Source organism: Monodelphis domestica, chromosome 5 (genome assembly GCF_027887165.1).
Source record: "Monodelphis domestica isolate mMonDom1 chromosome 5, mMonDom1.pri, whole genome shotgun sequence".
NCBI lineage: Eukaryota > Metazoa > Chordata > Mammalia > Didelphimorphia > Didelphidae > Monodelphis > Monodelphis domestica.
The window spans coordinates 43,259,458-43,403,636 of NC_077231.1; the positions used below are offsets into that span (position 1 = coordinate 43,259,458).

A 144,179-nucleotide genomic window follows, 5' to 3' on the forward strand; every position below is an offset into this window, starting at 1 on the left:
GATTCTCACATGGTTGTTGTCATGAACAAGAAGACCTCAAACCTTTTTTTTTTTGGCCTTCATCTCCTCCTATCCCATCCATGGGGTCAGTCCCTATAATTAAAAAAAGTGAATGATTCTAATTTCCCTTTCCATTTCTTTTTTTTCTTATTTATGAGTGTGAATGGAGGAGGGAAGCCCTAAGCAGCAGAGTCAGATGAGTTGGGGCTGGATATTCTATACATGGGATAAACCAGTCTTGGATAACCAAGTTAATTAGATTATCTGCTCTCAGGCTGGTGCTTTGGAAATACTGAACCCATTCAATGTCGAGAGCATTGACCACTCAGATCTAGAAGACTGAGGCTTCAGCCTCATCTTTGATGGTTATTCCTGGGTCATCTTTAGGAAGTTGCCGAAGGTCTCTGAGTCTTTTGACTGCTTTTCCCTGCAGTTTAAAGTTGGTTAAATAATATAATGATATAATATAAGTATATGTAATGAAAAGCCATTGTATTCTAGAAGGAAGGAAATAAGCCATTTGTTAAGTGCCATTATTAATGGGCTTTTGTCTTACTCATGGACTTTCATGGCTGGAAGAGAATAAGGCTGATGACTTGGTGCAGCTAAGTCATCCACCCATAGTGTCATTGGTTCTCTTCAAAAAGGAAGGAGATGGGATAGCTAGGTATCTTAGTGGATTGGGAAAGGAAGGTCCTGGGATGAAACCTGGCCTCAGACACTTTCTAGCTGTGTGACCTTGGGCAAGTCATTTAACCCTCATCACCTAGCTCTTACTGCCCATTATTTAAGCATCAATTCTAAGACAGAAGACAAGGGTTAAAAAAAATGAAAATGAAGAACAAACAACAACTATGGGCCAAGCACTGTGCAAAGCTCTCTACAAATATAATCTATTTTATTCTCACAACAGCCCTGGGAGGTGGATGTTGTTCTTAGCTCCATTTTGGAAAACCAAGGCAGATATAGGTTAAGTTGACCAGAGTCACACATCTAAACAGACATCTTAGATTTGAACTCATATCTTCTGACTCCAGACTCAGAACTGGTGCCACCTAATAGCCTCTGCCTCAGTCGTTCTAAAAATGATCATTTGTGGAAGCTGTATATATTTCTCAAGAAATAGGAAAAATGGCTTGGCAAATTTTTGTTGTTCCATTCCATGTAACTCTTTGTGTACCATGTCATACCAGTACTTCTCATGGGGTTTTCTTGACAAAGATGCTGAAGTGGTCTACCATTTCCTTTCTTCTCCATTGGATGAAGGTGAATAGAGGTTAAATGACTTGCCCAGGGTTATGTAGCTAGTCAGAGTCTGAGGCTGGATTTGAACTCATATCTTCTTGACTATCCACTGAGTTATTTAGCTGCCTCTGGCACAAATTAGTTTCTATACAGTGTTTGTTGATTGATTAATTAATTGATCAGTATAGGACAATCTGACTTATTAGGAAGGAATTTAGACCTTGGGTTTTACTTAAAAAAAAAAACAATTGGATGGAGTGAGGGATATTAAACAACATAACTATTTCTAACTTTGAAATTCAATTCAGTTAAACATATATTTATTTATTGAGCACATCACCTATTGTATACATGAAAGAGAGCATGGTAAGCACCAGGGATTCCTGCAGGATGCATTTCTTTTCTGTGGGAGCAGGAGATTCCAACTGGGGTTCCTCAATCTGAAAGACATCGAAAATGGGACTGCCCATAAGCATCCTTGACTCAGGAATGGAGCTGGGTAAAAGGACAAGAGATATTTGGCTTGTGAGTAAACCCATTGGTCCCTCACCCTTTCTTTGTCTTTTTTTTTCTTTCCCTCTGTCCTGAGAAGGACTTCTGGTGCAATAGTTGATTCAAACACCAGCTGAGACAAATGGACTGAGGTTCTCTAGACACGATGAAGCTTTGAGCTTCAAGAATTAGACTTTTGTGCTTTTCATGTTAGAGAGACTGGCTGCCATTTTGGATGAGGAACACCAGGTATTGAGAAGCTGACTTCTTGGGCTAAGGGTAGCAGTGGCCCCGGGATAATCTGGAACAACATGTGGAAGGATTGTCATCCAGACCTGAGATGAAGATATATAAACTCAGCCCGGATTTCAAGAGGAAATTTTTTGCTGAGGAAAATTCTAGAGTCCTGGGATCTTTATTCACTGTTACTATTACTGAGTGCCAGCAAGTATTGTATGGGAGCTTGGGAGATTAACCTTTCTCCCTATATTACCCTTTGTGTCCCAGACATGCAACAATTTCCCCTAATCCTTCTCCAAATCTAGAAAGCTAGGGGGACTCAGCAGGAAAAGATTTTGGTTTGAGAAACAGAGCTATTCCATTAGAAGGAAATGTGACAGTTTTAATGAAATTTAACTCTGTTGAACAGACAGTGTATCCCATCCAACATCATTTGTCTGACTGTTATGGATGGGCTTTTTGGATGACAGAGAGTAGAAAATTTCCTAGATGCAGGGTTGAGGTGAACCATAAAATTGTATGTATTTTATTTATGTATATACATATAAATATACATAATATATGTATAATATGTACTTACATATGTATAATTATGTATTTTCATAATCCTGAGTTATAGGATAGCCTAGATTCATTCAGAACCAGGTCTTTCTCTCCCTAGATCTTTGGGGTTTCTCTCTCAAATCTTTGAAGCCATAAAGTTTATTGGGATTGGGCACAGAGAATCTCACTCATCAGGGAAGGAACCATTGTGCTGGTAATCCAGTGTAGAGCCATCTGGTGGGCAAAATTATAAATTATCCTTCCATGGTTGGTGGACCAGAATTTAAGAATGTCTTCTAAATTTTGTATCTGTGGTCATGGCTAGTCCCCCTGGTTTGATGGAAAGGCTTTTGATAGGCTTATAGAAAACAGCAGACACACCAGTTTAGGCTCTACTGGCACACAACACTTCAAACATTACCTGGGATGCCTTTGGCAGACCACACAGTGCCCCACCAAGCTTCTGAAGGGTCATCCATTCTCCCAAGGGCATGGTGGGGCAGGATGGGGCTTTAACCTGTATGCACACAGATAAATGCATACAGAGTAATTTAGTCAGAGCTGGACAGTTGTGGAATGGGAAAGCTGCATTTAGGAGCTGAGCCTTGAAAGGCATTATGGATTCCAAGGGATGGAGATGAAAAAGGACAGCATTCCAAGGATGGGCGATGGTTGGGGCAGGAGATGGGGAATAACAAGTGGGTTGGTTTGACTGGAATAAGAGGGAGTAATGTGAAATCAGTCTGAAAAGATGAGTTGGAGCTACATTATGGAGGCTTTCAAAGCTGAAACAGAGGTATGTGTTTTATCTAAGGGGCAATATGGAGCCACTGAAGGCTTACCAGGAAAAGAATGGCATGGTTGGATTTGTACTTAGAAATATCATCTTGGAAAGGAAAAGAAGGGATATCATATTGGAGGATGGATGGATTAGAGAGAGAGGGGAGAATGGATACGGGGCACCATTTAGGATGTTATTCCAAGAGTACAGGTAAGATATACTTCAGATAGTGGCCGTATGAATGGAGAGAAGTCAGTCAGTCAGTAAATGTTTACTATGAACTCATGATACGCCAGACACTGGGCTAAGAACTGGGGATGCAGATAAGAAAAGGAACGACAGTTGCTCCCCTCAAGGAGCTTACAATCTGTATAATTGAAAATCTGTTACCCTAAAAAAAGAACTACATTTCCCAGGAGCCCACCAACTTCCTGTCATTACATACTTCCTGTAGACAGGGGATATTAGGCAGGGACATGGAGAGTTCCCTCCCCCACCCCCGTTATTTCCTGTCCTGAGCTTGGTGGTGGTAAGGTGGGTGTTTGAACTGGCTGACCAGTCATGGGCATGTAGTTTTTATTTTGTATCCTCTTAATTCCTTGATTTCTAATGATCATTAATAAATCTCCCTTAAATATAACATTTTAATATTTGAGATTTAATTTTAAGTTTTACAAACGTAAGGAGAGAAGGTAACATACAAAAGAAAGTCAAAAAGGAGGTGCAGTGGGGAGAAAGTATTCAGCATAGAAGCATGGTGGAAACCAGACCAAGAAGTGCAGTTGGTTGGAAATCTAGAGTTGGCTGGCCTGTTACCTTTGCAAGCAGTTCTTTGCCTTGTCCCCCAGATTTACAATCCAGGGGGCTTGGGATACTTAGAGAGAATATTGAAGAGGTGTGATACTTAAGATATTTAATATTGTATTTAATTTGCAAATTCACATGAAATTTATATAAATTAATAAATTAGAAATTGCTTAATTTATAAAATTTTAAGATATGTAATATCATATCAGACCTGATACAATCTCCCAGAAAGATGAGTTTTTTGGTGAAAAATCCTTCTGGAAGAATGATCTTGATGGTGTCTAGTTTAAGAAGTGTAGCTAGTAGGATATGGGATGGTGGGAAGGTATGCAGACACACAAAAGAGGTAGGATTAACAATATTTAACAACAGGACAGCTATCCAGGTGATGAGCAGAATGAAGTGAAGGATAAATATGAGCTTATAAATCTGGGGTATTAGAAGGATGGTGGTACCCTTGATAGAAAGAGCAAAGTTATGAGGAGGGGTTGATTTGGAGGAGAACAATGAGGTCTGTTACAGACATGTTGAACTTGACCAGTGGACAGAAAGCTGATCTCAGAACCAGCATGATTTGGGTATAAGTTATACATCTGACAACTGGTGGTTGGGACACTGGGAAAATTCATTAACATCTTAGAGCTCTAAGCAATTAAAAAAAACTCATACCTTCTGTCTTCATATCAATTCTAAAACAGAAGAGTGGCAAGGGGTAGGCAATGGGGGTTACATGGCTTGCTCAGGTTCACAATGCTAGGAAGTGTCTGAGGCCATATTTGAACCCAGGATCTCTTATCTCCAGGCCTCTCCAGAAAAAATGTCAAAGAAGAAATGGGGAGCTTTCATTTTGTTTTTCTTCTTTTAGGTCAAATTTTCTATTCTAAACCAGACCTAACTGAGGCCAGGCCTTGGGCCTGGAATGCAATGAGGGGCTCGAGCAGAGATCCAGAGCAGAGATACAGCACAGCTTCCCCTTGCCCCTAGATTTGCCTCGGCAGCGGCCTCTGGCAGCAGTGTGTAGCAGGCCCAGGGGTCTGCGCTCCTGTGTGCTGGGTCTTCCTGCTTTGGTCCCTAAAAGGCCTTCTTTGCAGCCTGGGCCATAGTCCCCTGGTACAGTTAAGTCTCAAGTTTCACAGGCCTAGCCTTTGAGGAGTGGATGTTGCTCCTATCACAGTGGGCTGTTATTTTACAGCATTCAGCTATTATTGTCATTCCTTCCATTGACGTTATTATAGTCTGAATCTAGCTCAGTTCCCTTTCAAATCAGTTATGGGCTAGTTCAACTTCTGTCTTTTGAGAAAACTTTATTCAACGATGGGAAATGTCAGAAAATTTCATTGCATTGTTTGAATCAGCTCTGAATGGCTGGGAAGCTAGACCCCTTCTACATGCTACTTAGGTTATTATAATAATATGTTGTTATTATTTTAATTATTAATATTATTACCAATTTTTCATACATAATTAAGAGGGTTATATTATATTATGAACACATTATTATATAATTAATAAAATAAATGTATGTATTTGCAAATCAATATGATTACTATATAATAATATAATTATAATAAAACAATATTATTTGATATATTATATTACACTATACTATATTATATTATATCACGTTATATTATATTTATCATATCATATCATATTATTCACCTAGGTTGTGTGGACCAGAAACCAAAGATTAATGCGAAGAGTTTTCTCACAATTATATATCTCAAGCCATATGTCACCTAAAAACTGACCCTGTACTAGTCAACCAATGCCCATTTCCATGTTCTTTGATTGAATACAAATTCTTGATGGGAGTGAGACACCTCTTTTTCAGATTTCAGGGAATTGCATGTTTTTGTCCTCTCTCTTCCAACACAGAAAGACCCTAATCTTTCCTCCAATTAGAAGTCAGATGAATTAATCTTGAATCCTGGTTTCTAGCCTGTAAATTCTTTTCTTTTAATGCATAAAAATCTGTCTTCCATTGCATACAGAGTCTAGCACCAAAGCTGAGGAGACCTGGTCCTGATTTGCTATGTAATTGGTATGTGTTGCTTAATAAATTGATACCCTCAGAAGCTTTGATTCCTCAGTCTTTTCAGATTTCACTGTCACAACAGTCCAGTCTTCCAGTGTCCATCACAGTCGCCATTTTATTTTTTAGCACAGCGGGACCCCTTTATTTTCATGGATGACAATGCTGTTAGCCATTCTTTTTGAGTGGAAATATCCAACCACGTTTCTATAAGCTACCAAATAGTGCTATTTCTATTGGCAAAACATTTGTTCTAGACACTGTGCCTTATCCCTACTCGCATGGCGGCTATGTTTTAGAGCCTCATCTCTTATCTAGATTATTATAAAAGTCTCCCAAGTGCTCCCCTTTTCTCAGGTCCTCCTCCAACATAAGTGATTTTCCTTGAGTGCAGGTTTGAACAAGTTATTTTCCTACTTAGTAAACTCCACAGGTTTCCTGTTGCCTTTAGGATCAAATATAAATTCCTTTGTTTAGATTTTAAAGCCCTTCACAACCTGTCCCCAACTGACCTTTCCAGACTCCCTGTAGCTTATTCTCCCTTTTATGCTTTGCAATCCAGTCGAACTGACCTGCTTTCTGGTTCGGTTTCTCAAATATAATACTTTATCTCATTTTCTTCATCTGTAAAGTGGGGATAATAATAGCGCCTGCCTTTCAGGATTGTTGTGAGGATCAAATTGAGATAAAAAAATTGTAAGGCATTTAGCATATAGTAAGCATTATAATTATTATTGTGTTCATTATTTTCTCAATGATGGACCATTCCTGAATCCCTGGTATAGTCAACTTGATTTTATATATATATATATATATATATATATATATATATTGCTGTAGTCTGAGATTGTTTGGTATTTATTTTGTTATAGTAGACCTTTTAAAAAACTCTTAATGCCCAGGAACTGTCCTTACAGAAAGCTTGAAATGTGTCTTTTTTTGTAATTTCTACCTATTTCTCTTCATCTTAAAATAAGTCAAATCCCTCCTGTATATAAAAACCCTTCAATTATGACCCCGTTGCTTCTCCTATTTAAATATCCTCACTTCCTGCTGTCTAGCTTATTGCTCACTTACTTTCCTAAAGTTTCAATAGTTCCCCTTTAGGCTAGACACCATGTTTTTCTTATTGTAGTTTCAGTTCACATTAATTTTTTTTGGCTGCCATATTACATTATTGACTCATCTTGTTCTTGTAGTCCACTAAAATCCTGATATTTTTTCCTGGCATGTCACTGACTAGTCTTGTCTTTTCCATCTTGTGAACAAAAAAATTCTTTTTTAAACCCCCACCTTCCATCTTGGAATCAATACTGGGTATTGGTTCCAAGGCAGAAGAGTGGTAAGAGCTAGGCAATGGGGGTTAAGTGACTTGCCCAGGGTCACACAGCTGGGAAGTGTCTGAGGCCAGATTTGAACCTAGGACCTCCCCTCTCTAGATCTGGCTCTCGATCCACTGAGCTACCCAGCTGCCCTTGAAAAATTTTTAACCTTATTATAAACTTATATTTATTGCTCCTAAATTTCATATAAACAAGTCTGGCCCAGTGCTTTAGCCCAATGAGATCTTTTGGGGTCCTGATCATTGTACATATTATGTAAATTTGACAGGTGTCATCTATGTCTCTCTCCAATATAAAACACTGAATAAATAGTATTGGTGAAGTACAGATTGCTTAGACCAGCCAGTAGCGATCACCCTCAAGTTGACCTGAACCATTAATAACTACTCTTTGGGTCTGACCATTTAGCAAATTCCTGAATCTAAATATATTTAATTCTTTCCTTTCAATTTAGTCTAGGCAGAAAAATGAAGGGACTCCGGTCTATGGGCATTATTGTTGTTCATCTTTTCTTTTTTGAAGAAAACCAATGGCATTCTGAGGCAATATCTTGGTGTGCATGAACTGGATTTAAAAGAAGCAGAATTTCACAAAATTGTTAGCCCCTTCTCTCTTCCACAGTCGTCAAAGTCCAGTGGCAAGATAAAAAAAAGATTAAATAAAATGAATAAAATAAATAAAAATTAAAAAAAAATTAAGTTAGGACAAAAGGTAATGGCCTGGGATGCTCAGTGTCTTAGGGAAGAATCTGGCATGGTCCATTTCTAAATAAAGCCTCATTTGTTCTTTGTCCTTCCCCACCTCCTTTTTGGGATGTCTGCTCCCTGGGCACCATGGTTTGTGAAGGACGTCTATATGCTGGAGAGCATCCACAAGGATGGCAAAGGTCTTTGAGTCCGTGTCATACAAAGATGGATTGCAAGAACTGGAGATGTTTAGCTTGAAAAAAATAAGACTCCGAAGGGCCAGGATAGCTGCATTTTAGTGCTGAGAGGGCCATTATGTGAAGGAGGAATTAGCTGGACTCTGCTTACCCCAAGAGGGCAGAAGCAGGAGCGATGGAGAAACACATATTATCGAGAAGCAGGTTTAGCCTCCGAAGCTTCCTGACCGTTAGAACTATTCAGAAGAGCGATGGGTTCCCTAAGGAAGTGGCGACTCCCTCTTCTTGGACATCTTCAGGGGGAGGCTGGAGAACAACTTCTTCGGATGCTCAGCGCCTTTCCCATGTGGGTTGGACCTCTGAGATCCCCTCAGATTCTTACATTCTGTGATTCTTAAATTGTGGAAAGAGTCCCCACATGTGGTTCTCTCAGAATTCCAATTAAAGTCTTTCCCCAAGAATTATCTTCCAGTTTCTTTGTAAGATAAGAGTTAAAATTCAGTTCTCTCAGGAAACAAGTTCTTTTATTTTAGAAATAAGAAAAGATGAACAACAATAATTAGAAAACTATGTGTGTGCGTGGGGGGGTGGTAGTGAGGGGGGGCAGCAGCTAGGTTGCCCAGTGGTTAGAGAGCCAGGCCTGGATAGGGGAAGGCCTGGGTTCAAATATGGCCCTGTGTGACCCTGAATATATCACTTCAGCACCAGTTGCTTAGCCCTTACCTTTCTTCTGCCTTGGATTGATTCTTAGTATTGATTCTAAGACAGAAGGTAAGGTGTTTTTTTTTTTAAAGAAAAATAAAAACTATGTAAATGGCATAGGAAACCCATAAAGGCAGAATAAGAATGTGGAGGAGTGGCAAAGTTACATAATGCATTTTGTGTGGATGGTCACAACTATCATTTTTTTATTAATATGATATTGGTTGTAAGTCATTCAAATATCTTTAGTTTCCATTTATATTTTTCAGTCATATACTTATAAGGTTAAGAACCCCCAAGAAAATAATGAATAAATGCTTTCAAATGCATTCTGTAAATGCCTCCAGACCAGTCATATTATTAGACCTCATCATGGCATGCAGGTAACCCTGGTTTTTTGAAGGCTTTGCCAGTGTAGGGCAAGCTGTGGCAGGTACCAGCAAATTGGAAAGCTTTTAGTTTAACTATTAGTGATTTTGTTTAGTGAGGCCCAGTGGCTCTGGAGTAGGGGTAGAGAAAACAAGTCATGAGAGTTGATGTTTCACAGGTTTGGAGCAATGGAAAGTCACTGAGGATAAGAGATTTAAAAGTATTTCATATGTAGTTAAAAGCTTGACAATTTTACTTGAATCTAGAAACCAACCCCCAAATTCTGAAGCCAGGTGAATTTTATAGCTTTCAAGAAAAACACAAAGAAAGGAGGCATGCTGTTGCAGGGAATTAATTTCCCACCTGGGGTAGACATTTGGATTAGGTTGCCAAAGGTTTATCACTCTAGGCTTTGAAAGCACCTTTGGAAAGGCTCAAAGGGAATGGAGGATTGGGTACTTCCTGAGCCACTTATTAGGTGGGCAGAAGTATTGTTGGTTAGTGGCCCTTTCTTGTCTCAATCTACTCTTCCCAGAACTGGTAGTAAGTTGTAAAAAAATGAGTAGATTTTACTTTATGTGAGAGACCACTTCCTAAAAAATTACAGCTCAACAGATATGGAATGGACTGTCTTAGGACCAAACTTTGATGACTATCAGATTTATTATAGAGAAGATTTTTTTTAATTGGATAAAGGCTTTCCAATGCTCTGATTTTGTGATTATAGTTTAAGCTTGGGCTGTAGGAGAATAGGAAGATTAGAAGCTCAAGGGTTCACCAGAAATGTATTCCCCAATGCCTATGAGTATGGAATTGTGGCCTCCTCGTTAAATTATTATGACATTAAAATAAAAATATACATGAGCAGGAAGAACAAAGTGTACTTTTATGGTAAGTGCTGGGTTAGATTTTGCTGACAATGTTAGAGACCATGATGAAATTGTTACCATGGTGACCTGGTCCCTGCAATTTATCAACCACTAGATTAGCCACAAATCAATCAACCAAAATGTATTTATTGTGTATTTGCTGTGTGATTAACACTGTAGGAACTGTTTGGAAAATAAGTATAGGACTTGATAACTCCCTAGAAAGAACTTAAAAAAAATCCTGGGGCGACAAGACTAACACATGTAATGTTCCAGCCAATGACATGATGGTGCCGATCAACAAATGTTTATTTGGCACCTATCTGTATAATCATAGTGAAGGAGTCCAAAGGCATTTCAAAATATAAGGAGTTGATGTTTTACTGTATTCCAACAAGGAGGTGTCTTTAAAATTACCCTTTTCTATTAAATAAGGTATTGGTTGTAGCTAATAAGTAAAATATCTTTAGTTTGTAATATTTTTCAAAGTTATGAGCTTTTAGGGTTAAGAACTCCAGAGAATAGAATAAATATTTTCAAAGACATTGTATAAAATGCCTCCAGGAAAGTCATATTATTAGAGATCAAGGCATGGAGTTGACCCTTGTTTTTGGAAGGTTATGCCAGGGTAGGGCAAGCTATGGCAGGTATCAGCAAATTGGAAAGTCTTTCCTGACAAGTCTGGTGATGGGCTGTTTTCTGTTGCCTAACAACTAAGAGGTCAATAGTACCTAGGATGATGAGTTTTGGCTATAGGGACTCTCAAAAGCCATGTAAAGTTGTAATCTTGTCATTGGCAGGACCACCTCTTCTGTTAAAACCACAAATGCTTGAAATCTTAAATTTAGTCCTACAAATTGAGTTTGACCAGATGAATTATTCAGACTTTTCACACTCTAAAGTCATGATTCCACTATTGCATACTCTGCATAGCCTGCTCCCAAGAACAGTTTTAATCTCCTAGTCAGATAAATCCATAAGTTGAAAACAACTTAAAGAGATTGATAACAACATATTGCCAATTGTATTTGTTAAATAAGAGATCCAGCAAATAATACTGAAACAGTTCAGGGGAAAGTTCACTGTGACCTTGATAGGTCTAGTTGTTGGAAAATCTTTACAGAGCAGGTGGCATTTGAGCCAAGTTTTGCAGGATAGGTAGTATTTAGTTAAGTGGTATGGAAATGTGGGAAAATATAATAGACTTCGGATATTAAATATATATATCCATATATATTTCCTAGTGCTTATGAATATGCTATTCTGGACTCTTTAAGTTATGATATTAAAATAAAAATATATTTTAAATAATATAAAATATTTTTAATATCTAAAATCCACCACTTTATATTTTTCTAAAGTGGAAAGAAGAGAAAACATGAAATAGGGTAGGATTTTGATGAGTGGAAAGGAGAACAGAGCATAGTGGATAGGATTCTGTATTTGGAGTTAGAAGACCTTGTGTTCAAGTTCCACTACCTATTCTTATTAGCTGGGTGACCAAAGGAAAGTCTGTTACCCTTTTTGGACCTGTTTATTCATTTGTAAGATGAGATGATTGGATGAGATGGTCTTTAAGGTCCTTTTTAGCTCTAAATTTGTGATATTGTGATTGATATGTCTTCCATGAAAGAAGAATATTATGTAAAATGGTCCACAGGTAAGAATACTTAGGGCAAGTTTATAGGTCTAATCTACTTGAAACAGTGAATTTAAGTATTTGGGAGGGGGGCGGGGCAGGGAAAGATGAAACTGGAATTCCTTATCCTGGCATTTAAAGCTCTACATAATCTAGTTTTAAACTTCCTTGGTAGTAGTCTCTCAGAAGCCAAGAATGACGATTGTCTTTGTGCGTGTGTGCACAAAGATACTTGTGTGTGAAGGAGATTTAAGTGGAAAAGTCAGTGCACAGAGACAGTCCCACTCTCTTGGCGTTGGAAGCCTGGGTCCATTGGCATGAAAAATCATTACATCTGGAGACTTCCTCAGCTGCATTGGATGGCCATGTTGTCCTTTGTGCTCCAACACGCCCTAATCACTCCACAGTGCTTTGCTGCGTCGCCCTCTCAGCTGTTGAACCTTCTTGTTGGTTTCTTCTGTCTGTTCAGCCGAAGCAGTCTTCACATGCTGGGTGAGCAAAGCCTTAGTTCATCAGGGGTCGACGACCCGATGGCTACCCTCACAAGGTTTAGCCGGCCTGTGAAGCCCTTGCCCAGGGTGTGGCCGCTGCCGCATGCTAGCAGCTACTGGGAGCCACAAGTGAGAGCTGGGTGTCAGGTGGGGGTCAGAGGCTGGAGAGCTGCCCTAGAAGGGCACGACAAGCCCTCCATACCAGAGATACTACCCCTTCCTGAACACCCCATAATCCTTGAGTAATGGGGAAAAACACCAAAAGTTCTGAATAGCACTCATATAATAAAAGTTTTGTTTTAGCTAGATTAATGTGACAGATGGATGCAGGATGGATTGGAACAGGGAGAAACTAAGTCTAGTTGGGAGTCTAGTTTGTAGGGACTGAATAAAAGCAGTTATAGAAAAGGTCATATACAAAACGAGAATATTTTCCCTACCCTCACAGTCTTGAAAGCAGAGATTTCTAGAATTCTAGGATTTATGAGTTAGAAAGAATCTAAAGATTATCTGGCCCATCTCTCATGGAAAGGGGCAATTGAGGTCCAGGGAAGTTAAATTTTCCAAGGTCATTCAAGCAGAATCTTGTCAAATCCTGATCTTCTAATTCATAATTCTGACCTTTTCTGTTATCCCACTGCCTTGCTTTGTCATAACCATCTTCTTATCTCCAGCACTAAGCATAATGCCTTTCACATAGTAGGCCTTCAAAAACTGTAAAGGGGCAACTAGGTGGTTCATTGGATAGTCCCACCTGCAGACAGAAGGTCTTGGGTTCAAATTAGATTTCAGATACTTCCTAGCTATGTGACCCTGGGCAAGTCACTTAATTTTAATTAGCTAGTTCTTACTTCTCTTCTGCCTTGGAATTGATATTTAGTATCAAGTCTAAGACAGAGGTAAGATTAAAAAAAAAAATTAAAGACTTTTAAATGATAGGGAGAGGCAGCTCGGTAGAATTAGGAAGTCTTCCTGAATTAAAATCTGTCCTCTGACCCTCAAAAGCCATGTGACCCTGGGTAAGTCAATTAACTCCTAGGGCCTAGCCCTTACCACTCTTCTGCCTTGGAACCAGTATACAGTATTGAATTGAGTATCTGAACCAATACACCGTCCAACATGGAAGGTGGAGATTTGTGTGTGTTTGCGTTTTAGGGTTGGTAGAGGGGAGGGAAGCCAGTTTGTATTTCTGGGTCTCCGGGGAATTAGAGGTATAAAGTGGGATGTCCCTGGTTTATGAAGGTTGAGCCTAAGTCCATTAAATGAAGATAGGAAGACGAGTGGCTATTTTATTCTCCGTACACACCGTCCCTAATATAAGCGTAAGCACCTTGGGGGCAGCCCCTTGAACATAGTAAAGCATTTAAGGGATCTGGCTGGTTGAGGCTGGAGTCCAGTCCCCAGAGGAGAAAGGAGCCGGTCCCCCGTGGGGAAAAAAGCATGGTTGCCCTCTCTGGGCACGTGTACAGAAAGTTGAGGGCAACTCTGGCACAATTAATTTTCGAGCACGGTCAAAAATGAATCGTCAGAACTTCCCTAGCTCCAAGACCCAAAGATCCCCGCGCCCGCGTACCCACTTCGGGCAACCCACGAATCCCGGCATTCATTCCTCTCCCCGAGAAGGTGGGGGATGTGGGTGGGAGGGGAGAGAAAGAAGTGACAGTGGCGACAGCCAATCATATCGCCTCTGAATATGACGTCTGCAGTGCATGATGGGATTCGTAGTCTTCGCGCGGCTACACTTTAATATGCTGCAGGCCACGCGTCCCCTACGAAACGAAGACCAGTCCAGACTCTTCCCTCGCTTGGATTCCTTCATTAACACAGCTCAGGAGCTTTTATCTTTTTCCTCTGCATCCGAAATCAGGCCCTTCTAAGTCCCACTATGCGCACGACCCTAATTCCCACCCTTTACCGTTTCCTAGCACATCCCTCTCTAACCTGCATCCCCGCGCCCTTTAACCGTCGCTCGGAAGTCTCGAGAGAACACCCCTTTCCCTGTTCCAGTCACGCCTTACGCACGGCCATCTTCCTGCAGACTGACACGCCCCTGGGCCAATTGGAGAGCAACCCATCCGGGCCGCGGCGGGGGCGCGCTCGCCGGAGCCTTCGTGACCCTTGACCCCGAGTTTCCGTACTCCTTGGGTACTTAAGTACGCAGCGGGAGCCGCGGTCGCCGTCGCCCCCGGAGTGCAGGAGGCGGGATTTGGCCGCTTGCCTCAGGGAGGACGGGAGGGAGCGAGAGGCCAGAGCAGGACCGTCTGGCTTCCCCGGGATAGGCCCTCGCCCGACTTCCCGCCCCCCCATCCCCTCCCCGCCGCCCATGAGACCGGTCCCTCGCGAGCAGCGCTGTCGTTAGGCGGGCCCCACCGCTCTCTCTGCTTCTCCCGGGACAGGCCCGCGCTCCGCCGGGGTCGAGGGGAGCCTTTGGAGGTGCCTCCCTCGTCACCGCAGACACAGCCCCGGGAGCGGGCCGGGCCGCGAGCCCCGAAGCTAGAGAAGAGGAAGAGGAGGAGTCGCTGCCGCGGCTTCGGTGGGCCGCCCCAACGGAGGCCGTCAACATGGCGAGCGCCTCGTACCACATCTCCAATCTCCTGGAGAAAATGACATCTAGCGACAAGGACTTCAGGTGAGGCCGCGAGGTCCGAGCGGGGCCGCGCCCCTGCAGCGCCGCCGCCTCGTCGCGAGGCCCCGGGCATAGATCGCGGCAGCCAGGCCGAGGAGGGGGGGCGGGGCGCGGAAGGTCGAGCCGCCCGCCCGCTCGGGGCAGCAACTCGAGGCCCGGCCTCTCCTGAGGCCCTAGGCCGCCCATCGGGGGAGGGGAACGGTTGGATTCAATAGGGATGGGGGCGCGGGGTTGCGAGAAACCGGCCCGGGAAAAAGCGTGCTGGTGGCGGGGGATGGGGGGAATTTCCCGCCTGCATCCTTATCCCCTCCCCTCCCCCCCGGTTATATTAAATATTTGGAGAGGGGATGGCGGCGGGTTTTGATTCCTTTTTATATCGAAACCTTGGCCAAATCACAGCGTCACTTCGGAGACCGAGGCCCGGGGGGGACCTGGAGTCCGTCTAGCCTGGGCGTGCGTTTGTTTGCTTGAGGTCCTGCCCCCAATAGGAGAGCTCCTCTATGCCAGGGGCGCGCTTTTTTATATTTTATCTTTGCTCTTTGTAAAGCTTTATTAATGCCCGGCGGGACGCTATTTAAGTTAAGGCTAAGGACCCCTTACGACCGGTCAGGAGTTATTTTCTGGCTTCTCCTGACATCTCGCTATGCCTCCAACAAGCTTCCTTTAGTACTAGAACCTGGCATCAAATCCTGGCAAGTCCCGCTTGTCTATTGAGCACCTCCTGCGTGCGAAACGAAAGAAACGGTTCTGGTTAAAAACCGGGGCAAGCAATTTGTGCCGGGAGGTATCCCGCATTCGAGTAATTTCTTGGGGGAAGAAGCCCATGCTCTTTGTGTATTATTGCCACCACCCCGGAGAAAAATAACCTCAATCCCACCGGGCACAGAAAGTGTTTTTATTTCATGGAACAAGAAGGACCTGAGAAAAAGAATTATTCGTGATTCTAATTTTTTTTTTATGACCCTCCTTATCCAGTATTTCGAAACTATGGTTCTGGGACTTCTTGACCAGACCGATTATTGACTTTTGGAAGTTTTTCTGCTATATTAGAAAGTTTTTGCCGCATTTGATTAATCCTGAGAGTCACTTACTCATGGATTGAATATTGTTAACCGTTTTTGCTCTGTGACAATTAAAGGTTAAAATTAAAATGGTTAGGCTTTTAAAACCAAAACTTTATTCATATGCCTCTAACCTTTTTTTGGTTCCCAATTTAAGTAACACAAACTTATTTTAATTTGGAAACGTTTGCATATCATGCACGTGTATGGTGTGATTTTATAATTTTGCTTTCTGTCTTTAGCTGACTTATTAAAATAACCAAAGTGCACTTTTAGTGGTTTGGAGTTTCAAACTTTTAATATTGCTTTTGGTGGGGAGGTGTGTCTCTATTCGGATAGTTAAGGTAAAACTTTTTCGAACAAATCTAAATGGGTTTTATAGATAATATTCTAAAATCAAAATAAGACAATAACTTGCAGATTTTCTACATGTATTTCCCCTTTTAAAAATTTTCAATAAACTATGAAGACTATGAGAGCAAAGTAAACAAAAGATTTGTTGTATTCCTTAGCCCCTTAGACCTGGTGTGTGTGTGTGATTTAGTAACCATTTGCTGAAGTGCCAATGCCTTGAAATCAATTGGAAAAAAAAACAAAACTGAACTATTTTTGGTTAATATTGCCATAAAATCAGATCTACTGTTCAAATTTTTCCAAAGTATTGTTTGGAGGATTAGTTATTCTTTAAATTAAAATGACCAGGCATGATGGACTTAGATAAAAAGAAACTGATGAATTTCTAAACATTCCTGAATCCCTGAATATGTTAGCAAATATTCTTGTAATTTGGCCTAATTTAAGATTTTGGCCTTTTTTTTGTTTAATTTCTTTTTAACCTAACTATCCAGTTATCTGAGTTTTCAATCTAAGATATTTTAAATAGAATCTGTATTTTTTGTAGTTTTAATATTGATGAAGTAATGGGCATCATAGATTTTAGAACTGGAAGGGACCAAAGGGTCATCTGAGACTGAGGACCAACTTGTTTGCTTCTTTCTTGAGATTAAGTGATTTGCTCAGGGTTTCACAAGGTAGTATCACAGATTCAGAACTCCAAGTTAGGTTCTAAACTCCAGAGCCCATGCTCTTTCCCTCATTCTATAAAATGAGTTTGTTGTATTTAATTTTCTTTTTCTAACTGAAAAATTCTGTGAATTTTCATTCCAAGACCAAGTTAGATCATAGATATCAAAGGTAGCTCTAAGTGGCATAAAGGTGATTGTTAAATTTTCAGTGGGAGCATTTATACCTTGGAAATTGGCAAGCTACAAGTATCAAGGCTTAGTTTATTTTCTTGTTTCCCTTTTTTGATTGTCTAGATTTTAAGAAGTGATAGAGAAAATAAAATGATAGTAATGCAGATTAATTAGTCTTTAAATTGTAGCCTGTACTTTTAGAGAGCTGGTTATTAGACATTTACCAATGCATCCTTGATTATAGTAGACAAAAAATGAGCAACAAATAATGCAAATTATTTAGCATATTATTGTAAATAAGAAAGAGGAAAATCATTTGAATGAAGCTCAAAGTAGTTTTAAAAACAGGCCTGGTGGTTCTCTTTTCCATTCTTTTTTTTTACTCCGGTATTTTGATGTTGCTTAGATTTTTCATTTTTTTTAAATGAAGTGGTAATATTTGATGTACAAGTTTTAAAAAATATGTTATAATCTTTCCTAATAAACTATGTACTTTTGAAATTCCCAGAAAGTGGTATAAGATTTCATATGTATATAAAGGGATACTTGTTGAATTCTCTTCTTGGTTTTTGCCTAGTGCCACAGTACTATAATAGTAATGCTCAGTAATTTCCTAAATGAATGAATGAATATATTGTATGTATATTGGTGATTATTTTTTTATCCCTTGCTTTAAAAAAATTGGGGGGGGGGCAGAAAGTAAAAATTTGAAAGTGATTTCTCCCTTTGTAAAATGAGGATAATAATGGGCTAAGTAAGGTCCACCAACTCCTACAAGTTTGTTATGAGGAGTTTTTTCAAAACTTGAAATGCCATGTATACATGAGTTCTTTTATCCCACCAAATAGGTTCAAGTAAGTATAAAGAAGCCTAGTTCTTTAGGGACATCTTTAAATCAGATATTGAGATCCTTGGTCGTGGCAACTAATAAAGGAAGAAAATTTAATTGAGGCAGCTAGTATTTTATTATGAGAGTGCTGGTATTTTATTATGGGAGTGCCTTTGGGTTCTTGCTGCTCTTGTTCTTTTATTTTCTTTTATATTTTATTTTCACTTAACTAGTCCTGTTTGGTGACTCTTTGGATTTCTCAGCCTTCATCACTGTACTTGCTGTAGACTGGGCATAGGCTAAGAAGGCTAGGAAGGAGAAGAGAGGACTCCTGGGGATAGTGTTGGGGGGAGCAAGTAAGCTGGAGATGCTTATTCATGTATGGTCCGTTGGCCAGTATGTTTTTTGCATCCTAAAGATTTTTTACAAGAGGATGGCTTGATGCTTTCCATAGTTCTTGTTGACTTGGTCTGGAATTGAGGTTAGGATCTATTGCTTTATGACAATACTGAACCTGCTTATTTGTTCATAGTTTTTAGCTAGAATATTTAACTGATTTTAAACTTTTGTACTGGGTTTATGTTCCAAAGCAAATATATTAATGCAAACTTTGGATTACCTACATTAATGAGCACTTGAGTGGGTCCTTCAGCAGTCATTTATATTTGATGTTGGAATGTGTGACTGCAGATATTCTAAGAATGCTGTATACTTTTAAGTGTAATTTCATGATGATTTATTTTAAAACATTTGAAAAGCAGTCCAAATGGCTTACCTATTTTTTGCATTTTTTCCTCTGTATTCCCTTACAATTCTTCAATTTAACAATTGGAATTGGAAGTGGTGGCTTCTGTCTTTAAAAATGCACTGAAAATAGAAAGATGAGAAGACACAGCTTCTACTCTCATGGAATTTACATTCTAGTAGAAAATATAAGACATACAGCTCTTAACTTTTTTTTCCCTTAAATCCTTTGCTGGCACTATAATGTTGGGAACATATTAGTTGCTGAATAAATACCTTTAGACTTTATAATGCCAAAACAGTATAATATTTTTTCATTAAGTATTGCAGTCATTGGGCTCTACAGCATCTTTGGACTTGAGGAGCTAGTGAAATATTCTTTTCAATCTTCTGCTAGACTGAATAAATATTCCTTACAAAGAATAAGGCTTAACAGATGTATTGATGGTGCTAACAAAGCTTTAGTCAATGTAATTTTTCTCAGTAAGGTAAAAGCAAAATTTATTTTGAATAAACCACAGTATGAACTGTGTGAATGGATATATATATAAATGGATATATATATATATACATATACAAAAAATATATATATACATATATATTTTTTTTTTGGTTGAGGCAATTGAAGAAGTTCTGCTTAGTGTTCAGAAGCCAAATGTAAGTTTTTCTTTAGTGAAAAAATCTCTCAAGTCTCTGGACTTGAGAATGTTCATAATATTTTAAGAAACAAGATTGATTTTTAGGCTTCCCTGTTCCCATCCCTTTTCAGTAGTAATTAAACATTTTTTACTATTATCAACCTTTTAGTTAAATAAAGGAACTTAAATTTTAGGTCACTTCCAACATTTATTCTGCTGTATGCAAGGCTCTGTCCTAGGTGCTGAGAGGAATAGACAATAATGTGAAGTTTGGACCTTTCTCTAAATCAGTCAAATTAAATCTACATTTATTAATCACTATATGCTGGGACCTTGGGGAAACAAACAAAAAATGAAAGTCTGCTCTCAAGGACCTTTTTTTTTTTTAATCAAAAAGGTTTACTTTCTAGTTGGGGGAAATAATATATTTGAAAAGTTAAATAACAAAGTACTCTAAATTAAGTATCAGATGAGTACTAAAAAACAAAATAAGTAATTTGTAGGTTGATTAGATGGAGAGATCATTCAGTCAGGGAAGGCATCTGGGAGCTTTCTACTTAAGGCCAATATTTTTTTTTCTCCTATATTTTAAAACTGTGCACAGAAGGTTGTTTTTAGGAAAATACAATCATGTTAAATAAGCAGCTGACTAAGACTTTACATATAAGTTTTGATAACTTAGCAAAAGAATATTTAAAGTTGACCTAGCACATCTTATTTCCCAAATTTACCTCGGAGTAAATTTGCTTAAATGGTAAATAACAAATGTAATTTGAATTTTTCAAAATTAATTTTTGATTTTTTTTGTTCAATATATTGAATATATGTATGTATATGTCCAAGTTTGAATAATCAGCATAAATTTGGGAACATTTTTCAATAGCTTGGATTTTTCTTTACTCCAAGAAGTTAAGACTGTTTAGATACCTTACTAATCCTTGCTTTCATTCCTCTCATGAAGAAATTCCCTTTAGCCTCTGTGAGCTTTGTGAATACTTTTTGGACACTGAACTCTTAAAATTGTTGCCCTGAGTTTTTCCTTTTTTCCTTGTGTCACCTTTTTTGAAGAATCTCTTCGAACTGGTGGCAGAAAGCAGCCTTCTGCCTTCCAAAGATTATTTCATCATCTCCCTTAAAAAAAAAAATCTCTTAACTTCCCTTCCTGTCCTTAAATAGCATATCTTTGAGAGCATATCTTTTTAAAAACCTGCAATTCATGTTTTTCAAGGTGCTGAAAGGGTCCAAGACAACCAGAATTCCTAGTGTCTGGATTCTTTGGTTGATTTTGGGGGGGGTGGATGCAGAGTCTTAGGGTACTGAAGTAGAAAGATAGATGCTAGGGTAAAGTGAGTGTGAGACTGGGTGGTTTAGAGGACACGTGTCTAGGTGATACCTAGTTTATTGATTACAGGTAAGAGAAATATGTGATTAAGCTATTGAGTTTCTCTTCTCTAAAAAGGGCTTGCCTTTCCCTAGAAAGCTAGTGGGAGTATATGAGGAAAAAGAGATTGACTATTAGCACCTTCTTACCTAGGATCTCTGGATACCCTAAAATGATCTGTGTGTCCTTGAGAAAGTTACTTATCTTTTCTGGGCCTTGGTTTACTTCTCTTTAAGATGAGGGAACTAGATGTTCTCTCAGCCTCTTGTAGTTTTAATTCATACAACTAAAGCATTTTAACATTCAGGGTCAGGCTAAGGTAATAAATAATTTTGTTCATTCTCTCCCCTTTCCCCCCAAGCCAACAACAACAAACTCCTACTTGCTTTTGATGTTCCTCTTTCCCTTCAAAGAAATTATAGCCCTTTCATTCTAAAACTGGGAATAAAAGACTTAAAAATAGTTTTTCCAGTTAGGGTTAAAATATTAGTTAAAAATGATACTTCATGCCAAGGACATTTGATTTTAAGATCCTTCCATTTATGCCAGGAAATAATTCATCTCTTACTGGCTAACTTTTATGGTGATGAGCTTGTCCAAATTTTATTAGTCTGGGCTTAGGAAGGCAGATACAGCAGTTCATTTCTACACCTGAACTTCGAAGCCTTTTCCATCTTGATAAGACTTGCTAGAGATAAGGTTGCATTTTTATATGTAGTATTATGAAACCTCAGTATGATATAGTAGTTGTTGCACTGGACATAGAATTAGGAAGGCCTGCTTCAAACCCTGTCTCTGAAACTATGTGATTATGGGCAAGTCTCAGTTTTCTCATCTATAAAATGAGAGAGGTACAATAGCTGACCTCTAAAATCCCTCCTAACCAAAATCCTAACAGCATGCCTATCAGCTCCTTTCTAAAAGAAAGGGAAGATAATCCATAAAGCTGAATTTTTTTTCAGTTTGAATAATTTCAGGGTATATAAGGCTGTTTTTGTCTAATATATTTTTGTAGTTTTCCCCTTGTTGTCTTTGAGTTTATGAAATGGGGGAAAAATGAACATGCCAAATGGGGTTTTTTCCTGCCTCCAGGAGCACATGCCACAGTAGAGAAAGTTTTAAACTGAGAGTTAAGAAGATAGGAGTTCAAATATTGCCTCTGACACTCAAGAGTCTCTTAAGACTTAAGTTAGGAAGGGATTATTTTTTGTTGGGGGGAGCTGTTTCCTTACTGATATTATTACTATTATTTTTAAAACCCTTACCTTCCACATTAGAATCAATACATATTGGTTTCAAGGTAGAAGACTGGTAAGGGCTAGGCAGTGGGTATTCAGTGGCTTGTCCAGGGTCACACAGCTGGGAAGTATTTGAGATCAGATTTGAACCTAGGACTCCCATCTCTAGGCCTGGCTCTTAATCCACTGAACTACCCAGCTGCCCCTTCCCTACTAATATTATTGATAATTTTTGATGCTGACATAGTTTGAGGGATGTTTTAGTCATTTATTTTCTTATTTTGTTTTTCCCCTTTGTCTAGAATCTATGGAGACTTCTATGCCATGAAACACAAGTCAGAGTTTAATGGGGGTTAAAAATCTGAAAAACTTAATTGTTTGGTGAAATAAGTGTATAATACTTGTGGAGACAGGATGGGTGGTGGGTTGGGCAGAGTTTAGATTGGGTAATATTAATAGAAACTAATAGAATTATTTGAGGAAGTATCTGACTACCTAATCAGTTGTAATTGTAGCCCAGGCCTCACTTAGGCTTATCCACTGATTGCAATGAAGTTTACACTTGGTAGGCAGTTGAATAGTTAATAAAAGGAATTTTACTTAGCCGTAGCCTGAAAAAAGGATATTTAGAGAGGATGTAGCATTGATTCATTTGGGCAGAATTTTCAAGCCTCTTGTTTGTTGGTCAAGCTGCCATCAGAAGCCTGAATGAAAGTAGGTAATTTGAAGGAGCTCTCAAGTCTTTAGGACCTGATTTTTGTCCATAGAACACTAGGAAGATGCCGTCAATGGTTTGAGCCTTAGCTTCCTGGACCATTTAATTCCTGAGGATTTTTTTAAGTGTATTTTAAAGGGAAAAACTAGTCTAACCTGTATGGGGCTAGATGTTACTTGTACAGCAGTTACGGATTTGGAAGAGACCACAGATGTCATCTATTCCAGTGTGTACCTGAAAAAAAATCCTTTTCTACATAACCAAGTGGTCATCCAACTTTTGCTTGAAGACTTCTCTGAGGAGGAAACCAATATTTCTTTGAGCTCTTTTGTATAACTATTGGGAAGCCCTTCCTTTCTTTAAACCTTTTGTTAATAAGGACCTAAATAAATTAAGGAATAACTAAGAACAGACAAGAATTTATATTGAAATGATTTTAAGAATTATATTATTATATAATTGGTGATCACCTGTATTTAAATATCAAATGAGGTAATAACAAAGCTATACTTACTAACAACTTATTTGCTAAACATTTAGGTTATGGACACTATTTAATTTCTTTGATTGTAGAGTAATTAATCAACTTTTTTCAAGTATATACTATATCAGGCACATTGCAGGGTGCTGGGAATGCAAATTCAAAACTTAGTGCCTGTAGATACTTCTTTACTGAAGGAATACAGAATACTTACAGATAAAGGGTTGGGAAAGGAGGTGGGAGCTGACAAAGCTTCTTGAAAGATATAGAAGAGGTATGAGGGATTAGGCTTGGAAGACATTCTATGTAAAGCCCCTAGAGGTGGATAAAAGATTGTATACTACTCACCTCTAGTAACTTCAGCCATCTTGACTTATTAGCTGTTTCTTACACAGTAATGCTTGTTTTTGACTCCATGCCTTTGTACTGGCTATCCTATGCCTGGAATGCTTTCTTTATTAACTTACAACTTTCAGAATCTCTTGCTTCTCTTAAAGCCTCAGCTCAAGTGTTGCCACCTCTTACAGGAACCATTTTTTCCCCACAGCTGATAGTGCCTGTCCCTATTAAAAAAGCTGTCTTGTACCTGCCCTGTATTTATCACATATGTACTGATTTCTTTATGTATTCTCTCCTCCACTAAGATATAAACTCTTTGAGGGCAGAGACTTTTAAAAGAAAGCCATTTTCCTGCTTGTCCCTAAAGAACTAGGCTTTTGCTTGAAACAGAGTACCCAGGCCACAGGAAGAGCTTAGTTTGTTTGTTTGATAAATAAGACTTGTGACTTTCTTTTCCTTCATAGGCATATATGTCCCTAGCACTACTACTCATAGGTTTATCAGTCATGATTAGGATTGTATTTCGTCTCCCAGATTGAGTGGAGGGAGAGAGATGGTTTCCTGAGTTAAATGGGTGAATGTTAGAAGTTAGAAGATAAGGAGTTTGAAAAGGTATATAGTGTATAATTTTGAGAATAACTAAAATTGATTTGTTTTTTTGAGGGAAAGAGGAATTGGAGACTTTAAGATTTGTGCCTCTAGTGGAACTGATGGAATAATTTTCTTAAATGAAGTTAGTGGTTCAGAGTGTATTACTGATTTGTCATTGGAAAAGGGCTTCTGAGCCTTCTACAAAGACATTTTATTAAATGTCTTTTACATTTACATGTAAAACCAATTTTAAATATTTCTTAAAAAAATTTTTTTTAATTCCAGATTCCCTTCTCCTTGAGAAGGCAAGCAGTTTGGCATAGATTAATCAGTGTAGTCATGCAAAACATTTCTACATTAGCTATATTGAGAAAGAAAACAAGACAAAAATAAAAATAGGGAAAAATTAAAAAAATATGCTTTGATCTGCATTCAATTTTTTCTCTGGCGGTAGATAGAATTTTTCATCTTAAGTCTTTTGGAATTGTCTTGGGTCATCGGTATTGCTAAGAATAGTCATTCTCAGTTGATCATAGTACAATATTGCTCTTCTACAGAGTTCTCCAGCTCACTTCACTTTGCATGAGTTCACATAAGTTTTCCCAAGTTTCTGAAATGATCGTGTTTTTTTTTATTTTTCATAGCACAGTAGTCATCCATCATGATCATATACCATAATTTCTTCAGCCATTTCCAAATTTATGCATATGCAAGGACATTTTTATTGGCCATAGCAATGACTTCGGGTATCTACATGTAGATCCCTTTAAGATCTAGCAGGTCTAATGTCTCTAGACCTTGATATATTTTGATTTTACAATTTAACATTTAAGCTATATGAATATTGAATTCATACCAAGATAATTTATTAATAACCAGCTATATATTGCTGGTTAGTATGTCTCATGTCTTATGTCATTGTTAATATAGGACAGATTTCTAAACACAAGAAGTAATTTCCAAAATTTTACTCTATTATATTTCTTCTCTTCCCAACTTTCTATTATTGTAGAGCACTACTATCTTTCCAGTCACTTAGTTTCACAACCTTAATATTATTCCTTGCTCCTTACTGTCACCACATATAGCCAATATGTTGTAAATCATATAGTTTCTGTATTTTCAACATCTCTTAAAATTGGTCTCATCTCCACTCATATACCTATCAATCTAGTACCAGACCCTTATTATAAGGACTTTAATAGCCACTTTTTTCCTTTGAATTACGAAAGCTAGAATTCTCTGAATCATCAAATCAAAATAGATCAATTTGTTGGTAAATATATTATGCCAGTTTTAAAAAAATCAAACCCCAAGATTTAACAAATGCAGTGGCTAGAGATAATAATTTTGAAAGTTTCAGCAGTTTACATTTCAGCAGTCTAATATTTCTTATAAATGAAATTAATATATTTGTGATAGATGAATGTATAACAGTTTGAAGAGGAAGTGCACTCAAGCAGTTGATGCTAATGCAAGCAAAGACAAAAGAGACCATTACATAGCAATATTAAAAAATCAGAAATAAAAGTCCAAATCCAGAAAATATCATTCAGGCCACATGATTGGGATTTACAAATGTTATTGACGGAGAGGAAAGGTAACCTTTGCTTTTATACGTATGATTTCTCTAGCTGCAGTTCACATGAATTCTGACTTTGAAGTGGCATCTTAAAAATGTTCATATAGAATATTTAGCAACATCAGAATTTATCCAGAGAAAACTTACACTTTGACCCTACCTGAAGTAGAAATGAGGCTTGCGAAATCATATACAAAAGAGGTTTTGGTTCCATTTGTAGATGGTATGGTGGGAAAGAATTGTTCATAAGTCTAGAGACTTGTGATTAATTGAGATGAAATCTTTGGGGAAAATACTCTTGATTATAGGAAAACTATTACTTTCCAATACTACATCAAGAGAAAGTTAACGTAGAAAAACTGCTGCAGACTTGCGAACAGCTTGATAGCAGGACAAAAATTCATATTTATAAGCACTAGTTAAGAATGTGGACTAGTTAAAATGCATACTTCATAAATCATACTTGTGGATAAATTAATGAGAAAGCAGGCAGTTTTTTTCAGGCTGTAGAAGTGTGATAGCCCTTTTTTAAAAAAATAAAGTGATAAAAGGCTCTTGGCAAAAATTGTGTAATCTGGAGGTCGATCAAAGAGCACTGAAATTATTGCAGCACTTAACAGACTTGTCAGAGAATGGTGAAGGACATTTGAACTAATATTTTTATTATTTATGTTCAAAATTTGTATGTGTGTATGAGGCACTTGACCACAAAGCACATAGTTAAGTGCAAGCCTTTGTAGATTTTGGCAGTAACCTGAAGAGCAAGATCCACTTCACTTAATTAGTGGAGATTCACTGGGGCGGGGCGCAACTAGAAATTAATTGTCAAAACTATCTGATACTGATTAAGAAATAGAAAGATAGGTCAGTGGAATAGAATAGACATACAACAAACAATAGTAAAAGATTATAGCAACCTTGTATTTGACAAAAATGGATCTATGCTATTAGGATGAGAATTAATTGGTAAAAATTGCTGGGACAATTGGAAAATAGTTTGTCAGAAAGACCATTATTTTGTACCATTCACTGAGACGATCAAAATAGATACACGATCTAGACATAAAAGGAGATACCATAAGCAAATTAGAACAGGGGACATTATCAGATTTATGGATAGGAGAGCACTTTTTGAGTAAACAAGAGATTAGGGAACATTGTGAGGTATAAAATGGATAATTTGGAGTACATTAAAATGAAAAACTTTTGTGCAATAAACAAATGTTGCCAGGATTAGAAGGAAGACAGAAAATTGGGGGAGAAGGATTTTCATTGATAGTCTGACATTAGATATTAGATAGAGGTCTCTCATCTAAAATATATAGAGAACTTGGTTACATTTATGGGAATAAGACCTATTCTTCAATTGATAAGTGGGTAAAAGATAGGAAGTTTTTGAATGAAGAAATCAAAACCATAAATAGGTGTATGAAAAACTTCAAATTACTACTGATTAGGGAAACGCAAACCAAAACAATTCTGAGGTATCTCATACCCATTAGATTGGATAAAATGACATGTTGGATGGTAATGTGAAAGTGTGGAGACTGGAATTGAACTGATCCAACCATTTTAGAGAACAATTTGGAATTATTCCCAGAGAGCTATGAGTCTGAATATCCTTATGATGAGCAATACCATTGCTGTGTCTCTTTCCTAAGGAAATTAGGGGAAAAGGAAAAGAACCTTTATGTTCCAAAATATTAATAGCAGTTCTCTTTGTGATGGCAAAGAACTGAAAATTGAGGGAATGTCCATCAATTAGCTAAACATCATGGTATATGATTGTAATGGAATACTACTATGCCATAGGAAATGATGAGATTTTAAAAAAAAACCTTGTAATCAACTACATGAGATAATGAAGAGTAAAACATTATATATAGCTACAAATTTAAAATTTGAAGAATAATTTGTGAATATTTACCTCCAAAGAATGAACTGAGAAGTGGAAACACAAACGACATCTATATATTTTGCTGGATGATGCCTTCTGTGGTGTGGGGAAGGAAGGACTGTGTAGGTTTTGTGATGCTAAAAAAATCAAACATTTTATTCTGTTTAAAATGATAATACATTTAGTTAAAATTGCCTTTTTTTAAACAAAATAGAAATTGAAATGGTCTTTTTTACCCCTTTTTGAATAAATTCAATTGTATTTGTTAAATCCCTATTGTCACAGTTGGATTTACCTTTTGATAGGTTTATGGCAACAAATGATTTGATGACAGAACTACAGAAAGATTCCATCAAGTTGGATGATGATAGTGAAAGAAAAGTAGTGAAAATGATTTTGAAATTGCTGGAAGATAAAAATGGAGAAGTACAAAATTTAGCTGTCAAATGGTAAGTGTATTTTACCTCTTCTCTCCTCCCCCCATTAGCTGGTATTTTATAATAACTAATAAGTAATTTATCTCATAGAAGTTATTCTAGTATTTTATTCATTAAGCAAAATTTTCACTACATGCAATGATGATTTAGTAATATTTATCTTGATTCTACATATGTAGTAAATACTTGGTTCTACCTCTTCAAATTTCAATTGAATATACATTTGGTAATGCTTCTTTAAATAATTAGAAGGTAAGGAGGAAATTCCTAGAAGTATTTTAAAGGGACTTGCCACTTTTGAAAAATATAAAATGGTGTAAAAAAAAAAAGTGAACTGGAAGTTGGACCTAAGTTTTAGTCAGAGCTCTTTCACTTATTAACTGTATAACCTCAGTCAAATTACCTTGGGTTTTTTGGTTAGAGTGGCACAATTTTGGAGAAGATTCAACTTATGGTGTGTAATATTGTATCTTAGAATATTAGAAATGGGAGGGATGTTCTCTTGATTGTTTAATAAATTTAAAGTAGTTTTAACTTTGTTCCCTGGAGTTTTTGTTTTTGAAATGGCATTTAGACTAGCTTCTGGGTTGGTTTAATTTTAAAAGTCCATAAAAATTTTAAATCATACAAAATGTTTTCTGGACAGAGTGCAAGCATAACTTGAAGTAACATGAACTTTCTGAATTAGTCTCTCCCCTCTTCCACACAGACACACAAACACATATAAACTACCTAATGCATCCAGTTTTGGGGTTGCCATTAACACCAATTTCTATTTTATTCATTTTGGGGGGATTTGACTGTTTTACATAATTGAAAACAACATTCTCTTTTCATATGTTTATTGATTTATGGAGTTGGCAGATTTTCAAATATTCTCTTTATATTCCATGGAATATGGAAGAATGTGGAGTATAGAGGAAAAAAGAATATATACTTTGTTATGCAAAAAAATTTTTTTACTCTTGTACTGGCAGGATGTGTTTAAAGAATCTCAGATGGTAATCTTTTACTGAATCCTTTATTGTATCCTTTTTCTGTGATATTTGAATTAGTTTTCAGCATTGCATATTTGTTTTATAGTATGGACAACTTAAATACTTAGTGGTGCTGTCATTCCTGATGTGCCATTGATTTGTTACAGAGTTCATCTGACATTAAGATTTTCATTTTATTTGTAGACAGATGACATTGACATCTGATTGCACTGTTTGTCTTTATTAAGAAATGTGCTATTTTAATACTGGAAATAGTTTTTTTTCAATCTCCTTTTATTGTATGTCTTTTAGAAGTCATTTTGGGAGAATCAGGCCTAGAGAGAAATACATAAATATCTCTTCTTAAATATTTTACTTGTGAACATTTTTATAACTCATATTTAAAATTTTATAATCTTTTTAGGGGTAAAATAAGTGTTCCCATCCCCCCACAGACCTGTTTCCTTAACTGTAAAAGGAGTCTGAACAAACTGTAAAATTATTTAATTCTAAATTAAGTTTTTTTTCTTCTATTTTCATTGAAATTAGTGTTTTATGAAAAAGATGGGCATACATGCTCAATTTTTTTATGAATGGTAGTATGTGACTAAAAATATTGGGAGACAACTTCACAAGATCATGATCATTTTTGATGTACAGAGCTATATTTTGATTACTTTTCAGGAGTTTCAAAATAATTGACATCTTTTATAGGAGTTTTTGCTCTTTAGATGAATGATTATTTCATATGTAAATCTTTTTGTCTTTTAAAAAACTTTCAAAAAGAGTCTACAGTTATTAATATTTTTCAAGGTATATGTGCTATATTTATAGACTAACCTAGACTTTAAATGTCTGATTTGTAGACTCAAAGGATTTGAGTTGAATGAGACCCCAGATACCAAATAGTCTCTGAGAGGAATTTCTCCTAAAAACATAGCCAATAAGTGATCTTCTATTGTGTATTTGTCATAGATTTCCCCACCCCTCTCTCTGTTATTCTTAGATTAGGTAGGATTTTTTGGCTGGCATACTGTAACTCATTGAATTGGCATCTTTGTGCTTTTATTAAAAACATGAATTGTTTAATGATGCCCCTGTCTTTTTGGTCACTTAAGTGTAGGGGTTTGCATTTATCCCTACTAACCATCTTTTGGCACATTTCTTTGCTTCTTTTGATATTTTTACTTCATCTTCTATAGCATATCAGCTATTCCTCTTAGCTTTGTGTCTTATGCAAAATGGATTAACTTACCTTCTCTACCTTTATTCTTGTTTTATGTTGAATAGTATATGACCAAGGAAGATGACAACAATATTTTTTTTAATTATGTTATCTAGCCCATTACTATAAGGATATCCTAAGAAATTTTACTTAGCTGAAATCCAGGCATAATCTTCAAGTTTCATAAAACTGTCAAAATATGCTTTTTCTGGTCCTGGTGATGTTTCCCTTTAAGAAATTTATGGTAGTCATAGACTGTACTAGTGCACTACTATTCATTATTTCCTCGTTTTATATGTATATGTAATGTCACATTCCCTTTGAAGCCAAGAGGACTACATCTGATCCTTATTTTGTATTCCCAATAGTGTATAGCTCTATGATTATATATGTCAGATACTCACTAAACTCAGTTATATTAGCTTTTGTAAAATCCAAAATTCTGGAACTATAGATACTAAAACAGAAATTTCCTTATGTGTGCTAGAAGTTCTTAGAGCAATGAGAATGCTGTTAGGTATTTGATGATGGATTGAGGGGGTGGAGAATTAAAAGTTATGGGGCTCTTTATACTAACAGTCTTCTGTGTGCTATGGCAAGAAAATCTTAGCATTTTTTTTTTAAACATAGAAGAAAATCTTTATAGTCTATCAAAAAAAAAAGAAAGCATCTTGAATTTTATAACTGATTCATTGGGAAAAGTAGAATTTTCTTTAGAAAGCTAATTTTGTTGGAACACATTCCATTGTTAAAGTTATACTTCAGGAGCAGCTAGATTGCTGTGATTGAGAGCAAGGCCTATAGAGACAGGAGGTCCTGGGGTCGAATTTGGTCTTAGACACTTTCTGACTGTACGAGGCTGGGCAAGCCACTTAACTCCCATTGCTTTGCCTTTAGTGCTCTTCTGCCTTAGAACCAATAGACAGTATTGATTCTAAGACAGAAGGTAAGGATTGAAAAAAAAAGTTATATTAGTAGGTTCTAGCAAAGTACAGTGATATTTTCTTTGCAAAGTAATAGATTGCTATATGCATTATAACATTTAAAATATATGACTATTTGGAAATTAGCATGAAATGTAGCAGCCTATCATAGTGCATGGTCCATTGACTTGATTTTCATAGTTAATATTATAATAAAATGAGTATGTAATATGTGTATATTAATTTTGGACTGGGTTTATTTCATTTATATAGGGAACTATATAGTGAAGAACTTCACTAAAGCACCATATCTGTAACTTGGCCTTAGAGTTGTCTGGAACACTGATAGATTAAGTGACTTTTTGCATTACCTCTCCACTGTATCAGAGTTGAGACTTGAACCCAGGTCTTCTGGACTTTGAGGTCTAACTGAATTTTCTCTACTATCCTGCCTCTTTTTATCAATGTTGTTTTATAAGAGCCATAACATTTTACATATTATATGTAGGTAAAGTCATAAATATATTGATATTTGGATATTACACATTGAAAGTTCTAGATATTTTGTGATATTCTTTCTAGTTTTGTTTACTAGTAGGTTTTTTGTTTTGTTGTTAACCTTTTTGTCCATTCCCAACATTACAGTCTTGGCCCTTTGGTGAGTAAAGTGAAAGAATACCAAGTGGAGACAATTGTAGATACTCTGTGTACTAATATGCTCTCTGATAAAGAACAACTACGAGATATATCAAGCATTGGTCTTAAAACAGTAATTGGAGAACTTCCTCCTGCTTCCAGTGGTAAGATAGTTTTTTTTCCCCCTTTCCAATTACTTTTATTCATAGTTACTGTCCTTAAGCATACCTTGAATAGATAAAATGTTGAAATATATACTTTTTAACAATCATAGGACTCTTTGATGGCTTTTACTTTTGCATATATGAATCACTTACTGAATATGATCTTTAAATACTAGTTTTATAAAATTTGTGACCAGTTCAGTTGACCAAGATTTAATTTAAAATTTTTAATTTAAAAACATTTTAATTAAACTGAACTGAAGTTGAAACTTAATTAATAAACTGAACTGAAGTTGAAACTTAATTAACATGATTATCGGTGTTAATTGTATTAGGGAAAACTTTTCTGCTTTGATTAAAACTGATAGTACATTCATGTTAATAGTACATTAAGCTATTTTTGTTGAACCTAGTATACTAGTGAATTTAAAAAATTTTAAGTATACCTGAGAAAAACGAGCATTGTTTCATCTACTAATGGTTATAACTAAAGTAGAGCTTTTGTAAACTTTGCCTTAGAATTAAGGACCAGGCAAATATAATTAATGAAGCCAATTAATGAAGCCGACTTGGAAAACATTAGGTAGCATTACAAATTTTAGAATGTATCTTAGTGATCTTGATAGCTCACATTTGCAAAAACCAATAGGGTAAAAGTTACTTTCTCAGCTTATTGAACCCAATTTGATTGAGAAATGTGAATTTATAACATTGTTTTGAGGAGATAAAATAAAACTCCCTATTGATGGCCAGAAATACCTTTATTGTTTTATGTTATTATATATAGGATATTTTTCCTCCTAATTTCCCCTCCCTTTAAAACTTTTTGTGGACTTCTGGTTTTGTGAAGACTTTTCTTATAAAAAGAACCAATTTGACTCATCAGATGCCATCTATTGGTAATTCTTCCTGTCTGTTTTTTTTTTTTAAATTACCCTACTTTTCAATTACAGTGACACACCTTAAGTAATGTGCTGGGAACTAATATCTTTAAAATAAAGTCAATAATGTTAAGGAAGTCAGTTTCAAAAAACCTGAAATCCTGTGATACCATTGTTGACAGTGGGTTATTGCTGCCTTTTTTTTTTTTTGAAAGAACAGTTTGAGGGGGTCCGGTTGGGTGGCTCAGTAGATTGAGAGTCAGGCCTAGAGATGGGAGGTCCTAGGTTCAAATCTGGCCTCAGACACTTCCCAGCTGTGTGACCCTGGGCAAGTCACTTAACCCCCATTGCCTAGCCCTTATCACTCTTCGGCCTTGGAGCCAATACACAGTATTGACTCCAAGACGGAAGGTAAGGGTTTTATTTTAAAAAATAATAAAAATAAAGGAATAATTTGGAATGAATGCAAAGGTATTTATTAGGTGTATGCTAAGTTCCTCATGTAGAGGATACAGAACAAAAGTGAGATAGGCCCTATCTATAAGGAGCTTACATTGGAATAGAGGGAAACAACACATGTAAGGAATTCGCAGCCAGATATTCCAGAAATCCCAAGCATGGTGGAATGGAACACTCAGCAAATCCATTGACATGCCATTTCCAGAGGCAGTGGTGCTTTTGATTTTATTCCTTTTTAAAACAGCAAGTAGGATATAGGGAGCCAGATCATATATGTATAGTCTTAGAGTATTCAGAGAGGGATGGCAGAGTTTTTCCTGAAATTATTCTCTGGAGGCTTCAAATTCCTGGGACTTTCTTAGGGTAGTTAGTAGTTATTTCAGCAGTTTGATACAAAATGGTTTTTATATCACTTTCAGCCTCAAAAGTCTAGGGACTTGGGTAGACCAAGAAGTCAGGTAGATGATAATACCATTGGCTATCACTGGCTAGTGTTACTGCAAATCTAGTGTATGGTTCTGAATCTCCCTCTCCCTCATCCCTTTTATGATATTTGGAAATATATTTCTATGTTTACTATGATACTTCTACCCTGAATATAACTATAAGACCTATGTTTATGCATTTTCATTTGAACATGGTTATTGTTTTTTCTGTCGTCACAGGCTCTGCATTAGCAGCCAATGTTTGTAAAAAGATAACAGGACGTCTTACAAGTGCTATAGCAAAGCAGGAAGATGTTTCTGTTCAGTTAGAAGCCTTGGATATTATGGCTGATATGCTGAGCAGGTAAATATGGCTCTTCAGGTGTATAGTAATTAATGCTATGCAACATTAACTAGAGTATATTTTTACTATTTATTACTCTTGAAAATTTTTTGGATTGTGGAAATAAATTTCTCATAGAAAACTTTGCCAAGTAGTTCTCTTGATTTGAATTTTAAGCTCATTATAAGTTTCATTTTCCTGGCCACAATGGTAATCTTATATTAAGCATGCTTGTGTTTTCATTTGATGAAAATTGTTCTACATTAATGGGCTTTCCCCCTCTTAAGACTTTGTTGTCTTTCACTTTAGAGAAGACTGAAGGCAAAAGAATGGGGCACTTAGAGTAGAATGTATAGGAGATCTTAGTGGCAAATTAACTTTTCATCTATATGAAAATATCACCTTGGCAAGAAATCTGCTGAGTGCCAAAGGAGGTGTGTGTGTGTCTGTGTGTGTCTGTGTGTGTGTGTGTGTGTGTGTGTGTGTGTGTGTGATTTTTTTCCAGCAGTCTTTATCAAGTGACTTGGACAAAGAGAATTGGTGTGCTTGTGTCACATGTAGATGTACCAAAGTGTATTAAGGAAGAGAAAGAACAGGATAATAACTCTAGAGCTAGAAGTGAACTCAAAGGCCAGCTAGTCCAAATCCCTTCATTTTATAGATGAGGAGCATTATTGTCTTGCTAGTGAATGTCTGAGGTTCTATTTAAATTCATTTTCTCTAATGATGTACTTTATATGATGATTCTGGCCCCAAACGATCTTGTGAGGATGTGATATGTGCTTAGCTCTAATAGTAGGAAATTGAAAAGATATATGTTTGTACATTGGGGTTAAAATAACAGCTATACAGAAAAGAAGGAAATATTGTCAGAAAATGGTTTATGTGAAGTTAGGAATTTTAGTTAGCTCTTCTGAGTTCAGGCATCTAAAACAGCTAACTGTTTTCAATTATATGAGTAGAAGGCTAAACTAGTGACCCAATGCTTCTACTGACCTAATTGGGCCATGGCTATTTCTATCCAGCTCTAGAGGCCAGGCCACACTTTAAGAAGGAACCCTGATAAGCTGAAGAGTGACAGCAGTGATGAAGAGATAGCAAACATATGAGGCTCAACTCAGTTCAATAAAGTGCTAGTTGTGTACAGAATATGGTGAAATAAGAAACTGTACCCTCAAGAAACTCTCATAGGCTAATAAGGGAGATGTGACAAATAGAAAAATAAATGATAAAAGACAATAGAGAGTTAGAAAGAAGAGGTCTTAATTAAAAAAAAAAAAGAAAGGGAATAGTCATCTTTATTTATGAGGTCAGAGAATGCCAAATTAGTAGATTAGGCCTCTGGGGAAGAAGTTGCTAGTTGCTAAAAGAGGCAAAAATGAAAAGGAGACCATTCCAGCTATTGGAAATGATGTGAGCAAAGGTATGAGAAAGAGGCCAAGAGGAGAACAAAGGACAATAATAAACAGTTTAATTTGGCTTGACCTTTGGGTATGTGAAGGGAGAGTAGTAGGACTAGATAAATGTGGATTGGACTCAGATTTATAAAGGAGAGAATGGCATCAAATGCCAGGATGGAGTATACTTTATTTAATAGACTGCAGAGAGCCAATTGGAGGTTTTTTAATAGAACATTAACTTGATTAGGGTCGTATGTTTGAAATAATATATAAGTAATATGGTCATGGATTGATCTGGAGTGTGGGTTAGACTGGAGGTGGAGTAGACTTTTTGGAATAAGAATTTCAACTAAAGTATTTGAAGTTTGAATGGAAAGAATAGATGTAGAGTACTCAATATTTGGTAGCTGATGATTTGATGAAGATAAAAGAAAGAATCAAAGATAATTCCATGATTTGGGACTTAGTTGACTGGGAGGGTTTAGTTAGAGGTGACAAGTTCATTTATTGCCTTGCTTAATGGGAGGTGCTAATGGGACATTCAGGCAGTTAGGAATGGGGGACTGGACCCACATGGAGAAGTTGAGGATGAGAATAAAGATTAGGGAATTATCCACTGTTACATGATTATTTGCCCTAATCTCATTTTTTCTATAGTTGAGAATTTGTTATTCATTTGTATAGTTTACATTTTGATGATGATAGGGAAATAAATGACAAATAGGTAGGAGGGGGAGCTTGAAAGGAGAGAGTTTAGGCTTCATCTAGAGGGATGTTCTTTGACACCCCATGAGAAAGCAACTAAAGGAAGTAGGGATTTTTATTTTGAAAAAGGAGACTTGGGGGTTAGGTAGGAAGGCAAATAAATGCTCCTTCCAAACATTGGAAAGGCTGTTATGAAGAAAAAAACCTAATAGTTCTGCTTCCTGCTGTTTTAAGTCTGGAAGGAACCTTAGTGGTTATCTTCCCTAGTCTTGTTTGACATGTGGAGAAAAAGACTGATGTCCAGCATCACAGAAGTTATGGTGAAAGAGAATTGAAGGTCTGACTTGAAAACTAATGCTGCTTCACAGAAATAAGAGCAGAACTTAGGAAGACTTTAACTTCACCACCTTCTAATAATTAGAACTACCAAAAAGTGGAATGTGTAGAGTTAGGAGTTTCTGTCATAGAGACCTTATGTGGGTGGTTTGGAATGTCAGAGAGAATTCATTTTGCGGGTTAAAGAGGGTATTAGGCTCCTACCAACTCTTAGCTTTTAATTATAAAGGCGCTCCAATCTCCAGTTTGCATGTAATTATGGAAGAGAATGAGAAAAAGTCACTGGCTTCCTTCCTCTAGGACTGGTTCTTTTTTCCTTTGTATTTATGACAAATTGGCAGCTCATTTTAAAGTTTTGATTCAGCTAGGGTAAAGCTGAGGTAGTCAGACATTTTTCACTGATCTTAAGCATTTGGTTGTTATGAATTCATTTGTTGTCTTCTCGTTTTGTTTTAAGGCAAGGAGGACTTCTTGTTAATTTCCATCCTTCAATTTTGACCTGTCTGCTCCCCCAGTTGACCAGCCCCAGGCTTGCTGTAAGGAAGAGAACTATCATTGCTCTTGGCCATCTGGTTATGAGTTGTGGAAATATAGTTTTTGTTGATCTCATTGAGCATCTCTTATCAGAGCTATCAAAAAATGATTCCATGTCAACAACAAGGACCTACATACAATGTATTGCCGCTATTAGTAGGCAAGCAGGTCACAGAATAGGTAAGAAATTTGATGTTAAGATTTTGTATGTTTTTAAGCTGTTTTCACATGCTTATGAATAAATTACGTTTTCTTTATTAGGTGAATACCTTGAGAAGATAATTCCTTTGGTAGTGAAATTTTGTAATGTAGATGACGATGAATTACGAGAGTATTGCATTCAGGCCTTTGAATCGTTTGTCAGAAGGTAAGTATTTTGGGTATACTTGTTTTCCTATTTCTTTTTATTAAATAATATCTTTTTCACATGGGGGAACTTGCCCATGAAGAGATGAGTTATATTGAGTACTGTCAATTTCAGAGTCAAATCCTTTACCGTTACTACTTAATTAGTGATTTCTTCGCCAGCACAATAATCAAATGCAATTTCTTGGTCTCTAGAAAAAGCAAGTGGAACACTTACTACTTGGACATTCTTAATGTTTAACTATAAGGAATTGACTGTGCTTTTAATATTTTGTTAGAAAAAAATGTTCTGTTAGAGTTGAATATCTGCCTTGAATATAATCACGGTAAATTTGTTTTTGCAGATGTCCTAAGGAAGTTTATCCCCATGTTTCAACAATTATAAATATTTGTCTTAAATATCTTACTTATGATCCTAATTACAATTATGATGATGAAGATGAAGATGAAAATGCTATGGATGCAGATGGCTGTGATGATGATGATCAAGGTATTCTCAATTTAATGATACTTTTAGGTTCCTAGTCTACCTCAAAATTGAACTGCTTTGTACCCAAATTGTTCATCATAACTTTGTACCCAATTGTTCATCATAATTTTTGTTTAAAAGAACATTGTTTCATATTGGATTAGTAATGAATAGATTACCCAAGTTTCAATAGAGCTCTTTAGACTGGTACTCTGTGAGCTCCATTTTTTTCCCCAGTCTTTGATACCACTTTGACTTCTTTCTTCTGTTTCCATTCTGTCCATTGACAACATGTTTTTTAGTAGAGGAACAGACTGAGTGAGCAAATAATGAAGTATGTGAATTGACAGGCTTCAGTTCTTTGCTCTAGGTAGTGTCCACAGTTCAGTTCTCTTGACTATTTTTGGAGGCTCAAATTATAATTAGAGAGCATTTGTTGGAAGTAAGGAGTGTTTATTGTCTCCTTGGATCTTGAATGTAGGTCGCGATGTTGAATGAGATATAAGGATGAATGATAAACAATAAACTTGGTCATTTCTGTCCCTATATTAAATTCAGCAAATATATATATTAGGCATGAGAAGAGTTAGATAAAATCAAAGTGCTCTCCCCTTACCCATACAACCATTCCTTAGTATGGAGGTCTGCAGAGTATTGAAAAAGTCTTAGTGCAGTTAGTTCAAAGCTCTAATAGTTTCCAACTTACAGCTTCTAATAGTTTCAAATACATTAAGACTTTTGGAATGGCCCATAGAAATGTGTAATCAGTATGATTTTTAAATGGCTTGATTGGTGCTTAAAATTCCAAAAACTTCCTTTTTAGTATTTTTCAATTTGCTGTATTATTTTGTATACAGTTACATTATTAAGTGACAGTTTACGGGCCAGGTTTTATGTAAGTTAGCATCTTAAAATTGTAATTTCAGCTTTTTTTTAGGAGTTTTTCTTTGAAAAGTAGGGGTATTGTATAGGAAAATACATTTGAGGGATTAGAAAGGACAAATGAAAATTTTCTTGAGGATATGGGCAAGCTGAGTATGTTTATAAGGTCCAGATATTTGCACAAAGAAAAATGGGAAAGATGTAAGATTATTTTCAAATAGAACAAACTCACAGTTCTGGGTTATGGTTGTGGAATACTTGTGAGTAATAACAATCATTGGTCTGCATGTCCCTGGGTGCAACTGGAATAAAATGATGGTTCATTCCCCCCATGTCATCATACTGACTTCCTGAAAATAAGGGGAAGAATTGGACTTGATAGGAACTACTTGAAAGGAGGAAGAAGGACCTGGGCAAGAGTGGGTAATTGCCACCAGGAACTGGATACAATGAACCTCTACAGAAGAGGGACTGCTGAGTGATGATGACTGGGCACATCATTGAGTACTACAGAAAAGACCTGGTAATAGAGAACCTGGGTTAAGGGAAAAGGCCTAATAAAAGACTGCTTTTGTGGGCACAGTGGAAAGGGAAGGGCAGGATAGCATGAATGGTCTGAAGGATTATCAGTAGGAAAGGTTGGTTTGGTTTAGTTTTTCTCTAGGTAGCCTTCTACTTCAGATCCAAAAGATACTTACTGGAGGAGACAGTTAACTAGACATAGAACACTAGAATGTCACTTCCTCTGCAGCAGTGGTAACTGTACCCAAGGTTTTAGCTTAGAATTGATTTGATTCGCATTCTGAACTATGGACCTGGACTAGGCAGCTGACTGTTGGGGGAAGGGGGAGGCAGAAGTATATGGCTGGATAAGTAGAGGCCTAGTATCTCTCTGTACTGTACTCTTAGGTTGGGTCAAGAAGGCAAGCAGTAATAATATCGATTAGGTCTCTGAAGTCATACAAACAGTTCCATATTAACTTTGTTAAAAAAGAAAATGCAAAAACCCAAGAAAAATGAAGTTGAAAAATTAGGAGCATAAATTTGTTTTCATACTATTCGGCCTCATCTTTGTTTCAGAAAGCAAAGATTTACTTCTAACAACTTATTGTGTGTCTGAGGCTGGATTCAAACTTATTTTTCCACTGTTCCACATATGTAAATACATAAAGGGAGAGAGATTTCTGTTCATAGAAATGTCAAAATAACGAAAATGAATTTATAGACAACATTGTATCATTTGCATTTATTAGGGTTTCCTTGGAAAGCAGGTATTGGATCTTTACATGAATGAATCTCAAACTGCTACAAAGCAATAATTATTAAAATTCTGTGTTATCAGTAAAGAAGTATCACGTATCTATCCTGTGCTAACCACTGAGATATAAGTGCAAAGATTGAAATGATTCCTACTTTCAAAGAACTTATCTTCTAATAGTACTGGTTGCCAAATAAAAAAAGTGAAACAACCTAGATAAGTGAGACTTGGAAGCAGAGTGATCCAGCAGAAGATAAACTAAGGAGCCATTAAGGGGTAAATTCTATTGGAGGATGACTTAGCTTGGCAGGAGAACATAAGCTTTTTACCAGCATCTTAAAACATTACCAACATTTAAAAACATTCTGAGAAAGGGCCTATATATCAGACTGCCAAAGGAGTCCATGACACTAACAAGCAGAACATACACACCCAACATATTCTTTATGGTAGAAAACTGTAAGTGGAGGCCTATTAAAGAGTGCCTGGACAAATTGTAGTCTATTAATTAAATAGATTGACATTGCATTATGAGAAACATCAAATAGGAAGGCTTGGGTGAAATGCTACAGGATGAAGACTATCAAACTACACAGTACTGTGGAGTAAATAAGAACATCAAGAAACAGCTGAACTCCGAATTGTCAGGCACATGATAGCCTTGGAGGGTTGCCAAAGAAACACCTTCCCCAGGGAGGTGGGGACTGGATATAGAGTACAAATATATTCTGTCACAGGTGGTTGGTATCGGTTGGGTTTTGCCTACCTGTTGTTCTTCAATGGTGGGAATGTCTAAAAAAAGGTAACAAAAAACTTAAAAAGGAAAATAAGATTGAAGTTAAGAGGTATGGAAGGGCAGGTTGAGATTAGAACAAGCCAGCAACAAAATAATGGAAAAGAATGTTAAAGCATAATGTCACTGTATGATAGGGAGATGTCATAAAATTAAATTGGAATATAACATGTAGTCCACCAGAAGCTATTAGAACATTTTTTCTTTGTTACAAAAAAAAAAAAAGATTTATTAGAGTATGTGTTTGACTTTGAATGGGGGGACAGTTTGAACAAAAAAAAAATGATTACTGTTTTAAAAACAGAAGGTATCCACTTAAAATGACACAAGGGAGTTGGACTAGAAGACCTTGAACTAGATCTCTGAGCCCCAATTCCTGTGATTTTCAGGGAATAGCCAGCCCTAGACTATGTATGGGGCATGAAGAAGAGTGATACAAAATATTAGGCTAAAAAAGGAATTAATGGGACTTGAGAGTTGAACTATTCTAAACCTTATTCAAAAGGAATCCCTTTTTTTTAGTATTGGTGACAAGTGTATTCAGAAAGGTGGAATCAAATGCCATTAGAATGGGTCACTATTGTGGCCCATCTACCTTACGATCACTCTCAGTGATAAAAAGTTTTTCTTGGCAGCAAGACTTTTCCTTTTAAAGTTTTCCTCTTTGAAGCTTCTATCCACTGAGGTCAGACAAAATAAGCCAATCCCTCTTCTCCACGAAAGCCCTAAAAACACCTTTTATGTCCTCATCGAGTCTCTTTTCTCCAGGCTAAATGTAGGATTATAAAGGTGATGGGGATACCCTAATTTTACAGATGGAACTAAGGCTCAGAGAGGTTAAATGATTGGCACAGTGGATAGAACCAGGATAGAGACAGAAAGAACCAAGTTCAAATTTAGCCTGAGACACTTCATAGCTGTATGACCCTGGCCAAGTTTCTGAGCCTCTGTTTTGAGTTTCTTCATCTGTAAAATGGGGATAAAGGACAGCACCCTTCCCTCCTGGGGTGGTTATGAGAATCAAAGAGATAATTGGAAAACACTTATTTCAGTGCCCAGCACAAATCTTAATTCATTTTCACTTAATAAATGCTAGGTAGACTTCATGTAAGAGGCAAATGACTGTAAAATGAGCTAGTAGTAAGGGGTTTTTCGTAGATTCTGGTTAATAATGAGTTAGGGAAATAAGAAGGTGATCTCAGGATGACTTCCAACCAAATTAAATGAAGAGTTTTGGACACATTAGGAGGATAAATGCTAAATTACTACATCTGCAGAATTATTTAACATTGTCAGAAAAAATGTAATTTCTGTGCATATACTTTATTAAAATAAACAGTCATGTTCTATAAAAGTTGATTTAAGGGCAAACTTGGATATTACATTATAGTTACATATCTTTTAGGTACTGTTGATACCTACTTGTTTTGTAATTGTTGGAAAATGTTAATGCAACTTATGATACCTGCTTTCATTGTGAAGAATCTTAATTCATTTTCACTTCTAAAAATTATGTATTTTCCTTAATCTATTTTTAAAAAATTTTTATCTTAAGGGAGTGATGATGAATACAGTGATGATGATGACATGAGTTGGAAAGTAAGACGTGCAGGAGCCAAATGCTTAGATGCTGTAGTTAGCACACGGCACGAAATGCTTCCAGAGTTCTACAAGACTGTATCTCCAGCCTTGATAGCCAGATTTAAAGAACGCGAAGAGAATGTGAAAGCAGATGTGTTCCATGCCTACCTTTCCCTTTTGAAGCAAACTCGTCCTGTGCAGAGTTGGCTTTGTGATCCTGATGCAATGGAACAAGGAGAAACTCCTTTGACCATGCTTCAGAGTCAGGTTGGTTGGGGGATGGGGGGGGACTTTCCAAATGTCTTTTCTTTATCATGCTTAATATGCACACAAGCTTAAATTGGCTAAGAAAGCTGGTGTTTACTAATGTTAGAGAAATAAATTTGATTGTGAATCAGTCATCTATTTAAAATTGTACTATGAATATACTTTGCAATGTGCCCTAATCAGAGATATTATATAGAAAATGGTATGTTGATTTAAAACATGTTGGTTTGCTACCTATTTACTAAAGTAGAAGAATATAAAGCTTAAGTGGTCAACAAAGGAGTCTTTAATCTGCCTCTTTAAATTTCAGTTGGCCATCACAATGTTTAGGATTTTGCATTATTTTTCCTCCATGGAATCCCTAGCATTGTTTATATAATTAAAAATTATGTAATTTCTCTTTCTTTCTTTCTTTCTTTCTTTCTTTCTTTCTTTCTTTCTTTCTTTCTTTCTTTCTTTCTTTCTTTCTTTCTTTCTTTCTTTCTTTCTTTCTTTCTTTCTTTCTTTCTTTCTTTCTTTCTTTCTTTCTTTCTTTCTTTCTTTCGTAGTGGACATAAATGTTCTAACATTGAAAATTTTACTAGGCAGAAAACAGTTCTAAATTTAAAGTGATATGTGACAAAGCTGTTAGTAGACATAAGATTGAGATGTGGAAACATTCAGTCCCATTGCTGCATCTTTGAATGGTTTGGAAGATTAAGTCCCAGGGAGTTGCGTGAGATACCTTAGGTAATGAGTATGACTTAGCCAGTATCCCAAGGAGGCAGGATTTATACCTTTCACTTATTTATTTATTTATTCATTTATTTATTTATTTATTTATTTATCCATTTATTTATTTATTTATTTATTCATTCATTCATTTATTTGTTTGTTTGTTTGGTCTGGTTCCAAGTCCATCATACTATCCATTGTGCCAGGCATATATCTATATATCTCTTTATTTCTTATAGTACTTCAGAGAACTGGGGAGAAGTGCCTTGTTCTCACTATGTCTCCCTGTTGTGTATTTGCCTGATAGTTATAGTATTGCTTTTAATGGGTTTTTAGAAACTTGGTTACCTAGCTGTTCACAGTGAATATTTATCAATTGATAGTGTTTTGGGTAACTGACTTATTTATAAGATAACAACTTGATTGATAAGTATTCTCAGGCCAAGTTTCATCTGTCAGCATTTAAGGTGGGGATGGTTGTTTGAATAATTGGTTTTATTTCCTTGGCAGTGTCTGTAAGGCAGAGCTGAAGGGAAAATTTTGAATGTTACTTTTAGGAAATTACAAGGTGACCAGAAAATAATTTTTTCTCCAACCATAGTTGCCAGTGCCATTACTATTCACTATATTAGCATTTTTCCAGTCAGAAATGCAGACTCGTAAGTGTAAGGTCACTTTTCTTACAACAGTGATTCACTATGTATGAGTTTTGGTAATCTGGAGAGATTAAACAATACATTTCTTAGATTTCCTCTTGAAATGAATTGGTCAGGTATTTTAATTTAGGCAAAATGATTTTCCTATGAAAAAATCCAATCATTAGCATTTTTTAAAATGCTAAATATGATTATAAAATATAAGCTTTGTCCCTAAAATTTTTGTAATGAAGAAGTGAGAGATAAATGGTGAAAAAGGTTTAGTTGAAGAAACAAAAAAGATGTTTTTTGGCCTGTATGTTCCTTCTTTTCCTAGTAATTTGTGATAATTACACTGAGGAAATCCCAATGACTAAACTGGCTAATGGTGGTTTTTGATAATTACAGGTTCCCAACATTGTTAAGGCTCTTCACAAACAGATGAAGGAGAAGAGTGTGAAAACTCGACAGTGTTGTTTTAACATGTTAACTGAGCTGGTAAATGTATTACCTGGGGCACTCACACAGCACATTCCTGTGCTTGTACCAGGTAGGAAAAGTAATAAGGAGTTGAACTTAGAAGTTATAATTCCTATCACAAATTTAATGTCTTTAGTCATAAAATGTGAAAAGTAAAAAAGTTATAACCACAAAATTACATTCAGTTTCTTAACTGATCATATTGAACACTAATTTATTTTTAAGAAAAATTGGATAAGCTTATAGCTGAAGTGTTAGGAGCTTATTTTTATCTTTGTTTATAGATATCTATATAAAATGTAACTGAGGAAAATTTTTTAGAAGAAATTTGAAACATTCAATTGTTCAACAGTTAAAATACATTTTGTGGTATCTTAAAATGCATCGGGAATGATTCTGGATTTTCTTTGTTAACATTTTAGGAATAATATTCTCACTGAATGATAAATCCAGCTCATCTAATCTGAAGATTGATGCTCTGTCATGTCTGTATGTGATCCTCTGTAACCACTGTCCTCAAGTCTTCCATCCTCATGTTCAGGCATTGGTTCCTCCAGTGGTGGCTTGTGTTGGTGATCCATTCTACAAGATCACATCGGAGGCACTTCTTGTTACCCAGCAGCTTGTCAAAGTTATTCGTCCTTTAGATCAACCTTCTTCATTTGATGCAACTCCTTACATCAAAGATTTATTTACCTGTACTATCAAACGGTTAAAAGCAGCTGACATTGATCAGGAAGTCAAAGAGAGGGCCATCTCCTGTATGGGACAAATCATTTGCAGCCTTGGAGATAATCTAGGTAGTGATCTGCCTAGCACACTTCAGATTTTCCTGGAGAGACTGAAGAATGAAATTACCCGGTTAACAACAGTGAAGGCTTTGACCCTGATTGCTGGTTCTCCCTTGAAGATAGATTTAAGACCGGTCCTGGGAGAAGGGGTACCTATTCTTGCTTCTTTTCTTAGGAAAAACCAGCGAGCTTTGAAACTGGGTACCCTTTCAGCTCTAGACATCCTAATTAAAAACTATAGTGACAGCTTGACAGCTGCCATGATTGATGCTGTTTTGGATGAGCTTCCACCTCTTATCAGTGAAAGTGATATGCATGTATCACAGATGGCCATCAGCTTTCTGACTACACTAGCTAAAGTGTACCCCTCTTCCCTTTCAAAGATAAGCGGATCCATTCTCAATGAACTTATCGGGCTTGTGAGATCACCTTTGCTGCAGGGAGGAGCACTCAGCGCCATGTTAGAATTTTTCCAAGCTTTGGTTGTAACTGGAACAAATAATTTAGGGTACATGGATTTGTTACGTATGTTGACAGGCCCAGTTTATGCTCAAAGCACAGCACTTACTCACAAGCAGTCTTACTATTCCATTGCCAAATGTGTAGCTGCCCTTACTCGAGCATGCCCAAAAGAGGGACCAGCTGTAGTAGGTCAATTTATTCAAGATGTCAAGAACTCAAGGTCTACTGATTCCATTCGTCTCTTAGCTCTACTTTCTCTTGGGGAAGTTGGGCATCACATTGACTTAAGTGGGCAACTTGAACTTAAATCTGTAATATTAGAAGCCTTCTCTTCTCCTAGTGAAGAAGTCAAATCAGCAGCATCCTATGCATTAGGTAGCATTAGTGTTGGCAATCTTCCTGAATATCTGCCATTTGTCTTACAAGAAATAACCAGTCAGCCCAAGAGGCAGTATCTTTTGCTTCATTCCTTGAAGGAAATTATTAGCTCTGCATCAGTGGTAGGCCTTAAACCCTATGTTGAAAACATCTGGACCTTACTACTGAAACACTGTGAGTGTGCAGAAGAAGGAACCAGGAATGTTGTTGCTGAGTGCTTGGGTAAACTCACTTTAATTGATCCAGAAACTCTGCTTCCAAGGCTTAAAGGGTACTTAGTATCAGGTAGGTACATAAGCTTTCTGAATAAAAGGAATATGTCCTTTGTTATGGATACTTGTTAATTATTTTATATGTGAATATTGTAATTAAATAGAAAAAAAGATCTTGGCATTTTTGAGGGCTAGGTACCACTAAGCAGTAAGACACTAATGAATATATAATGAATTCATGGAGTCACATAAAACTTCAGATTTCGGTTACTCATCACAGGTACATATTTAGCCAAATGATTGTTAAATTCATTTCTATTTAATAGATAAGAAATACCTATATAATTTAGTAGTGAATATTCCACTTTTGTGCTATTTTCTCCACTTTTGAAGAACACGAAAACTCATCTGTTTGGATTACTATTATGTACTAAGGTACTTCCTAATGCTGTTAAGTATTTATGGTTATAAAAGCTTACAAGTGCTAACAACCATAAGCAAAATACTTTTCTCTGAAGTGAGTGTCATTTGTGGTTCCTGAGATTCACTGGAATGTCTCAGCCTATTTTGACAAGTCGAACTTGATACAAGTGATGATGCTTTGGATGTATTTGAAATATTTAGTTAAGGGAATATAATTAGAAAGTGTCTGAAAAGTGATGCTAATCATTGCTTTTTGTGTGTCTAAAAATTAAACTTAAAAGGTTTATAAGCCAAGCAAGTATATTTTTCCTGATGTCTCCCCCCCCCCCATTTTGTTTTGTTTAATTTAATGATAATGGAAAGAGTTAAGTTGGACAGAGTTGTCCTGTTGGTAGAATATAAAGTCAAAGGGAATTTTCCATATTATAAACTAGTCAGTAAACATTTTGATTCTTCATTGTCCTAAGAAAATGTTTTTAATACTATTGTACTCTAAATACAAATTAAGGAAGTAGAAACTTTGGTTCACTATCAACTTGAAAATAATTATTGATATGATTTTTAGTGGTCTTTATACCAATAATTTACTCCCCTTTGTTAGGCTCATCTTATGCCCGAAGTTCAGTGGTTACAGCTGTGAAGTTTACTATTTCTGACCATCCGCAGCCCATAGATCCACTACTAAAGAATTGTATAGGTGAGTATGGACAAACAATATCTTTCTGATTAACTTAGATTTTGGAAAGATTTGGAACTACTTGCTATCTTGGCCAAGGTCACACAGGTAGTATTATCAGTGTTGGTTAGTTGGTAGTATCAGAACCCTTGTTAAATCTTCCAACATAGTACAGTGTATTGGGTCTAAAATCTGTGAGCTTAAAAAATTCCTCTTTCCACACATCATGAAACTGATCAGATTTAAATGGAGGGGAAGAGGAAAGAAGAAAAAGTAGGATTCATCTATTGTTCCTCTATTGAAAAAAGGACTCAATTATTTTTTGAGAAGATTCAGTACACAGGTAAGCTTCAGTCCATGGTAAATAAGCACTACTGTTTGGAGAGGAATGAATTCTCTTAGAATACTCATTATACTACAAACAGTAGTTTAGTAATTGCTTTATGATTTATCTTTGCTCTGAGTGTAGTCTCTGTAACTAGATATTTAGGTACATGGATGCTAATCCAACCTCTTGATGCTACCCTGTGGGGTCTTGGGCAAGAGCATACATTTCTGGACTGCAGTTTCCTAATAGTATTGAATTAGTCTAAAAGACAAGATGCTTCAGCTCTAAAATTCTGTTTTTCATTAAAAAGGTTGTTTCAATTTTATAAAATACTGACAAATACTCTACTGTGTTCCTTGTTTTTGTTTCTTTTTCCTTTTTTAAAAGAGGAGTCTTATAGGGAAACGACTCGAGGACCTAGTTAGTATCTATTCCAGGCTCCATTGCATTGATGGTTAATCCATTAAGGGTTAAAGTTGATTTGCCACCTTACGTTTCCTCTTCTTAGTCTTTTAAAAACTGATGCTTTTCTAGTTGTTTGACTTCAGTCATTTACAGTTGTAACAAAGTAAGCAGTTAAGCAGAAGTGACCAACAAAGCCATTTTGTGCCTGTAGTCTGTCCTTTTCTACCTACAGAAGGGATGTTCTCTTTTAGTCTCTTCTAGACCTTTGTTTTCAGTACTGCTGGGAAGATCATTCTTCTCAAGGTGGTAGGCTTTTTTTGCTTTTTGACTCCACCGCTTTTTTTTTTCCCCTGTATATTTGTGAAGGAAGGTGATACTGCATTTTCCTAGTTTGTCAGGTTAATTTTTATTGGAGAATGTTGAGGTAATCCATTGTATATTCTTACATAGGGAGAAATTGCCAATTTGTAGTCCATGCCCCCCTGCACCTTGTACCTTCCTTCATCCCCTTGTTGTTCTCTCTCTCCAATTTAGAATTTAAGATACCATGGCAGCTTCTTCTTAGAAATAAAGTTTGGAAAGGATAATGATAAAGGAAACACATTTATTTATTTTTTTTTTTAGGAAATAATTTTTTTCTTTTTTTTTTTATTTTTTTAATTTTATAGTATTTGATCATTTCCATGCATTTTTCATTAAAGACAAAGATCATTTTCTTTTCCTCCCTCCCACCCCCCCGTGGCCGACGTGTGATTCCACTGGTATCATATGTGTTCTTGACTTGAACCCATTGCCATGTTGTTAGTATTTGCATCAGAGTGTTCGCTCCGAGTCTAGGAAACACATTTAGAGATAAGAAATAATTGTAGTTTTCAGTCTGTATTGATTTTAAGTTTTCTTTCCTTACTTACAGGTGACTTCTTGAAAACTTTAGAAGATCCTGATTTGAATGTAAGACGAGTAGCCCTGGTAACATTTAATTCAGCAGCACATAATAAGCCATCTTTAATAAGGGATCTTTTAGATACTGTTCTTCCACATCTTTACAATGAGACAAAAGTTAGAAAGGAACTTATAAGAGAGGTAAGTTAAGTTAGACTATACTTAAATAAGCTTAAGTTTATGTTCTGCACACCTATATATAAAATCAAATTTTCTGTTTTATTAACAGGTAGAAATGGGACCATTTAAGCATACTGTAGATGATGGCTTGGATATAAGAAAGGCAGCTTTTGAGTGTATGTATACACTTCTAGACAGTTGTCTTGATAGATTAGATATCTTTGAATTCTTAAACCACGTTGAAGATGGTTTGAAGGACCATTATGATATTAAGGTGAGATATTTATATATCTTTATAAAATGTCTTGGAGAAATTCTGAGAAATACTAAAAGCACTTAATGAAATGTATGTTAGTAGCAATAGGAAAGTAGGGTTATTGGTCGTAGTTGCTATATGCATGAATACCCTTGCATCTGTAGTCATAGAATGCAATTTATAGTTAATGCATGGTAGTAATAACACAAGTGACTATCACTTGTGTTAGAGAAAAACAGACTGCTATTATCAGTGTGCATTTTTGAATAGCCTAATTGGAATAAGTGGGGGTAGACATCCCAGGAGGTTGTACTAGGCCAGAAATCATGCTGTGACAAGGTATCACGGTATTATTTACTGTTGGCATTTTCTCTCTTAGAATGATATATAATATACTTTACATAGTGAATTTCCTTCATTGTTGTAGTTCATAGTGATCTCTCCCTATTCTAGATTAGTATGATAGTATTGGCTGTATCACTCCATTTATCCGCTACTTTACATGCTACCTTGTGCTAGTAGTTAATTCTTGGGTATGTGTCCTAATTTCCCATCTAAATCCTAAGGTCTTTGAGGGTTCACATATGTATTTCTCTAATTCCCTTAATATGGAATTCCATGTAAATGATGGATTTTGTGTAAATGTTAATGCTAGAAATGTTGGTCCTTTTTATTAGATGTGATTTTGAAAGTGCCGTTTATTTCTGATTCAAAATATTATAGTCATTGAAACATCCTCAACTCTGTGAAAGAGGTGGATAATTTAGCAAAAATATATCTAGTTTATCAGATTTGCCTGTGTTTCTGTAACTTATGAGGCACTTAAAATCTTGGCATTTTGAAAAAACCTAATTTAAAAATGTTTACTTTTGGAAAAGAAACAGTATTTTTTATCCATAATTAAGATGTTTTGTTTACGAGCTTTCTTTTAAACTATTTTAGTATATACTGAAGAAACCTCTGATGAAAAAAAATGTGTTAATGGCAACAATTGCCAACCCAAATGAACAGTGATTTAAGGAAATGGAAAGATTTTCCCAATATTAAACCACAACTTAGAAAATTTATAGTAAAACTAGGTTTTAGAATCTACTATTAGTAAAGTATGGTTGTATGTTGATCATTTGTTATATTCAGTTAAAATCTTTGGATAATTGGGCAAGAAGTGGTATGTAATTAACTATAATTATTTGCTTCTACTATGTATTCAGTGGAAAAGAGAAATCCTCTTATGGACAGTGACCCATCATTTTTAAGTTGAGAGCCTTAAAAAAAAAATTAAAAAAAAAAAAAGGTTTTGGACCCCAAACTGATATATTTTCCTATTTCCATCTTCTATCAGCCAAAAAGCCCAAGGAGAGTTTATAGCATTCTAAGGATTGCACTTTTATGTTTAGTCGTTTCCAATAGGACCATATGGAACCTCCTTATAATGAAGCTTTGATAGTACTTTATATTCAGAAAGTTGTACTAAACTTTTGTTTATTTTTATTTCTAATAGATGCTTACATTCTTAATGTTGGTAAGACTATCTACTCTTTGCCCAAGTGCAGTACTGCAAAGATTGGACCGACTCGTTGAACCATTACGTGCCACATGTACAACTAAGGTAAATATTTAGGAGAGGTGACTTAAATGGAATTTGATGCTGCTTTTAGGTTCGTCAATTCTCCAAATTTTTTAAAGGTATGGGAATAGTCAGGTATTTTTAAAGGTATAGGAATAGACCAGACTTCAAATTTGCTTATCAAGATGAATCTTCAAATATCTGGCCTAATTAAATGAGTGAATGAATGAAAAAGCCTTTATTTAGCATTCATTGTATAGCATATACTCTGCTAAGCACTGGAGTTCAAAAACTCCTCACTCAGGAAGCTTATACTCTTAACTGAGGGAGAGACAGCATGTGAGAGAAAGTTCATCTGCAGAGGGCAGCATTAAGACCTATGTCAGATTATATGATGGTGGTACTCACTACAGTGCAGAGGAGCCAGACTTGGCAAGGCCTGGAGTTGGAGATTGCTAATGTTATAGACCAGATTATGATTTGGAATTTTACAAAGCTTCCAGAAAGGAAATGATTGTGCTTAATTTCTTCTCTTGGCTCACTGGTGCAGGTCAAAGCAAACTCAGTGAAGCAGGAGTTTGAAAAACAAGATGAGCTAAAGCGATCTGCCATGAGGGCTGTAGCTGCGCTCCTAACCATTCCAGAAGCAGAGAAGAGTCCACTCATGAGTGAATTCCAGTCACAGATCAGCTCCAACCCAGAGCTGGCAGCCATCTTTGAAAGTATCCAGAAAGATTCGTCATCCACTAACTTGGAATCAATGGACACTAGTTAGATATTTGTTCAACATGGGGACCATTACATTGAACGATGCACTGAATTGACAGGTTAATCATAAGAAATGGAAAGAGAAGTATCTAAACTTCACAATGTTCCACTTTTATTTTCTTTCATGGAGACAGTTTGGCTTTCTTCCATTGTTGCTTTTGTAGTTATTTCAAAAATATGTATTTCCATAATCCAAAGGTTGTAAAACTACTAATGTTTTAGTGGTTTGAGCCACATTTAAAATGGAAATAAAGTTAGAATTTATGGAGTATGGAATTAGGTTCCAGTATCCATTTGCCCTGTAATGTTTAGGATTAAAATGTTAAAATTTTGTGACCATGAATTTTCTTTCTTTTTATAATTCCTTCTTTCACTGTTTTAAAACAGAATCAGAAAAGCCTCAAGACAAATACCATGTTTTTGTATAACTTTTATTGTTTTTGTTCAATAATATAAATTGTTTTCTTTGGGCTGGCAGATAAGAATTTCTGTGTAAGATTTATTATACTGCAGAGAGTTTTGGCAGTTTAGAAGAACAGACATATAGAAGGTATCCTTTTCTAAAGTGGGGACTAGCAAGTAATACCCCTGTTGTACACACTAATTTTGCATGAGCAAGTTACAAATATATATTGTCTGTAAAGCAGCATGTGCAGTTTATTCATAATACAAGTTAAAATAAGTATTGTATCAGTGCAATTTTCAGATATTTATTTTTGCACAGAAAACATTTCTGGAGAGGATTAAATTGGTTTTCTTAATGTCAGTTTAAGAGAAATTTCAGATATTTTCAGCAAATCAAGTTCTTATGCCCTCAATCTTTTGCCACTTTTTTCTATTAATACTGTTTACTTTCTCATTTTAAATTTCAATATTTAAGCATTCACTTTTTCTCGTCCATTTTGTTTGTCTTCCCAGCTAGAAATTCTTGAGCCATATTCTTCATCCCTTTGGGTCTCTTTATATGTCCATTGTTATGACATTTTATGGCACAAATTTTTTTATTTTAAGGTAATTCTGTATCAGGTTACCAGGGCTTGTTAGCTAACGAGGATTTGTTCCCCCCCCTCCTTTGTGGAGTGTAATTTACATACTGTATTTGGTAAACATTATTTTACTTTTCCTGAATGTAGGACTTGTGCTGGAGGTAAAAAATCTCATGCAGTAACTCCTTATTTCACTAATTTTAAACACATACTTAAGCAATCTTTTCACTCTGTAGCCTCTTCCTACAAATGTGTGGTGCTCGTGTAATATAAAGCTGACTTCTGAAAATAAATGGCATCTCCCTAATGCTGTTCAAATATAGTAGTTTACATGTACTGAAAGAGGCAGCCAATAGGTTCACCAAATGACCAGTTTGAATGGGAAGCAATCAGATATTTGAAAACTGCACCCTTTGTTTTTGGAACTGTGAATTAGGAATATTTTCCCTGCTGTGTAACTTAACTGCTTGAAACATCTGCATATGCAGTGGTATTAATTAACAGCACATTGTAGTAATTAGTTATCAGCTTGATGCTCTTGATTTTGGATTTTCAGCTAATGCACAACACATTGCTATTCTATTGTTAAGGATGCGGACTGATACATTGAAATGGAATCTCAAATGAAGTTGCTGCCATTTCTACAGTTGGCAGTTGATATTCTTATAACATAATTTGCATAGACGTGTAATAGAAACTTATTTAGAGATGTTAGTATATTATGTACTATGCATTATCAAGGTGTAGATGTTGTTGGATATATTTAAATATTTGGTTTTCTGGTTTCACAATAAATGACGATAATACTGCAGGCTCTAGGACTGAATAGGACCTGGTTGACATGCATGGATTTTTGCGAATGCCATTGTTAATTACTTAAAGTTAAATCCAAGCACTTTCACACAATAGATTTTTCTTTAGTCTCAAGGTTTTTTTTTTTTTTAACTTTTGGAACACATGTTCTATTTTCTCCTGAGCTTGTAGCCTGCTTTTTATGATATATCTGGAATTCTATTTTTTAATACCAGAGGGGATGGTTGATGTTGCATTGAAATGAGAAAAAGACATGCTCCTTCTCTCAATTCTTGCCTCCAATTTATGTGCTGGATTAAACTGATTTACCTTAGTAACTGAACACAGTGTTAGTTGGAAAGAACATTAGTTAAAGGCCCTTGGACTTGACTGCCACTAATTATCCATCTGACCAGGGGCAGGCCACTTTAATTTTCCTGGCCCTTGGTTTCCTCATTTCTAAAGTAAAGGAAAGTCTGAGGAGTAAACCAGATTGCGTGTTAGATGACAATCAGTGCTGCATTCCATTTTTTACGTAATACTTAAGAGATCTGTAATTTTGTCCTTGTGAGTACTTCTCTGATGGCATTGATGATGACTTCTCTGTGACTTAAAAAGGTTTTCTCCAGTATGTCTTGCAGCTGAAAAAGCCATCAATTTGCAGCTAGCCTAAAGATGAGCCTCTTGGATTTTAGCAGTGTTATTAGTCTGTGATCAAATGACCTAAAGCTCATCACAGATCCTGTACATGAAGCCTTTCCATTTTGCCATGGTGATTGCTAGCTTCTGTGCTCCACTGAGCGCCTCTGAGAAACCTCCTCAGTCAGTCACCTGTTAGAGACTACAATGAGGCATTGAAATAGAATTTGAAGAGTTCGTGTTTTCAGAATATTTTATGCAAACACATTATAATGAATCCCAGGGGCATATTCCATTTTTATCATTCTGGAATTTTGTTGTGATTACATTATTAGAAGGCATAGTCTGTGAGGAATAGATATAGCTATTGCTCAGCTTCTCAAAGTCTGTAGTGACTTAAGGGAAGAAATGGTCTAAATACATGTATAGAAAGAGCCGTCATGCATCTGTCTATTTGTATTTCTTCCACCAAATTACTGATCCTTTGGTGTTGGTTATTTAAAAGCAGTTCCTAGTGCTGATAGAAAATATTTTCAAGAGCTGATGAGCTTTTCCCAGCTTAACTTTTACAATGAAATATTATAATTTTATGAATTTAATACCAAAAGGAACCTGGAATTTCTAGTGCAAGCTCTCTCTATATTTGTATGTATGTAGCCCAAAGAGTGTGTGACTCGCCTAATAGAGTCTTATATTTTCACGTACTTTATCAGTTATTAATCTCTCTCCCAAAGTAAATAGTAAACTCCTAAAGTCAAGCAGTTTTAAGAGTTGAAAAGGACCTCATTTAGTTAAGCCTCTTTCCTCATGCAGTGGTCTTCTAATGCATGTTAACACTTCTAGAGGAGATTTTTGTATTTTAGCAGGCAGCTCCTTTCCAATTTTGGCCAGCTTTTTAGAAAATTATACCTTGAACTAAAATCTTGTATGCTTTTGTTTTGCAAGTTCTTATTGGAGATGTTGAGAATCAGTTTGATTTTTCTGATAATAACCCTTAAAATATATTTTAACACTGCTCTCTTGGGGCCCATACAATGTCGTCTCCATTTACCACCCCTGGTTTGTAATAGTCCACTTTAGTATCCAAAAGTTTGAATGTGCCCTAATCAGCACAAGATAAAGTATTGATCTTAATACTCTGTCTCTTTATGTACCCTAAAATGATATTAATTTGACTCCGTACGTTTGTCTTGAACTAAAATGTGTGTTTCTGTCAAGCCTTGCTTTCCCCTGTGCCGTACTTATTTTCTTAATTTCTGTGTATGCCTTGACATCTTTTCCTTGCTTTTTTCCTGGTTAGGTTTGGCCCATCTTGCCAGTCTTTCTGCAAGTAAGGTACTGTTTCTGTTCTTTCACAATAACTATTGCTTCCAATATCACATCATCTGCAAATTGATAAGCATGCCTTCTCTATATCTTCATCTAAGTTATTGAGAAAACCATTAATGAGATGAGCCAGTAATAAATCAATCTTACACAGCAGAGAATTGTTCTGCAAATATTATATGAAAACAGACCTCGTTTAAAAAAATATGAATAAGAATAAAGAAAAGTTTTTTTTTACTAGTTATTAGCAATAAATTATAACCAGCCACTTGAAAGCAGTTTATAAGATCATAGATTTGGAGCTGAAAGGGACCTAAGAAGCAGTTGAGTCCATCCTCCCATTTTTAAAGACAGAGAAACAATCATACTGGAGGTTAAATGACTTTACCCCTTGACTCCATTGCTAAATATTTTCAGACAGGGCTTGAACCCAAGTCTAATAAAATACTAATAAATTAATATTAAATTACTAATTAAAATACTAATAAATAAATAAATGAAAACTAATAAACAACCTTCCATTTTAGAGTCAGTACAGGGTATTGGTTCCAAGGCAGAAGAGCAGTAAAGGCTACTCAATGGGGGTCACACAAATAGGAAGTATCAAGAGGTCAAATTTAAACCCAGGACCTCCCATTTCTTGGTCTGCCTCTCAGGTCACTAAACTACCCAGCTATCCCTTAACTCTTAAAACTAACTCTATCCTTTTTCATGTTATTCCATGAACTATGTGGGCATAGAAGTAACTGTCTTTGAGCTCCATTTTAATGATAATGCTAATGTGAATTTATAAGTTCTCCTTTAGTTCTCCTTTACAGTAATTCTGTCCATCTGTTCCCTCTGAGCAATAAAAATGGGATCATATGGATATTGTAGTTAAGAAGAGACAATAGATAATATGTTTACAGACTTCATTGAGCACTGACAAGTCTCCAAAGCTGAAGTGGCCTGACTCCAGTAATGAGTTTCCCATCACTGGAAGCCTTGAAGCAGAGGCTAGAAGATGTTGTGGATGGTGGAGATTGAGCTAGATCTCTGTGGCCTTTTTCAACTTGGGGATTTAAGATCTGGGCTAATTTCCCGCCTGGGCATCTTATTCTCTTTTAACTCCAGTGAACTCAAGACAATTATATTGGAGTAAAACTAAATAGATTACTTGGGAAACCCAAAAGAAAACGGGAGAAACAAGGAAAATGGGAAGTTCTATCTTCTGGTTTTCATTAGGATGTCTTTTCACTGGAGTGGATATGGGGGCGACTTTTAAATTATGAAATTATGGCTAGCTTAGGAAATTGGACACGGCAAATTCTGTACTAAAAACTTGGATGTAATTTGAACCCTCTTACACTTGGATTTGTAGCATATGTACCCTTCTGACCCAAGAGCAGCTGTCAATTAGTCACTATGTTTCCTTACAAAGGTTGAAAGTTTCTTCAATAATTCAGTTATACATTTTTTATTAAAGGTTAATAGTTTTAAGTACACAGGATCAATTAACTTTTTTTCCCCCTAACACTTGTCTTACTGTAAAGACAAATGACAAGCCAGTATGACAGCGGAGATCTCTTCAAGCCACCTACATCCAAGAGATGTTTCAAGTCTTCACAGATTCATACCAATGCGCCAAGCCATTTATGGAGCTTTAAGATAATTATTCATGGTCACTGGCTATGAAGTATCCCCAGATACTTGATTTATTATCTTGTTTTTAACTTAAAGAGGCAGCTATGTGGAATAGAGTGCTGCGCCTAGGCTCAGGAAGACCTGTAGACACTAGCCTAGTGTCCTGGCCAGGTCACCTAACCTGTTTGCCTTAATCCATGGTGGAAGGAAATGGCAAGCCACTCCTGTATCTTTGCCAAGGAAACCCCACAGAGTGTGGTTCATGGGATCACAAAGAACCGGACACGAACAACTGAACACCAGATTTAACTTCAAAAGGAAAGTGAACTAGTCCCATTTTCAGTAATGGTTTGAAATAAATGAGGCTTTCTTTTACATTTTAGTTAAACAAGAAATTTAATTGACTACCCCAAGTCTCAAATATTCTGTTTAATCAAGGTTTTACCTAATATTAAAGTTCTCAAAAGTTAAATAGGAAATCTAAATGAATATTCCAAGTCTCAGACATTCTATTTAATCAAGGTTTTGCTTCATATTAAAGTTCTCAAGTTGCCCTGAAGCAAATCAAATGTTACAGCTCTATCTTCAATGGCATTATTGGAATAGTCCATTTTGTTTTGACATCTTCCCCTCTACCCTTCAGTGATATCAACTTTAAAAAAGCCTATTGAACGCAGGTAAACCTAAAAAGGAAGTGGCATTTCCTCTTCCAAGAAAAGAATTTTCCAGTCACCTGGCAATAGTCTTTTCATGTTAGAGGCTGCAAAAATCCAACCTGGTGTAAGTGCTCTTTCAGGACAACCTTTTAAAGATGTTTTATCGAGATTTTTTTTTACCTCTGTGACTTCCCAGGGCCTCTTCCTACTGGAGGACTCTGCTAACAAGTTCAGTCTAGCAAAGCAGATGAGTACATTGAGCCTATCTAAAAACCTTTGCCTCTTTTTCATCTATTGTTTGTTCACTACCTGCGTGCCTGAGGGACTCCCCAGCCCCCTGCAGGCCCAGCCCATCCGCCAATGGAGCCCACAGAATGGAGGCAGTTTTGCCTCATTCTCTGAAGAGAATTCATATTCCCTCTGCTTTTCAAAACAGGAAGTAATGTTTTCTATCAAATTAAGATTTCTTGAACATCTGTTTGGCCTCATCACTGAAGTTTTAGTACTCCACAATGAACATTTCCCCATAACCCCTTTTATAATGTCTAATCTTTTCTCCCAAACAATATATAAGTTTGATATGTTCACAGAATATTGCAAGAGGAAATACTGACATTTTCTAGGTCAAATAAAGTAAATTTACAAGAATCCTTCTCTTAGGTGACTAATTTTACTAGATAAACCTTTCAGGTTTTTATGGTTTTAACCTCTTTGGATCTTAGAAAACCAATTGTTTGTTGTTTACTGGCATCTTAATGTAGTAAAAAATGTTTTCCTTTGGTTTTTGAATTTATTGCAGTTGAGGAGAAATCTGAAATTAGAAAAGATAACTTCAAATCACCAGGCCATTGAACAGCTTTAAGGTCTGTAATACAACAGCTTATATTCTTGAACCAAGAAGATCTTTTTGATCTTTTATTTTAAAACAATTTCAAAGCTTTTACGATACTATGCTCTGCTACTCCAGTGACTGTTTTGATTTCTAATGATGGCTAATTCTAGAGGTAATAGCTAGCAAAATATGTCCTTGCCTCTAATGACCCTGATATTTTGAAAAATCATTCTAAGCTTTATGTACTAAAGCTATTACCAATTTTGGGCTAGAAATGGGCACAAGGTTAATTTCTCATAATGGGGGGAAATCCACTATTTTATCTAGACTGTGTGTATCATTTGGGAAAATACAAGGTGATTATTAGAAAAGGGTTCTCTTTCATGTTTAAATACTAAAGTACTGAAATAAAGCAGTTTACATGTTTTTCTAATCAATGAACACCATTCTATTCCTTAACTGCATTTTTAATTGTAAGTTGAGCAACAGATAAGAACTTGCTTTGTTTAGCACATGCTAACAGTCTCAGGCTCTTCTCTGATATCCTTGGCATTGATCTTTTTTTCTTCTAACTTGTTTACAGATGAGAAAACAGACCCAAATTTTACATTTTAAAAGGGGAATTTTTTTTTTTAAACCCTTACCTTCCGTCTTGGAGTCAATACTATGTATTGGCTCCAAGGCAGAAGAATGGTAAGGGCTAGGCAATGGAGGTCAAGTGACTTGCCCAGGGTCACACAGGGAATTCTTTTTTTTTAATGGTGCAAATTTATCTTATTTCCAAAATTAAAATGTATAGTTGAACCCCTATATTTGTCCCGGGGGGGGGGGGGCAGGCAAAAGCAGGTCTGTAGAGATACAGACATACTACTACAAATATCTTTCTTCATGAAGGGGATACAATTTCAATCCTTTGAATACTAGTTTCTGACATTTTAAGCCAGCCAGTGAAGATGTTGGTAATGTGTAGTTTTTTATTCCCTCTTTCCCTTAAGCAGGTTCACATAGGTTTGTGGAAGATTTTGACTTTTGATGGTCTCCCATGAGATCATAAAAACTTAGTTCCCTAAACTCTACATTCATGTTTCTCCAGCTATAAGATGGGGACAATAATTAACCTTTGAATCCCTCACAAGGGTGTGAAGAATGAAATGCACAGGAAGCAGTTTGAATGCCAGGGAATCGAGTTCACAAAAACAAACAATAGCCGCCAAGATATTGAGTGAATCTTTGAGGAAGACAGACTTGCTGATGATCTCAACCCCTTTCTCGTAGGGATAGTTCGTCTATTTTCTTTCTAACATTCAGAAGTATTTTTTTTTTACTCTGGGGGCCTCCTCTCTCCAGTGATCCTATTTTAAGGCACACCAAGTGATCATCTTGGTATAAATCCCAAACCACATGAATTTGAACGTTAAAGGCTTTTCCCGTTAGGACTGACTTGCAAGTGTGTTCATGTTTTTGAAGGGAGTTGCCTGTAGTCATGGATCTTGCGGTAGATAAATGTGTCACACTCATACGCACATGGTGTACAGTGATGGTGATCTCGATCGTTGTTCTTGCCTCTTGCTCCCTGGCTCCATTGATGTGATCGGAAGCTTGGACGTTTCTGAACCACAACAGGCACCCTGTGAAGCCTGAGGATAAGCACGAATAGAAGATTTCTTCTGGGGACCTTTTTACTATGGAAAGATGAAGCCTTGGGAATAGGTTGGGCACTTGGGAGCTTTGGGCAGCCCCCTCCCTCCGTGGAGCTTGTACGGGCTCCAGGGCTTCTTTGTGGACTTTAAAGGGAGCCTGGGCCGGTGGGCATGCTTGGCCCTTCTCTAGAGCCTCTGTGCTTATATGAAAATGGCCGCTTGGCAAAGCGATCATCTGCTGCCGTTGAAGCGCCCTGTGATGGCCAAGAGACCCGGAAGAAGGCCTTGTATGTGAACTCTTCGACTTCTCGGCGGAGAGCCTTAAAGTGTTCCACGCCCAGAGTGGCGGATGGTGCCGCGAATCAGGCTCAGAATTGTCTGCTTTGGGCCCGGGCCGTCCTGAGGTTCTGGTCCCGCTTCCATTCTCTCCCAACCCAGAGCTCTGTCCCCCGAAAGACTCCGATGGGCTCTTGGTTACCAGCCCGCTGCCCGGCGAGCCTCTCCCCGCAGCTTGTCTTCACGGGAGGACTCACGTCTTTGGCATTTTAAGAATTCCACCACCGGGATTTGGACCCCTTCGTGTTGCTTTAACACAGTAGGAAAGAAGCTGCTGGGTGGTCTGAGAATAGGAAGGCCAGGCCGGGAAGACTCTTGTCGAACTCTACCCTGGGCGAGCCGGTTGGCCTTGGTTTCCTCCTCTGTAAAATGGGTTTGAGAAGGAAATGGCTAAGCACTCCAGTATCTTTGCCAAGAAGACTCCAAATAGGCCCGAAAAATGGCCAAGCTGAGGGAGAGAGGCCGTCGAGAGGGCCTGCCTGTGGACTTTGAAAGCTGCTTCGGAGGGCCAGGTGTGACTCCCCTGATCGTGTGAAGGCCATGAATCTCCAAAGAGAGAGGATGGGCCCCAGAGTGATGGATCAGCTGACAGAAAGCCGGGCCTCCGGGCGGCAAAGGCCTCGGCCCTTCCTAGCGGGGGACCCCTGGCCTGGCCTAACCAGGACAGTGAAAACAAAGGACGGAAAATGGGCCCCGACTATTATGGAACTTATTATTATTTCAATGACCTTTTAAAAACGAGTGACGGTGGACGGTATTGTGAAATGCAGCCAAGCCCACAGGAAATGAGTGGGAGAACCGAACCCGGACCACCGTGCCCCGAGACGGGCCTTTCCTGGCGGGAAGGAAGGCCACTGCCCACATGGGGCTTGGGAGGGGAAGTCGAGGCGCGAACTGTTGAGTCTCCTCACTCTTCTCTGGTCTCCCATCCAGCTTCCTCTGTTCTGTGCTCCTCATGGCCATTCTCTCATTCCCTCCCGTTGGCCCTCTGACCAGGCTGCTTCTTCCCGACATCCATCCTGACCTCTTGAATTCTTGACTGACTACGAAAAAGAGGGATCATCAAACAGCACCATGGGATTGCGCAAACAATTTCTCATGGACCCCCTTCGTCGTCTGCTTGCGGCATCTGAGAGGCGTGCTGGTACGAACGACGGGGGCTTTCCTCCGCTTTGTTTTCCCGAATCGAATTCAGCAAAACTTCCTTGAATCATGAGTGATTATATTTTCAGATTACAAATGATAACATATATTTATAATTTTAATCTATGACATTAATATAATTATAAAATATAATCTATACTATTCATATAATGATTAATATAATGTTATGATATAATATTATAGTATATAACATAATAAAATACAATTATCATATAAAAATACATATTCAGATTATAAATCTGGAAGAGCGCACACGGCCCATCTTGTCTATCAATATGATGTTATCCAGAAATGGAACCCTTTCCACCTTCCTGGACTCTGGGGCGTCCTCCATGACCGTAGTAACACCTTCAATGACGTCTCGCTTGTCATTAGCAATCGGGATCAACAACAAAAATGACTGCCGTGACATCTTTCAAAGAATGTTGTATGATTTCAGTATCTTTTGGGGAAGGACCCTGTTGACGCAAAACCTTTAAAACAACATTTTGCTCAACTCATTCCGATGCTTTATAATCCATAAATGATAAACACAATTGGATATTCTATTCTGTGCCTTTCAGTAAGTTGTATGATTGGGAAGATGTGGCCTTGCTACAGATTATTGAGGGAAAAGTGTACCCATTCCCTTCTTGTACCTTGACTAGGAACATCTTGATAAATAACTCGTTCTCCTAAATATTTTGTAAAGTGGGTCAGTAGTTGCTGCTATTCTCAATGATGATAATGGCTAAAAATTTCCCCGAGGCTCTGCCATCCTCCTTTGGCATTATGAGAATCAGTCCCAGAATGGCCTTTCCAACATGGAGGTCTAGTCCACTTGTCCTTCATCTCTGTTTTTCCTGGTGCCATTTCTACTTCCTCATGTTGCACGTCAAAGACCTGACTTGGAAAGTTTGCAAGCATAGTGTCTTTACTCGTCAGTTAAAAGAATAGTCCATTACAAAGACCTTTTTTCTTGTAAACCCTCACCTCTTTTTCAATCAATTTACTGGTTCCAAGGCACGAGAGCGGGCAGGGCTGCTCAATTGGGGTTAAGTGTCTTACCCAGGGACACCCAGCTAGGAAATGTCTGGGGCCAAATTTTGGTCCAGAATCTTCCATTTTCAGGCCTGGCTTGCTGTGCACTAAGCCCCGTAGCCACCTCTCATAAAGATCTTGATAGATCTTTTCCACTTTCTTCACCTGTTTCTCTACCTCTCCATTTAGGCATTTGTCTTTGTCTCTGTCTCTTTTCGTGCATTAAGGATACCTTTTGCTTACAGGTCATTCACCAAACTTTGTTTGATTTGCTCTTTTACTCCTCATTTTTGTGAGTAATACAGCTCGTCATCATCACAAACGAATTGGTTTTCCAAGTTACTGTTATGTCAGGCTACCATCTCTGTACTAGGCAAAGGGATGGAGTATTTGTTGGAGGAAGCAGCTTCTGTTCTAGGATTTTGTGGCAATTGGCTCCCAGTGGTTAAAACTTAAGAAATGGTAATGATCTTTTAATGTCTTTTCCCCTTTTGAGGAGCATTAAAAACTGTTTGTTAGGCAATAGCCATTTTAATCGCAGCCCGTATTCTTTCTCCCTGGTGTTAATTTTTATGTTTATTCTAACAGCGAAGAGCCATACTCTACATAGACTGCTCGTTTGGCAAGCCATCTTTCCTAAAATAGGGCTTCTTCGATGTTGTTGTTTTACTCCAAATACATACAGTGCTGCCCAACTCCCCAAGAAAATGTCATGACCAAAAAAGCAAAAGACTTCTGGGTGTTTAACAAACCTTTGATCTTCCTGTTTCTTAATCTGGTGTCATGTTTTCTTTTTTTTTTTTTTTTTTTTTTGCCTTCCTCCCCTCTCCCTACCTTTTCATGGAAGTCTCTTAAGTGTTAAATCATAAGTTCATTTGATTTGGAGGGTCTTTAACTTTTTCACAGAATGTCTTTGTTTAATAATTCTCCAACCATTGTTGACATATAAAACTGCAGACACTACAATATGAGATGACCCAATGCCCAACGAATACCCCATAAAATCACATCCACCATTTCTTTCCTTGCCTTTCCAAGGAGAACCTGGGAGTTCTCTTTCCATTTGGTCGAAGCTTCCTTTTGACTTGTGATATATTTATAGTGTCAATGATTGATTCAGCCCCGCCCCCCTCCCCCTACTCCACATCCCTTTTATCCTACAAGCATCATGGTGCCTTGCAATGGAGTTAGTCCATCAGTAGAGCCAAGAAAATGAAGTAAGAAGAACTCTGGAAGACAGGAGAGAGTCCTGATGATTCGAGTTGAAGTGTGGAGAGTACCGGACCTCAGGAGCCTGGCAGAGCAGTCTGCCCAGGTTACCAGGAGGATCGTCCTGAGGACATCATGAGCATTCACGAAGGACAGTGGGGTACTGCAGTGTCCAAAACAGGACTTGTTTTGTTGCCATCGTTTATGATATTCCATTCCAGGAAGTGCCTTTGCCTTGAGCTAATTGTGTCCCCAGGCTGACTATTAAAGATAAGCATACCGGTGGGAGTTCATGAGCTGGAGCTTAAGGAGTGCAAACCCTCAGAGTACTTTGAACCCCTTTTACGAGTCCCTTCTCACCAACTTTTGACTGCCAGTTGTGGCAAGTAATGTACAGTGGACACTACATCTATGCATAAGATTACAAGATATTCTTTCAAAAGGTAAAAAATGACAACATTTTAGAGGGATACTCATTGCTTATGATGATCCCTCTGAACAAAAAGGTCTAGAATATCAAATAATTTTTAAAGTGGGAATGTAGGGGAAATAATTCTTCCAGCCTTCAAATTTTACAATAAAGCAATAATCATCATGCAGTAAGATCAATGAAAGAGTATAATTAGAAACAATTTAACTCTACTACTTGTTCTCCAATAGAATTGAGAACATGAACACTTGGGGGAAAAAATAGGGAAAGACTTTATTTGGCAGGAATTACCAGGAAAATTGGAAAATACATTGGCAAAAAACCATTTAGACAAACATCATACACCACAAATCCATAATGCATGTACTATAATAAATCCATAATCCATAAATCATCCAATTGATGATTAGAAAATGTTCCTTTTTATAGATTTTTTTTAATTTTTTGTAAATATCTTTTTAAAATAAGTACATACCCTTTATTAGTTTCAAAAAATGGATAACTTTTTACATAATTTTTTTTCATATGTTTCTCCCATCCAGAGATCCCTGAGGCTTAATTTGAATTTAGGTATTCCTGACTACCCCCAGGGCTCTTCTTCACTGGGTTACCAGGTGCAAAGCAGCATTCTGGGGACATGGGGGGAGGCATGTGGGGAAGCGGAGGGAGAACATCAGTGATCCTCTCACCCCGTTTCCATATGTGCCTTGGTCACCCATGTAGCCTTTCTGAAAAGGAGAAAAGTGCCATTCCATCTTATTCTCTCCATCAGTTGCCTGCTGGAGCCCATCACCTCTCTTTCTAGCCAGCTTCAACCTTCTTGCTCCCCACAGCTGCCTTTGGCTCTGAAAGATCTCCTTGCTCTATCCACTGAGCCATCTGGCTATACTGGGATTGGGTAGAGGGTGGGTGGAAATATCAGGGGAGAAAACGTAATGTTTTGGGATAATTTGTTTAAATTGTCATACTCTTTCCTCCCTCTTGCCTGGTATGAGTTTAAACTTATTCAACTTTTTTTTTGTTTTGTTTTATATTCTTTTATTAAATCAAAAATGAGTTCAAAATTCTTTGTGGATTAGTCAAAACTAGGAGAGATGACTAATATTTTAGATCAGAAAACTGGGATCTCAAACGATCTCAATAATCTAAAAAATATTAAATTTATGGCACTTGGGTCAAATCAATTGAACAAATTCTGCAGAAACATCAGAGGGTTTTCATGAATGGCAAGGACACTATGTCAAAAATGTGGCATGACTACCCAAAAAGAAGCCAGGTAGTACAATGGATAGAAAGATCTGGAATTGGGAAAACTTAAGTTTGTAAACTTATTCAACTTCTAAACAGTTTCTTACAAATAAAGAAATAAGTAAAAGATTGAATATGGAAATTCAAGGACACAGTACCTAACATTTATTCAAAGGAACTTGTTCTTACTGGAAAAGTTTTCTTTCTCACTCTCTTCTCTCTTCATCCTGCCTTCTGGATGAAAAGAACAAAATCTTAGGCAAGGTATAGCATGAGTTAAATCTTGGAAAGTGACCCTCAACTTGAAATTTGTTGGCTGCACCTTGGCCAAGTCCCCCAACCACATGATAAACTCTGCTCCCAGACTACCTCTTCTGCCATCCTCCCCACCCTATGTGTTAAATTTTAAAGAAAAGCGGGACTTTCCAAAATCGATGATTAATCAATTTCTTTTGTATCCCTCATAAACATTCACCCCCTCCTTTCCCTGAAATGACTTCTTAGTCCCAAGGCTCGAGAAAGGTTGAACTGCCCACTTCAAAGATGGCAAGAGAGCCTGAGACAGGCGAGAGGGAAGCTGGGAAGGGTGACTCCAGGACGAGTGACCCTGAGAGGACAGGGAGAGGAGGTCTGAGAATTCCCCTGGATACAAGATGGAGCCAGGGGACCGGTGACACTGGATCACAGGACCATGGAGGGGAGGAAGGCTAGGACCTCTGACTTTTGTCACCACAGGAGATCGCCATGGGATTTGCTGTCTTTTGTTGTTGTTGTTTTTAATTCTCTTTCTCTTTTAATTTTTCTTTTCCGGTTAATGCAGTCAATAGAGGTCCCACATGCCTGAGGTCAGGGTCTCGTCCAGGAACAATTCTAAAGTTATTTCAGTTGCAGGAGGTTAGAGCTTTGCTACCAAAGGGCAGGATGTTGTAGGAGTCATAGGCTAAGGCTTTGGTCCGGGCAGTTCAGACTAGTTTTTCCTTTAAGGTGTTGGGGCTGTCCCTGAGATTTAATGGGCTCAGGGGACTAAGTCTTGGGCCAGTGATGGGGCTTCCTGATCACCTGAGTATAAAAATAGGACACAGACTGGAGCTCTTTCCTCAGGTGTTGGACTGCAGCCTGACTAGCTCTAATCTTAGTGAATTTCCATGCTCTGAATGTCATGTCCCAGCTCTGATGAAAAAAGCCTCCTTTTGTTAACTTCGGTGGAGTACAGGCATCTCATTTAGTTCCAGGCTGGAACCTGAATCAATAGTTTGGCCCAGTCAGTCTTCACTGGCAAAGTCCTTCAAATCTTTTTAGACCACAGCTGTGTGACCCTGGGCAAGTCACTTGACCCCCACTGCCTTGCCCTGACCACTCTTCTGCCTTGGAGCCAATACACAGTATTGATTCCAAGATGGAAGGTAAGGGTTTAAAAAACCTTTTTTTTCAGACTATAAAGGTAAGTTCAGGAAAAGCAGCATGGCCTTGGAGTCAGGAAGACCGCCCCGAGTGGGGCACTATCAAGCTCTGGCACAGGGAGAGACTACTTAATGCCTGCAGCATTGAGCAACAGAGATGGCCCCAGTGAGACTGTCAGTAAGCAGTAGGAAAAGGTCGCAGCCCCCAGGACATCTGTGAGGTAAGAGTAGCTATTGTCTTGGACACTTGTGGAAACAGGCCAAGTATTAGTTACCATAGTCTCAAAATAATCTGGAACTGGTGGGACCCTTTACATTATGGCCAGGAAGCACCCAGTGGTCAATGGATAACTTCTTCCAAGGGAAGGCTTGAAAGATCAAAGGGTGTGGGTAGGATGAGCTAACATAATAAAAATGACAATCCTACCCAAATTACTTATTTAGTGCCATACCCATTGAACTAACAAAAAAATTTTTTACTGAATTAGAAAAAAACATAACAAAGTTCATCTGGAAGAACAAAAGATCAAGGATATCCGGGGAAATCATGAAAAAAAATGCGAAGGAAGGAGGACTTGCAGCCCCAGATCTCAAACTATACTACAAAGCAGTGGTCATCAAAACAATTTGGTACTGGCTAAGAGACAGAAAGAAGGATCAGTGGAACAGACTTGGGGTAAATGACCTCAGCTAGACAGTCTATGATAAGCCCAAAGATCCCAGCTTTTGGGACCAAAACCCACTATTTGATAAAAACTGCTGAGAAAATTAGAAGACAATATGGGAGAGATTAGGTTTGGATCAACAGCTCACACCGCCCTTCTTGGCAAAGTTTTTGGTGGGCATCCTCTGGCTTTTGAGCACCTACAGATAGATTTCATAACAATGCCAAAGGCTGGACATTATAAATTTTGTCTAGTCGTAGTAGATCAACTGACCAGATGGCCAGAAGCATTTCCTGTGACTCAAGCCACAGAGGCTTTTGTTGCTAAGGTGCTTTTAAAAGAAATTATTCCTCGCTTTGACCTGCCAGCACATATTGATTCAGATAGAGGAAGTCATTTTACTGATTCTGTCCTAAATTAGATATATTCTTGCTTGGGGATAACTCCCAAATTTCATGTACTATGTCATCCCCAGAGCTCAGGCCAAGTTGAAAGAATAAATAAAGAACTTAAAACTATGATTGGCAAATTATGCACTGAGACACATTTAAAATGGCCTGAAATTCTCCCTCTGGCCCTATTTTATCTTAGAAGCAGGCCTAGAGGAGACCTACACATCTCACCGTTTGAGATGCTTTTTGGACTTCTACCTATACAGGCTAAGCCTTTCTCCCCTGCATATACATCACTATTAGGGGGAGATACTACTATTGCTTCCTATATACAGGAATTACAGCACAAACTGCGTGAACTCCATGAATCCAGAGCTTCAGTACAAGCCGGACCACTAGACTTTTCACTTCATGACTTGAACCCAGGAGACAAGGTGTATATAAAGAACTTCCAGTGTACTGGAGCAACTCAGCCTTCCTGGGAAGGGCCATTCCAAATATTGTTAACTACTCTTGGATTCATTGCTCATATGTGAAGAGAGCATCTTCTGTTGAGACTAATTGACTGTATCCTATCACATGCATTGGAGATAATAATCCATTGACAAGTGGATGCTGTTTTTCAAGAACACATTGAATTCCTGATTTTTCACCTTATTTTTTTTTATTATTGCTTTTATTTTGCTTAGAATATTTGATTTTTTCCCTTTTTTCTCATTTCTTGTACTAAAGGTACATACAATTAATATTATTTTTTCTGCAGTAATATGTTTAATATACATATATATACACATATATATTTGCTATAATATCAATGCATACTCAAAAGCTTTAAACTGTGGGAACCTGTCATTTATTGATAAAATGTTATGGGACTGTGATTAATGTTTGTGTCTGATTCTAGGAAATGGGTTAAAAACAAGGAGCATTGACTTAACCTGAATAGTGCCAAAAAGAGCACACAGGAAAAACAGTATGAGACTTGAGGTTGCGAGACTTGACATAGGTTAAGTCGTAGGACTTCCTTGTATCTGCACTCTTTGTGAAGTACTCAGAGATGTACCAAAGTTTGACTATCATCCTGGCTCCTCATATCCCCGAGAATGACAAAAAAAAGTCAGACCAGGGAATGACACTTCCCTATCAAAATAAAATTCTAGTTCTTTTTCTTCTTATAGTATGGCAACTTCCGGTAGTCTTGGCTGCAAATGGGTAAGTGAAATATTACTGCATTCTGTCCTACAGACTTGTGGTATAGAAATTTATTGGACCCTAATACAAGGACCTATTATGAATTTATTCTTGCTTACTCAACATTTTATATACATAGATTTTGGTATTTTTATTCTGATTTTTGAATTTTTTTTCTTTCTCCCAAAAGTTACTTCCATTTTTTTTCTTTACATTTTTTCCCTCTTCTTTTGATAATTGACATATACACCTCCAAAACTCAACATTGCATCCTGAGCTGAACTGGATGTTTTTTAACACCCACTTCGGGGCAGGGGGATTTGTATTTTAATAAAAATCCAAGATTTTGAAATTTTGTTTGAGAAAAGATCTGCAAGGAAGAAGCTTGTTAACTCCTAAATCCAGAGAATGAACTGTTGCAGAAAGATGCCAGAAAACCTACACTACATCAAGAAGATCAAGAATGAACTTTGGGTGTGGGTGATTGAACTGAAGTTTGGTTGAACATTTATTGTAAATGTATACTTTTATGCCAAAGGGGACTGCCCCTAATTTGGCTTTTTGTCAATGTGCCTAGCAAAACATTGATTTTGCTTTTTCTCTTTTTCTATTCCTCCCTAACTATTTTAATTTCCTCTTAGAAATTTAATATTGTATACATATGTAGTTAGAAGTGCTTTAAGACTACAAGATGAGTATGTTAAATGATCAATGGGGAGACTAGTCTCCCAATGATCATCAGGGGGATTGTGAAGATTGGATTTAGCTATCTCCTGATTGTAACAATGAAGATACTTACTCTAACAAAATCAGGAATGTCTACACCCATACTTAAGGATTAAGTATCTAGGAGGATGACCTTTGATAGACATGTGTAGAAACAGCTGACAGACACCTGGGCTATGCTAAGTCAAGCTTAAGCTACCATTGTACAGATGAGATGCAGTAAAGTGATGTAAAACCATCTATATATTTGGCATCATTTCCTCTCTTCAGCCTCTTTCCCCAAAGAGGTGGCTCTGACTGGTCACTTCCTGTGAGCAGGTCTGGGCACCAGTTCAATCCTGGAACTTGAGCCTGGAGGAGATCCCTTTGACAACTTCCTTGAGACGGTCACGTGGTAAGTGATAAGACTGACTTCCTTTTCCCTTGGCTCTCAGGGGAGGCCCTCTTGGCCAAGGCCTTGAACTCCTACCTGGCTCAGCCTGTGCCAGAGCAGTTTAAATTAACTCTTTTCCTTTCTCTTTCTTAATTTCTTTCCTCTATATTAATTAAAAATCATCATAAACTTCCAGCTGACTTGGGTATTTTATAATGGGTTTTCCTTGGGAACCAAATTAATTTAGATTTTAAGTCACAACCCTAAAAATATCCTTATAATAGGCATTTTATTAAGCATTTTATTCATATCTCATTTGATGTTCAAGGAATACATGTAGGGAATGGGAAAGAAAGAATAAAAGGGAATAAGTATTTATATAAGCTCCAGTATGTACCAGGGACTGCACTAAGTACTTATTCATAAATATTATCTCCTTTGATCCTTATTCTGTGAGGTGGGCATTATGCTATAATGATTACCATTTTACAGTTGAAGAAACTGAAGCAAAAAGAAATTAAGTGATTTTTTTTTTTTTGTCCAGGGAAATCCAATTTATAAGTGTCTGAGGCTGGATTTGAACTCAGATTTTCCTGATTCCAGACCCAGTGCACTACTTGTTTTTCTTGAGTTTATAATTTGGGAAGGACATTCTTATGGATCAAGGCAGACTCCTCAGATGAGGAGATATGACTCTGTTTTATGCTTCCTTTGGATATCAGTGACCTTGGCTAACTTCTTTGGTGGGTAAATATGTTCCTGTTTCATGTTTACCTTGGAGATCCTCAATGACATTGGCTAATACCTCAGATGAGCAGAAATGACCCTGTTTTATGCTTCTCTTGAATATCCTTGGTGACATTGGCTAATTCCTCGGGTGGCCAGACATGTCCCTGTTTCATGCTTCCTTTGGATATCCTCAGTGACCATGACAATGTGGGCAGATATATCCCTATTTCATGTTCTTCTTGGACATCCTCAAAGACATTGGCTAACTCATCAGACGAGCAGATATGTTCCTATTTCATGCTTCTCTTGATCATCTTCAGTGACTCCTCAGGTGGCCAGATATGTCTGTTTCATGTTTTTCTTGGACATCCTCAATGACATCAGTTAATTGCTCTCATTAATAGATATGTCTAATGATGTTGGTTAATTGCTCTCATTAATAGATATGTCCCTGTTTTCATGATTCCATTGAACTTCCTCCATGAACCTGGTTAACTCCTCAGGTCAGCAGATATGCCTGTTGTATGCCTCCCATGCTTTTGATATTCTCTGGTAGCTAACCAAAGTTATCTCCACAGTTTTATTTATCATCGAACCTCATTATTAACTTTTACATATATGTTGGAGGCTCCTTGATTGAGAGTCTTCGTTGCTGTTATTTTCTGTAATTTGTTCTAAACTGGGTTGGCTGTGTATTTTAAATAAACACACTAAGCCATGGAAAGAGGGTTGGATTGGAAATTAAAAGACCTGGGTTTGAGATCCAGCTCTGACAATCTACTTAGTACCTAGATAACCAGGGGCAAATCCCATCACTTTTGAAGTCCTTTGTTCCTCATCTATGAAATGAAGGCTTTGGGTGAGATGACCTCCATGTTGTCTTTCTTTTTTTTTTTAACCTTCACCTTCTGTCTTGGGATCAATACTATGTATTGGTTCCAAGGCAGAATAGCAGTAAGGGCTAGGCAATGGGGGTTAAATGACTTACCCAGGGTCACACAGCTTCAGGAAGTGTCTAAGGCCAGATTTGAACCTAGGACCTCCCATCTCTAGGTCTGGTTCTCAATCCATTGAGCTACCCAGCTGCCCTCTCCCCCCCCCCCCCCGTGTTGTCTTTATTGTTTAAATTGGTGATCTAAGTCTGAGAACTTGAGTCTTAGACTGTGTTGCTGAAACAGCATGAGAGCATTCCCCAATCTGCTCAGGAATGGCTCTGTGTCTATGGGAAACAGAGTCATCAAGCTAGCTCCATACATACCAGGAGACCTTGATAGCCTGGTTTTGGGGAGAGCCAAACCCCTGGTTTGCCAGGGGTGAGAGAGACACTGTCCAAATTACTCTTGGTGTCTCCAAGAAGAGGTGTAGGAATGCCCTAAAGTAATTTGGAAGATCAGGGAAGATGTCAATTTTGTCTTCATAAGTTTCTTCAATGGCTACCTGAGGGCATTGGTGGCACTGTTCAGGACATCAGGTAGGTGATGAGTAGGAGGTCTTGCCAAACTGTATGTATCTTCCTGTCCTGAGGAAGTAACAGCTCTAGATATTCCTGAACTTTGTTCCTATATTCCCCAGGATTTTTTCCCTCCTTGGGCCACAAGCTTTATCAAGAAAGCATTTTTTTTAGAATTTATTTAATCAGAGTATTTTGGGAATCAGGGCAGCTAAGTGGCACAGTGGATAGAGCTTGGAGTGAGGAAGATTCATCTTCCTGAGTTCAACTGTGACCTCTGACACTTATTAGCTGTATGACCTTGGACAAGACACTTCATCCTGTTTGCCTCACTTTCCTCCTCTGTAAAATGAGCTGGAGAAGGAAATGGCAAATTAGTCCAGTATCTTTGCCAAGAAAACCCCAGATAGGGTCATGAGACTCAGGCATGACTGAAAGGACTGAACAACAACAACAACCAATAACAAATCTAGGGGCAACCAGATAGCACAGTGGATAGAGAGCCAGGTCTGGAGTTGTAGGATCTGGGTTCAAATATGGCCTTAGATACTTCCTAGTTGTGTGACTCTGGGCAAGTCATTTAACCCCAATTGCCTAGCCCTTGCTGTTCATCTGTTTTAGAATTGATACTGAGACAGAAGATAAGGGTTTAAAAAGCAATAACAAATCTAGGGGATCTAAGCCTGGGTAAACTGAGGAGAACTTCCATATTTGATGACCTTAAAGAAAGACTAAGGGATAAGAGCCATGCAGACTTCAGTACACTTTTGTTATTAAAACAATACCAATGAAATAAGATTTATAAAATCACAAAAAGGACAGTTTCAGAGAAACCTAGGAAGATTTATCTGAACTGATCTAGAGGGAAGTGAGCAACCCCGCTCCCCCAAAATGTATACAATAAAAAAAATTGTAAAGACAAGAAATTTTGAAGGACTTAAGAATTTTTATCAATGTCATGATCAGTTATGATTCTAGGGAACCAATGATGAAGCATTGCTACCCATCACTTGACAGAGAGGTAAAGGAATCACAGTGCAGAATGAGAGATAGATGCTTCTTTTTCCATCATGGCCAATGTGGAAGTTTGTTTTTCTTGACTATTCATGTTTGTTACAAGAGCTTTCTTTTTCTTTTCTTTTTAAAAATAAACAGGAAGATGGTTGGAAAAGAAATTGATTTTTGTTCACTAAAAAAAAAATAGAAATTTTAAAAGGCAAAATGGCTTTTAGAGAGACCTCTGTTCTTTGGAGTCAACAAAAACTTTGATATTTCTTCAATAGGATTTTGTGCTGTTCTGCTGATTAGCACGTATCCTTCTTGCCTTGATGTACTTCTTTGGTTGGTGAAAATGAGGTTACAGATTTTTTTGTATCTCAACCTTTTTATATATTCACTAGTAGTTAGGGGCATAATTGGACCCAAACAACAGAACTCTGTTGCCAATAAACAGCTGGAAGATGAAACAGAAACCAGCATTCTAAACTACTGAATCTTCAAAGAAAGGAAAAGAGAGATGCTTAAGAAGGAGTAGGAGGAACAGACAGTGCTGGAGAGACTTAAAAGACTCAGATCATTTGGTTGAGAGCCAATGAAGTCTCTAATTTTGTGTGTGTTTATGGGAACTGAATTTCTCAAGCCAATAATGGGTTCAGTGGGAGGTTGTGATACTGAGAATTTTTTTCTGGGTGGAGTTTCTCTGCAGGATGAAGATTTGGGGTAGTGCAGTAACCTACCACTCCTCCCTGATATTGAACTTTGGGCAAGAAAAAGAACACAGAGGAATATGTTTCACTTGATTCCACTTAATAAATTTTTATTAAAGTGTATCACTGCATAATGTACACTTTGTACTGATTCTGAGGACTGGGAAGCTTTTATGAGGATTTTAAAATATTGATCAAAATTATTATGGATGCCAGAGGAAAACCGTTTGTCAAAGGTGATAAAACAGAAAGAACTTGGACACAAGCTGTGGGATCAAGAGGGTGGAAGTAACAAAGGAGAAGGTTGAGGTTGGGTGCCAAGAATGAACTTCACAACTGGAACTGTCTGAAAGGGAAAGGAAGGCTGCTTTGTAAAGAAATGGGATTTTTTGGGAAGGTCTTCAAGCAAATTCTGTGTTCAAAGCTACAGTCTTATAAGGTGGTAGATGTATTGCATTTGTCCAGCAAAGTAGGATCCACTTTATTTCATTGATTCTCAGTTTTCTCACGGGAAAGTCCTTTAGAACTTGACCTCTTCCTTACACAAGACAGTCCATTTCTTGACAATGCATCTTCTTTGCTTACCTCCCGTATCTGGAATTCTGGTTTCCTTCCTTCCTACCTTATGTGAGAAGTTTTTGACAGTGAAGCCTTTCCTAATCCTCCTAATGCTGGTTGCCTTTCCTGTGGGGTTATCTCCAATCTATCCTGAATATATTCCTCATAGTTCTTTGGACATTGTCTTCTCTCTTAGACTGTCAACTCTTACAGGGCAGGGACTGGTTTTTACCTTTCTTTGTATGTTGTTCAGTTGTTTGTCCAACTCTGTGACCCCATTTGGGGTTTTCTTGGCAAAGATACTGGTGTGGTTTGCTCTTTCCTTCTCCAGCTCATTTTACAGATGAGGAAACTGAGGCAGAGCAAAATAACTTGCCTCTCAGAGTCATCCAGTTAATGAGTGTCCGAGGCCAGATTTGAACTGAGGAAGGTGAATCTTCTTGATGTCATGACTGACATTCTAGTCATTGTGCCACCTAGCTGTATCCCTACTGTTCAACATGATGCCTGCTTAGAACTTAGAACCTGAGGCCATTGTACTAGATGGTAAATCTGTAAAGCCTGTTTCAGCCTCAAGCTTCTATGTTCTACATTCTTGGTTTCATGCAGACAGACAGAAGCATTCAGAAGAGAACACGTTGTAGCTGCTTTTGGAAATTGTTCCTTTTGTAAAGTCCCCAAAGCTGCCAAATCCAAGAACTTGGAACTGACCTGGAACTCTAAAAGAAGCTACAAGAAACAAGACAAGGTAGGAGAGGGCTCCAGAAGCTTCAGACGAGCAGCCATAGTTGATGGTGTTTGACCCCAACTTCTTCAATGAGCCAAATGGAAGTATTCTTTGGTAGCCTTGGGCAAGTTTTACTCACTCCGGGCATTAGTTTCTGTACCCGTAAGAAATGAGGTATGGGGCAGTGAGGCAGCTCAGTGGGAAGCACAGATAGATATCTCTGGAATATTGCCCACGCATCTCCAAGGGAATTTGCGACTGTTGCCCAGAAGAAAGTGGAAGGGATGTCAAAGGAAAAAAATTATATGAATACTAATATATTTGTAGCCTCCCGGCCTGCGAGAGGCTGTAAAGGTGAGAAAGAGAGGATAGAGATAGAGTAGAAGTTTTGATCCCGCGAAGGGCGTGAACGAGCCGACTTTAGAGATGTGAATAACCGAGTCAGTAGACAAATATTATTTGTATGAGCCACAGCTAAGCTCCGACCACTGAGTGTAATTATTCAGGCTAAAACCACCCAATGATCTCAACTTAACACCATACTGGTCAGAGGATAATGCTAGCTCAGATGGAAAGGAGATCAGAAACTGAAGGAGGTAGATAATGCTAGGTAGCATTGGGAGAAAGAGAGGAAGTAAGGCAGGCCTGGCCTAAAGACCAGGCCTTAGTGAGAAAGATAGAGAAGAGAGAGAGAGAGACAGGCAGGGGAGAAGATGCCCCTTGCCAAACCTGGGAATGCTCTTGAAGTGGGCGGAGCTTACTGGGGCTCGTTTATTTATAGTCTTGACAGCTCAATACATATTGAACAGTTATATGATACCTCAATACATATGGATGAGTTACCTGGGGTATTCCCATTGGATAATGCAACTTATGACAAGGTGAAGGTGGGGTTATTATCCCCGGGAGAGTGAGACAAAGGAAAGCCAGGTTTCGCGCCTAAACTTCAGCCACGCTGGCAATAAAATTTATTGCCATGCACAGGATGGCTATGTGCTCACTCACATTCCTTGTCTCCCCATAGTGTCTATGGGCTGGACTGCTACAATATTACTTTCTTATTTTCTTACTTTTAATTTTCTTTCTTTTTAATAGAAATGTATTACTTGATTACTTAATTATAATACTTTGATTTTATTTATTTTAAAATTTAAATTAAATTTCATTTATTTAATTAATCTATTTCTAGCTTAGAGATAGAGATGTCCAAAATGACATAAACCTCCTGTGCTCTCTGATATGACTTTCTTCTTTAAGATGGTTCAATGTAACATTTCTAGGAAGCTTGAATAAGGAAAAGGTCATAATTTAAAAAAAAAGAAGAAGAATTGCTACTTAGGTCTCATTTCCCTGAAGAATTCCCTCCTATGATTAGTATCTTAATTTTGAGGGGGCAGCTAGGTGGCTCAAAGGATGGAGAGCCAGACCCAGAGATGGGAAGTCCTGAGTTTAGGTCTTGCCACTCTTCTAAGTTGGAACTAATACTTAGTATTGATTCTAAGACAGAAGGTAACGGTTAAAAAAAAAACCCAACCACTGGTGGTATCTCCAATAGTTCTATTCTAGGCAAGCAGCATGGAAATTCTCCCTCTTAAATGGTCTTTCTGTGTGCTCACTCAAGGGTTGCTTCTGCCTTAGGATCATAGATTTAGAACTGGGAGGGATATTAAAGCCCTTACTTAGGACCCAACTTATTTCACAGATGAGCAAATTGAGGCACAGAGAGATTAAGTGACTTGCCTAAAGTTCAATATCAGGGATGAATGGTAGGTTATGGCACTACCCCAAATCTGTCAACCAGTTGTTAATTTTCCAAAAGGACCAATGACATCAGGGGTGCCTCATGTGTGAATTGGATTTAAGTGAGGTAGAATGGTGCAGTCTTCAGCCCCACTCTGTCGTCCAGAGTCATCCAAGCCCAGAGGCAAGACAAAAGTCAGGATGACTGCTGATGGCTGGGGATGCAGTGGATGATGTTGGCATCTTTGATGTCTGACCAAGCTCTGAGTGTTCCCCAGCACCCATTCATTGGAACAAATTATTCTCCTCCTCCTATTCCACCAGAGAAGTCTTCACATCCTTAGGGTAGACATCTTGCAAACTCACCACTGGGTTTGGCTCCCCTCAACCTGGTTGAGCCTATCCACTAGGAGGACTTTCTTGGAATGTGGCTTCTGTACGGGCTGTAGCATCTTGAAGTCACAGTTGAGAATTGGGTGTAGAAACAGCTGGAAATGGAACTCAGGTTCTCTTCATCCAGATTTGCCAGTTGCCTCTAGCAAGATGCATCCTGAGGGAATTATCCTAAATGGGAATTCAGATTTTTCAGAAGGCAAAATGTAAATGTATTCTGGGAAGCAACTGGAGTGGCTGGAGAGCCAACTTTGGAGTCAAAGATGTCCAAGCTCAATTCAGGCTTCCCCGCTTTCTGGCTGTGTGATCTTGGGGATCCTGTTAACTTCTTAGGGTCCTGAAACATGGTCTAAGTCTAATCTGCATGGCGAGAGGGGAGGGTTCCCCTGTATGAATGAAATCATGAAATCGAAAAACTGGTCCCCCAAATGCTCAGCAGTCCCTAGCTTTGATATCCTTTCTTGCTTTGAAGGAGACAAAATCAGAATCTTAGAGCAGCCTTTTGTGCCTCCTGTTGTCCTCTAGAAAACAGATCACTTCCACTGGGAATGCTGCAGCTCCACTCACCTTTATGTTCTTGGTTTTTCCTTCCAGAAGATGGCAATAGAGCTTCATAAATGACAGAGCACCTACGTCACAAGTGCTGCCCCTCCAGAGCATCATTTGACCTTGCAGATCAGAGACCATAACCTGTGTTTGGTACTCTGGGTGTCAAGCATGCCTCTAAGTCTCTTTTGATGCTGTTTGGCAAGAACAGGCAATGTTTTCTTCCCTCCTTCCCATCTATTTTTGTTTGCTTAATGGGTGCTATTAAAAAGAGGATGCAGATTAAATATGACTTTCTCTAGGTGAATGTAGGTAAATGTCAGCTCTTATTATTGATCGAAAAATATTTGTGCTATTGGAAAGTTAAGTCAATGGTCTTATGAAATGGGGAAAAAAGGAATTCACCCTTAGGGGTGTTCTAGAGCAGATGGAGCCAGTTTAGATGAGTTGATTGTTTATTTTTTTTTAGAAAATTTTATTTAATTAGTTAATTTAGAATATTTTCCCATGGTTACAAGATTTGTGTTCTTCCCCCCCCCCCCACCCTCTCCCATAGCTGACGTGCAATTCCATTGGGCTTTACATGTGTCATTGATCAAGACCTATTCCCATATTATCAATATTTGCACTAGGGTGATCATTTAGAGTTAGATAAGCTGATTGTTGAATTTTCAGTGTGAGCATTTAGAAATCAACAAATGACCACAACCCAAGCCTTGATTTATCACATTGTTGATTATTTAGACTTAAGGAAGAGATGGATAAAATGCTAATGATGCAAATTCAACTTAAAATACGTCCTTCATATTTTTTTTAAATTTTTACCCAGAGAGTCTGATAAACATTTGACTAGTACATTGCTATGGGTACTGACCTATTGCAAACTTTAAAAAATCCACCTCAAACTCATTGGAAAGGGATAATCTTGGGTCATTTCTTTCAAGTGACAAATACATATCTGTAGGAAATATGTGGACTTTTTAGAGAAAGTCCACTGGGCCAGTTTAAGGTAAGATTGGGACAGTTGGTGGTATAATGGATAGAAAACAAGGCTGGGAGTCAGGAAGACATCTTCCTGAGTTCAAATATGACCTCGGATACTTACTAGTTGTGTGGCCCCAGACAAGTCACTAACCCCTGTTTGCCTCAGTTTCCTTATCTGTAAAAGGAGCTGGAGAAGGAAATGGCAAACCACTCAAGTAGCTCTGCCAAGAAAACCCCAAGTGGAGTCATGAAGAGTTGGACATGACTGATATAACTGAACAAAAACAAAGTAAGACTATGAAGTAGAAGAAACGTCTCTTCTGTTTCTTAGTCATTCTCCTGTGTCCTGAATCTGCTCTCTATCAACCCATCCACAAAGCATTTTTGAAGCACATTGCAGGCACTGTGCAAAGTTACAGGAAGACAAGTCATACATCCCTTGTCTTCAAGGAACTTCCATCTTAATGGGGGATTAATATATGTGAATATAAACAGATTATATACAAAGAGAAGAGAAGGTATTTTGGAAAGGGGGTGCCTAGCAGCTGGGAGGACTAGGGGACCAGAAAAGGTACTCCCACAGAAGGAAGCCCTTGGGTTGAGTATTGGCAGAGACCAGGGAGTCCAACTCATGGAGGCAAGAAGGGAGAATGTTTTAAGCATGAGAAACAATCTGTGCAAAGCAGAGATGGAGATGGAACTTCCTATGTGGAAAAAATTAGTGTGACTGTGTGAAAAGGATAGTATGAACACCTTCCATTTTCTATGGCACATCAGCTCTTGGAACAGAATACAAACTCTCCCAAGGAGATGCCAGTATATCTCCTTTTTAAGTTTTCATTGTTGTTTGCTCATTTAAGTCATGTCTGACTCTTCATGACCCCATTTGGGGGTTTTCTTGGCCAAGATCCTGAAGTGGTTTACTATTTCCTTCTCCAGCTCATTTGACAGATGAGGAAACTGAGGCAAACAGAGTGAAGGGGCTTGGCCAGGGTCACACTTGGACTCAGGAAGATGATTTGGTCTATCCATCGAGCCATCTATCCAGCTGTTCTAAGTGTTCATAAATTATCCATTTGATAAACATTCTGAAATATTGCTGAGATTTTCAGTCAAGTTCATTGCCCTGTAACTTTTGAAGAATTTCTTTTCCCCCTTTTCTGAAAAATCAGGAATCCATTTTCCTCTCTTCAGTCTTACGGCGTCTTTCTTGTTCCCTGTGGTTTTTCAAAGGTCAGGAACCATGGATCATTAATTATAGCCCTCAGTTCTCTTTGTTCCCTGCCATGGCTCATCCAGTCTGGATGATTTTCAAGAATAAGCAGCCAACTACTACTCTCAGGATTGATTTCATTTCAGGGGTTTCACCTGCCTCTTCATCATTTTTATTTTATGTATTTTTATTTATTATTTTGTGAATTTTGATTCTATTCCTTCCTGATCTGAATATTGCTTTTTATGATAGATAATATTCTTAGTTAACTTTGTTTTTTTTTCTTAATGAGAAAAAAAATGCAGAGAAAAACCTTAATGACAGCTATGAAATTTTAATGCAGCCCATTTCCTGGGGCTCTCTAACAGAGGTGTTCTCTGAGGCAATTTATTTCTAGATTTTGAGCTTTTTTTTTTTCCCAACCCTTTCTTTCTTTCTTAGAATCAATACTGTGTATCAGTTTCAAGGTAGAAGACTGGTAAGGGCTGGGAAATGGTGATTAAGTGACTTGCCCAGGGTTTCCCAGTTAGGAAGTGTCTGAGGTCACATTTGAACCCAGGACATTCCATTTCTAAGCCTGGCTCTCTATCCACTGAAGTGGTGGCCCTTTGATTATTCAAAAATATTATTTTAAGAAGGAATAAAAAGGCCCCATTAGAGTGCCAATAGGGGTCCATGACAAAAAAAAAAAAGAAATCTACTCTAAAAGTATGTTAAAGAGAAGGTGCCAATCTCCATTGTAGGGGAAGTTTCCTCATTGGGGAATTCCTTTTCCCATCTAAATCTCAGGTCTTGTCCCTAATCCTATCTGTGTAGCTCTTGGATGGGGGAGGTGGGAGAGTAGAGGAACTCATGGGCAAACTTTCCCCTGAAGGATGATTTCGTCTGGGTGCCTCGTGGGACATATATGCCAAGTCTTATGACAACAAGTATTATTGGAGCCCAAATCTCTATGAAAGAAAAGCATTTCAAGTCCCTGGCACAGGCTCGTGGATTTAAACCAATTGCCAATAGGGCAAAAATCCCATTGTAGCACCTTCTAGGGATTTGTGCAGAATCTAATTTTCTTCCAATACGTTTTTTTTCCCTTTGGTTTGATGGAGTGCCTTTGTCTTGGGCATCTTCCCTGGGGTTCTGAGAAGATTGCCAAGGAGTGGGAAAGCTCACCTCTGAGATTTAGAGGCAAGGACATTTTTTAAATCTTTGTTTTCAACAGAGAGTGCTTTTATTGGCTTCAGGAAAGGCTTTTCCATGGTTTCCGAAGCAAAGTTTGTCATGCCACGTGCAGATGGCCTTTGATTCTAGGAGTAGGAAGAGAAGAGAAACTCATCTCCGGGGCTACTTCATGGTTTAAGATCTGGAACCTTCTTTTTAAGAAGGGACCCAGGCCATCCATCCTTCATCCTCTGGATTTTGCCATGATGTCTACCTTTTATTTCTGCTCCCATGATGTCCTTCTCTTACGTTGTGAATTCTCTCCCAAATCTTCAGTTTCAGGAAACGTCCACCATTTTCCCTTCTCCCTCTCCCAATTACTTTTGAACTTCTTTTTTTTTTTTTTAATGAGGTCTACTTCCATTTGAATGAAAGCTCCAGGAGGACAGAGATGGTCTTTCTTTCTGATTTTATTTGTATCCCCAGTCTTAGCAAAAGTGCCCGGACCATGGTAAATGTTTATTGACTTGCCTTGTGATGGGTATAAAACGGCACAGTCCTGGGTCGTGATGAAGGTGAGGGATGATATACCATCTCTCTCGGTATGATTTCCTCATGGAATAGTTACCTTTATCTGTTTATAGAAGCTCCACTTTCATTTTCATCCTAAAAATGGTGGTTTTAGGATGAAAATGAAAGTGGAGCTTCTTTTTTTTTTTATCCTAAAAATGGTGGTCAATGACAAATGATGATTTCTATTATTTTATTTCTCTTGTTCTTAATCATCAAATTGCAGATGCTGAGATGTGATCTTAGAGTGTTCCCTTGAGGGTTACAGAGGGTTACCCATCCATCCCTGCCCATCGTGGGGAACTCTTCTCCAGGTTCTGCTAAAGATTTGCCTCAAGGGACCCAATCCATAGCAGCGGGCTTTCTTTTTTTCCCCTTAATATCATTTTTTTGCTAATGGAACACTCTGGCTATTTATATCTATCATCTCTTGCTCTTTGTCATGTGTCCAATCCACCATTTCTTCTTGCCATACAATTTCTGATGGACACATTTCGTCAATAATTTCATATTGTGGACAAAAATAGAGTTATTTTTAATTTTCTTGTGTTCCCTGGATTTCTCTCTCTCCCCTCTCCCAGCCAGGTGAAAGTGATCTCTCCCTCATTGGATATCACACAACACTTTGTCTAGAAATCTCCTTGGCAATTATTTCACTCTATTGTGAGCTCCCCACGTATATAACCTCTCCCACCATTTTGTTCTAGATTGATTGGTATGTTTAAAAAAATTATTATTTAGTAAATAAATTTAATTAAACCATTATAAACCTTGCTTTCTGTCTTACTAATGACTAAGCCTAGCAAGGACTAGGTAAATGGAGTTAAGTGATTTGCCCTGGATCAAACAAGTATGAAGTGTCTGAGGCTACATTTAAACCCAGGTTCTCCCAACACCATTTCTTTTGTGTCATGGAATCCTTTGGCAATCTGGTGAAGTCCTTCTCAGAAGAATTTTTTTTAAATAATTCAAAGAAATGCTCAATTTCTGGCAAAACTTGATGACAATAAAAGTGTAATTTCCCCCCAACCAAGTTCATGGACCCTCTAAAAATTTTTTTTAATCTTTAATTTTCATCTTAGAATCAGTACTGTGTATTAGTTCCAACACAGAAGGGCTAGGCAATGGGGATTAAGTGACTTGTCCAGGGTCACCCAGCTAGGAAGTGTCTGAGGCTAGATATGTATGTATGTACTCAAGATCCCCATATCCAGGCTTAGCCCTCAATCTTCTGAGTTACCTATTTGCCCCCGACAGAAATCTCTCCATAGTCCTCAGGTTAAGAGCCCTCGTCCTTTGCTATTTTGGGAAGTATTCCCTAATAATCTAAATACTTCAACTACCAAGGAGGAACATTCTGTAAAATGGGGATAATAATAGCACCTACCCACACAGAACTGTTGTGAGAATTAAACAGCATAACACATGTAAAGTGTTTTGTAAACCATTGAATGCAGGTCTTCTTGGCTCCCAAGCCAGGCCTTTATTCTTTATGTCACAGTGCTTCTCTGATTACTGACAGGGATTACCCACTGTAGCCTCCAAGAAGACTTCTCCGGGGGTTCCCTAAACTGTATGAAAATAAACCTGCTCATGTTCGCTCACTCCTCCGCCATCTTTTTTTTTTTTAATATATTTTATTTTATCATTTCCAAGCATTATTCGTTAAAGACATAGATCATTTTCTTTTCCTCCCCCCCACCCCCCATAGCCGACGCGTAAGTCCACTGGGCATTAGATGTTTTCTTGATTTGAACCCATTGCTTTGTTGATAGTATTTGCATTAGAGTGTTCATTTAGAGTCTGTCCTCTGTCATGTCCCCTCAACCTCTGTATTCAGGCAGTTGCTTTTTCTCGGTGTTTCCACTCCCATAGTTTATCCTTTGCTTATGAATAGTGTTTTTTTCTCCTGGATCCCTGCAAGTTGTTCAGGGACATTACACTGCCACTAATGGAGAAGTCCATTACGTTCGATTATACCACAGTGTATCAGTCGCTGTGTACAATGTTCTCCTGGTTCTGCTCCTCTCGCTCTGCATCACTTCCTGGAGGTTGTTCCAGTCTCCATGGAACTTCTCCACTTTATTATTCCTTTTAGCACAATAGTATTCCATCACCAACATATACCACAATTTGTTCCGCCATTCCCCAATTGATGGGCATCCCCTCGTTTTCCAGTTTTGGGCCACCACAAAGAGCGCAGCTATGAATATTCTTGTACAAGTCTTTGTGTCCATTATCTCTTTGGGGTACAGACCCAGCAGTGCTATGGCTGGGTCAAAGGGTAGATATTCTTTTGTCGCCCTTTGGGCATAGTTCCAAATTGCCCTCCAGAATGGTTGGATCAATTCACAACTCCACCAGCAATGAATTAATGTCCCTACTTTGCCACATCCCCTCCAGCATTCATTACTTTCCTTTGCTGTTATGTTAGCCAATCTGCTAGGTGTGCGGTGATACCTCAGAGTTGTTTTGATTTGCATCTCTCTGATTATAAGAGATTTAGAACACTTCTTCATGTGCTTGTTAATAGTTTTGATTTCTTTATCTGAAAACTGCCTATCCATGCCCCTTGCCCATTTATCAATTGGAGAATGGCTTGATTTTTTGTACAATTGATTTAGCTCATTATAAATATGAGTAATTAAACCTTTGTTCCTCCGCCATCTTTTTACCAGCCATCTGGTGGACCACCAATTATAGCAATTATAAAAAGGATAGAGAGAGGGGCATCTAGGTGTCTCGGTGGATAGGGAGCCAGGTCTAGAGATAGGAGGTTTGGGGTCCAAATTTGGCCTCAGATACTTCCTACCTGTGTGACTCTGGCCAAGTCACCTAACTTTCATTGACCCGCCATTTCTAATTTGCTGTCTTAGAACGGATAATTTTTTTTTTTTATTTTGCCTTATGGAAGGGATGAACAAAGAAGCATTTAAGCCGAAGTGACTTGTTTTGGTCAGTAGCCAAGGGGTCCCAAATAGAGTGACTCAAGGAAAGTCCAGCCAGATTACAAAATGAGAAGCAAAAGTTTCCAGGACGATGAATTTGCTCAAATTGAGCTCAAGGACAGCACAACAAATTTCATATCTTTCTATTTCATGGTCAGTAGTTTTGACAAGAGGAGTTATTCATACGGTATCTCTGTGGATTAAAGTCAGGGTTGCTAGGAAATGACCAATTATTGTTCATTTCAATTTACTCTTATCTGTTTTTCTTTCCATTAGAAACCCAGCAGATAATCCCCAGGTTATAATGCAGTTTTGAAGAGTGCTTAGGTTAGGGGAGGCTTTTATTATTTTATATATTTCTTTTAGTTGGAAAGGTAATATGATTTAGTGACCACAGAACTGGCCTTGGAATCAGGAAGTCCCAGGTTCAAGTCCTACTGGTGACTGAGTGCCCTTGGGCAATTCATTTATCCTTTTAGCATCCCAGCCAACTTACTAAGACTACAATTCAGAGTAGGTGCCAGTCTGCCTTAGTTGAGGGAGCTTCCTCATTACAAGTCTGGTGCCTGCCCCCTCCAAAAATGGTGGTGGGGGGGGATTGAAGTAGAGGGAACTCTGGAAATAATTTAATTACTTCTTAATCTAATCTAATAATCTACCAAACAGAAATTGAATTCAGTGCAATTCAATAATCTTTTTTTTTTTAACCCTCACCTTCCATCTTGGAATCAATACTGTATATTGGTTCCAAGGCAGAAGAGTGGTAAGGGTTAAGTGACTTGCCCAGGGTCACACAGCTGGGAAGTATCTGAGGCCAGATTTGAACCTAGGATCTCCCATCTCTAGACATGGTTCTCAATCCACTGAGCTACTCAGCTGCCCCATCAATAATAATTTTTTAAAAGAACCAACTCTGTGCTACATATTGGAGAGACAAGGGCAAGAATGAAAGAGTTCCCACCATCACAGAAATTACTTTCTAGTCCTTACATGCTTGAATCCAGGACTGGAGATTCACTTTAGACTTCATACTCTTCCTAGTCCTGGAAAGTGGTATTCTGTGGTGTCTGCATGCCTATCCTCCAGGTGTCTATCTCTTCTTATTTATTTTTAAAATGTGTGAATATTTTTCTTTGTTATATTAAAATTCCCAGGTAACTCCCTTCCTCCCTGCCCCCCCCCATCAGAGAAGGCATCATTTAACAACAACAACAAAAAATGCATGTATAAGAGTAAGTCTTGCTTGTTTGCATTGATCAGTTCTTTCTCTGGAGGTGGCATAAAGCAAATTAGAAGAACATGGAGCCTATCACCTATAAGATTCATGGATAAGAGGAGAATTCATGAATAGACATCTTCTTGTTATCTCTCCCTGTACTGTCTTCCCTGGGTTCTCTGTATACAGTAGGAGCTTAATCCATCTGTTGGATTAAATTGAATTTTCCCATGACTCGGGATTTTTTCCTTTCCTTGAAGAAATGCAGGGAGGACAGTAATGGGGAGCTAAAGTGTCTCTAGAGAATCCTGGCAGCCAATAATGCTCAGAGAAGGCTCCCTTGAGACCTGACCACTTGTTTATTTGGCTAATGGGTGCTGAGACTCCTGGCAGCCAATGTGCCACTGTCCTTTGTGTAGTAACAAGATGCTAGCACCAGGGCTCCGGTCTTCCCTTTCCATAGATGAGGAGCTCAGCTGAGTTTTGATGAGGTCAGGAATATTTCTTCTGAACGAGATTGCCATGTCAGCATCTAGCTCATCATTCTGAAGATCCTCCCTCGGGGTCAGGGATATCCCTGCCAGAATGTGCTGAGCCTCCAGGCAGCAGAGGGGGAGAGGACTCCCCATCCAAAGAGGGACACGGCACGCAAACATAGGAACGAATAAGAAACACGCAGGATACATTGGAGGTGATTTCTGAAGGAAGAGATGGCACTGAACGGCTTCTTGTCGAAGGTGACATTTTGGTTAAGACTTGGAAGGAGCCAGGAGATCAGGATGTTTGAAAGCAGCCCAGGAATGGGGACAGCCAGAGAAAATGCAAGGAGTTAGAAGATGGAATATCTTGTGTGAGCAAGGAGGCCAGTGTCTGCTCCAGGAGTTAAGGTCCTGCTTCTTGGGTGAGAGATCATACAGGATCTTGTCCTAAAGGAAATGACACAAACAGGAGGTGACTCTCCACAAGTAAGAGAACCATTCTCTTTTTCTTTTTAATCCTTACCTTCCATCTTAGAATCAATACTGTGTATTGGTTCCAAGCCAGAAGAGTGGCAAGGGCTGGATAATGAAGGTTAAGTGACTTGCCCAGGGTCACACAGCTAAGAAGTGTCTGAGGCCAGATTTGAACACAAGATCTCCTATCTCCAGGACTGGTTCTTGGTTCACTGAGCCACCCAGATGTCTCCTACTCCATTTCTTCTAAGGAACTCCTGCCCACAGTGGTCTATGCATTGATCACCTGAATTAAATCAATCTATTCCCATGCATTTAAGTTCACTGATATCTAAGATGTTGATGTTTAATCTTTCCATCTCCTATTGGACCATATCCAGCTTACCTCGGCTCCAAAATTATTACATTTCTACTGTGGGCAAGAAGAGCAGGATTTACCCAACATGAGCTAAGCTGGAGGAAGAGCCAAGAAAAAAGAGAATGTTTGTGTTCTTTTTCATCAGCCTTTTCAGATTACTCAAGGTCACCTAAACAAGAAGAAATAACCTAAGACTGTTAGTCTAGTTGTAGACTGAGTAGAGGTTGTAGATGGTTCCAACACCTACTGCGGAAAGTAGGGTTTTACTTATCTATAAGGGGGCAGGGGGGGTTCGGCAGCCCAGGAGACAGAATTAATCGGTTGTGACTGTCCAGTTGAGCTTCTGGTCTTGCTCAATGTCCTTTGACAACTTTAAAGAATTGGAAAGGACTTCTAAAATCATCTAATCCAACCTCTACTCAATTCATTCCCCAACAAGGCACAATTTAGCTTCCACTGAAACACTTCCATTAATTTGTTTGTTTTACAAATATTTATTAATTAGTACCTGGGTACAAGGCACTCTGTGAACTCTCTTCTTTCTTTCTTTCTTTCTTTCTTTCTTTCTTTCTTTCTTTCTTTCTTTCTTTCTTTCTTTCTTTCTTTCTTTCTTTCTTTCTTTCTTTCTTTCTTTCTTTCTTTCTTTCTTTCTTTCTTTCTTTCTTTCTTTCTTTCTTTCTTTCTTTCTTTCTTTCTTTCTTTCTTTCTTTCTTTCTTTCTTTCTCTCTTTCTTTCTCTCTTTCTTTCTCTCTTTCTTTCTCTCTTTCTTTCTCTCTTTCTTTCTTTCTTTCTTTCTTTCTTTCTTTCTTTCTTTCTTTCTTTCTTTCTTTCTTTTTCTTTCTTTCTTTCTTGGTGGTGATGGGCCTGTGCAAGGTGTGACAGGTCCATCACAGCCAACGCTGCAGCCTATCCGGTATTTTTTTTTAATAGTCTGGCTCTCAAACCATCTGAGGGCCAGGGAACTGGCCCCCTGTGTAAAAAGTTTGGGGTCCCTTGCATTATATTCTAAGTTGATTTTTTGGAATGTGACTTTGTAATCATGTGTAGATTAGAAGACAACTTAGTTTTCCAAGGTTCTAGGCTTATCCTGAGCAATTTCTGCATTCTGTATAGTCTGTCAAAGTTTGGCAGGGCTCCCAAATGTGGCACACAGTGCAATTAGCTCATTCAACCTTTTGACAACATTTCAGACCTGACTAATATGAAATTGTCTTTGAAAAGCATTGACCCACAAAGGTGGCAGGGCACATCTGTCTATAGTGTGTTGAACATCAAATTTGGAATTTTAATATCAACAATTAACTAGAATGATATCTCACTTGGACAGAAGTTATTTGATTTTCTTCTCTAGGCTAAAATACTATTTGTTTAACTATCAAACCACCACACTAGAAGACAGTTTGAGTTTTCTATGTAGTCATTTTTTAGAGGATAAAAAGAAAAAGGGGAAGCCAGCATTTTAGAGATTTTTCTTAAAATGAATGATTACTTTTAAATAGCATAGGCTAACAATATTATCTTATTAATTAGGTATTTCTTTCTCTGTAGATATAAACCAAAGAGGTTTTGATAAAGTAATGGACTTTTATTTCTTTTCTCCCAACATGAGCATTTCTTGGCTATACTTTATAATTAGGTTTAAGGAATGCAGAGAAAGTCAACTTGGAGATCTCATTTAACAACAGCAGTCATTTCCTTCAGATAATCTTTGGGACAAACCAGATTAGTCTGAGTTCTACCTCTGTTGTAAGCTAGACCTGACTCTTGCCAGCCTGGTGGTTCAGGTTCAGAATTGGAAGGAGAGGAAACACTCATAGACTGCTTTAATGTTAACAAAAGGAATTTCACTTTACCATAGCATGGAGAGGATAATTAGTCAAGATCCCGCATTGATTCTATTGGGCAAGCTTCTCTACCTTTATATTTGCCTTTGTGGGGGGAACACTTAACTCTGCCTGCAGTGGTTTTGTACCGAGCCCATTGGGAAGTTGTATCAGTGATTTGAACCTTAGTCCTCTGGTTCAATCAACTCAAGGACAATTTCAGCACCTTTAAAGAACGTTGCTCTAGACCATGTAGGGAAAGGTCTTGGGGAAAGTTAGCACAGCCTATGTAGCAAAAGACCACATCATACCCCAAAAGATATCGAAGGAGAAGCAAAGGATCTGTGCAATATACAATAGGGACAATAGGACCCCGAATAATCAAAAGTTGGATATTTGAGGCTTTAGAAAGGCAAGGAAGGGCAGCTACATGGTTCAGTGGATAGAAATCCAAGCTTAGAGATAAGAAGGTTCTGTGTTTAAATCTGGCTTCAGACTCTTCCTAGCTATGTGACCCTGGTCAAGTCATTTTACGTCAAATGTCTAGCCAGTACTGCTCTTCTGCCTTAGAAATGGTACTTAGTATTGATTCTAAGACAGAAGGTAAGGATGGGGGAAAAAAAGACACAAGGAAACAGTATTTAGTAAGTGCCTACTACAAGCCAAACACCATGCTAAGTACCTTACAAATATCTCATTTCATCCTCACAAGAACCCTGGGACATAAATGCTATTATTATCACTCTCATTTTACAATTAAAGAACCTGAGGTAGATAGAAGTTAAGTGATTTGCATAGGGTTACACAGCTGATATGTATCTGAGGCTGGATTTGAACTCAGATCTTTCTCACTCCAGACCCAGCACTCTATTCATTGTGCCACCTTGCTGTGTTAAGTAAAAATAGTATACAAATAGAATAGGTCATTTTATTCTCATTCAAATGTGGCATTTTTGTCAACTGACAAATGATACCCATACACATATCAATGACAAAGCAGTCTTACAAAATTTCCATTTTAATTTGGGTAAATAAATATTTATTAAAAACCTACTAGGGGCAAATCTATGAAGCAAGGACCCTGTATGGGGTCAAACAGGAGATGGAAAGTTTAAACATCAACATCTTCAGTGTCTGGGAATTCAAATGGATAGGAATGGGTGCCTTTAATTCAGGTGATCATGACATAGATCATGATTGGCCAGAATCCTTTGGAAGAAATGGAATAGTCGTCATAGTCAACTAAAGAATGAGAAAAGCCACACGAGGATAATCTCAAAAATGACAATGATATTTGTTTGAATCCAAGGCAAACCATTCAACATCACAGTAATACAAGCCTATATCCCAACCACTGGTACTGAAGAAGCCAAAGTTGCTCATTTCTATGAAGACCTGCAACATCTAAAGATGTTGTAACACCAAAAAAAGAATGTTGAATTCATGATGGGGGAGTGGAATGCTAATGTAGTGTGTGAACTCTTAAAAGAATTCAAAAGTTTTGGCTGTTTGAGTTAGAAAAAAAGGATGGAACTCTCCAAGTACCTTGCTGGCTTCTCACCTAGCACTAAGTAGGGTGTGAATTCACTAAGTGGTTTTCGAGCTCCTCCACCTAGTTCAAGCTTGTGCTGATTCAATCAAAAGATAGGCAAAGGAGAGTTAATCCTTTCTTCATAATCTAGTGAGGTACTTAAGTTAGTGTTAACCAAAGTTTCAACTCCAACTAGGCAAAGATAACAAAGGATTCCCTTTTCACAAGTGTAAACTCAGAACAGACTAAGAACCAAGAATTTCCCTTTACAGTAGGAAATCAAAAGATAATTGGAATAACGGGCAAGTTTAGTTTTGGAGTCCAGGGCAGAGACTAACAGAGTCTTGTTACAATAACTCACTCGGTCATAGCAGACATTCTTTTTCAACAACCCCAAAAATGACTCTACACATGGGCATCTCCAGAGCGTATACTGAAATCTGATGGATAAAATACTTTGCAGCCAAAGGTGGAAAATCCCTAAAAACTCATTTAAAATCAGACCATGAACAGAGTATGGCTCCAATCATGACCACCTTATTGCAAAATTTAGACAAATTGAAGAAAGTTGGGAAAACTATCAGATCATATTTGGTATGATCTACGTAACATCCCATATAAAAATGAAGAAGAGTAATGACTAGATTTAAAGGAGTAGATCTGGTAGATAAAGTGCCCAAAGAAATATGAGCAGGATTCATAATATTGTACAGGAGACAACAATGAAAAACATTCCCAGGAAAAAGAGGATCAAGAAAGCAAAATGACTGTCTGATGAGGCTTTACAAATAAATGAGGAAAGAAGGAATGCAAAAGATAAAAATAAGGAAGATGTACCCAAATGAATGCAGAATTACAACGGAGAGATAATAAGGTGTCCTTAAATGAGAAATACAGAGAAATAGGAAAAAAAGAGAATGGGAAAGAATGGGATCTCTTTAAGAAAATTTAGAGATATCTAGGGAATATTTCATGCAAAAAATTAGCATGATAAAGTACAAAAATGGTGGTGACTTAAAAAAATATAGGAGTTTAAGAAGAGGTGGTGAGAATATACAGAAGAAGGGCAGCTAGGTGGCTTAGTAGTTAGCTGGACTTGGAGATGTTAGGTCCAGGGATCAAATCTGGTCTCAGATACTTCCTAGATGGATGACCCTAGACAAGTCACTTAACCTCAATTGCCCAGCCCTTACTGCTCTTTTGCCTTATAACCAATACTTAGAATAAATTCTGAGACAGATGGTAAGAGTTTATTTAAAAAAAAAAAAGAATACACAGAAGAACTGTGCAAGAAATATCTTAACATCACTGATAACCATAATAATGTGGTTATTGATCAAGAACCAGACATCCTGGAGAATGAAGTCCAGTGGACTGCCCTGACTTAATTTTTTTGGTAATTTTTTTTTTGGACTTGACAGTCATCAACAAACATGAACATTTCTATTTTCAAATAAATATAGAAATATAAAAAAAGAAGACTGCATATGTACCTGTGAACCTAGCTTCTTATTGGTGTTTGCTTCAGAAATGCCTTGTGAAGGACCTTAAATGCCTAACAAAGGAGTTTCAATTTCTCCTAGATGCACTAAGGAGTCCCTGGAATTGTTGAATGGGCAAGAAATATATTTAGATCTGGTTGAGTTGTGCCCATGCCACGATGCCTTGTTTTATTAATGGCAATGCGTGCTTCCTTCTGTGCTGTATTTCTTTTTTCCTCTTTTAGGGGAGCTCCAGTGGGGCACCCAGGGAAGCTAAAACAATGCTTGTATGTGGTCAGCTAAATCAGAGAACTTCCCCAGCTCTGGTCTTGGGAATGACGGGACACTCAGAAAACCAGTGAATGAACTCAGCATATAAAGACTGATCTCATCCTTGTTGGAAATGGAGTCTGATAGCCTTGGGAGAGACAAAAGCTGTGCAGTTGTCTTCGGTGAATCTAGTTTATTCTCTACCAAAGATTTCTTTTTTGTTTTTGTTTTTTTTAATTTCCTCAAAAAGTTGTCAGTAGAATTCATGCATTGAGAGGTAGGTATGGCACGCTGGGAACGCAAAATGGTGGTAGTGGAATATGTTGTCATATGAAAACATTACTCAGAGCAATGACATTTCTGGAATAACTTGTAATAAAAAAAACAAACAAACATTTACCTTCTGTCTTAGTATTGTGGGTTAAAAAAATATATATATATCCTGGCATGGGACAGAGTTCCTCCCTCCTACTTCCTGGTGTGGGATTGGTCTTGAATGGACCAATCCCGTGCATGGGAGGAACCACGCTTCCCTACTTCCAGGCGTGGGATTGGTTTATATAAGGACCAATCCTGAACCTAGGAGGGACCTTTGACTGAAAAGATTCTGGGAGTTTGGCGGCTTTAGTCAGTTGCATGTTAGGAAACTCAGTTTTTTTTTTTCCTTTTAATAAAGTTTTAAAAAAGATCAGAGTCAGATAACTTTTCTTTCAGCCCTTTCAGTATCAAGTGGCAAAGACTAGACAATAATAATAACGCTAACAATAACTGGCTTTTATATAATGCTTTAAGGTCTGCAAAATACTTTACAAATATTATCTCCTTCTGTCTTCAAAACAGCTCTGGGATATGGTTGTTATTATATACCCATTTTACAGATGAGAAAACTGAGACAGACAGAGGTTAAGTGACTTGCCCAGGGTCACATACCTAGGAAGTATCTAAGGCCAGATTTGAATACAGGTTCTCCTGACACTCTATCTACTCTGCTATCTAGCTGTCCCTAACTGAATTTTTGAATGTTAAATCGATGATGCATATTTGGTATTTGGATATGGGCATATTTGCCAAAGAAGTCTATTATAAATATTTCCTGTCAGTGCCTATTATACCTACTGACACCATCTCTGGGGGGAAGATCAAAAGTGAATCTCTTGTTCACCCTTTGCCTCCAAACCAAATCTTAGAATCAGAAAATCATGGATTTAAAGATGGAAGGGACTCTTCAGAGGCCATTGAATCCAATCCTCTCATTTAAAAAATAATAATAATAACAACAACTAGCATTTATATAATGCTTTAAGGCTGGCAAAATACTTTACAAATATAATTTCCTTTTGTTTTCAAAACAGCCCTGGGATATAGTTGTCATTATATACCCATTTTACAGATGAGAAAACAGAGACAGGCAGAGTGACTTGCCCAGGGTCATACAGATGGTACGTGTCTGACAGTGGATGTGAACTCAGGTCTTCTTTAGTGCAGGTCCATCAATGCCATTTTACTTCGTTATTCTACAAACGAGGAAACAGGTCCAAGGAAGCTTAATGATGTATACAAATTCAAAGATATTATAAGCAATTGAGTGGGATTTGAACCCAGATCCTCTGAACCCAGAGCCAGTACTCTTTCCATTGTCATTGTTCAAGTCATCCTTTGAAAATTCTCATTTGGACTCTTGTAATATGGCCACTTCTGTCTTAACTTGCAACAATGTCTTTGCTGCCAGTTTGTTATTTCTTTGATCCATTTTATACCCTCCTGCTAGATTGCTGTTCCAGATGTATAATTTTAATCATGTAACTCCGCTGCACAAAAAGCAATTGTCTGTTGCATCAAATCAGAAGACTTGGGTTTGATTCCTGGCTTTTCTGATGTTAGACAAGTCAATTAGCTGGACCTTAGTTTCTTACTCTATAATGTGAGGAGATTGTGCTTGAGGTCCTCTTAATCAGTTCCAAATTTCTAAAATGGTGAGCAGCATATAAGGTGAGTCCAAATTCCTTCTGATCTTCAGGGTGCTCTGTAATCTGGTTTTAGCTCCCACTGCTCTCTCACTTCCATATAACTTGTGTTCTACTTGTATAGGATTCTTTACCATCACCTCCAAAAGCCCTGCACTTTCACCTCTGCTATTGCAATTACCTGGTTGAGATATGATGAGGATCTGGACCAAGATGGTGGCCGTGTGAGAAGAGAGAAGGAGATGGATGTGAGAGATGCTCTGAAGGTAGAAATGACAATTTTGATCCTGAGATTGTGAATCTGGGCCATTCCAAGGATGCTGGTACCCTTGATATAAACAGAGAAGTTTGGAAGAAGGGTAGATTTTTTTGGGGAAGATAATGAGTCCTCTTTTGGAGATGTTGAGTTTGAGATGCCAATAGGTAATGAGTTTGAAAATTTCTGATTGACATCTGGAGATGCAAGTTTAGAGATCAGGAGAAACACTGGGGCTAGGCACATAGATCTGGGTATTATCTGCATAAAGATAATAATTAAGCCCAACATAGTTCATGTGGTCATGAAGGGAAAGAAAAATAATTCACTGGTCAGAAAGATGTTTCTTGAACTATTATGAATAACTGAAATATTTATAAACAACTACACATGGACTCAGACTGAGTCTCTTATTTAATTTACAGTTCTATTTGGTGTCCAGAGGTCCACAGAATCAACATCAGAAACCATGCCATTCTCAGACTCATCACTACCTTTCATCAACCCTGCCACGATAAACACAGGGAAGCAGGATCCTAGCAAGGTCCCCTTTTCTACCATCGTTGATTATGTTACAAACAGAAATAGGACTCCAAAGAAGAGAATGCTCCAGATCCATGGCTCACCTATTTGTTTTCCTAACAATTTCTCTTCACCCCTGAGGTAAGATCTGTTACTTACAACAGGTGACAGCACTGGGTACTGGGGGTTAGTGGTTTATGTTTTTTTATATTTTTTATTCCTGCCATAAAAAGGATAGTCAGTAATAAAACCCTTCTCACTAAGCTTAAGGCTAAATTATACTGCTGTCAGGGAGATTTCTACCTATTGTACTAAGGTGGAAGGGAAGGATATTAGGTTAAAAGATTAATTAGGGGAAATTCTCCAATCAACTGAGCTAAGTCCGCTGTTAATGACTCTTTGGGACTTTGGGTCTTTAAGGAGGGATTGGGGTATGTCCACTGATAATGTCATGGACAGGATTAAATACATTGAATTCTCATTTAATTCCTCTGGGATCATGTTTAGTTGTTAACTTGACCAGAATTCACAAATACTTCAAAGTTGTTACTCTTTATAATATTGTTATTTTGTGAAATTTTCTAGTTCTGCTTGCTTCGTTTTGGATCAGTTCATATGAGTTTCACTGTTCTTTGTAAACAGTAGCATTGATTTGGTTGACTTTGCTATTGGGATAGGAGCTCCCTCTTGTGGGGGGAGAGTGAGGGAGAGAAAGAAAGTCTGAAATACCACATTCATCACCACTATTATTTAATATTGTACTAGAAATATTAGCTTTAGCAATAAGAGAAGAGACAAAATGGAGTTAAAGTAGATAGTGAGGAGACCAAGCTGTCACTCTTTGCAGATGACATGATGGTCTACTTAAAGAACCCCAGAGAATCCACCAAAAAGCTAGTGGAAATAATCAACAACTTTAGCAAAGTTGCAGGATACAAAATAAACCCACACAAGTCATCAGCATTTCTATTTATCTCCAATCCATCTCAGCAGCAGGAATTAGAAAGAGAAATTCCATTTAAAAGCACCCTAGACAATATAAAATACCTGGGAATCTATTTGCCAGGACAAATACAAGAATTATATGAACACAACTACAAAACACTTTTCACACAAAGTTAGATCTAAACAACTGGCAAAACATTAATTGCCCATAGTTAGACTAAGCTAATATAATAAGAATGATAGTCCTACCTAAATTAATTTACTTATTCAGTGCCATACCAAGCAAACAACCAAAAAACCATATTTTCGGAGTGTATACTTTATTTATAGGCAATGAAGAGTTTCTGAATGATTTGATTATATTTTTGTGGAAGGCGTATCTTCATGCCAGTCACCCAGATTCCCAAACTTGGAGTGAACCTGATCGGTTTCTGAGTCTTGCCAATTCTACCTTCATAATGTCTCTTTCAACCATCCCTTTGTCTAGTATAGCTACTATCCTATTTTAGCCCATCATCATTTCTCATCTAGCCTATTTAAAAAACCTCCCAATTGCTTTTCCTGCCTCTAGTATTTCTTCTCTAAAATTCATCCTCCACAGAGCTGCCAACACGAGATTCTTAAAGCATAGGACTGATCATGCCAGGCTCAGTTCCAGTAGTTACCTGTAGGACCAAATAATCGCATAATCTTCTGATATTTAAAACCCTTTACAGCCTGAATCCAACTTATCTTTCCACTATTCATACCCATTTTTCCTCTTCACATGCTTTTTGGTCCATTCAGTCTGGTCTTTTTGCTTTTCCTCATACGTGATATTCCATTTCTTTTCTGTATTTTGTTTTGTTTTGTTTTGGTAGAGGCTGGCCTTATTCCTTTCCCTTCTTGGAATCCCTTTTGGTTGTCATTCAGTCATTTTGGTTGTGTTCAACTCTTTGTGATCCCATTTGAAGTTTTCTTAGCAAACATACTAGATCGATTTTCCATTTCCTTCTCCAGCTCATTTTACTGATAAGAAGATGAAGGCAAACAAGGTTAAGTAATTTGCCCAGGGCCATAGTTAGGAAGAGTCTGAGGTCCTATTTGAACTCAAGTCTTCCTGTCCCCAGGGCTAGCACTCTATTCAGTTTGCCACCTGGGTGAATTCTTAGTTGACTGTAAAACTCAGCTGAAGTACCACTTGGTATCCAATGTCTTTCTTGATCTACCTTCTCTCCTGCTACCCACCCCCCATATACTTAAGTTACCTTGTAAATGTGTATATAATATGTTTGAATTAGAAGTTTTACCCTAGGGATCATGTATGAGAGTGCCTGTAGGGAATGTGTGCCACAGGTCACCCTGAAACTTCTGGGGACCTTAGGGACACGTGTAGCTCTTCTGTGAAAGATGTATTACTTGCAGATGACTCTACTGCACATATTGTAAACCTCAAATTTCCTAACCCAGGACCGCCCAGAGGTTTCTGGCTTTGCACATGTCTGTTGAAGGTCATATTTTCAAATGATTAAATCTTTACTCCTTTGCTACAGCCCTTTCTAAATCCTGTTAACTTGAGTAGGGTAGAGATTGGAATAATTAAATTTTGATCTAGGCTGCAGCCCTTACTCAATCCTGTTAGGACTGAATAGGGTGGAGATTGATTCCAAGTATCTCCATTGTATCAATTCTAAAATCAATCAAGACTCAAAGAAATTCCTGTTCTATGCTTAAGCATAAGTCAAAGTCCTTTCCATTGTTCAGCAAAGGGTTTCTGTCCTAAAGTAATCTTAAGAAGGGAAGAGAAGGAACCTCCCATGCCAATGGGGTTCCCATTCCAATAGACTATCAGTAAGAAATTTTCCAAGTATGAAATATCCCAATGGTGAAATTTCCAACATTTATAAGTCTAAGGAAATTTGAGGTTTACAATATGAACAACACATAAATCGGTTTTGAGCAATGACACACGTATGACCCAGTGGAACTGCTTGTCAGCTTTGGGAGGGGATGGAAAAAGTGGGGGTTGGAGAATCATGAATCGTATAACCATGGAAAAATATTCTAAATAAAAAAAAATGTATTACTTGAGGTGATGAAGTAACTCCCCGATTGGCCACTTGAGAAGGAAAAGCTGATGATCAATATAGATTTTTAAAAAGAGTTACCTCTTCTTCCACCCTCTCTTCTTACTTGAAGATCCTGCTGGGATTATTTGAATACATCCCTGGAGGGACAGAGGGAGAAGGCAGTGAGTATCTGATGCCAAATGTGAACTCAGGGCTGCTTGACTCCAGGACAGATTCACCACTTGTTTGCCCCACATGTTGGAGTGTGGAGGCTTAGCTAGGTAAACTCCAACCTGGGATTCTGGATGTCTCTTCTACTTTGTGTTTCTGTATTCTGCTTTCACTCTGACCAGCATTCTCTTTCCCCTGTCACCAAAAGCTTGAACTCTGCCCCGGTATGCTGGGCTCTGACAGGTGAAAATTTTGCTTTATCTGAATTAGAAAAGTGGAATGTTGCAAGGTGCCCTAACTGTCAGCCTCACAGACTTTTCTAAACCACTCTGGCCTAGGCCAATTTCTGTAGATTCAATCTACTTAACTCACCAGCTGAAATAGGTATATTAAAATTATGGGTAAAACCTATAATTATAAGAAAATGACAGTTTATTTTAAGGTAAGGGAAGAAGAGATGGGAATAGGGATGATCCAATCTTAACTCAAGGTCAGAGTACTAAACCCCACTCACTACTGATTTCATTACCTATAAGTCGGCTTTCTATAACTATTCAAATTAACCCCTTTAGTTAATCTATTAAAATTTGGTAACAGGAACAAGAGTCAAAGGATGGTCTCATGACCTGTGTCCTCTTGAGTCTTGTAGGAGTCCTAGTAGAGATCACAGCAGCAGCAGGACCACACAGGAAGGGGAGTAATGGTTTAACTCACACAGTCCACCTATGGAGTGTTAACCAATCTCTACCACTTCCCAGAAGATGAATTTTTTGAAGGAAGAACACAGTCCTACTCCAAAGAGTAATTCCACCAACTGTCCTATCTCCTCCTGAGAAGAAACTGCCTGTGTCCTCTTCAGAGTTCTAGAACTTTCTCTTCTGTCCTGTCTTTGCTTTTACTAAATCCCTTATAACAGTTCAAATCTGGCATCTGACACTTCCCAGCTGTGTGACCCAGGGCAAGTCACTTAACCCCCATTGCCTAATTCTTACCACTCTTCTACCTTAGAACCAATACACAGTATTGATTCTAAGACTGAAGGTAAGGGTTTAAAAAAAAAACAACAACACTAATTCCCCCCTCCCACTTCTCAAAAAGCCAAAGAATAGGAGAAAAAGGAGCTTAAACACCTTTCATTAAAGGCCAACTTTCCCAAGGAATTAACCTAATCACCATGTTTATAGGTCAAGAACAGACAGATATCTTTATAAAGGAATAAAGTGAGCTATGCCTCTTGGGCCCAGCAGATGTTCTAATTTTTAGATGAAGATGTTCTCCCCATTGCTCTTTTGGTTGCTGTAGTACTTCCTACATTAATTTAGCTATAGGACAGTTTTGAAATCTGTGTTTGAAGTATATGAGGAAACCCCTAAATACTAGTCCAGGGACCCAAGGCTATGGAATACCCTCAGGATAGAGGGTAAGAAAATATGGTATTATAAATTATGAACTTATATTCATACTGGAAATGTTCCTGTAACAATTACCAATGTATATATTATCTGTAATATTTTAGTGAAAGGATACGCACTGAAATTTCTCATGGGATCCCAATTAGATTTCATGAAACACTTGTGTCAAAGGAAGTTCATTCCCTCCAGATTTTCTAAATAACAAAGATTTCATTCACTTCTCTTTCCTCTTTCTTATTTATTTTTTTGGTTTGATTTATCTAGTTCTGATAGAGGAAGGTTCAGGTCTCCCACTAGTATAGTTTTTCTATCTATTTCATCCTTGAGCTCCACTAGTTTCTCCTTTAAAAATTTGTATGCTATGCCATTTGGTGCATACATGTTGAGTACTGATATTTCCTCATTGTTTATCCTGCCTTTTATCAGGATGTAATTACCTTCCCTATCGCCTTTAACTAGATCTATTTTTACTTTGGCTTTGTCAGGTATCATGATTGTGACTCCTGCCTTCTTTTTATCAGTTGATGCCCAATAGATTTGGCTCCATCCTCTTACCTTTACCCTATGTGTGTCTATCTTTCTCATGTGTGTTTCTTGTAGACAACATAGGTTAGGATTTTGGTTTCTAATCCACTCTGCTATTTGCTTGCATTTTATGGGTGAGTTCATTCCATTCACATTCAGTTATGATTACTAGCTGTGTATTTCCCAACATTTTGATTTCCACTCCTAGTGCTGCCCTTTTTTCTTTCACTATTTCCTTCTACACCAGTGTTTTGTTTTTAATCAGTCCCCCTAATTCCTACCCTTATTTTACTTCTCTTTCTACCCCCCCCTCCAGGGGTGTATGGGGTGCTCAGGGAGGGGTAGTATCTCTGGTATGGAGGGCCTGCCGTGCCCTCTTAGGGCAGCTCTCCAGCCTCTGACCCTCACCTGACACCCAGCTCTCACTTGTGGCTCCCAGTAGCTGCTAGCATGCGGCAGTGGCCATACCCCGGGCAACAGCTTCGACAGGCCGGCTAAACCTTGTGAGTGTAGCCATCGGGTCGTCGACCCCTGGTGAACCAGGGCTTTGCTCACCCAGCATGTGAAGACTGCTTCAGCCAAACAGGAGGAAGAAACCAATAAGACGGTTCAATGGCTGAGATGGCGATGCAGCAAAGCACTGTGGAGTGCTTAGGGCGTGTTGGAGCACAAAAGACAACACAGCCATCCAATGCAGCTGAGGAAGTCTCCAGGTGTAACGATTTTTCATGCCAATGGACCCAGGCTTTCAATGCCGAGAGAGTGGGACTGTCTCTGTGCATCGACTTTTCCACTTAAATCTCCTTCATGCACAAGTGTCTTTGTGCACACTCATCTATACACCATAGATGAAAACACACAAAGACAATCGTCATCCTCGGTTACCGAGAGACTACTACTACTACCCTCCCCCCCCCCCTTCTTATTCTCCTCTTATTTTCTTTGTGGACTTTTTAAACTACCCCCACTCTCTCTCTCCCTTGTATTGCTTCCCTCCCCACCAGTCCATTTGTTACCCTTCTACTTCTCTATGGGGAGTGAATCAATTCTCTACCCCAAGAGATCTGATTGTTTTTCCCTTTTTGAGTCAATTTCAATGCATGTAAGAATAAAGCATTTCCTATCTCCAACCCCTTTATCCTTCCAGTGTATTGGTGTTCTCTCCCATTCCTGCCATGTGTTTCTTTATGATATATAAATTTGCCCCATTTTATTTCTTTTCCCTTTTCTCTTAGTATTAACCTTTTTTTACCTCTAGTTATATATATACATATATATATGTCTTGACATTTTATCCTATATAGTTTCTCACTGTTCCCTGTAAGTATAATTCTTCTAGCTACCCAGGTAATAATAACAATTTTTAAGAGTTACCAATATCCTCTTTTCTTGTATGGATACAAATCATTTTAACTTATTGGGTCCCTTAAAAAAATTTTTTTTTAAATTTTTTTCCCCTTTCTTAATTACCTTTTGGTGATTCTCTCCAGTTCTATGTCTGGGCATCAAATTTTCTGTTCAAGCTCAGTCTTTTCTTTATGAATGCCTGGAAGGGTTCTATTTTATTAAATGACCATACCTTCCCCTGTAATAAGTTAATTCTTGGTTGTAGACTTAGTTCCCTTGCTTTCTGGAATATCATATTCCATGCCTTTTGGTCCTTCAGTGTAGATGTAGCAAGATCATGTGTTATCCTCACTGTGGTTCCATAGTATCTGAATGACTTCTTCTTAGCAGCTTGTAATATTTTTTTCCTTGGTCTGAGAGTTCTTGAATTTGACTATAACATTCCTGGGTGTTGTCAGTTGGGGATTAAGTACAGGAGGTGATCTGAGGATTTTTTAAATCTACACTTTTCCCTCTTTTTCTAGAATGTTGGGGCAGTTTCCTTATACAATTTCCTGTAGAATGATGTCCAGGTTTTTTCTTTTGTCTTGATCTTCCAGTAGTCCAATGATTCTTAAGTTGTCTTTCCTGGACTCCTGTCTCTTGATCTTCTGTTTTGTGGATGAGGTGTTTCTTATTTTCCTCAACTTTTTCATTCTTTTTATTTTGTTTTATAGTTTCCTGCTGCCTTGTGAAGTCATTTGCTTCTAGTTGTTGGATTCTAGTTTTTAAAGATTGAATTTCATTCCTGTTTTTTTGATCATCCTTCTCCCTGGTCTGATTTTCTTTGTAGGTCATCTTTCACCTTCTTCACCTCATCTTTCATTTTGTTTGCCTCATCTTTCATCTCTTCTGCCTCATTTTCAAGCTGATTAATTTTGGCTTTCAAGACACTATTTTCTGTTTCCAGATGATTTATTTTGCTTTTTAAGTTCTTTTCCCAGTTGTCTTCAGCCTCTCTTAATTGTTTTTTGAATTGTATTTTGAGTTCTTCCAAAGCCTGTATCCAGTTTTCTGGAGTTTCTGTGTTTTTGCTTGGTATTCCTTGATCTTCCTCTGTTGCATTTGCTCTTTGTTCATTGCCTGAATAGAAGCTGTTGATTGTAATTTCTTTTTTCTTTTTCTGTTGTTTACTCATATTTCTCCTCCCTCATAGTTGCCTGTAGTTTTGCTCCTCTCTTCATGTGTTGGATCTGTGGGTTTGGGCTGTTCTGTCCTGAAGGGGCTTCTTCTCTGTTCTGCTTATTGATCAGGTTAGTCAGATCTTCCCTGGCTGACAGCAGAAGCTGATAAGGAGCTGGGCTTCCTGCCCTGTTGTCAATGTTGTTGCCTATAATTTATTGCAGCTTTTGCCCTTGGAGTTTAGTTAGCAAGGCTCTCAGATCAGTCTTTTAAGTTGGGTCCAGGAAGAGGGTTCCCTAGCTCTGTCCTGTTGTTAGATTTAGTTTTCAAAGCCCTCTAAGCATTGTGTTTTTGATTGGTGAGGAAGAGTTTAAGGAGGTCTGAACTATTGCTGTCTCTGAGCCTCCATCTTGACTCCCATCAAAAAACTATTTTATAGAACTAGACAAAATAACAACAGAACTCATCGGGAGAACAAAAGATCAAGAATATTAAGGGAACCAGTGAAAAAGCAATGTGGAAGATGTTGGCCTAGAAGTACCAAATCTTAAACTGTACTATAAAGCCATAATCACCAAAACAATCTGGTGGGTCAATGGAATAGAGTAGGGGTGAATGACTTCAGCAATCTAGTGTTTGATAAACCCAAAGATCTCAGCTTTTGGAATAAGACTATTTGACAAAAACTACTGGGAAAATTGGAAAACAGGATGGTGAAAATTAGGTATAGATCAACATCTCACATGTTATACCAAGATAAGATCAAAATTGATATATGGCTTAGACATAAAGGCTGATATAAATAAATTAGGGAAACATAGAACAGTTTACCTGTCAAATCTATGGAGAAAGGAAGAATTTTTGACCAAACAAGAGATAGAGAACATTATAAAATATAAAATGAATAATTTTATTGTATTAAATTAAAAAGGTTTTGTACAAACAAAACCAATGAAACCAAGATTAGAAGGGAAACAACAAACTGGGAAAACATTTTTATAATAAATTTCTCTGATAAAGGTTTCACTTTTCAAATATAGAAAGAATTAAATCAAATTTATAAGAATCCAAGTCATTCCTCAGTCTGATCAAATAAAAGTTAAATTGTATTGTGTTTGTGTTCCTGAATGCTTTCCTAGATTATAATTTGGTGCTTAGAACTCACAATTTGTTTTTTCTTGCAGATTTTCACAGGATGATATTAATGAAAAAAGGAATACACTTACTTCAACTTCTAAAAAACAAGAGGAGTTAGTTAGTAAAACAGATAAAAGCACTTTGCCGAAACTTCAACCCTTATTTTCAATGACAGCAACTATGAAGTATGAGCAGGTAACTGTATAGTCAGAGAAACTACCTTTTCCCACAAACCTCTCTCAATTAATGACTATACCGCATGTAGCATGACATTACAAGGGAATATATTTAGTACTTAAATAAGGACTTTTGTATTTCAATACCATTAAGGCTTGTGGATAAGAGTGATATGGAAATTAAAAGGTTCTCAATTTAAAAGGACTCAATATGCAAAATTCTAAACTTATAGAAAAGAAAAATTATAAGTCATCTACTCCAAACATTTCTTTAAAAAAATTAAAATGTTTAAAAACATTAATATAATAAATAGTAATTACTAACATTAAAGTTAATTTAACATTAAATAAACATTAATGTAGTTACATATAATTATATGTTAATATAATTACATTAGTTTTCAAGTTTGCATGATAATATATGTATAATCCAGACTGAATTGCTTGTCAGCTCTAGGAGGAGGGAGGGAAGAAGGGATAGAGACAACATGAATCATATAACTTTGGAAAACAGATGGAAATTTATTATTAAAAATAATGATAAGAAAATTTTAAAAGCAAAAAAATTAATTACATTAATCTTAAAAACTAAGCTAAAACAATTGACATAAAAATCAGTAGCCTCAGAATTTGATGGGTTCAGACAGAAGTGGTCTTGGAATAAGTTATCTTGTTATCATTCTTTTCTATTTAATATTCTATGGGCTATTGTAATGATGATAAAGGAAATGCTTTTGGGGGGAATTTCATAGAACATTATATGGTCATCCTTTGTAGACTTACTTGAAAGCATCCTCAAGTAGTTGTCTAGATGTTCCTCATTTTCTTTCTGTAAGAGTTTAATCTCTTTAGCTTGGTCTCTATATTTTAAAATCTTTTATTTCCATGTAGTTTGGAGGCTGTGAATATTTAGTATGCTGACATCTAGTAAAATGTTTTTAAATTTTTGTGGGTCCTGTTGGGTCTAGGCCCTCTACAGTCTAGATGCTACTTTAACTATAGTTCTAGATGAGGTATCTATATCTAGGCCCTGACTCCTAGTGAATATCTAGCTTCTGTATCCATATTCTAGTGGTTTATTGTGGTGTTAATCTTGGTTCCATTTCTGTCTCCTTGCAAAATCCCAATTCAGAGTTGCCTCACTGGCTTTTTCCTCCAGTTCTCCCCATACCCTCCAGGGTTCTGGCCCTATATTTTGCTATAGTTCTGCCAGAAGCACAGGCTTCAGGTTTCTTGGAATGTCCAGAGACATGCTCACTCTACCCAGCCCTATCTCCCTGAGCAATGACCAATTAAAGGCTGGTTTTGTCTCCTACTGTGGCTCCAACAGTCTAGGGAAGAAATTCCACTGTCTTCAGGCTCCATTTATTAGAGTTCATGCTGGATCTCTTTTTAAGGGACTGAGCAATTTTCTTATGTAGACTTGGGCTGGATGAAGGAGTTTATCCCTTTGATGGTCTTGATCATTAATGAGGTGTTAGTTAAAGATTTAGGAGCATATTTTTAGGATCTTTCCTATTACTGCTTTACTTGGAAGTATCCCTTCATGTTTTGGAAGTCTTTCTCTTGTGTCATGGTAAGGTAAATGAAAGACAATAGAATTCTAAGCATGTTCCTTTTATTAGCAAGACTGGAATTTGCCAATTAAAGGGATCAATGATTTCTCAGGAACCAAAGACCCTGAATTGGGGATGATAGGATCTTTTATAATAGAACAAAATCTTGACCATTATAGGTATGTTTTCTTATAAGGGCCATCTCAGTTCCTCCCTATCACATCATGGGAAATGAGATCAGTTCTCAGTTGATAAGATTCATCTGTGGGTGATAGGAGTTGCTCAACAGTTTAGATGGATGAATGGTAAAATTACAACAGTAGAATAAAATTGTGACTCAAGTGACCTGAGGTTACCTGAATAGACTTGTAGGAGTAAGGAGTTTAGACTCACACAGAAGAGGAAAAAATAAAATTTATGTTGGCTTGATTAAGTCTTAACAAATAGAATTAAAAATCAAATTTCAATTTCATAAATCCCCCCTTTGATTCTTGGGAAGCCATGACTTCCATGAACCTAATTAAAGTTACAAAACAAAGTATAATAAAAGTCATATATGTCTATCACTCCATAATGTTTAGAAAAGCTAAAATAATCATTACAGAAGCAAAAAAAAGCTATGAATAAAACATTTGAGTCATTTTGAGCCATTATGGATTTCTTAGGAATCATTTTACCAAAGTAAAAAAGCAATTTTGAAGACTAGGGCTAGGAGAACCCATTGTGGCACAGGTCTCTTTGTGGATTCTCATCCATTTTTGGACTAGTATCTTTACTTTTTTTAATGCTATTACTTAATATATGGGAAAACTAAAAATATCTTTACATATTCTATTTTAAAGGATCTAATCTGAGAAAGGATAGCCCCCACACCCATCAGATTTAATCCTATAACTATCTATCCCTTGGCTTTTGAGAGCAACACACCTGATGCATTGACAAACTCCATGAAGGCAGTCCCCTTTGGTGAGTAAGTCATACAGAGACAGCAGCTCATGGGGAAGGAATGAGAGGAAATGGTAGACATTCAGATCCATTCCCAATAGCCGTTTTATCAATACTCATGCCTCAAATTTCTCATGTAGTCTCTGGTTTCTGAAAACATCTCTTGGGCATTCTGGAATAGGCCTTTTCTCAGAGCAGCTCTGAAGGGAAGGACTTCTCCTAGATCTGCTTCTCTTACAGAGATTCTTAGATGCTTCTGCTATAATCTTTTGCAAAATAGACCTCAATTTAGTGTACTCTTCTGCATTTGGTATTCCAATAACCAACTCAAGAATCAGGAACCCATCATTTACCTAAAACTTCAGAGAACTGAACATTTTACATCTCTCCTATCGTTAACCAAATTTTGTCCCTGATAGTGACATTGCTAACCAGGCTAAAGGGAGAAACTTAAAAGAAATTCGTGAATTAAAACAAAACAAAACAAAACAAAAACACAAGTTGTCTGACTTATAAGATGAGCCATTCTGGGGAAAAATTAATATTTGCCAAAATAGACATGTAATCTAGGGTGCATAAAAAGAAAAATTTCAGTATTACTACTTATAACTGCCTTGTGCTATGGTAGCAAATTGTTATGCTATTGAAAAATAAAAGCTAAACACTTCAAAATATCACAGAAGGCAGGGCTCTGAAACTCTTTAAGCTTTAAAAATAAATCTTCTACCCCATTCAATTTTGAAACATTTTATATTCTATCTTTATCTTAATTTAATTCCCCTTTTAGAAGGATATTCCCACTATATCAGTTTGAAAGAAAGATATTTCAAAAATCTGTTCTTATATATGAACATGAATTCTTAAGGGAATGACAAACTCGAAAATCCTGTTATTTATTTGGTTAGGATATGGACTTGATATAGTCCACTGGCATTTTGGTGTTTTTAATATGAACCCTTTATAATTCAGATGCTTTAGTGTTCATCTACTCTGACATAAAAAACTTGCTATGAAAGGAAAGAGGAAGGGCATAATTATAGCAAAGGAAAATATTCTCCTAGCTTTGTTTGAATCCAGGTAAGAATCCAGGCTGAGAGCCAATGACACAACAAAGTTTCACGGTATTCACAGAATAGCAAAACCAAACTCAAAAAAATGAGGTGGAAAACTTTCATGTCCAGGGAGGAAATATCATAATGGGAAGCTGAGTCAAGAAGATCCTTCATTTGCCTTCACCAAATCATCCCCTCAGCTGTCTCCAGGCACAGACATCCACCTGTGGTTGTCCTCAGACTGCACTCCCTTTGAGCATCACTTATTTTTCTTTTGCAAAGGTTTACTATTGGCATCACAACAATTTAGACAAGAATGCCTGGAATAAAAACTTAAAATAATATCAAATGAAAGTTCCATGAGATTTAATCTCAAATAGCAAAATTTCAGTGATCACAGAATTTTTGTTTTTATAATCACAAAACATCACAAAATTACTTTTATACTCTAAGTAAACCTATTAGTTCTCCCCTTGCTTACCAGGAAATCAATGCAACATTTTAAATCGAGGGTATGATTGATAACTACTTATTATTATTTATCTAATGCAACAAAACAATTTAAATCATGCTATAGATTTCTTATATATAAAATTCTAATATTTTTTAGAAATGAACTAAAAACAGAAAGGATGCTAACTTCTTTCTCTATGTTCTTTCATGAGAATTTCTTCCACTTTGGCTAATGAGATTAGTAGGCTTAAATGTCAAATGTTTTAAACAACTTCTTCCACAATTTAGCAAGTTTTATCTTGTAGTTTTTCATTTCAGAATAATGACCTAGTATACTAAGAAGTCAGGATTTCATAACCCTTAGGGAAGCATGTAAAATAGGGAAGAGATATAAATAGAATCTCTCTGCTTTGTAATTTGTAGATGGATTCATGATTTTATGTGTGTTTTTTGTTGGTTAGTTCTTTAGTTGTGTCTGACTATGTGATCCGTTGGATTTTGTTCTTGGGGTTTTCTTGGCAAAAACAATGGAATGGTTTGCCATTTCTTTCTTAAGTATATCCTCATTTTTGAGATGAGGAACTAAGGCAAACAAAGTTAAGTGACTTCTCCAGGGTCACACAGATAGCAAGTATCTGAGATCAGATTTAAACTCAGATCTTCCTGGCTCCAGGTCTGGTGCTCTATCTACTACATAACTTAGCTGCCCTTTTATGGGTGTGGGAAACCTTAAATATATATTTCTATTATTCCTAACTAAAATTATATTACCTCATTTGATGTATTTTTTAAAAAAATCTCTTTGGGGTAGAGACTTAGTAGGGATATATTACTGGATCAAAAGGTATGCACAGTTTTACAGCCCTTTGGACATAGTTCCAAATTGCCATCTAGAATGGTTGGATCAGTTCCCAACTCCACCAATAATGTATGTGTCCCAATTTTGCCACATTCCCTCCAACATTTATCATCTTCCTTTACTGTCATATTGACCAATCTGATAGGTATGAAATAATACCTCAAAGTTGTTTTAATTTTCATTTCTCTAATCAATAGTGATTTAGAATACTTTTTCATTTGATTATTGATAGCTTTGATCATATAAAATTCCATGTTCATATCCTTTGACCATTTGTCAACTGGGAAAGGAGATTCATTTCTAACAATTTTACTAATACAATGATTTGCCAAATTTATGTTAGGCACTATATTAAACATTTTACAGTCATTGTATTATTTGTTTCTCCCAATAATTCTGAGGGGGTAAGTACTATTTTTGTCCACTTTACAGATTAATAGATTGAGGTAAACAGAGGCAAATTAATGGGACTAAGGGCACACAACCAATAAATTTCTTTATGCCAAGTAGCAATGGCAGTTTTAATTAAGTCCTAATCTACCACTTTTACCTTAATAGGGGAACACATCTCACTTTAAATTAGTTTTGAAATAAGCTTTAATCAAGTTACATTACCTCTAGTTTTACAGTCACAAATGATAGCATTCAAAACCTCAGTTTATGCAGGGCCATTAAACACCAACACCTTTAAAGCCTATTGTTAGATAACAAAATTTGTTATTAAATTAAATAAAATTGTTAGATAACCAAAAAAAAAACAATTTGACTAATTTTCAAAGATTCTGGACATTTTTTCATATTCCTATAAGCCTTTAAAATTTTTCATTTAAATCTCAAAAAGCTTAAGTTATTCTTTTGTGTTCCTAATGAAGTATTATTCTTTAAGAGAGTGGCCTTTTGCTACCCAGAGGCATTTATCATTTTTTTTGAAATATTAACCTTTTGAAGGTTGTTTTTAATTTTAATTTTAAATTTAAGGACAAGCATTATCAGTATAAAATTGCTAGCAGGAAAAGCTTTCTTAATTCTCTCCTATCTACTTTCCTAATTATGTGTTAGATTATCAATGGGACTAATTTTACTGATGTGATTGGACGTTTTTTGAGGTTGGGCACTGTAAAATTTTTTTCAGCCTTCTATCCCCAATGACTACACTCTTCCCAGGGTGACCCTTGGTACAAATCCACAAAAACACTCTAGACAGTCTTTGAGGGAGTTGTTCCAGGAATGGAATTACTCACTCAGGTCCCTCCATGATCTTCAATTATCATGATAGGAATTAAAGAAAACTGAGACAATAAAGTTCTGACCTTCTTCCCTTTATTAAGAAGGCCAGCATTTGCCAATAAAAAGGGTAAGTGGTTCCTTAGTGGCCAAAGACCCTGATTTAGAGATGATGGGATCATCTATAGTGATTAACAAGATGGCAGAGTGAAATCTCAAGCAACATAGACAGGTCCTTTTCTGGATGACTAGATATTTTAAATAAGAAATAAGTGGAATAAGTTTTATCTCAGTTTCTCTCCATTTTATCACTGGGAGATAAGATCAGTTCTCAGGGGATGGGATTTGACTGGCAGGTGTTGGTATTAATCTGGCACATGCTAGGATCAGTCCAAAGGGATGAGGATTGACCGTTAGGCAAGTTTTTCCAGAATGTGGGCAGTGGATAAAGTTTTACAGTTTGAAGTACACAATTTACAAGAATAGAATTGTGACCCAAGTAACCTGAGGTTACCTGAATATACTTACAGGGTTAAGTAATTTAGATTCACACAGAGAAGAAGAATATTAAATCTATATTGGCTTTTAATTGTCTTAACAAATAGAATTAAAATCAATTTTTAATTTCACACCCGAATGTTCACAAAGTTTTTTATTTGATATTGAAAATTTAAAAATTAAATATAACATCCTTAGAGTTTGAAGCAAATATTTCTTCCCTTCAAAAGGAGCTGTGGGTTCTCTCTATCAATGCTTTGTTATCTACGTTCACAGGTTTGGCTGATTTTTGGGGGGAGGGATAATTATATTAATGTTTTGTCCTTGTTGAACACCAATGATCCTAAAATGATTGCCTTGTATCCTCTCTTCAAGACTAGTCACTTTGGTTTGTATAGAATTGATGTGTTCTAATTTTTTAAAGTTCCTATTCTTTTTTTTTTTAACCCTTACCTTCCATCTTGGAGTCAATACTGTGTATTGGCTCCAAGGCAGAAGAGTGGTAAGGGCTAGGCAATGGGGGTCAAGTGACTTGCCCAGGGTCACACAGCTGGGATGTGTCTGAGGCCAGATTTGAACCTAGGACCTCCTGTCTCTAGGTCTGATTCTTAAGTCACTGAGCTACCTAGCTGCCCCTTCAGCTTTCCTTTTAAAAAATATTGACTTTCATTTGCAAATTCTCTCCTACCTCTATCCCCCTCCCCAACCCACTGAAAAGGCAAGAAATATGATAGTCGTTATACAGATGAAGTAATTAAAAAAATATTTCCACAACTGCCACGTTGTCAAAAAAACAAGAAAAATAAAGAAAGTGAAAAATATGCTTCATTCTGTACTCAGAGTCTATCAGTTCTCTTTGGAAGTGGATAGATAGCATGAGTCCTTTTGAATTGTCTTGGGTTATTGTATCAATCAGAGGAACTAAGTTTTTCCCAGTTGATTCTTTTCTAAATATTGTTTCTCTCCCCCTTCCAAGGAAACACAATCCTCTGGGGATGGGCTATTGGCAGCTTCATCCCCAACATAACTTCCCCTCAATCAGAGACTGCTTAAAGCTCCTGGGATTGCACATCAGGAAAAGTCTCCCATAGAGGTGTTCTTCCTCCAGCCCTTCCTGAAGTCCAACCATCTCTTGGGAAGGGCAGGTAGGAAGAACAACAATATGGCTCCTACCTCTTGGGTGAATTCAGGTACCAGTCAAACATCTTCCAGTAAGATGTAGGATGCTGAATCATTCGGCTAAGAGATTGCTTGCACTCAAAGTAACAGCACTTGGAGGGACTTATAGGGGGTAAAAGTAGGGCCACTAAGTTGAAGTTCTAAGACCTGAATTTCTTAATTCATTAAGGAGTTAATTAAATTTTCCCATGAAATTTTCTTTGTGAATGTTTTTTTTTTGAACCTTTTGTATTTGAACCTCCTTTTGGATTCTTAACTGGTCGATTCAGTTTTAGATCCCCTATGTTTAGCAAATTATTCCTTTTTCTGAAGATTTTCTATCACCGAGGCCCACCCAAAATACCCACTGTTGTCCTACCAGCTACAAGGTAAATAAATAAATAAATGTTGTAATATAAACTGACTGCTCTCTCAATTTATCAGCAAGGATTTATTGAGTACCTTCTCTTCTTCCACCATCTTTCTTCCAGCACTGCCTATACATAATCCCCGACAGTTTCACTTATCTCTCTGGGAAGTCCTAAGAGATCCATTGCTGGGAGAGTCTGGGATTGCCAGTCATCATTCTAGGAACCAGGAATACCAATATCTGTGACAGATAGCAAAATTGAATGGGACCGCTCCCCATGTCTAATGTATAATACACACACGATGGGTGAAGCCTGGAACTCAGTGTATACCATGAGAAATCATGGATGGGGAAAGGGTATAGAAATGAACTCAGGAATGCACCAGGATAAACTTTTCTCCTCTTTTTTTTTTTTGAGTCTGTGATCTGCCAACAATAATAGTCCAGGGGAAATATAGTCAAGGTGGGTAGCCAGATACCAAAGACAAATTCATATTTCTTTTAATTAACTTACCACTAGTATGAGAGGAAGGGCACAGCTCTGTGATTCTCTTTTAATTTCCAAGATCTCCCTGTTTATCATCTCTCTACAATTTACCCACATTTACCCTTGCTCTCTATTTTTGTTGTCCAATAAAAATATACAAGAACTGGGGCTAACATGCTAATTTTTTTTCATATAGGCATGATATAGATAACAGCAAGAAAGAGGATTAAAGGAGAAGGGAAGGGAAGGAACAGGAATAGACACCTGGGGAATGGATAGGAGGCAGTTGATGAAGTGGCTTCCTCTCTGGCTCGGAGAGTGGGAAGAGGGGAGCACTTTACCAAACCAGGTTGATTCAGCATTCCACCGTCTCATCATCTTTAACTACCACACTAAGTATATTACCTAAAGATGTTCACTATGATCTCTGTGACTGAAAGAATGGACTTTGTACCAATGTCTTGCCATATGTTTCCAAGATGGGGGAACATATCAGACTCTACCTTTGGTTTCTTATCCTTTTGGAGTCTTCCTCCCAGAATTATCCAGAAAAATCTTAGATAACAATATTTCCAAGATGGGGGAACATATCAGACTCTACCTTTGGTTTCTTATCCTTTTGGAGTCTTCCTCCCAGAATTCTCCAGAAAAATCTTAAACAACAATGTTTCCAAGATGGGGGACATACTAGATTCTGCCTTCTGTTCCTTATCCTTTTGGAGTCTTTCTCCTAGAATTCTCTAGAACAATTTTAGACAACATTAGCCCTCCCATTAGTCCCTGTCCCCAAACATCCATTGCTGGTGGATTCTATAATTACAAGACAAGACTAAAAAAGCAAATTAGTCATGCTTTCAAGGTGCTTAGCTTTTACTGGGGAAGGACACATGTTTATAGATAAAGAAATAAATAAAAAATAAATCCATTGGCATGAAGAGGGATACCAGCAACTAGGGGAATTAAGAAAGGTCTCTTAAAGATGGTAAGTCTTAAGCTGAGCCATGGAGTGAGATGGACCTTTTTTTGGTGGGGAGGAGGTAAGTACCTTTGCCATTTTTATCTGCTGCCTCACCCTACCTGAGTTAAAATGAAAGACAACTCCTACAGCCATAGTTCTGTGCCCAGCTGACTACCTGCCATCCCTGGGATGAGTATTTTGTGAGTAAATTGGTCCTCATCCTCAGAGGTGAGAGAGAAATGCTCCTCATTAAGGACAGAGAGGATGAGAGGGGCAGGAAAACAATGGAAGATGGCCCTTATTATCATGACCTCAGATTTTAAGGTGTCACAGGAGCATTATTCAGCTAATAAAAATCTCATTTGTACATCTCTTTTCAATAAGGCTGATCATGTTTAAGGTGACCTCTGCCTGCCTATCTTTAAATCTAATCTATCAATCAATTTTGCTTTGAATGGCAACTAATTTTCTTTTGGACTGAGATGTGGAGAGGGGTCATTTAATTTAAAAAATATAGAAATCAAAGAAGACTTGACTAATAGCTAGTGCTAATGTTAGTTTCCTAACTGCTGGTACAAAGGCCAGTGTTCATAATAAAAAGAAGACTCGTGATGGGCCATATTTATGGGATTTTCTATTTTCCATCTAATGAAATATGCATGCCATTTTCTCAGGAAAGCATGAGAGAAATCCCCTGAGAAGCAAGCATGGGGCCATTTTTCAGGTTCAGACTTACTACTTGTCACAAAAGATGTTTTTCAGCCTGAGTCTTTGCAGGTTGCCAATTGACAGTGGCAGCGATAACCAAGAACGTGGGTAGGCTTAGAAATGATAGGATCACCGAACAACCTGGAGGGATCTAGGAGAAAGAACACTATCCACACTCAGAGGAAAAACTGTGGGAGTAGAAATATAGAAGAAAAACAACTGCCTGATCACCTGGGTCGAGGGGATATGATTGGGGATGTAGACTCCAAATGATCATCCTAGTGCAAAAATCAACAGCATGGAAATAGGTTCTGATCAAGGACACATGTAATACCCAATGAAATTGTGTGTCAGCTGTGGAAGGGTGGGTTGAGTGGAGGGAGGGAAATAATGTGATTATTGTAACCAAAGAATAATGTTCTAAATTAACTAAATAATAAAAAAATTAAACAAAAAGAAATGATAGGATCAAAAAAATCTTGCAGAGCAAACTTGCTAACCTTTTCCTGGCTGTCACAGGCTCTCTTTGTATAGTGGAGTTGGCTGCATTATAATGGGAGAAATGACAACAATAAGGGGGAAATCCCTGGATTTGCAAGATACTTGCTATGACCCACATGAAAGACTTTTATAATGCTACTTCTTTTTTAAATTTTAAAATCATAGATCTGGTTTGGGGTTTTGGTTTTATAAGATGATTCTCTTATAAAAATGAATAATATAGAAACATGTTTTGAGTGATAATACTTTTATAAACTAGTGAAATTGCTTGTCCACTCTGGGAAGGGGGAGAGAACAAGGATCATGTAATTTTGGAAAACCTATGTAGATTTGTCATTGGAATAAAATAAAGATAAAATTAAAAAAAATTAAATCATAGATCTGGGGCAGCTAGGTGGCACAGTGGATTCAAATGGGACCTCAGACATTTCCTAGCTGTGAACTCTGGGGAAGTAACTTAATCCCATTTGACTAGCTCTTGCTCTTCTGTCTTAGAGTTGTTTCTATGACAGTAAGTAAGGGTTTTAAAGAAAAATCATAGATCTAATTAATGGCTAGATCTAATTATATCATAGATCTAATTAATGGCTAGTTTCTTTCATAATTTCAAATTGATTTCTAGAGTGGTTGAGTGAATTCAAAGATGTACCCCCAAAAAGCATAGGTATACTGATTTAAATAGGTTCCAGAGGTTAATAATGAGAGTTTGATTCTGTGGATGAATGAGTTTATTAAATTACATTAGAAATATGACCTTGAATTGTAAGTCATAGTTCTTCTTTCCAATTAAAAATAAACAACAAATACGTTTTCTATTCTAAGATCTCCCTGTATGCTTCCTTTTAGAAGTCCAAGAAGAATAAGCTGAAATCTCGGTTAGCCCAGGCCCTGTTGGATGATTTTCGACAAAATGTGAAGACCATTAAAAGTATCATGAATCCAGAGAGCAGCTCCATGGTGGTGGAGAGTGAAAAGAAAGCTGCAAATTCTAGACATGGGATTAAAGAAGAACAGGTTCATATATTCACACCTTTTTCTGGAGCACATTCTAAGAGGTAACAGAAGAGAGAAAAATCAAAAGTAATAGATTACCATGACATTAAAGAGATGGTAAAGTGTAGGTTGGAAGTGCCAATGGGCAACTAGATGGCTCATTGGATTGAGAGCCAAGCCTGTGGATGGGAGGTCCTGAGTTCCAATTTGGCTCAGACACTTTCTAGTATGTTCCTGGGAAGGTCCCTTAACCCTCATTATCTATCTCTTACCTCCCTTCAGCCTTGGAACCAATACTTACAATCAGCTCTATCAATGTAATGTTACCTATTTCATTAAATATTTGTCAAATACATTACCAACTGACTGCATGGAGTAATGGCACCAAACTAGATTAAAATGTAATTGGGACTTTTATCCACTCTATTTCTTAGCTGGCACCAGATGGTTTTGATGATTACTACTTTATAAAACAGCTTGAGATCCAATACAGCTATGTCACCTTCCTTCACATTTTTTTTCCACTAATTTCTTGATATTCTTGGTCTTTTGTTCTTCTAGCTGAATTTTGTCATTATTTTTTCTATTCTATGAAAGAATTTTGGGTAGTTTGATTAGTACGGCACTGAATCAGTAGGTAATAACCTCATTGCCCCTTCAAGGAAATACTTCAACAATAAATCCATTCTCTGAAGTCTTAGTAATAACTAATGATATCAATTTTCTTTACAGTCAATTTTGAGGGAATGTCTAAATTACTTCATTGTTCTGTTTTTTAATTTTATCTAAATCTGGTTTCTACTACCTCTCCAATTTTATTTCATATTACTGGGTGAGTGCCTTTCACACATTATATGCTGTAGCCAGACTGGACTTCCCCCCAGATTCACCAATACCATCCAGAGGTCATCTCCTTTCCCTGGGATGGATTACTTACTCATTTCTACTTTTCAGAATCCCTTTCTTCCTTCAAGGACCAGCTCAGTTGCCCATCATCTGTGAAGTCCTTCTCTGTTTTCCCCTAGCTGAAACTATTCTCTCCCTCCTCAAATTTTCTTAGGGCAATTTGGCTATATTTCTTCCCCTTTGCCCCCATCTTTCCATACCTTATATTTCACCTATCTCTGTCCATGTCTTTCCCTTCTCTGCCTAGTGCATTGTAAGCTCCTTGAGGGCAGAGAATTGATTTTGTTCTAAGGACTAGCACAGTACCTTGGACATGGGCACTAAATAGCTCTTTGGGTTGTTAAGTAAGCATGCCATATTTTACTTGCAGTAAAATTTTATTGGAAAGGAATTTGACTTTTAGTCCCAAAAGCAATTTAATCAACCAATAATATTGCTTATTTCTTCCTCTTAAAACTGCTGGCCTCTTAGGGGAACTCTAAATTTGTTTTTTCCAACAAGTATTTTTCCTCTTTTCACTCCATCACTCCATGTTTGGTGGCATCTTTGATATCCTTTCCCACTCATTTATTATGAATGGAGACATATAAAAATCGGTTCTTCCTATATACAAATAAATGCTTAGACTCTTCATAACAAATACCTTTTGAGGCATACCACTATTTCTCTTCTTTAAAACATTTGAAAACTCAAGTAACTACTGAATATTTATGACTTTGGTTTATGAACATGGATTAATGGAGTTGATGAAGAATCTACTATATCTATAAGATCACTTTATTAGGTCAGTTGATGAGCCCTTAAATGCTGTGCTGTATTCATACTTGGCCCCTTTTCTCTTTTTCCCTAGGGCAAAAGAAATCACACTGAGGGTCACTGGGAACAGTTGCCCTCAAACCTTCAATAACGCAATGAACATGAAGAGGAAACTTAAATCAGAGCAACACCAGAGACCTACTTTTTCAAAAGACTACTTCTGAATTTATTTATTTTTTCCCATAGGCCACTTCATGTTCTCTATTGGAATTTAGAAAATATTTTTTGCTGTTATATTCAAAATTATGTTGCTAGAAATTTTCATTGGAAAAGGTATAGGTAAGATGGAATGCAGACCCAAATAATCAATGCTCCCATTTATATTAGGTACTTCTGCATTCTTTATTTCTCATGTATATTACCTTTGACTATTTGTAACATGCTATAATCATTATTCATAATTCATGTTGTCAGGGTCATAAATGTTATATATCTTATGGAGATTAAAGCAAGAATGTGATTTTTATTTTAAAGAACCCCAAATTTATAATGTTTGCCAGAAAACGGATGTATGTTCATTATTAAATAAATGATGATAACAACAGATTTTTTTTTGCCCTGACACAATAATGGAAAGATGATTATCTGTTTCAGAAGCTCAAGGAATTTTAGTGACCTTTGTTTTCTGAGTTGGATTCTATGGCCTCTAAGATCCTTCACAGATTTAAATCTTTGACCTGATCATACTTTGGGTTTAAAGCTTTTTACACACTTTATAAGGTTTGGTATAAGGGTCAATTATTATCATGAACAGGTTCACTTAGAGATGAATAAACTGAGACCCAGAGAGAGAACCCTCTTTATTCAAAGTCATACTGTTAATAGTTGGTAAAGCTAGTACTTAAGTCCAGGTTCTTGGTTTTCTTTTAACTCCAAATCTTTGGTCTTTCCAAACTGCATGTTCTTCCTCTTTTGGGGGAAGGGACATTTGGAGAAAACTGGCATGACTTAACTTGATTGACTGGAAAGAGCATTTGACCAGGACACCTAGTTTCTAATAGAAAAAAGGCAACAAAGAACTCCAGGCTCTGCATCCAGAGATTGGGGTTTGAGTCCCAGCACTTTTTTTACTCACTATGTGACATTGGACAAGCCTTTTCACTCCCTGGGTTAATTTATATAACTATGAAATGAGACTTGTGGACTACATAATATCTAAAGATCTTTTTGGCTTAAGAAAATGTCTGAGATGCTAAGTAAAATCACAGAAAAGAAGCTGAAAAATGAGTAAATCATATAAGTGAGAGGGGATGTGTTTGCAAAAGAATTTTTAGAAAAATGAAATTGCTGCCATATTTATTCTGTGGTACTTTTGTGTAAGGATCTAATGTGTAAAGTATGTTGTTAATGAGAGAAGAGAGTCCAAAGTTGAAACATAAATGTGTTTTCTATGTGACTCTTGGAAGATCATTTAATCTCTGTTTATCTCAGTTTCCTTGTCTGTAGAATGAGCCAGAAAAGGAAATGGCAAATTACCCCAGTATCTCTGCCAAAAAACCCCAAAAAACCCCAAAGGGGTTACAAAGAGTCAGACACGACTGAAATTGATGGAACAAAAAAATGGGGATGATAATAGAATCTACTTCTCAGGCTTGTTGTGATGATCAAATGAAATAATAGGTGTTAAAGTGCCTAGCACAATGCCAGGCACATGGTAAACCCTAGATAAATATGAATTGTTATCATTATTTTTCTCCAATTGCTACTGATGTTATTTAAGTCAACCCTGTGAATGGAACAAAGCTAGGTAGCTCGTATTTCCTTTGAAACAGCTGTGTTCTCAGTTAGAAATAACCTTAACTCTAACTAGCTAATGTTTATTCCAATGGACTTAACAGCTGATTTGGGAGTTGATCATTACAGCTTTCAGTGTTTTTCCAGTCAAGACATTTTCCCCTCTTGGAATTACCAAAAAAGAAGATGTAAATGTAAGACCATTTGTCTACAGAAGGAGGAAGAAGAAGGAAACAATTATTTATAAGTACCTACTGTGTGCCAGATGCCATACTAAATGCTTTATAAATATCTCATTTGATGAACTAGAAATGGAGTAGAAGTAGAACTCCAGAAATGGAATAGAAGAGCAGACAGAAATGAAAATGAGGGAAATAGAGATTTTAAAATGCCCATAATACACAAAAGCCAGTTTGGAGTTTGTCCTGAGGGCATGTGGGGTGCATTCAGGGTAGCCTGAGATTGTGACTTGCACTCAAAGTGCCCTTAGAGAATCACTCATCTTCTAGGGAAAACCTCTAGTGCTTTGGCCAAGAGCTGAGTAACGAGGTCAAAGTGAGTTGATGGAAGTCATCTCTTGTGGTCTGGAGGGGTTTAGCACTTCCCTTCCAAATCACTGGGTGTCTGGTTCCTAAATCAACTTGTCATTTCCAACTACTCCAGAAGGCAGAAGGTGTTGGTTCTTCCTTCCCTTCCTCCCTAGTCCACCAGACTTGCCTCCTTTTCATTGGCCCAAGAAAAATGCCTCTGAGGCAAAAGAAAGTAGTATTTTTTTCTGCCAAAGTCAATAAGGATCCTGGGAAGAAATAATCAAAACATGTCACAGCTGCTAAGCAGGGATGATAAATCTCCATGCAGTCCTCAAATGCAATTTCCTTCCATGTTTAAAAAAAAAAGTCAGGCTAGAATTGTAAATAAATTCAAGCACACAGTGATGTCTCTTTGATTTAGCCATTGATGTTTATGGAGATATGCAGTCAGGCCCATAGACAGTCATTTCCTTTGATTGCTGCTGTTGTACAGTTGTAACTTCATGATTCCATAACAAACTATCCATGGGGTTCTCTTGGCAAAGATACTGGAGTGGTCCGCCATTTTGTTCTCTAGTAAATTAGGGCAAACAGAGGTTAAGTGATTTTGTCTAGAGTCATACAGCTAGGAAGTGCTTGAGGCTGAATTTAAACTCAAATCTTCCTGACTCGAGGCCCAGCACTGTTTTGACTGAGCCATCTGTCAGTTCTACAGCATTAATTTTGATATAATTGATTTTCCCCCAAACCTACCCATCCTCTTTGAGAACATTGTAATTCACTTAGAAGCTAAAAAACCAAGAGGAATCTATTTCAGTCCTCTTAAAGCGGGTATCCCCCCAAGGCTCTGTACCAGGGTCCTCTTTACCCTAAGCATCTCAGTGATCTTATCTGTCCCACAGGTTCATATAGCACCTCACATGAAATGTATAGACTATGTATATATGTCTATAATGAAAGTATGTAATAGAATGTATAAATAAAGGAATTTGAACATTTTAAATTGTCATTGTTATTTTTGCTTTTAATTATTCTCTTCAAAACTCTTATTTGCTGCCTTAGTAACAGTTGTAAGGGCAAGGACTATGGTCAAAGAGATTAGGTGACTAGCCTATGGTCAAACAGCTAGGAAGTACCTGAGACCAATTTTGAACCCAGGTTCTGTCAACTCCAGGAACATGAGCACCACCTAAATCCAGTTTGTTTCTAACTGCTCTCCTTCAGATTCTCATCATTACCCTCATTCTGGAAAAACCCTCTTCTCTTTTACTCTCAAACTGATGAAGCAGTTACAAGATTTTGTAATTCCCAATCACCATTAATCGGTGTTGAAAAAGTGTTGAATTAGCTAGTGGTATTCTTTAAGTAAGAGAACTCATCAGGCTGATTTTCTCTGGGCAATTCCGACAAGCTCAGGTAGTTTGCTAACGGGGATTCTTCAAGGCAAGGCAGGACAAGTTAACAAGTTTTAAGTGTTTATTCCATTTTAGGAGCCAAGTGTTGGAAATATAATTAGAAGTGAAGATACAGACTCTGATCCTCAAGATGCTTATAATCAAATTGGAGTGAGACAAGGAACAAAAAGTATATAAAAAGTGAGGGTATATGTATATGTGTGATTGTGTGTGTGAAGGAACTGGGTATTGGGCCATAGGGTTCAAAATCTGGAAAGTCAGAAATATGGTCTAGAGGAGAATGAAAATTGACTGGTCTGGGCCCTTCTACAAAATGGAGGTCCTAGTTGGAACTCACCAATGGAAGAAGACATAGCAGAGGAATGCTGCAGGATGAGAAGGCTTCAGGGGATCATGGATATTCCAAGGTGAGACTAGATAAAGTCTAAACGATAGATGCACAACCAAGAGTGAAATGAAGGTTGGCCAGCCTGGACCCTTAGACAAAATGGGGACTGTAGGAAGAACTCATCAGTGGGAGAAGATAGCACAAGGATGTTCCAGGGTGAGAAAGCCCCAGAGAATGATGGATGTTCCAAGGTGAGACTAAAGATCATTCATGGCATTAAAATCCATAAATTCAAAAGCTTAGCTAGGAGGAGAAAACTTATGAACAGTCCAACTGTGTCTCAGCATTGCTTGCTTGCTATATGGCAAAGCAATTGCGGTAGCCTGTCTTTCCCCATTCCACTTTTCTGTGTCAAATCAGAGAGGGCAGCAGAGAGCAACAGGCACTCATGAGAGGCTGAACACCAGTCCTTAGAGGTCCCAGGAAAGCAACAGCTGCAAGTGAAGCTGTCTTCCAATGAGTAAACCTTTATTCAATTATTTGAATGAGGAATCTGTTTGCTTGGTACCTCTACCAAAGCTGGTGTCTCATCCCCTTATTCATCCTTCCCTCTATTGCTCTGTTCCATCCAGATTCATCATGCTTTCAGTGACTCATATCAGAGCTTCCTAGTTCTCAGAAATTTATTTTTCTTTTATGAGATAAAAAATTCCTGAAACTGTCCTCCTGAAACCACCAGTTCAGAGCCTTTAAACAATTATCTAACATGTCATTTTCTGAGTTTTTAATCCTTAAAAAGAATGGCATGCAAATAAGCTGAGGGACTACAATCTCTTACAGCTTCTGTGATTCTACAGTCCTCAAAGCAGTCTTCTTCTATAGTTTGAGTCTTTGAAAACTGTTTCTTTAGTTTGGTGATTTTTAAAGTTTTGAGTACATTCTCTGCCCCTGCCAACCATCTTGCTGTTCAGATATGAAAGAGCACATTATAGGAAGGCACTGATAAATTAGAAAACAGACAGAAGGGGATGACCAGGATGATAAAAGACCTTAAGATCTTTTATATGAGAATCAGCTGAAGACATTTGGAACATGAGCTTCTTGTGAGTAAGGATAATTTCATTCTTTGTACTTGTATCTTCAGTGCTCGCCATGATGTTTGGTACATAGGATCCTTAATACTTTTTGGCCTGAAAGAAGTTTAGCCTGGAGAAGGGAGGGCATGATAGTTGTCTTTGAGTGTTCAACAGGCTGTCTCCTGGGATAAGAATGAGCCTTACTTGATTTAATTCCAGAGAGAGTAATGGGTAGAACTGCCTGGGATGTAACACAATTTTTAACACAATGGATATAACACAATTTTCCCTATAATAATTAGAACTATCAAAATGAGCTCCATTGGGAGGTAAAAAGTTCTGATTCATTAGAAACATTCAAGGAAAAGCTGGATAACTGCTCTTTGGGGATATTGTAGATAGGATCACTATTCAGATACAGATAAGATTAGAAAGAGCTTTTAGAATGCTGAAACTTTGTGATTTTGTGTATCTGGGCTCCAATTCTTGCAGTTACTTACTAATCTTGGGCAAGTTAATTCACCTGCATTGCTTCCTCATCTGTAAAATAAAGGCATTAGATTAAATCAGGGGTTCTTAACCAGGGGCTCAGGAATCCTAGGGATTCCTGGAGAGATTTTTAGGGAATCTGTGAACTTGGATGGGAGAAAACTGTGTCTTAATTTCAATATCACTGGTTTCCTTTGTAATTCTATGTGTTTTATTTTATGCATTTAAAAACATTATTCAGGTGGGGAGGGAAGCAACATAAGGGAAGGAGAGGGTGGGGGGTAGTTTTAGAAAGACTACAGGGAAAATAAGGGGGAGAATAAGAAGGGAGGGGGGTCAAAAGGGAAGTAAAATAAGGGTAGGAACTAGGGGGACTTATTAAAAAACAAACATTGGTGTAGAAGGAAATAGTGAAAGAAGAAAATGCAGGACCAGGAGTAGAAATCAAAATGTTAGAAAATACACAGCTAGTAATCATAACTCTGAATGTGAATGGAATGAACTCACCCATAAAACATAAGCAAATAGCAGTGTAAAAATAGACTCGAATCCAGGACTTCAATCCCCAGAAATCCTTGCTCCACTTCCCCAGAATGCTCTATAATCTCACTGAATTGTCACCTGGGCTGAGAGCGAGATGGGGTATTTAAACCTGGTTGTGAATAGGCTCAGGCTCTTTTGGACTTCTGTTTTGGAGCAGACGCGTCTCTTTCATGATGTGAGGTTATCCTGTCTAAGTCTCTCTGGTCTAGGCATGTGCTTTCTTATTCTGTATTTTCTTTAATCCTTAACCTTTAATAAACCCAATAAAAATATAATACTCCTTGCAGAGAGAAACTAATTTCTACCTGCCTCAGTTTCCCTAAATTTTTAATCATTACAGCAGAGTGGATTAGAATCCAAAATCCTACCATATGCTGTCTGTAAGAAACACACATGAGGAAGGTAGATACCCATAGGGTGAAAGTAAGAGGATGGAGCCTAATCTATTGGGCATCAACTGATAAAAAGAAGGCAGGAGTCACAATCATGATATCTGACAAAGCCAAAGTAAAAATAGATCTGATTAAAAGGGATAGCGAAGGTAATTACATCCTGATAAAAGGCAGTATAGACAATGAGGAAAAATCAGTACTCAACATATATGCATCAAATTGTATAGCATCAAAATTTTTAAAGGAGAAACTAGTGGCGCTCAAGGATGAAATAGATAGAAACACTATACTAGTGGGAGACCTGAACCTTCCTCTATCTGAACTAGATAAATCAAACCAAAAAATAAATAAGAAAGATGTAAGAGAAGTAAATGAAATCTTAGAAAAATTAGAGTTACTAGATATGTGCAGAAAAATAAATAGGGACAAAAAGGAATATACCTTCTTTTCAGTAGCACATGATACATTCACAAAAATTGATCATATTTTAGGGCATAAAAACATTGCAAACAAGTGCAAAAGAGCAGAAATAATAAATACAACCTTCTCAGATCACAATGCAATGAAAATAATAATTAGTAAGGGTATATGGAGAGGTAAATCAAAAATTAATTGGAAATTAAACAGTATGATTCTCCAGAACTGGTTAGTTAAAGAACAAATTGTAGAAACAATTAATAACTTCATTGAAGAAAATGACAATGATAAGACATCCTTTCAAAATCTATGGGATATAGCCAAAGCAGTACTTAGGGGCACATTTATATCCTTGAGTTCATATATTAACAAATTAAGAAGGGCATAGGTCAATGAATTGGGCATGCAAATTAAAAAATTAGAAAGTGAACAAATTAAAAATCCTCAGATGAAGACTAAATTAGAGATCCTAAAAATCAAAGGAGAAATTAATAAAAAGTCAAAGAACTACTGATTTAATAAATAAGACTAGAAGCTGGTACTTTGGAAAAAAAAAACAAATAAAATAGACAAAGTACTGGTCAGTCTAATTAAAAAAAGGAAAGAAGAAAAACAAATTGACAGTATCCAAGATGAAAAGGGAGACCTCACCTCTAATGAAGAGGAAATTAAGGCAATCATTAAAAACTACTATGCCCAATTATATGGCAACAAATATGGCAATCTCGGTGATATGGATGAATACTTACAAAAATATAAATTGCCTAGACTAACAGAGGAAGAAATAAATTGCCTAAACAACCCCATATCAGAAAAAGAAATTGAACAAGCACTCAAAGAACTCCCTAAAAAAAATCCCCAGGTCCAGATGGATTCACAAATGAATTCTATCAAACATTTAAAGAACAACTAATCCCAATAGCATACAAACTATTTGACAGAATAAGGAAAGAAGGGGTTCTACCAAATTCATTTCATGACACAAACATGGCACTGATCCCAAAGCCAGGCAGGTCAAAAACAGAGAAAGAAAACTATAGACCAATCTCCTTATTGAATATAGATGTAAAAATCTTAAATAGGATACTAGCAAAAAGACTCCAGCAAGTCATCATGAGGGTTATTCACTATGACCCAGTCGGATTCATACCAGGAATGCAAGGATGGTTCAATATTAGGAAAACCATCCACATAAATAACCATATTAACAAGCAAACTGACAAAAATCACATGATTATCTCAATAGATGCAGAAAAAGCCTTTGATAAAATATAACACCCATTCCTATCAAAAACACTAGAAAGTATAGGAATTGAAGGGCCTTTCCTAAAAATAATAAACAGTATATATCTAAAACCATCAGCAAATATCATCTGCAGTGGGGATAAACTAGATGCCTTTCCATAAGATCAGGAGTGAAACAAGGATGCCCATTATCACCTCTACTATTTGACATTGTACTAGAAAAACTAGCAGTAGCAATTAGAGAAGAAAAAGGAAATTGAAGGTATTAAAATTGGCAATGAGGAGACCAAGCTATCACTCTTTGAGGATATGATGGTCTACTTAAAGAATCCTAGAGAATCAACCAAAAAACTAGTTTAAACAATGAACAATTTTTGCAAAGTTGCAAGATACAAAATAAACCTGCATAAGTCATCAGCATTTCTATATATCTACAATCCATTTCAGCAGCAAGAATTAGAAAGAGAAATTCCATTTAAAATCACCCAAGACAATATAAAATACTTAGGAATCTACCTGCTGAGACAAACACAGGATCTATATGAACACAACTACAAAACACTCTCCACACAATTAAAACTAGATCTAAACAATTGGAAAGACATTGATTGCTCATGGGTGAGATGAGCTAACATAATAAAAATGACAATCCTACTCAAATTAATTTACTTATTTAGTGCCATACCCATTGAACTACCAAAAAACTTTTTTACTGAATTGGAAAAAACCATAACAAAGTTCATTTGGAAGAACAAAAAATCAAGGATATCCAGGGAAATCATGAAAAAAAAATGCAAAGGAAGGAGGACTTGCAGTCCCAGATATCAAACTATATTATAAAGCAGTGGTCATCAAAACAATTTGGTACTGGCTAAGAGACAGAAAGGAGGATCAGTAGAATAAACTTGGGGTAAATGACCTCAGTAAGATAGTCTATGACAAACCCAAAGACCCTAGCTTTTGGGACAAAAATCCACTATTTGATAAAAAACTGCTGGGAAAATTAGAAGACAATGTGGGAGAGATTAGGTTTGGATCAACACCTCACAACCCACACCAAGATAAACTCAGAATGGGCGAATGACTTGAATATAAAGAAGGAAACTATAAGTAAATTAGGTGAACACTGAATAGTATACATGTCAGACCTTTGGGAAGGGAAAGATTTTAAAACCAAGCAAGACTTAGAAAGAGTCACAAAATGTAAAATAAATAATTTTGATTACATCAAATTAAAAAGTTTTTGTACAAACAAAACCAATGTAACTAAAATCAGAAGGGAAGCAACAAATTGGGAAACAATATTCATAACAAAAATGTCTGACAAAGGTCTAATTACTCAAATTTATAAAGAGCTAAAGCAATTGTACAAAAAATCAAGCCATTCTCCAATTGATAAATGGGCAAGGGACATGAATAGGCAGTTTTCAGTTAAAGAAATCAAAACTATTAATAAGCACATGAAAAAGTGTTCTAAATCTCTTATAATCAGAGAGATGCAAATCAAAACAACTCTGAGGTATCACCTCACACCTAGCAGATTGGCTAACAGGACAGCAAAGGAAAGTAATGAATGCTGGAGGGTGTGGCAAAGTGGGGACACTTATTCATTTCTGGTGGAGTTGTGAATTGATCCAACCATTCTGGAGGGCAATTTGGAACTATGCCCAAAGGGTGCTAAAAGACTGTCTGCCCTTTGATCCAGCCATAGCACTGCTGGGTTTGTACCCCAAAGAGATAATAAGGAAAAAGACTTGTACAAGAATATTCATAGTTGTGCTCTTTGTGGTGGCCAAAAATTGGAAAATGAGGGGATGCCCATCAATTGGGGAATGGCTGAGCAAATTGTGGTATATGTTAGTGATGGAATACTATTGTGCTAAAAGGAATAATGAAGTGGAGGAATTCCATGGGGACTGGAATGACCTCCAGGAAGTGATGCAGAGTGAGAGGAGCAGAACCAGGAGAACATTGTACACAGAGACTGAGACACTGTTGTACAATCGAATATAATGTACTTCTCCATTAATGGCAATGCAGTGATCCTGAACAATCTGCAGGGATCTATGAGAAAAAACACTATTCGCAAGCAGAGAACAAACTGTGGGAGTAAAAACACTGAGGAAGGCAACTGCTTGACTACAGGGGTGGAGGGGATATGATTGAGGAGAGACTTTAATTGAACACCCTAATGCAAAAACAATAACATGGAAATGAGTTTGGATTGAGGACACATGTGATACCCAGTGGAATCGCACAGTTGGCTAGGGGAGGGCTGATGGGAGGGGGGGGGAGGAAAAGAAAATTATTTCTGTTTCCAATGAATAATGTATGAAAATGACCAAATAAAATAATGTTTAAAAACAACAAAAAAATTTAAAAATAAAATTTAAAAAAAAGAAGTGGTCTAGTTATTCATTTTATTCATTTTGTGTGACTAGTATTTTGTGGGAAGGAGCTAACCTGGTGATAGGAAATCATGTTTGATCCTCCTCTTGAGAGCTATCAGAGAAAGTAGCATTTACCCAGGGGCCCAAAGTAAAGTATCCTTCAAGCTACCAATATCCAAGTTAGATACAATTCTAGGGTGATACTCTTTGATGGCTAGGTGGTGCAATGAATAGAGAGTTGGGCTTGGGATCAGGAAGACTCATCTTTCTGAGTTCAAACCCAACCTCAGATACTTCTTAGCTGTTTGACCCTGGGCATATCACTTCACTCTATTTGTCTCAGTTTCTTCATCTGTAAAATGAGCTGGAGAAAGAAATGGCAAGCCATTCCAGTATCTTTGCTAAGAAAATCCCAAATGAGGACATGTAGAAGAGTCAGACCTGATTTTAAAATGATTTATCTGAATTCTTTTTGGAGATAGGTGAGGGGAAGAGCAGTTTTCCTTCCATGGCCCTCTTCCTGTACTCCATAAAGTCAGAAATCATAGTCTGTCCTCAGAGACATGAATGGCCAGATCTTGGACCAGTTACATTTATCTTTGGTTAGTATAAGCCAGCTATACTTATATTATATGGCCCAACCAAACATATATTTCATACAAAGAATAGTATTTTGGCTAGCATGACTAGAATGTGAGGTATGTGAGTGTGAGTAAGTATATAATACAGATGGATAGAAAAGTTGGAATGAGGTTGTGAAGGGCTGTAATGCAAGAAAAAAAGAGTTTATATTCTATTCTAGAGGCAGTAGGAAGCAACTGAAACTTTTCACTCTGGGGCGAGGGGTGTCAAAGAATTGGAGCTATGCTTTAGGAATACTACCTTGGTAGCTTGAGATTGGAGAATGGAGGGACTTGAGGAAGAAATGTAAATAAGGAAGCTATCTCAATAATCCAAGAGAAAGATGATGAGTGTTAAATTATTATTGGTATTATAGGTGGTCACTAGGGATTTAATTTCTAAATCCAAAAATGAATTACTAAAATAAATGATATTTATTGGTAGTTTTATTTAATAGAGGGAAGATATTAAGGAATGATATCTATAGAGAAAACTCCGGCTTCCTCTGACCCAGGTAGAAATTCTAAGGCCCTAATCAGGGAAAAGAGTCTTAAGACAATAGGCCTTTTTTGGATGTTTACACCTCCAGAAAGGCAGGGAAACTAAGTCAGCCTTTCACTCACCACAGTGACCATCTAAAAGGAAAGCAGTCTGATATCTCCTACAAGCTCTTCCAGGGTCGAGTTCCACAGTCAAGTCCAAGTGTCTGTCTTCCAGTCTCTCCTCAAGTGTCTGTCTTCCAGTCTTTCCTCTGAGTGACTCTTCTTCACTTCAAGCTTGAGAGAGTGATCCTCCAGTCCAATTCTGAGTCAGAGTTCTTTGATCTATTGACTTGATTATTGAATCTTGACAATGACCCTTCTGGTCTCTGTGATCCTCTTTTTAAAGATCTTTTTTTCTTGTGTCACCTCCCCTAAATTTCATGTCTACCAATCACAGCAGATGCTCCTCTCCAGGATTACCCACTCTTTAGTTCATACCTTCTTTGGTTAGATTATACCTTTTTTGGTTAGATCACCCCTTTAGTAGTTAGTTCACACTTATAGTGGTTAAAATGGGTAGATCTACTTCAAATACTGAGTTACCACCTTTTGTAGATTAAAATGCGTAGATCTACTTCAAATATTTTAATCCCCTTTTGGGGATTAAAATCTAAAAATAGATTGTACATTACAGCTCAATCTTTCCAATAAAGGAAGAGCTAAATACCTTCATTGTTACAATCAGGGGATTACAATTTAATCTTCACAATAAAGGAAGAGCTAAGTATCTTCATTGTTACAATCAGCAGATAGCTAAATCCAATTTTCACATGAGTGCCTAAACAAGATATGCTTAAACAAGGCTTGCCAATTGATTCACTATGGGGCTGTGGTGACCAAGAGTGGATGGTGAGGATGAGATTTAAAAACCTGGAAGGATACCTTTAATAGGAATAAGGAAGATAGGAAGAGGCTTGGTTTGGAGGAATGAATAGCAAATAGTGGTGTAGACAGGTCTGAGATGTCCAAAGGACTATCAATGGCAAGTGTCTACTCTTGGGTGGGGATATGTGATTGGAGCTCAAAAGAGAGACAAGAGCTGGAAATCATTCCTATCTGGAAATCATTAAATTTAGATGATGTCGAAACTAATGAATGAGGTCACCAATTGAGACAGTATAGAGAGAAAAGAGAAAAGGAGCCAAGAAAGAGCCACTGGTAGCCTTTAATTCAATACCTCCTCCCTCCCCAAATATGAACTTTCAGTAAAAGTCTATCTAAGGGGCAAGTTGGTGACTTAGAGGATAGAGAGCCAGGCTTGGAGATGGAAGATCCTGGGTTCAAATCTAGCTTCAGATACTTCCTAGTTGTGTGACCCTAAAAAAGTCATATTGACCCCTATTGCCTAGCCCTTAACATCCTTAAGCCTTGGAAATAATACTTAGTATTGGTTTTAAGATGGAAGATAAGGATTAAAAAAAAATAAAGCTATCTCCTAAGGTGGAAAGATCTAGGATCCCTGGGCTGGAGATTCTAGAATGCATTTTGGGAAAGGATCTTTTACAAATGTTAGTGGTAGAAATTCAAGAATCAGGCAATGGGTTGATTTCAGGATAAGGCCCACCTGTAAATCAGAGTCCCAGCTGTAACACAGGTTAAAGACTTAGGGAAATTGGTTTTTTTCCAGCATAATTCTCATGGTTTATCTTCTTTTCATTTTCTCCATAGCATCTGCTTCCCTCCCTCCCTGCCCTTCTGCTCTGGGGTTGCTTGTGCCCAGAGGTCAGCTTTCTGCCTTCTGTCTCCAATCCTCCTATTTCCAGTGCCATCTGTACTCTGCTGTTCTCCGCTCTGATTCTTTCAGAGTCTTCTCTGTGGTGATCTGGTCATACAGGAAGGGTCAGTGAGGTCAGTCTCTGCTGGAGCAGTTAAATTGGAGCCTCAGGCAAGCATAATACCGGGGCATGTTAGAGGTAACCAAGATAGGAAGGAGAAGTAAACAAGAATTTGGGTCACATATAAGGAGCGGAAAAAATGCAACTCCAATATCAAGAAGAAACACATTCACACACAGAATAGTCCATTGGCTATATGACTGGTATGTAGGGTATATGAAAGGGAATAGTGATAATACATATGGAGAGACAAGTTGAAATGAGGCTATAAAAGGCTTTAAATGAAAAATTAATTCATATTTTATTCTAGAGGCAATAAGAATCCAATAGAACATTTTGCTCAGGGGAGTCCCATGGTTGGAGCCATGCTTCAGAAATATCATCTTGGAAGCTGGGTTGTAGTTGTATGTATGTCTATATTTATACACACACATATCATGTATATATAATATCATATATATGAACACATATTTCCTTCTTTATTGGTAAAATAGTGGCATGTCTTCTATCTATCCATAATTAATACATATTTGCCTATCTTTTGTTTATCTGTCTCTTTTCAGCACAGTGCTTAGAATATAGTAAAAATTTTAGTGTAAGCTATGTGGCTCTGGGCAAGTCATTTTACCTCTCTGAACCCCTCTTTTCTTTTCCTTCATTCCTTTTATTTGTTCCTTTTTCTCTCTCTCCTTTCCTCTCTTCCTCCCTCCTCCTTTTTTCCCTTCCTTCCTCTCTCCCTCTTCTTCTCTCTCTCTTCCTTCTTTCTTCCATCCCTCCTTCCATTCCTTCCTTCCTTCCAACCTGAAGACCTAACTTTCAAAGTCATCTCCAAGCCAGGATATCTCCATGCTGAGATGGGCACTCAAAAAGAACAAGCACCAAAAGAGGCTTCCTGAAAACAAGCGTAGGCTAGTTGCCTAGATAGGACAGGTGCTTTAGAAGCTATGTTCTCATGGCCCCATGGAGGTGGGTGTAGGAGAAAGAGAGCACTGCTCCTTTCTTCATCCTGTATCAGGAAGCATTTCAAAATAACCCAAGTGGGACAAGTGGTTTCTCTTTCCTTGAATAATTTTTGAATATTTTGTATGGATCCTTCTCCCATTTTTGTCATATTCCACCTTTTATCATAGGTGTTCATGTCATATATCCCTCATTAGATCATAAGCACCTTAAGGACAAGTACTCTGTTGTCTTTCATTTTTGTGTCTCCAGGGACTGATCAAGGAAAAGGGAAAAAATCTTTATGTTCTAAAATATGTATAGCAGCTCTCTTTGTGGTGGCAAAGAACTGGAAATTAAAGGGATACTCATGAATTGAAGAATGGCTGAACAAATTGGAGCATATGATCATAATGGAATGCTACTCTGCTATAAGAAATGATGAATAGATTAATTTTTTTTAATAATGGAAAGACCTACATGAAATTATGAAGAGTGAAACAGGCAGAACCATGGCAACATTATATACAGCAACAAAAATATTGTTTAAAGAATGACTTGCATATGTCCACTTCCAGCGAAAGAATTGATAAATAGAAACAAGCAAGACAGTTTAAAATATGCATGTATCTTTTTGTCCAATGATGATTTCTCTAATGGGAAGGGAGTGATGGGAGGGAGGAGTTACCTGGGTATTTTAATGTAACAAAAACGCCCAAATAAATAAATTTACAAATAAATAAATTTTATTACAAACAAAATAACAAAATTACAGACAAAACAAAATTAATTAATAAAGAAAGAAAAGACTTGCATCAGAGGCCACAGAGAATTAGGAAACTTGCTTTTGCACTCTAGTGGGACACTTTTTCTGTATGCCCTATGCTCTTGTTACTCAGTATCCAACTCTTTGTGAGCCTGTGGACCATAGCACACTAATGCTGTCCATGAGGTTTTCTTGGCAAGAATAATGGAGTGGCTTGCCATTTTCTTCTTCAGTGAATTAAGGCAAATAGAGGTTAAGTGACTCAAACAGGTCATCAGCTAGTAAGTGTCTGAGACTGGTTTTAACCTCTGGTCTAATTGCTTCCTAGTCCAGTGTTCTATTTCTTCTAGCTAGATAGCCCCGATGGTTTCCCATACTGTCCCAAGTGGGAGCCCAGCCAAGGGGAAGGTCAGGGTCTTCTCATCAGTTCGAAGTACCCTTGAGCCTTTGGTTCTTCTCTTAGGGCCATGCAGCCCTCACAGCCTCTCATCTTCTTCTCTAATATAACCCTGTGACTTCTTAGAAACTCTCTAAGGTTCAGGACTGACATGAAGGGGTGAAAGGAGACAAGAGGGCTTTCTCGGCGTTTGAGGATCAAGAGAATCCCTGCTATCTATGACACATTGATGGAGATTACCCAAAAGGAGAATAGAACATTTGCTGATAAGTGAATGCCACAGGCACCCAAGCGAAAGAGAGCCAAGATTTTCAAAGGGATGAGAGATCTTGGGTTCAAATGTGATCTCAGACACTCCCTAGCTGGGTAACCCCCATTGCCTAGCCCTTACCGCTCTTCTGCCTTGCAACCAATAAACACTACTGATTCTAAGACGGAAGGTGGGGGGGTTAAAAAAAAAGACGGGGAAGATTAAGGGGGTATTGTAGATAAATGCAAAGGGGAGTCGTGCAATGCGGAAGCCAGAGGGGAGAAGAACCACTCATTACCCAGCCTGAAACCCAGAACAGATCTTCCATTCTGTCACTTCAGCAGAAAGCCAGGGCCTGTTGCCCCCCACGGCTTGGGCGAGCCCCTGAAGGGGTTGTCTCAAAAGCTCAAGATGGATCTCGCTCGCCTCTCGAGGAACGCCAGCGGGGCCCCGCGGAGCGCTCTATGGACCACACTAAGTATAGAACAAAGCCGACTTTGGCACCGAGGCAGGGAGCCCTTCGAGGAGAGTTAATGAAGTGCCCGGTGGCTTTCAGTTTGAGAAGCAGGCGGTGCCCTTAGGCTTCCGTCACATTCCTCCACTTAGGATGGACCCCTTGGGATGATATCCAGACCGAGATTTGTGGCTCTGCTAGGGAGTGGGAGTATGTAAGTGCGCTTGGCGAAAGGTATAAATTAATCATGGCGTGACTGAAGAGCCAAGGAATCCCTGAATGACTTCAGTAGGCAAATACCTGTTGTGGACAGCTGGGTGTGCTGGACGGGACAAAGGAGGCAGCTCGGTCAAAACTCTCGTGCTTCCTCTGAGCTGACGGACTAAACACGTTTGTGAAAAGAAATGGCCGTGGGTAACATTTTCGGCTGAGTTTGCTGGTAATCCAAGCCATAACTAGACCATATTCCAATGGGCGCTGCTGCCCATTGTAATGGTGATTACCATTTTGGCATCCGGACACACACTCTTCTGCTGGCCTGAATGTTCTTCACTGAAACCATTCTCAAAGCACTGCCAGACATTCCCTGTCTTGGCTCTTCCCAGCCATAGTCTTCTTCTTCTCAACTGGGCTCTCCTTTCTGCTGCTGCCCACCATCTCTCTCTCTTAGGATCATTTCAGATTTTTTCCCCATTTCCCCCCATTTCAGAATATTCCTAGTTTCAGTTCCGGATGTAGTCGAAAGAACCTTGACTTGGAGGTAAAAGACTTTGGGTTTAACCTCTAACCATCATTTTATCTCCCTAAAGACTTTCAATTTCTCCACCTGTAAAATTGGACAATTAAACCTATTCCATCTCATATTGTAGGAGGAATCACAAATTTAGTGCTTTGAAATCTTTTCCCTGAAGGACCTCTCTTAAAAGACCTTTCCAGGGAATGGTGAAGTCTGGAACTATTTCATAGAAATCCAACAAACATAATGCATGTTTAATAACTTTGGTAATATTTTAATTTGGAAAATTTTATTTAATTGATGAATCAAGAGAATTTCCCCATGGTTACAAGATTCATGTTCTTCCCCCACCTCCTCCCACCCCCTCCACAATTGCACTGGGTTTTACATGTGCCATTGATTTGATAATATTTTAAAATAATAAAAGATCTAATATGTATAAGCTACCAGATTAGACTTAAGGATAGAAAGATGAAATAAGAGTCCCTACTCCCTTTGAGAATCTTAGAGTTTAATAGAGAGGCTAGATAGGCACACACATTACACACACAAGGAAAAATGTGAAAAATGTAATATCATCAGATGAATATAGATTTAGGATTAATATGGAAGGGAGAGCCATAGAAAATATTATGTAAGAAATGAACAAATAAATTTAAACTGACAAGAAGAAAAATGCAAGGGATGCTATAATATCAGGTGCATATAGGTTTAGTATTGCTATGAGGAGGGAAGGAGGTACATGGACAATTGAATGTAACAAACAAATAAATTTAAACTGAAAAAAGAAAAAAAAAGTGCAAGAGACAGGTCCAGGTAATGGACTGACATACTGAAGAAATTTGTCTGTGACTTTTCAGATCTCCTTCTTTTCCTGAGTTGGATAATATCTACATTAGTGATAGCACACAGGCACTTAGAGCTCTTTCTCTTTAGACTTCTATCTAGGGATTGGTAGGATACTTAGACTTTATTTAAGTATTTCAAGTAAGAGAGAAAACCTTGGAGAGAGTATTTAATGAGAGGAAGGACACCTAGGTTCTGTGCCAAGGTCTGCTAACACCATAGCTATGAGACCTTGGGTGAATTAATACCATCTTTATGGACCTCAGTTTACTCTTCTGTACATCTAGATAATTACTGAGGACTTTTTCAGCCCTGAAATTATTGTTTTTTTAATTTTATTTTTATTATTATGCAAATCCCACTTCCATATTGTTCCTTGTTGTAAGAGCGCACTCATACAAAACCAAAAACCAGAAATAAAACTGTAAATACACTGAAGGGAAAGATAATATGCTTTGATCTTCATCCATGAGGTTTTGTCAGTTCTCTTTCTGGAGGTGGATCATATTCCCCATCAAAAGTCTCTCAGGATTGCCCCAGATCATTGCATTGTTGCAGCTTTGAAATTCTATGACACTAATTGTTAGACAGAAGGAAAAACTTACCTAATGTCAACCTGATCTCAAAAAACAAAAAGTCTTCAGAAATGCTCTGGCCAGACACTTTCTAGCTGAGTGACTTTGGGCAAGTCACTTAACCCCATGTCTACCCCTTACTGCTCTTCTGCCTTGGAACCAACACATAGTATTGATTCTTAAGATGGAAGGTCAGGGAAAGTGCTCTGTTCAGAATAGTCAATAGACAGGGGGAAAAAAAGAAAAAGAAAGAAAGAAAACTTGGAAGCAAACACTAGTTTAATTCCATGAGCAGAGATCAGGTACAGGATATAATATCTCTCCAGAAAATACAAATGGGTATATATTGCCAGAATTTATCTTTAAAAAGTTCTAAAAACTCTAACACGATACTAAAAACTCTACCTGCAAGTTATCACACTCTCAGAGATTGAGAGGGAATTTTATGTAGGAAAAAATCCCCAAACTTAACTTTTCTTCTTAAAACAAGAAGGGGGTGAGAAGGGGAGAACTAGAGGATGAGAACTAATTACAATATTCTCTTTCCTTTCTTCTCTCTCAGTTTGGGTGGGGGAGGAGAACTTGTCACCCAGAATTTGTGATTTGAGACATTAAAATAGACTTAGACAGTTTTATTGCAGGCTCCGGGAGATATGGGATGTTCAGGGAGATCTGGTACATCTGGTGGGAGGACTGCTTTCTTCCTTTGGTGTCCAGCTGCCACCCAGCTCTCATCTGTGGTTCCAATAAGTGTAGCATGTGCAGGGGCCACATTCTGGTAAATTGTCCCTGCTGTACTAGGTTGAAGGTAACAGCATCAACAACAACATCTACATTCCAGGCACTGTATTGAGTGTTTGGGATATACTAGGAGGCAAATGACAGTTCCTGCCATCACAGGAGCTCACTGACTAGTAGGGGAACGAGACACTTACACAGATTATCACCATAGGAACAAAACAGAGGGCTATGTGAGGTCTGGGGGAAAGGGCCAACAGTGGAAGATTGGGGAATAAGGGAAGACTTCCTGGAGGAGGTGATATCTGAGTTAGTCTTTAAGACACAGATAGGGTTTAGGCTGTGAAAAATAGGGACAAAGGGCATTTCAGGTGTAGGGAACGACTTGAACAAAGCTATGGAAGTCGATGAGAGCTGTGTATATTCAGCTGTCAGACAAAGGGAAAGAGTGACTGGAGTTCAGAGTGCCTGGAAGGATTTAATATGAGGAAAATTGGGAAAGACACAGTGCTCTTATTTCCTGTCATGGAGGAAACTCTGTGAGTGCTATAATCTTACCGCAATAATTTCTTTTTTTCCCTCCTTTCCTTTCCTTCCCTCCTCCTTTCCTTCCCTCCTCCTTTCCTTTCCTTCCCTCCTCCTTTCCTTTCCTTTCCTTTCCTTTCCTTTCCTTTCCTTTCCTTTCCTTTCCTTTCCTTTCCTTTCCTTTCCTTTCCTTTCCTTTCCTTTCCTTTCCTTTCCTTTCCTTTCCTTTCCTTTCCTTTCCTTTCCTTTCCTTTCCTTTCCTTTCCTTTCCTTTCCTTTCCTTTCCTTCCCTCCCACTCTTTCTTTCTCTTTGTTTGTCTCTCTCTCTTTCCCTTCCTTTCTTCCTTCCTTCCTTCCTTTCTTCCTTTCTTCCTTCCTTCCTTCCTTCCTTCCTTCCTTCCTTCCTTCCTTCCTTCCTTCCTTCCTTCCTTCCTTCCTTCCTTCCTTCCTTCCTTCTTATTAATACTATATAGCATTGGCAGAAAAGTAGTTAGGGTTAGGTAATTGGAGTCAAATGACTTTTCCAGGGTCACACAGCTAGGAAGTGTGAGGTCAAATTTGAACCTAGAATCTCCCATCTCTAGACCTCTCAATCCACTGAGCCACCTAGCTGCCCCCTTACAATAATTTCTAATGCCCTTTCTTTTCAGACATTATTATGGTACTTTGAACAGGATAATAACATAAACTTCAATCCAAAAAATCATAATAGCCACAACAACTCAAAAGAACTTTTAAGTAATTAGCACAATTATAATTTTTTTTACCATACCAAGAGTTACAAACAAAAAATTCCTACTAAGATGAGTAATTTCTAAGCAATCTGATCATATCATGTGCATAGTTAAGTTTTTTAAAAAGTTTCTTCTGAAAAAAGGAAATATAATTCAGTCAAGTTATACTTTTTGATGGAAAAGCTTTAAAGATATACTAGTGGTGGCTGGTTAAAAGAAGGAAAACAAGTCCTATATTGCAGTTCTGGGATGTAGCACCTGCTGTTGTGATCAAACCACACTTTCAAGTTGTTCCATTTTCAGCATCTTACTTTAGCATCTCATATTCAACTGCTCTGAATAATATTTTCCGCATTTTTGAAGAGGAAGTGAAAAGAAGCAATTGTCTTTCATGGAAGAATCTAGGATGGCATCTTGTTGCGTCTCTTTAGTCTTTGTGACCCCATTTAGGGTTCTCTTGGTAAAGACGCTACCATTTCCTTCTCCAGCTCATTTTATAGATGAGGAAACTGAGGCCAACAGGGTTAAGCAAATTGCCCCCAATCACACAGCTAGTAAGGATGGCTAAACCTTGTCATTATTTTACATTGTTAAGTTGCATTTGAGTAGAGCTGCTAGCATCACATAATACAATGGTTTCCAAGCTTTTTGTAACAAACACCCTTATCCATAAAAGATATCTAAAGATGCCTAACTAATGAGGGGCTGGACCAGAGTGGCTGGCTGTGTGAATAGAGAGAACTAGAGAGGTGCAAAAGATGTCAGGGAGTAGATTTGGTAACCGATCAGATACCGGAGTAATGGTGAGTGAAAGCGAGCAGTTCAGGATGACACTATCATTGTGAATTTGGGTGACTAGAAGGTTTGGGGTACTCCTATAGTAACAGGGAAGTTCAGAAGAGGATGCACTTGGGAAGGGAGATAAAGTCATGAAATATGTTCATGAAATACATTCATAGGGCTAATGCCCTCCACTTTAGAGACCACAAATGTAGTTCTGGGCTTGCAGTCAGGAATATCTGAGTTCAAATCTCTGATGTTTACTAGCTACTTAACCTGGAACAAGGCATGTATCATCTATGAACCTTAGTAAACTTCTTAGGACTGTGATGGAGAAAATGCTGATTCAACTCAAAAGGGCTTTCTATAAGGGCAGCTAGGTGGCTCAGTGGATAGAGTGCCAGGAGTGGAGATGGGAGATCCTGGATTCAAATTTGGCCTCACACACTTCTTAGCTGTGTCCTGGGCAAATCACTTCAGTTCATTTGCTTAGCTCTTACTCTTCTGAACTGGAGTGAATACTTGTATTGATATTTATAGCTGCTCTTTTTAGAAAAGGAAAACGGGGGGGGGGGTGTCCATCCATTGGGGAATGGCTGAACAAATTGTAGTATATGCTGGTGAGGGAATACTATTGTGCTCTAAGGAATGATGAACAGACTTATTTCAGAAAGAGATGGGAAGACCTACGTGAACTGATGCAGAGTGAAATAAGCAGGACCAGGAGAACAATGTACACAGGAACAGCAACATTGTCTGATGATCAACAGTGAAAACTCGGCTACTCTCAGCAATGCCCTGATCTGGGACAATCCTGAAACACCTATGATGAGGGTTGCTGCCTGTCCACTTCCAGAGAAAGAATGTTGGCGTGGTATTTTCCATCACTGTATTTGGGGTTTTATTTGGGGATTTAGGTTATGTATGACTTGGCTCTTCCCACAATGACCAATAATGAAGTGGGTTTTGCATGACAATAAAATGGGAAAAAATACGTGCATTAATTATAAGACAGAAGGTAAGGGTTGTTGTTTTTTAAACTTCTTAGATTTGGTTGTAAAATACATTTGCCAGGATGCTCCTTGTCAGCTCTAACTATACTGTAACCTGAACAATAACATGCCCACAATATACTGCAAGTTAGAAATGAAGAATGTTCCGTATTTCTGTAATAGACCTGGGTGGCATTCATGCAATAATGCTACATCTCTCACTTTGACGAAGTGGGGAATTTTATGAGGTGTAGATGCCACCTACTTTTGCTAAGCCTGCCCTTACCTCTGACAGTAGCTACCTTCTTCCTGGGGGTACAGACTACGGAACTGGAGAAAACCAATTTTGCTTATTGGACTAAAAAATCCCCATTAGGCATTTCTTTGATCAGAGGAGGATAAGAGAATGCTTTATGAGATTCATTACCTGATGGAAGGAGAATTTCTCTTTTGTGCTCCCCAGACCTAATCCCTCATCCTTTCAACCCCAGTCTCATTCCTTTGATTATACAAGTGATGTGGTCCCCCTTGCCCTTTAGATTCTCCTCTTTGTGATTCCCTTGTCCCTACCTGACCTGCTTCCTAGCTTCTTCAATTCCCTTAGCTTGAGTAACACACCTCATTGGACAGCGACATCATACTCTTTCCATTGGCTCTTCTACTGCTTGTACCCTGCTCATTTGCACAAATGAGTAATAGAGGACTAGACGTGCTAGGCAGAACTTTATTTCTGAGCTGATTTAAAAGCACATTAAGATAGTTCCTTGTAAGCAAGTTGAGTCATTGGGGATTGAGTGCTGGGATTACAAACACAAACAAAAGAAGACCATGGAATGCATTCAAAGACTTTCTGGGAAAGATGACATTTAAGAGGGAGATGAAAAGCAGGGTTGGGGTTGAGAAAGTAGAGAAATCCATATGGTAGAGAAGTCTGGGGAGTCAGGAGAGGAATGAAGAAGGGAGCATGGCTGGTTTAAGCATTTCCTCAAAATGGAGGCTTTGGAAGGAATTCACCAACTAGAGGAGGAGGAGATTAGAGGAGCAGAAGCATCTTCCAGGTTGGGAGAGCTGCTGGAACATGGTGGAGAAGTCCAGAGAGTTAAGAGGAGGGCCAAGAAGGGGCTCAGTGGACTGAGAGCCAGGCTTAGAGACTGGGTTCTAATCTGGCCTTAGATACCTCCTCACTGTGTGACCTTGGGCAAGTTACTTAACCCCCATTGTCTAGTCCTTACCACTCTTCTGCCTTGAAACCAATACACAGTATTGATTCTAAGATGAAAAGTTGAAAAAAAAAAGATAGGGTCAACAAAAGAGATAGAGGGTATATAAATACAGGAGCTAAGTAGCACAGCAGATAGGAGTCAGAAAATCTGAGTTCAAATCTGACCTCAGGCACTTGCTAATAGTGTGATCCTGGGCAATTCACAAAACCTCTGTTTTCCTCAAATTCCTCATCTATAAAATGAGACACTTCTTTCTCAGGATTATTGCGAGGATCAAATGAGAAAATAATTGGATAGTGTTTAGTACAGTGCCTGGAATCCAAGTGTAATGTAAGTTAGCTATTATTGTTATTATTATTATTATTATTATTATTATTATTATTACAAGTCCAGTACTGACCATAAAGATCTAAGAGAGTGGAAGGAGTTAAATTTCATGCCTCTTTTGGTATTCTCTCAAAAAAAATGGCAGATTGTACTTGCCTGTTCTAATTCTAATGGCATCCGTTGTTCCTTATATCTGGTTCACATATAGAGTCTAGGATAAAAGATTAAGTGAATATACTTTTCTTTTGAGAATCATTCTCTGCTTTGTTTATGAGGAACTCAAGCATTTCGTGCGTGCTACGAGCTACATTTGTCAACCCTAGCATGTAAACTCCAGATTGCTGAGATGAAGGAAATTCACCATAATGTTCATCTCTTAAACTTGCTTTACAAATCCAAAGAAGAAAGGATTTACAGACAAAAGGGACCTAAGGATCATCGGCTCTAGCCTGCCGATGTTACAGATGGGGAACCTGAGGCCCCTCTAAGTGAATTAAACTTCCCAATGCCAAACATTTGGTAAGTATCAGAACTGGAGTTAAAAACAATCCCACGCTCAAGTCATTTCTTTGTCCTGCCTTTGACACAGGCAACTCTCTGAGACTCTTACTTGTGAAGGAGGTGTTTACCTGCATTGGTAGAGACTGTTTCCTCACCTGGGATTTCTCTATGCCAATGAAAGCATGGGTCCAGTTGCCTTTCCTATCATGGCATAATTAACCTTCATAGAATATTAGAACTGGATAGGCCCTCAGAGATCGTCTAATATAACCCTCTTCATTTACAGATGAGGTGATTGAGGCATGGAGGGTTTAAGAGTCTTTACCCATTATTATGCATCTGGTAAGTGAGTCACTTTGGGGTGATAGAGTAAAGAAACCTTCACATTTGCCATCTGTCACTGTAGATTTTAAATGATACTGCTCTGCATCCCCACATTTCCCATGAGCAGTAGAGTTCAGAAATTAAAAGAAGAGAAAAAATAGAAGACAACATTTTATGTTTCTTCTTTTAAAACCCTTACCTTTTGTCTTAGAATCAATTCTGTGTATTGGTTCCAAGGCACAAGAGTGGTAAGGGCTAGACAATGGGAGTTAAGTGACTTACCCAGGGTCACACACCTAGGAAGTGTCTGAGGCCATATTTTAACCCATGATCTTCCATTCTCCACTTTTTGTTCTCTATCCATTGAACCACCTTGCTGCCCCTAGATTTCATATTAAGAGATACATATTTCTTCACTGCACATTTTTCACATGTGCAGTGACTTGTAATTTATCCATCAGTTAACCAACATATATTTTTAAAAGAGCCAACAATATACTAGGCACTCAGCAATGTTTGACATCCAGTATATGCTTTGCATCCAGTTATTCCCTTAAAAAAAAAAACTGGAAGGTTGAGTTGGAGTCAAGATGGCAGCCTAGAAGGAGCAGAAGTTCAGACCTCTGAATATCATTCCTTACTGATCACAAACTGAATGCTCCCAGGGGACTGTAAATTAAACCTAACAACAAGACAGAGCCAAGGAACCCTCTTGCTGGACTCAATTCAAAAGGTAGGCCCCCTGAAAATCCAGAATCAGAGAACACTCTGGTTTAAGGGGAAGGCAGAAGGAAGGCCCCAAGACCCCTCCCCCCACCCACCTAGAGCACTGAGCCTCCAGTGGCAGTGGGAACCTCTGGGAAGGCAGTGCTGGTCTGGAGGGTGTACCTTGTGGGCAGAGCTATGACAGGCTCAGAGCATCAAACACAGATGGCAGAGAAGGAGCTGGAGAGGGAGCATAGAGCTGGCAGCCTGGTCAGAGCTGTGGAAATCCTCTATATTTGCTCCAGCCTTTCAGGAGGTTTTGGCCTCAGAGCACACCCAGCCCAACCCAGTTGAACTTAATTCCATCAAAAGTCTTCAGAACTCAGGGAAGCCCAGGCTCCACACCCCTCCCTCATTGACTGCTGGACTTTAATCCAATCAAAAGCCTCCAGAGGACAGGGAAGCTCAAACCTCAACAACCCTCCTCTACATACTGCACCAAGAGATCTTCTGTTAAAGCTCCAAGAGGGGAGACTGACAGAAGCCCCCAAAACCAAAAAAATGAGAGGAACAAGAGCACAGAGAAATATGGGGAGTGAAGAAGGGGTGAGCATGAGCAAACAACAGAAAAATAAGGAGGAAATTATAATAGACAGCTTCTATACAGTGAACAGAACAGGGGGGAGGG

At 37.8% G+C, this 144,179-nt stretch overlaps 2 protein-coding genes across 2 annotated transcripts; both read left to right on the forward strand.

The window, feature by feature from the left end:
• The first annotated feature begins 14,460 nt into the window (after positions 1 to 14,460).
• CAND1 (cullin associated and neddylation dissociated 1) lies at positions 14,461 to 53,772 on the forward strand. Its single transcript, XM_001362185.5, has 15 exons — positions 14,461 to 15,068; positions 28,063 to 28,206; positions 31,965 to 32,119; positions 34,125 to 34,248; positions 37,126 to 37,382; positions 37,464 to 37,569; positions 37,913 to 38,058; positions 42,526 to 42,818; positions 44,576 to 44,717; positions 45,070 to 46,563; positions 47,515 to 47,610; positions 49,236 to 49,405; positions 49,494 to 49,658; positions 51,142 to 51,249; positions 51,758 to 53,772. Exons 1-15 carry the CDS (start codon positions 15,001 to 15,003, stop codon positions 51,980 to 51,982), a joined length of 3,693 nt encoding a protein of 1,230 aa, XP_001362222.1. The 5' UTR covers positions 14,461 to 15,000; the 3' UTR covers positions 51,983 to 53,772.
• Positions 53,773 to 75,601: 21,829 nt separating this feature from the next.
• Positions 75,602 to 118,666, forward strand: LOC130454491 (uncharacterized). The gene is made up of 6 exons (XM_056798432.1): positions 75,602 to 75,814; positions 95,063 to 95,204; positions 95,620 to 95,857; positions 104,510 to 104,657; positions 116,254 to 116,462; positions 118,157 to 118,666. The coding sequence occupies exons 3-6, from the start codon at positions 95,664 to 95,666 to the stop codon at positions 118,284 to 118,286; spliced, it is 681 nt and encodes a 226-aa protein (XP_056654410.1). The 5' UTR covers positions 75,602 to 75,814; positions 95,063 to 95,204; positions 95,620 to 95,663; the 3' UTR covers positions 118,287 to 118,666.
• The last annotated feature ends 25,513 nt before the right edge of the window (positions 118,667 to 144,179 follow it).

Coding starts and splice junctions, on each gene's coding strand:
- CAND1 (XM_001362185.5), top strand. CDS start 15,001: ATGGCGAGCGCCTCGTACCACATCTCCAATCTCCTGGAGAAAATGACA. Junction 34,249..37,125: donor ATGGCTGATATGCTGAGCAG/GTAAATATGGCT, acceptor TTTTGTTTTAAG/GCAAGGAGGACTTCTTGTTA. Junction 51,250..51,757: donor GTGCCACATGTACAACTAAG/GTAAATATTTAG, acceptor TCACTGGTGCAG/GTCAAAGCAAACTCAGTGAA.
- LOC130454491 (XM_056798432.1), top strand. CDS start 95,664: ATGCCATTCTCAGACTCATCACTACCTTTCATCAACCCTGCCACGATA. Junction 95,858..104,509: donor AATTTCTCTTCACCCCTGAG/GTAAGATCTGTT, acceptor TTTTTCTTGCAG/ATTTTCACAGGATGATATTA. Junction 104,658..116,253: donor CAACTATGAAGTATGAGCAG/GTAACTGTATAG, acceptor GCTTCCTTTTAG/AAGTCCAAGAAGAATAAGCT.